At 37.9% G+C, this 144179-nt stretch overlaps 3 protein-coding genes and 1 pseudogene across 3 annotated transcripts; 1 reads left to right on the forward strand and 3 right to left on the reverse strand.

Moving 5' to 3' along the window:
• Positions 1–1411: 1411 nt before the first annotated feature.
• LOC130866762 (zinc finger protein 120-like) lies at positions 1412–38771 on the reverse strand. The gene is made up of 6 exons (XM_057758342.1): positions 38424–38771; positions 17323–17449; positions 17059–17119; positions 15351–15657; positions 14360–14678; positions 1412–1551 (listed from the first exon to the last, which is right to left on the reverse strand). The coding sequence occupies exons 1-6, from the start codon at positions 38769–38771 to the stop codon at positions 1412–1414; spliced, it is 1302 nt and encodes a 433-aa protein (XP_057614325.1).
• A 20475-nt stretch (positions 38772–59246) lies between these two features.
• On the reverse strand, positions 59247–60328 carry LOC130866763 (polyadenylate-binding protein 2-like; annotated as a pseudogene).
• A 25360-nt stretch (positions 60329–85688) lies between these two features.
• LOC130866810 (zinc finger protein 431-like) lies at positions 85689–118176 on the forward strand. The gene is made up of 5 exons (XM_057758429.1): positions 85689–85759; positions 114124–114247; positions 114445–114505; positions 116245–117672; positions 117926–118176. The coding sequence occupies exons 1-5, from the start codon at positions 85757–85759 to the stop codon at positions 118131–118133; spliced, it is 1824 nt and encodes a 607-aa protein (XP_057614412.1). The 5' UTR covers positions 85689–85756; the 3' UTR covers positions 118134–118176.
• Positions 118177–129278: 11102 nt separating this feature from the next.
• Positions 129279–129863, reverse strand: LOC130867005 (40S ribosomal protein S7-like). Its single transcript, XM_057758723.1, has one exon. The coding sequence runs from the start codon at positions 129861–129863 to the stop codon at positions 129279–129281; it is 585 nt and encodes a 194-aa protein (XP_057614706.1).
• Positions 129864–144179: the final 14316 nt, after the last annotated feature.

Here is a 144179-nt window from a genome sequence, read left to right on the forward strand (position 1 = left end):
GCACCTTGACACATGTGTAGAGGTCAAAGGACAAATTTAGATATGAATCTTTAACTTCCACCTTGTTTGAGATGTGGCCTCTTAGCTGTGTTCCTCTGCTACTTATCCCAAACATCCTGGTTTCCGAGCTCTCAGGATCCTCCTTTGTCCACTTCCTAACTCCCTGGACAGACAGAAATTGGGGGTATAGACATGAGAAGTACAGTCAGGATTTTTAGTGTGGGTTTTGATAACTCATGGTTATGGACACTATATTTATTTGGCAAGTGCTCTGACCCATCGAGCCATGTCCACAGACCTTCTACACTTTTCTTTCTTGGTGTGAGTACTGAAGCTGAGTTCTCATCCTTATTAAGTAAGAACCTTCCTAATGATCTGTATGTCAAGCCCAATTTTCTACTTTCTGTTTGAGAAAGGCCCTAACTGATTCACTCAAGACTGTCTTATATTCACTCTGTAGCCCAGGAAGTTTTTTTTTTGTTGTTGTTTTTTTGTTTTTTTTTTGTTTTTTGTTTTTTTTTTGGTTTGGTTTTTCTTTTTTTTTGTTTTGTTTTTCTAGACAGGGTTTCTCTGTGGTTTTGGAGCCTGTCCTGGAACTAGCTCTTGTACAGCAGGCTGATCTCGAACTCACAGAGATCCACCTGCGTCTGCCTCCCGAGTGCTGGGATTAAAGGTGTGTGCCACCACTGCCCGGCCCCAGGAAGGTTTTTAAGGTAGAATCCTCCTGCCTTCCAAAGCAGCAGATGTTGAAGATTTCTGTTGAGGCTTAAGCTTAAGAATTTGTTGGTTAGCCGGGCGGTTACACATCACCGTCCCAGACAACAGCCCTCTGCGCAATCAGGAAGGGAGCCTAGTCGCTGGAAGTGGTGCCAGAAGCCAGAGAGCGACTGGAGGGCAGTTGCTGCTTTTTTAAAGAGAGAGAGACCATGCCCCAATGGGCTGGTATCTCAGCAGCTATTGGCTGAAGGAGCGGAAGGAGCTCCAGCAACGTACAGATGTCCTGCTAAGACTCAAGCTCTCACCTGATTGCCATCATTGTTCCTTCCAACATAATGTGACTTGAATTCCAGGAAATTCCCTGACCTTACCATAAGCAATATCAAAAAATTTCATGTTGCTCAGTGTAGGTTGTAGAATAAGCTTCAGATTGCTTAAGCAGTAGGCAGAAGTGGTTAGCTTTCCTCTACCTTCAGGTTTCTCAGCAGCTGCACCAGTGGTACTTTGGGAGGATCAGTCTACCATCATGAGGATGGTCACTCCTTTATAAGATACTTAGTGACCTCTGATTCTTAAACAATAAGTGTGTACTCTATCATGCTGGAAAGTTGAAATATACTTATGTTTCAAAGCATTGTCCAAGAAAATCACTATGCCTTACCAAAGATGTCAAACCTTATTCTCAGCAAGGCAGTCACTGCGATTCACAGCAGCAGAAATCAACTGTATTTGTCTTGTCCACCTTGGCTTGGTCCTGGATTTTCAGCTTTATGACTTCAATGACTTTGTTGGATTCATCTTTGATTTCTCCAGAACAAAATACAGCTTGGGACACTAGGTGTGAGGTGTGGCTCTGCCCAATAATGTGTCATTTCATTTTTCACTTGTGTGATATAATTTACTGATATCTGGAAAAAGTGAATCTCAACAGAGAAAAGCCTCCATGAGATCTGGCCTGTAACGGTATTTTATGAATTAATAATTTAAGTGGAAGCACCCAGACCATTGTGCATATTGAAAGCCCTGAGCAGGCTAAGCAAGACACAAGGAGCATGCCATTAAGCAGCATTCCTCTGCTTTAGTTCCTGCTGTGATTTCCTCAATGATGGGATGTGACAGGAAAATGTAAGACCTTTCCTCCTGGACATTGTGGTTGAAATAACAACAATAGAAAACAGGCACAAGTAGAAGTGAAATCAAAGTCACATTTCAAGCTGATTAGCAACCATAACAGAAATGCAGAAAGAAGAAATAGATATAACTTCAGTATGTAAATAAGGTCACATTTTGTTTGCTATGTGTACTAACATTGCTGAGTTTTGGAGAACAGACAGTATACAGTACTCACAGGATTTCAACTGAAACATGCTGTGTCTCTTTCCTGGTCATATAATTAAGGGCTGCATTATAGGGCAATATGAGAAATTCTCCTTACTTATCCACTTTTCAACAGTTACCTATTTTGCTTCCAATGTTGCCAATTCTCTCTAAGTGTCTTTCTTTCTTTCTTTTTTCTTTCTTTATGTCTTTCTTTGTTCCTTCCTTTCTTTCATTTCTTTCTTTGGTGTGTAAGTGTGAAAAATTTCCAATACATAAAATAATTGAGATGAACATACAATAAATTGTTTACATTCAATGGATAATTAATGGATAAAGATACAATAAACAGCTGTGGTGATTGGTTTCCAGTACATGTAACAAAGACACCCATGAGAACAAATCAAGTACAAAAAGAGATCAGATATTCAGTAGGTCGAGTCAATGATCAAGTCAATATATAAACCCTACTGCAACCATGGAGAGGAGAACCAATGAGTTATTCTAAAGCAAAATGTAAATGATCAATGGCCCCATTACAGGTTCCACCACATTTCATCTTCCAGGAAGAAAGCGGTTTTTGAAGCTTTTTTTAAAAATATTTATTTATTTATTATGTATACAATATTCTGTCTGTGTGTATGTCTGCAGGCCAGAAGAGGGCACCAGACCTCATTCCAGATGGTTGTGAGCCACCATGTTTTTGCCAGGAATTGAACTCAGGGCCTCTGGAAGAGCAGGCAATGCTCTTAACCACTGAGCCATCTCTCCAGCCCCCGGTTTTTGAAGTTTTTATAGAAACAGAATAAAGGCACACATTATGACACCATTTAAATACTTTGGTGAAATTTTAGTTATGAGACATGTGGGTTAGAGAATAGTTTGGTCCTCTGTTATAGAACACTGAGTTAGGAAAAATGAGGATTTGTTAGCTAGACGTTGGAAAAAGGTTCTATCTGATATTAAAGATTGTTAAGTCAGGCAAAATGGTGAATAAAGAATGACATGGTGGTTTGAGTAAGAATTTTTCATTTGGCTCAAATATTTATATGCTTAGTTATACCACAGAGCAAGACTGATTGAGAGTCAATAGGATGTATGGTCTTGTTGGAGTATGTGTGGCCTTTTTTAGAGGAAGAATCACTAAGGGTGGACTTTAATGTTGAAGAACCAAGCCAAGGCTAGTGCCTCTACTTTACTGCTGTCTGCAGATTGGGATATAGAAATCTCAACTTTTTCTCCAGGACCATGTTTCCCTGTGTGCTACCATCCTTTCCACTATGACCATAATAGAATAAATGTCTGAAACTGTACAAAAATCACAATTAAATGTCTTCTTTTATAAGAGTTCCCATGGTTCTGTTGTCTCTACACAAAAATTGAACACTAAGATAAATGGCTATCAATGGGGCTAAATATAAATCCAATTTAAACTATAATTATGCTCTGGACATCTAATATCTAAACTTCACAGCAATTACTGAGGTTCTAATCATTTAGTTAGTCTCATAGAAGGCACAGTATAGGTGTGGCTACCTCCTGGGATATCTGCTCACAGTTCCTTAGTCCTGTGCCCTTGGGCAGAAAATCACAGTGGCTGAAACAAGTTGCTCAGGAATTTCTTATGATATGGTCATTAGAAAACAGAGGAAAAAATACAGGAAAGGCCAGAGTCTGAAGATGCCACAGCAAACAGATGGTGCCACCATCTGGGAAATGAGGAATTGAGCACATGAACTGTGGGAATATCTCATTTTCAAATTGTAACAATGGTGACACATATCTACACTCCACACATAGACTTTACAATTGATAGCCATTTAATAAGTATATTGTATCATACAACAATCTTATTATCTAGCAAGTATTCATCTTTTCACATTGTTTTTATAACCTGCTTTTTAGGAGAGGTCTGTGTTGCCTGAGTGGTTGGTTCCTAGGCCTATGATCTGAGCTAAGGGGGAAATGTAGACAAGAGAATCTCTGGAATGTGTTGATTAGCTACAGCAGGAGAATCACAGAGCTCCAGTGTGAGTTCCTGTCACAAACAAATAAATAGGGGAGAGAGATTGAGGAAGAACCTTCATATCAACATCTGGCTTTCAGACAGACATGTTACACTGCACTTGAGAGACCAGTATCTAGGTGGCTACATAGAACTGTCTTAAAAACTAAATCAAAACCACACAGTGACAAGAAAATTGCTGGAGTTGTGAATGACTGAGAAGACAGGTGAGCTTGTCTTGTGTGCTTAAGGATCTCAATTTGAGCCTCCCCCCCCCCCCGAATCCATGCTGAAGAGAAAAAGAAAAATGGTATGGTCACAAGGAATTTTAACACCAGCGATGGAACTGGGGCATGAAGACAAATAGTTACTGGAGGCTTGTTAGCCAGCAAGTCTTTTTTACTTGGGAAGTACAGAGCAAAAACCCTATCTCAAAAAAATAAAAATTCAGTGAAATAAGAGTACATATACCAATGGTTGGCCTCTATCTTCCACACATAAATACACAAATACACACCCACACATACACAGCCATATACATACACACTCATGCATACACATACTCACATATATGCACACAGAGATGTGCACTGGCACATACAAACATATGTACATAAAAATCATTGTTAACATTGCTTGTGTGGCTTTTATTCTTTTTTCTCTTCTTTTTTTTTGATACAGGTTTCTTTGTAAGTTTGGGTCCTGTCCTGGAACTAGCTTTTGCACACCAAGCTGACTTCAAATTTACAGAGATCTGCCTCTGACTCCTGAGTGCTGGTATTAAAGGCATGCACCCCAATTTCCCAGCTACATGTGTAGTTTTCTAAATGTGTATCCATGCCTGTGATGATATGAAAGCAGTAATAAGAGGGAAGTGCACAGCACTAATTGCCCACATAAAGAAAATGAAGAAAGCTCACATGAGAGACTTAACAGCACAAAAAAAGAAGCAAACTCACCCAGGTGGAGAAGAAGATTGGAAATAATCAAACGGAGGGCTGAAATCAACAAAATAGAAACACAGAAAACAATCCAAAGAATCAATGAAACAAAGAGCTGGTTCTTTGAGAAAATCAACAAGATTGACAAACCCCTATCCAAACTAATCAAAAGGCAGAGAGAGAACACTCAAATTAACAAGATCAGAAATAAAAAGCAGGACATAACAACAAAAATTTCTCTTAGGAAATTCAGAGAATCATTAGGTCTTACTACAACAGCCTGTATGCCACAATGTTAGAAAATGTAAAAGAAATGGACATTTTTAAAGATAAAAACCATATGCCAAAATTAAATCAAGACCAGGTGAACAATTGAAATAGACCTATAAGTCATGAGGAAATAGAAGCTGTCATCCATAGCCTCCCAACCAAAAAAACCCAGGACCAGATGGGTTTAGTGCAGTATTCTACCAGAACTTTCAAGAAGAGCTAATACCTATACTCCTTAATGTGTTCCACATAATAGAAATAGAAGAGTCATTACCAAATTCTTTTTATGAAGGTACAGTCACTCTGACACCAAAACCACACAAAGACTCAAACAAGAAAGAGAATTACAGGCCAATTTCACTCATGAACATTGATGAAAAATTCTCAATAAAATACTGGCAAACCAAATCCAAGAATACATTAAAAAATCATCCATTATGATTAACTAGGCTTCATGTCAGAGATGCAGGGCTGGTTCAACATACAAAAATCTGTCAATGTAATCCATCATATAAATAAACTGAAAGAAAAAACCATATGACCATTTCATTAGATGCTGAAAAAGCATTTGACAAAATTCAACACCCCTTTATGATAAAGGTCTTGGAGAGATTAGGGATACAAGGGAAATACCTAAATATAATAAAAGCTATTTACAGCAAGCCGAGAGCTAACATTAAATTAAATGGAGAAAAACTCAAACCCATCCCACTAAAATCAGGAACACGACAAGGATGTCCACTTTCTCCATACCTCTTCAATATAGTGCTTGAAGTTCTAGCAATAGCAATAAGACAACATAAGGGGATCAAGGGGATTTGTATTAGAAAGGAAGAAGTTAAGCTTTCGTTATTTGCAGATGATATGATAGTATACATAAGCGACCCCAAAAACTCTACCAAAGAACTCCTACAGCTGATAACCACCTTTGGTAATGTGGCAGGATACAAGATTAACTCCAAAAAATCAGTTGCCTTCCTATACACTAAGGATAAGGAAGCAGAGAGGGAAATTAGGGAAGCATCACCTTTCACGATAGCCACAAATAGCATAAATTATCTTGGGGTAACTCTGACCAAGGAAGTGAATGATCTATTTGACAAGAACTTTAAGTCTTTGAAGAAAGAAATTGAAGAGGACACCAGAAAATGGAAGGATCTCCCTTGCTCTTGGATTGGGAGGATCAACATAGTAAAAATGGCAATTCTACCAAAAGCAATCTATAGATTCAATGCAATCCCCATCAAAATCCCATCAAAATTCTTCACAGATCTGGAGAAGACAATAATCAACTTTATATGAAAAAACAAAAAACCCACGATAGACAAAACAATCTTACACAATTAAGGATTGGCTGGAGGCATTACCATCCCTGACTTCAAACTCTATTACACAGCTACAGTATTGAAAACAGCTTGGTATTGGCATAAAAACAGAGAAGTCGACCAAAGGAATCTAACAGAAGACCCGGACTTTAACCCACAAACTTATGAACACCTGATTTTCGATAAAGGAGCTAAAAGTATACGATGGAAAAAAGAGAGCATCTTCAACAAATTGTGCTGGCAAAACTGGATGTCAATCTGTAGAAGAATGAAAATAGATCCATATCTATCACCATGCACAAAACTCAAGTCCAAATGGATTAAAGACCTCTATATCATTCCAAACACACTGAACCTAATAGAAGAGAAAGTGGGAAGTACTCTACAACACATGGGCACAGGAGACCACTTCTTACGTATAACCCCAGCAGCACAGACATTAAGGGCCTCTTTGAATAAATGGGACCTCCTCAGACTGAGAAGCTTCTATAAAGCAAAGGACACTGTCACTAAGACAAAAAGGCAACCCACTGACTGGGAAAAGATCTTCACCAATTCCACAACTGACTAAGGTCTAATCTCCAAAATATATAACGAACTCAAGAAACTAGACCGTAAAATGCTAATCAACCCAATTATAAAATGGGGCACTGAGCTGAACAGAGAATTCTCAACAGAAGAAGTTCAAATGGCCAAAAGACACTTAAGGTCATGCTCAACCTCCTTAGTGATAAGGGAAATGCAAATCAACACATCTTTAAGTTACCATCTTACACCTGTCAGAATGGCTAAATTAAAAAACATCAATGATAGCCTTTGCTGGAGAGGTTGTGGAGAAAGGGGTACACTCATCCATTGCTGGTGGGAATGCAAACTTGTGCAACAACTTTGGAAAGCAGTGTGGCGGTTTCTCAGGAAATTCGGGATCAACCTTCCCCTGGATCCAGCAATACCACTCTTGGGAATATACCCAAGAGATGCCCTATCATACAACAAAAGTATATGCTCAACTTTGTTCATAGCAGCATTGTTTGTAATAGCCAGAACCTGGAAACTAAAGAAGTTATGGGAAGATAATGAACCATGGCAAAGAGTTTGTGCTAATTTTTTGGGAGAAATTAATAACAACTATCCAAAAAGCAAGAGGCTTAACTTTATAAGGAGAACTTCTTTGATTCTTCCTCGAATCATCCGTGATGCTCCAGTAAGTGGAGCCCATACATTTTATACTGATGTTAATAAATCAGGGAAGGCAGGTTACAAATCAGAAGATTTGAGTAAGGTGGAACAAAGTTCTTATAATTCTGTACAGAAGGCAAAAAACCAGCTTTTTCTGAGCTTAAAGCAGTTACATTCTTATGGTGCTAAGGGATTTTAAAGAACCTCTTAATATAGTTACTGACTCACACTACGCAGAAAGAGTTATCTTACATATTGAAACCGCTGAATTTATACCTGATTATACAGAACTAACCTCATTATTTTTCCAGGTACAAGATATGATCAGGGACAGGCTTTGCCCTATATATATTACACACATCCAATCCCATATGGCTCTGCCAGGTCCTCTAGCACATGGTAATGCAGAAAGTGATCAATTATTGATTGGTAGTGTACTGCAGGCCTCTGAATTTCATAAAAAACATCATGTCAATAGCAAATGCTTGAAGAAAGTTAAGAAATGCCCTAATTGCTCTTTCTATAACCAAACACCACTGTCTACAGGGGCTAATACAAAGGGCACTCAAAGGAATGAAATCTGGCAGATGGATGTGTTCCACTTTGCAGAATTTGGAAAATTAAAATATGTACACCACACCATTGACACTTATTCAGGTGTTCAATGAGCAACTGCTTTAAGCTCAGAAAAAGCTGATTCAGTGATCACTCATTTATTAGAAGTTATGGCCATCATGGGTCTACCTACACAAATAAAGATGGATAATGGTCCAGCTTATGTCTCTAGGAAAATGAAATGGTTTTTTGCTTATTACAATATTAAGCATGTTACAGGTATACCATACAATCCTACCAGTCAAGCAGTCATAGAAAGATCAAATCGAACTATAAAGGATATGTTAAACAAACAGAAAGGGGTGGAAAATACCCCCAGAAATAGGTTACATAATGCTTTATTAACCTTGAATTTTCTCAATGCTAATGAGAAGGGGACAATGGCTGCAGAAAGACATTGGATAATGGAAAAGTCTGCTGAATTAAAACCAGTTTATTTCAAGGATGTGCTGACCTCACAATGGAAGCCAGGAGATGTGCTGTGTTGGGGAAGAGGTATTGCTCTTGTCTCCACAGGAGAGGAAAAATTGTGGATACCATCAAAATTAATAAAGGTTTGGTTTGAAGAGGAGAAGCCCCTTGGAAAAGAAAAATAACAATTCATTCACAAAGATGACAATCATATTGATGGTAAGAAAAAATACAGGTTGGGGGCAGGGTTCTTTTCTTATCTCCACAGGAAAACACTCATCTTCAAAGAATTTAAGGGACCCTGTATATTTAAATACTGATGGATGGACACTAGTTACAACCCAATATGGATCAACACAAAACCCGAATAGGTTTAGTACATATAAACATTATATATACATATATGTACATATATGTATATATATACATATATATTTATGTATTACTGTGCTTTAATTTATAAATATGTAGAGCTGGTTTTGGAGTTGGACTATGACTCAGTTACTCTTCAATTCCAAGCCTGTTGATAAGAGATATCTCAGAGTTTCTGTCTCAGGTCAGGAGCCATGACATGGGACAGAATAAGAGTAATAATATACTTGATAAACTTTCTTTGCCTTTCCTCGAATATTTGTCTGTCTTTATTACACCTTTCATTGAATATATATATATATATATCTGTATATGTCTTTGTAGTTAATGTTTAACTCTCCCGTAACAAACAACAAATTTTCCTACAGTAATCTTTGAAGTTTCCAGGATGAAGATGGGGCCCCACAACATCAACTCCACCTGGTTACTATGATGTCATGATTTTGATAGCGCTAAAATTAGACCTGTTTTTCCGTACCAACTGCACAAGACAGTTTCGAATGGTGCACATTTTTGATAACACTCTGGACAGACCTCCTCAAAACACTCAGAGGCTAGTTACAATTTTCTCAGACCAAATGTTAATCTGGGAATTTTACCATCATTTGCTTTCTTAGGACCCCCTAAGAAGAACATCGCCCCCATGTCAGCTGGAAGCAATCTTAGAGGACAACGTCCTCTTTCCCAACAGAGTTTTTCCTCAGGTTTAGGGACATTATTTAGTGGTTGTTATAGGGTTGAGGGGATTGGGGAGGTATTTTATGGGATTAGGGGTGTTTATTGAAAAAAAAGAAAAGAAAAAAGGGGGGGTTAACTGGTTTGATGGGATGGTTGGTATTTGTGAATTATTGTTTTTGGAAAATTGCATTGGTGTTGATTCTTTTATATTGAATATTGTATATGAGTATGCTTCTACACCTATTTATTGTATGAGAGTATGATTCTACCTCTGTTTAAAACAAGTGCTATATATATATATATATATATATATATATATATATATAATTGATATATTTACCATACTGCTATGTACATTTCTACCTCTGATATTATTTATGTAATGACATTGTTTACAATTGGAGATCATTGTCCTCATATGTTGCACAGTTGTTTATTCTCTTAGTCCTCAAGTTCGATAGGTATCAAGAATTATAAATCAACAGTCATATGTTTGTCATCTTTATATTTAGGATAATCAGGTTTTTTAGATACATAGAGATTATATTTAGCATAGATAGCATAATCTTCCTCTTCGAAAAGCTGTAGAAAATGGCCTTTAATTTAACCTAAATTCCATGCTAATGAGATAATCACTGCTGGCAACACTGCTCTACACCCAAGTGAAGGTTGAGCACCAAAGACACTCCACTAGGAGCTTGTCTTCCTGGCAGAATTGGCCTTTGGGTAAAGAAAAGCCCATACTTCGACTACTGACAAAGATACAGAATATCCATAAGTGGATAAAACAGGATTGTCTTATCTTGCCAAGACAGGGTAGGATAGTTCTAAAAAAAGTTCCTTGCCTTTGATAATGGTATGTCAGTTATGTTAGGCCTTAGCCAAAGTTGGTTTCTATGATCTACTTCCACTTTGTGAGTTCTAGTGGTGATACCTAGAAACGCATTTGGCTGCAAGTGACCTCAATGGCACTTCTTTGTATTTAAAAATTATTCACCAATGAGCTCATATAGAACTGTGCACATGGAACCACCCAAATGAAAATGTGAGAAACACCTGTAGAAGTCTTATCAGTAACCCAGAGATAGAACTCAGCTTCTCAGAATTAGAGCAATGAACTTTACTAAATGAGACAATTCACTGCCATATAATTTATGTCTTAAGAAAGTGTTATGAATAAATATTTAGCCTTTAGAATGAACAAAATAGAAATGTATGGTAGTATAAATATTTTCATATGCAAAGAAGATTATTCAAGATGTCCTGGGTCATTATATCCTTGAATGAATTTACATGTACAATCTGAAAGACAATAATTTACTGATGTGCTATTTCTTCAAATCAAATTTGATCATCACTGATAGAGTTCGTGGGAAGAAACTGTTGTATACTAGGCAAGAAACCTAACCTTGATCCCAGTATAACATCAAGCAATGGTATATGATACACAACTGATTGCTGATTATCTTACTTTATTATATCAATATCATATAAATGAAAATATTTTTGAATACACACTTGAGGTATTTAATGTTTCTTATAATCACATTTTTCAGTCATTTTAGCATTAACATTGTTAAATTGTGTTGAGAAAACAGAACACATTGGGAGTTCATCATGTACCCTTGAACTTGTGCTCAGGTGGCAGACATATGAGCATCATGAGTTCTGATATCCAAGCCAGGATGAATAACAAACAAGACCTCAAGGGAATTTGTGAAAAGATAAAAGTCAAAACCAGGAACAACAACTGACCACCCTTTCAATGATACCCTTAATTGAAAAGTATGATCTGATATGTTCTAATATTTTAATAACCAATGGGACACTTCAATGATGGGGATGTCATCCTATACATTACATCAGAAAAATACCTATTACTAGGTAAAGTCACAATAGAAGCTGAACAAAAGCCATAGAAGGAATTTAATGTCTACAAACTAAATTTTAGTAAATAAAGTTGTCGCAATATACAACACTTTAGTACCTACTTCAAATGTTTCAAAATAGAAACCAAAATGCAATGATTTCCACTTCCTTCAAGGCTATGATGAAAAATAATTTTTCTTCAAGCTGAAGACAACTTTGATGGCTAAGTCACTAAAAACTGTTTTCATGAATAGGGCTTTCTGCTTATGAGTTTGTTCCTATTTCCAAAATTCAATGTGATATAAATAGACTTTAAAATATTTGTAGGACTAGAGTCATGTTTTAGGTGACTAAGAAACCTTCATTCCATGGACTCAGGTCAGATTTGTAAAAGCTATCTGCAATTTCTGCTACAAAAGATCCAAGGTGTTAACATTTTCAGGATACAGAATGCACATTTACATTCTCTCTCTCTCTCTCTCTCTCTCTCTCTCTCTCTGTCTGTCTGTCTCTCTCTCTCTTATACACACACACACACACATACACATCATTACAATAAAAGCAAACATTTAAACAATTTTTCTCTCATGAAAATTTTTCTCCTGTAAGCATTTATTGATGTAAAAGAGGAGACCAGGCATCTTACAGCTAGCTCACTTCCAGAGTCTATCTTCATGAAGTATTGGTTCATGTAACAATAAAGCAAATTTAAACTTGAAGTAAGAGAAATTAATCCTTCTAAGTTGGTGGTATCATTTGGGGAGATTTAGGACATGCTGCACTGCTGAAGGAAATATGTCACTGAGAGTAGGCTATGAGAATTTACATTCATAAACCAGTTCCAGTTCCAACACTCTGCTTCATGTGGCTGATTACAGATGTGAGTTCCTAAGTTCAAGCTTTAGTGCCATGTCTGACACTTTTTGTCATGGCACTTTCATGGTGATCCTGTTATCCTCTAGAACCATGGCCTGAATAAGATGCTTTTATATGTTGAAAGAAACATTATATCACAAACCAAAAAGGAGGCAGTACACATCCATAAATATTTACACCTGAATTACATATTCCATGTAATTGAAGAGAAGTATAAAATCTAAAAGAGTTACATTATTGTTCAAATTCATCTTGCAAGTCTTAAAATTCTGGAAGGAAGGATATCCTGACTACCAAAAGTTAGGCAATACCAACAGCTGTGAAAAGAAGTTTGCCCCACTAGATGTAGGAATTCTGTTCCTCTCTGAGAGAGAGTCATTACAGCTGGGCTCTTCTCCATTCTTCTATGAAAGCTTCCCAGCAGAAATGTCTGTGGTTGATCTACTCCACTTCCTAAGGGAGTCTCCCATAAGAGGTGTCCATTCCTTCTGTGCTCTTCTGGGCTAAGTGAGTTTCCAAACAGTTATGTCAACTGTATCTCGGTTCAACTCCACTAGGGATTTCCTGATCCATTCCAGTGAAGGAAAGTGTTCATATAAATCTCACTCAAGAGATTTATTTGGGAGAGAAGAATCCAGAGTGCGACTTTTTCTGCAAGTCTGCAAAGGGGCAGCTGCCAACTGAATGAGCATATGACTCATATAGGGATTCTTGGAGCCAGAGCATTTCTAAGGAGATTTAGAAGGCAGGAATTGCTCAGATTTAAATGCCTGGGTTTGAACAAGCTCAGAGATGGGCTGGATTTTGTGCACTGGGATTGGTTGATTTTGAGATCAGAGAGACAAGGGTAGATTGCATTTCTTTGGCTCTGGTTTGAGAGCCAAAGCAGATTTCTTTCACTATATATTTTTGATGTTTGACTGTGTTTTCAGGGTGATGTTGTATCTTTCACTAGTTCTGGATTTAGGGGCAAAGGGTTTTCCTTTGTATCTCATTTCAGTACCAGGTTGTGATTCTTATCCTGGCTCTATCTCCTTCCCATAAGACTTCATAAAATCACAAATTAGGTTTTGTCCATCAGTTTCCTGGTGCAAATAAAAACTGGTATCATAATGCTTGAACAGATTGTTGACATTATCATTTTTTTACAGAATAAATACTGTTGGTTAATTGACTGTAAATGTGATAGCTTAACATTAATTTGCAATAAGAAACCCTCAGTGTCTTCTTCAGGTACCCAAAAACTTTATCAGATTGATTACACACAAAAAGTTTTACTCCTGTAAAAAATGCAAAACATTTACTACACTAAGTTTATTTTTTTCACTACAATAAGATTATTCTCATGTTTTTGAAAACTATACTCCTTAAGTTTACAGTTTCTCTCCAGGATGGTTTGTTTCATGTATTTGCAGATTATTTTGAAAACAGATTTGCCAAACAAATTCCATTCACACGTTTCTCTCCAATCTGTGTCCTTTTCTGCATTTGAAGATGAGTAAGATATGAAAAGACTTTTCCAAACTCATTTCATGCATACTGTTTTGCACCGACGTGTGTTCTTTGATGCTTTTAAAGAGCATTGTGTTGAGCAAAGGCCTTACCACACTGACTACATTCATAGGGTTTCTCACCAGCATGTGTTCTTTCATGCAATTGAAGAGTATGAAGCTGTCCAAAGGCCTTACCACACTGATTACATTCATATAGTTTCTCTCCAGTATGTCTTCTTTTATGGTTTTGAAGATGACTGTGTTGAGCAAAGGCCTTAGCACAGTCATTACATTCAAAGGGTTTCTCTCCAGTATGTGTTCTTTCATGTATTTGAAGATGAGTATTTCGAGCAAAGGCCTTACCACACTGATTACATTCATAGGGTTTCTCTCCAGTATGTGTTCTTTTATGCCTTTGAAGATCACTGTGATATGCAAAGGCCTTACCACACTGATTACATTCATAGGGTTTCTCTCCAGTATGTGTTCTTTTGTGCTTTTGAAGATGACTGTGTCGAGCAAAGGCCTTACCACACTGACTACATGCATAGGGTTTCTCTCCAGTATGTGTTCTTTTATGCAATTGAAGAGTACGGGGATGTCCAAATGCCTTACCACACTGATTACATTCATAGGGTTTCTCTCCAGTATGTGTTCTTTTATGCCTTTGAAGATCACTGTGACGTGCAAAGACCTTACCACACAGATTACATTCATAGGGTTTCTCTCCAGTATGTGATCTTTTATGCAATTGCAGATGACTGTGACATGCAAAGGCCTTACTACACTGATTACATTCATAGGGTTTCTCTCCAGTATGGGATCTTTTATGGCTTTGAAGATTAATGTGTTGAGCAAATGACTTACCACACAGATTACATTCATAGGGTTTCTCTCCAGTGTGTGTTCTTTTATGCGATTTAAGATTGCTATGTTCTGCAAAGGACTTACCACACTGATTACACTCATACGGTTTTTCTCCAGTATGTATTCTTTTATGCTTTTGAAGAGTACTGTTTTCAGCAAAGGCCTTACCACAATGACTACATGCATAGGGTTTCTCTCCAGTATGTGATCTTTTATGCCTTTGAAGAGCACTGTGACTTGCAAAGGCCTTACCACACTGATTACATTCATAGGGTTTCTCTCCAGTATGTGTTCTTTTATGCTTTTGAAGACTACTATGTTGAGAAAAGGGCTTACCACACTGACTACATTCATAGGGTTTCTCTCCAGTATGTGTTCTTTTATGCAATTGAAGATTACTGTGTTGAGCAAAGGCCTTACCACATTGATTACATTCAAAGGGTTTCTCTCCAGTATGTGTTCTTTCATGTATATGAAGATTACTGTGTTGAACAAAGGCCTTACCACACTGATTACATTCATAGGGTTTCTCTCCAGTATGTGTTCTCTTATGCTTTTGAAGATGACTGTGTTGATCAAAGGCCTTACCACAGTCATTACATTCAAAGGGTTTCTCTCCAGTATGTGTTCTTTCATGTATTTGAAGATGACTGTGTCGAGCAAAGGCCTTACCACACTGATTACATTCATAGGGTTCCTCTCCAGTATGTGTTCTTTTATGCCTTTGAAGATCACTGTGATATGCAAAGGCCTTACCACACTGATTACATCCACAGGGTTTCTCTTCAGTTTGTGTTCTTTTGTGCATTTGAAAAGAATTGTGATTAGCAAAGGCTTTACAACACTGATTAGATTCATAGGATTTCTCACTATCATGTGTTCTTTTATTCCTCTGAAGCTGACTATCATATGCCACGGCTTTAACACATTGAGGATGTACTGAAAGTTTCTTTCCAGAATTATTTCTTTTAATCCTGCAAGCATAAATGGAACACATAAAAGGTTTACCACATTCAATAAACTCATTAACCTACATATCTGTATGTATTATTTTTATAATTTAGTCCAATTGTAAATTGAAATCAGATATTAAGGTTTTATAACTGTGTTTAAACTCATGCTTTCTTCTTTAATTAAGGGTTGTTTTGCATTTTTAAGACACTTGTCATGGTAAATTTCTTTATTATGTGGTTTAAATTTTCACCTTTAAAGAAACATTTTTCAATTTGACATATTTCACATATTTGAAGATAACTGAATAACCTCAGAACAACTTTATTGCATTCTTAAACTGTCCTATACTGTAAATCATACTATATATGCTAAGTAAACTAGGACAATAAAAAGTATTTGTACAATTCTACAACTCATGTGGCTTCTCTGCAGTGTGAGTTTGTTTATGTATTAACAGTTATGTGAGAAAACCAATTTTTTATATAGTTGAATCAGTTTGAGAAAGGGTACTCAACATGGGACTAATGCTTATCTTCTAATTGTTTTTAGAGAGGGGTATGTTGTGTTTTCCCATATTCCTATGCTCATAGCCTTGTATTGAGATTAATATGTGCTACACACAGTAAAGGAAGAATCACAAACAAAAAATTTCCACACTGAATTATCACAGTGTGACTTTCTTTTCCTCATAGATGTGCAGTAGAGGTGTTAAAGTTTCTTCACAACAACTGCCACTTAACACTAACTGATTCTGTCAACAATCTTAATATAGTAATAAGAAGTATATGAGTAATAGAAGATTTACTATGTGCTCTCTGTTTAGTAGAATGTCTTGCAGACATACTTATCATCACTTCAATGTATCCACATTATGTATTATGAATAGCAAAAAAATAAATGGATTGGTGGATCTACAGCATAGCACTCATGGTTCTATGATTCAAATGCTGATATCTGTTTAGCCATTTCTCAGCTGTCTTTTTAATTAAAAGAATGCCTTGAAAATATAATTCACCCACATGAAATTTTATATGGATTTTTCAGAAGTTAATACTCATAAATGCACTTAAAGCTGTGCTTATTCACACTGTTGTTTATATTTACATCTTCTAGGACGCATTATCATTTCATTAGAGGCTCATTATTTTCAGCATGCACAAGAAAATTACCTTTCATGTCTTCTAGAAAGTTGACAATGTTTTTTACTATTATGTTCTTCCCAAATGTATCCTAAAATTTAGTAGCAGAAAATGTATGTTATAATATTGAATACTATGCATCATTTAAGTAACTATTTTAAGTAAACCTTAGAACCATGTTTGCTTTATTTACCTCATTCCTCTTTTCCTTTCTAAATAAAATTATTGAAGAACATCATTAACCAAGGAAAAGCTATCCCTTTATTTTGAAACAAGAAGGAAATTAATTTTTACCTATAATAGTGAGGTTCCTGTAGGTCTCCAGCATCACATCTTTGTACAGATTCTTCTGGGAAGGATCCAGCAAATTCCACTCTTCCCAAGTGAAGTTGATATGCACATCATCATAGGTCACTGCCTTCTAAAATATGCCATACATGATAGTGACATGATAGTGACAACATTGCAAATGTATACTTGTTTGATAATATAGTCATATAATTCTGGTGTTCCCTAATTATATTCTAAAACATAGACACTCACTTTAGAAAGAAATTGAATAGGAGCATCATCTCTGTCATTTCTGTACCCTTTTAATGGGACATTACCTTACATGTGAAATATCTATTAGCAGAGAGAAACAAGGAGACAGATCAACAGTACATAGTACACATGAGAAAATTTTATGAAGATTAACTAACTACAAATAGATAAATAAGTTGGACAACATGGGTGTATTGACTCATGCCTTTAAGCTCAGAACTTCAAAAGCAGAGACAGGTATATTTTTCTCTGAGTTAAATGCCAGATGAGTCTATGCAATCAGGTCCAGGACAGGTGGAAATACATAGTAAAACCCTGTCTTCCAGGAAGTAATGGTGCATGCCTTTAATCCCAGCAATTAGGAGGCAGAGCCAGGTGGGTCTCTGTGAGTTTGAGGCCATCCTGTTCTATGAGAGCTAGTTCCAGGACAGGCTTTAAAGATACAGAGAAACCCTATCCAAAAATCAAATAAACAATAAACAAAAACAAACAAACAAAAAGACACTGTCTACATTGCAAAAACCAGTAAATCAAGCAAGAAGAATAGAGGAACTCAGAGGTTTCTACTGAAGTTCCTACAAAGAAGTGTACGTTCACTCCAGTCCTATATTTATCTTCCAGACATTCGAAATGCCCTAATTTAAACTGTAATACCAATAACATTTTACAAACAGAGCTTTATATTTAAAACAGTTACCAATGGACAGATGAAAACATTAGCAATAAATCTTGGGCATAAGTAATAAACACAAGCTGTGAGAGAGATGACTGAATAGTACCTAGCTTTTGATGGTCTTGAATAGATGTGGCAGAATTGCCAGTACTTATTTGGGAATCATAACTATCCATTATTCCAAGTTCACAAATTCTGAGATCCTTTGATCATGTTGAGGACCAGGTACCCATGTGCAGCATAGTCATGCCGATACATAAAATAATTATATCAATTTAAAAAATGTAAAGTAAGCATGACAAGCAGGTAGAAGTTTATACACCTACAATTCAATGACTCTGAATGCTTAGGCAGTACTAATGTCACACCTACTGAAAAACTTCCAGACCCCAAAATGGGGGAAAAAAAGCTAGTTCTATCAGAGGCAACACAGACCAGAATACCAAAGAGCAAATAGAAACCAAGGAACCAAACATGCATAAAACAAAGACAAACAGGGATACTAGGACCTATACCCACAGTCACCTCAAACCCAGATACCTGGACAACAGCATAACAACATGATAAAGAACAGACAGAACAATATGTCACTACCATATTCAAACTCTCCTACTACAGTATACCCTGAATATTCAAACATAGTCAAAGACCAATTAAGTTAGATCAACTATGAAGATGTTATATTCCTTAAGGAGGAAATGAATGAATTCTGTAAAATAAGCAAGGGCAAGATAAATAAAATCTTGGAGAATAATAATAAACCCCTTAAATAAAGCCAAACAAGCAAACAGTTGACAGAAATGAATAAATCAGTTCAAGAACTGAAAATTGAAATGGAAGCCAGTAAAAAAAAAATGCAAGTTGATGGAATTTTGGAGATAAAAAAACTAGATAAATAAAAAGGAAAAACTGGCAAATTAAGGTGAAGTCTATCATCTATCCTATCTTTGTGAGTCTAAACTTTTACATATAATTTGCACAAACCATAACTAAAGAAAATTTTAACAATATAGTTTTCAATTCAATCAAAAAACTCAGGACATAACATTAGACTGGAAGGTTTGTGGCAGCAAAAGCAGAGCCTCTTTTCCAAAATAACATGCCCTTAGACTCAAATTTTGAAGCCAAGATACCTTTAAAGTATGTGTGAGGTTACCATAGCAGCCCCCAAATCAGATGTCTCTCCACAGTCCAAAAATTCAAAGAAAACACAATGTGTAAGCCAGACTCTGTGTGTATTTTCTATCTTTTCAAGGCCCATTAATAGTTTTTTTTCTTTAAGAACCTCAGTGTAAATTCCTTAAAAAACTATTTTAATCTATGACTCTGTCTATATTTATCCTCTCTGTCTTAAGCCAATGGACATTTATCAAATAATCTATCACTAACTCAGAGACCTTTTTATCTGAATGTTTTTACTGTGTATCTGTAATCCTTTTCTGATGAGGAGTGTTTTTGCAATTGAAGGCTACAATTGACTTTCATTTTTGTGATTTTACAACCCCTTGTTTTAAACTTTCTTAGGGTTTATGTGGACTTAGTTAACAAACATTTGGTGTCATGCAAATGGGGACTGGACTACACTTTCATCTATTGGCTGCCTAGACCCAAATAGTCACACACAAACTATATAATTACATCAGCATTTTTTAAATGCTTCAGGCATATTCGTAGATAGATTTTACATGTTCAATTCATCCATTTCTATTCATATGTGTATCACCATGAGGTTGTGGCTTACATATAATGTTTTGGGATTTTTACTTTCAGTGACTATGTGGCATCTCTTTGATCTTCCCAAATAGTGCACCTACCAGTCATGTCTGTCTTCATTAAAGAAACCAAGTAACAAATGCTGAAAAGTAATGAAGTTGCTCTCCAACTATAATCAGGTCCTTTTTCATAATTGTTTCTCCAGCAGCTTATTTTCCTGTGCACTGCACATTCAAAATTGTTGCTTCTATTCTAGACTGAGGTAGAAACCACTCTCCACATGCAAATCCTTTTCCTTGTCCTTTACCTGCAATGGATATTCAGTTTCATAACTCAAATTTATAACTTTGAAACCGGTGGTAGAATCATTTAATTTAAGATTTTAAAGGTATAATGTAGGACAAGGTTATTGCTCAGGAGAGGAGAAGACAGGGACCAAATCCTTTTATATCAAGATGAAATAGATAGTGTCAAAAATTTCTAAAATACTAGAAGTACAGCTGTTCTAAAATTAATGACTTCCTGGGGAGAAATCACTCCATATTTAATAATATTCACATACATCTCTGACTATTGCTCAAAGAGGACCCAGGCTACAATAACTTTTTGCATTTCACATTTTTTATCCTTATATCTTTTAGGTTCAGGCTCCACACTCTGAACAATTTTTTTTTTTTGGTTTTTTGAGACAGGGTTTCTCTGTGGCTTTGGTTCCTGTCCTGGAACTAGCTCTGTAGACCAGGCTGGTCTCAAACTCACAGAGATCCTCCTGCCTCTGCCTCCTGAGTGCTGGGATTATCTTTTTTTTTAATAAATCTTTTTTTTTCTGAACAATTTAAATAGGGGTGGAAGGCTACAAATCTACCCACCTGGACAGATAGGAGACTTACACAGCAAAGTCTTCCCAGCATCATTTCTTACATAAACCAGTGACCTTAAACAGTAAGACCATCTTCAGGGACAGGATCATGAGATGTCAGACTTTTCTTCCATTTTTATAAGCTTTTTAGTAGCCTGTTAAATGAGTAGATGGCCCTGATTTTGGTACATTTTTATTCAGAGTTACAAGATGGAGATTCCAGGGGATGTGAAGGATAGAAAAAGTATAAGGCAGAAAAAATAAAAACAGGTTAGGGAAGTCTTGCACAAGCTATGTCTCATGTCAAGTAAATTTCCTAAGAAGAATAGATTTGGGCTGAAGAGATGGCTCAGCAGTTAACAGTATTGACTGCTCTTTGAGTGGACCTGGGTTCAATTCCCAGTACCCACATGACAGCTCCTAAATATCTGTAAATCCGGTTTCATGAGATCTGATACCTACACACCAACACATATAAAATAAAATAGAATAACTCATAAAATATCCACTATTTATACTGGCTGAGAAATAAACTTGGGGCTCTTTCATATTGACTTTCAGTCCTCTCAGTCTGTTTTATGTTTCTGTCTTCATTTCTCTTAATCTAACATTTCCTCAGCCTCAGCATCCCTTCCCAGGGAACCCCCAGCTGAATTCTGTTGGACAGACCATATGGGGTATCCAACTATGCTTGAACAAAATTTACTGCAGTTTCTGTATGATGTTGCTTTTGATACAAGGAATTACTTTGCATATTCTTTCCATAAATTAAGAGCTTAGCTGGATAGAGCCTTACACTTTAGGGCACCTTGTTAAGATTTAAATGTAAAGCAAGGGCCTTCACTTTAGCTGTGTAAAATCCTTGAAAATTCCTCCTGTATTCACTACTGGACAGCCATTTGAAACAACCTAGTGCATTTTTCCTCAACAAAACATAGATTTTTTTTCACTCTTTTTATGTGTATTTTGCACTGTAGATTTGAAGGAGTCAACAGTAATAACCATCCAGCAGAAATAATATTTTGTCTAAGATATCAGTCCATTAATTTTTAATTCTGCCTTAGTCACTTTCTTGGGACATGGAAAGATTAAGGAAGATTGGGGGCCAAAGTGTCACACAACTGATCTCCAGCAAACTTTTTATGAAGTCTTCTAAGCTCCTGTACTTACTTACCAGGCCCAAATCAATTAATAGGAACAAAAGAAATAAAGCCAGTCTTGGGCTAGAGGTACCAGAACAAGATGAGGTTATGAGAGCAATCAGAATTATTATATCTTTATCAGAAACAGAAAATAATGGCAATTTCCAGGATCAATACAGTTGTAGTTGTCAGGATGCCATGAAGATTTAAGCTATACAATGTTTACAAGTTCATTGTGTCAGACCAATTGCCCTGTTAAGCTTCCAAACTTCCTTGACTATTAAGGTATTAAAAATAGAAACACAAGGGGCTGGAGAGATGGCTCAGTGGTTAAGAGCATTGCCTGCTCTTCCAAAGGTCCTGAGTTCAATTCCCGGCAACCACATGGTGGCTCACACCCATCTGTAAAGAGGTCTGGTGCCCTCTTCCGGCCTGCAGGCATACACACAGACAGAATATTGTATACATATTAAATAAATAAAATAAAATTAAAAAAATAGAAACACAAAATAGCCTGAATGCCTCTGCCTGAGAGAGTACAAGAATCTGCCAGCATTCCTAGCCACCATAAGGGACCTGGCTTACAAGCCATACACCCCACCCCCACAACACCATTCCCTGCAAGATCCTGGAGACCAATAATTTGTGAACATTAGAGGAAGAGATGGGAAGGTGCCAATGCAAGAATTCTCCAACATCCTAAAAAGCAACATGGCAACACCAGAACCCAGCAGACAAACAATAGGAAGACTTGATAATCCTAATACAAAAGATGTAGATGAAAATGACTTTCAATGTAACTTTATGAAAATGATGGTGACCCTTAAAAAGGAAGTCAAAAACTCCATTAAAAAATGAAAGGGAAGACAATCAAAAAGCTGGAAGAAATTAATAAATCCCTCCAAGAAAAACAAGAAAAAGCAAGCAAACAGGTGAAGGAAACAGTTCAAGACTTGAAGATTGAAATAGAGCTAATAAAAAAAAAACACAAACTGAGGGAACTCTAGAAATTGAAAATCAGGGTAAACAAACAGGAACTACAGAGACAAGTATAACCAAGAGAATACAAGAGATAGAAGAAAGAATCTCAGGCACTGAAGATACTATAGAGAAAATAGACTCATTGATCAAAGAAAACATTAAATCCAACAAATTCTTAACATGAAACATCCAGGAAATCTGGGACACCATGAAAAGACCAAACCTGGGAATTATAGGAGTAGAAGAATGAGAGGAACTTGAGGTCAAAGGCACAGAAAATATACTCAACAAAATTATAGTAGAAAACTTTCCCAACCTAAAGAAGGATATCAGTATGAAAGTGCAAGAAGCTTACAGAACACCAAATAGACTGGATCAAAAAAAAATCCTATCACCAAATAATAATCAAACACAAAACATACAGAACAAAGAAAGCATATTAAGAGCTGCAAAGGAAAAAGGTCAAGTAACATATAAAGGTAAACCTATCAGAATTATACCTGACTTCTAATTGGAAATCATGAAAGCCAGAAGGTGCTGGATTTATGTGCTACAGAAACTAAGAGACCATAGATGCAAGTCCAGACTACCATACCCAGCAAAGCTTTCATTCATCATTGATGGAGAAAACAAGATATTCAATGACAAAAACAGATTTAAATAATATGTATCCACAAACCCAGCCTTACAGAAAGTACTAGAAGAAATACCTCAACCCAAGGATGCTAACTACACCCACAATAACACAGACTTCTGATAACCCCCCACTAACATAACCCAAAGAAGAGAAACACACAAAAACTACTACCAAAAGATAACAGGAGCTAACAACCACTAGTCACTAATATCGCTTAATATCAATGTTCTCAATCCACCTATAAAAGGACAAAAGAATGGCTACAAAATCAGGATCCAGCATTCTGCTCTTTGGGAAGCACACCTCAACCTCAAAGACAGATAATACCTTAGAATAAAAGGTTGGGAAAATGTTTTCCAATCAAATGGTCCTAAGAAATAAGCAGGTGTGGCTATCATAATATCTAAAAAAATTGATTTCAAACTAAAATCAATCAGAAGAGAAAGTGAAGGATATTTTATACTCATAACAGGAGCAATTCATTAAGAGGAAGTATCAATCCTGAATATCTATGCTCTTAGTACAAGAGCACCCACATATGCAAAAGAAACATTACTAAAATTGAAATCCCACATCAAATCCCATACACTATTAGTAGAAGATTTCAACACTCCTCTCTCCACAATTTACAGGTCAACCAGACAAAAACTTAACAGAGAAATAAGAGAACTAACATATGTAATGTATCAAAAGGACTTAACAGACATCTTTAGAACATTCAACCCAAACAAAAAAAAAGAATATACCTTCTTTTCAGTACCTCATGGAACCTTCTCTAAAATTGATCACATTCTCGGTAACAATTCGAATACCCATGAAGGAAATGGAGTAATCCACTGCATCTTATCAGATCACCATGGAGTAAAGTTAGAATTCAACAACAATACTGCTCCTGGAAACCCTACAAATGCATGGAAACTGAACAGTCTACTGGTCCACCCCTGAATAAAGGAAGAAATAAAAATAGAAATTAAAACCTTTCTTGAATTCAATGAAAATGAAGGCACAACATATCCAAACCTATGGGAAACTATGAAAGCAGTACTAAGAGGAAATTTCATAGAACTAAAAGCCCACATAAAGAAAACGGAGAAAGCTCACATCAGTGACCTAACAGCATGCCTGAAAGCTGTAGAAAAAAAAGAATCAGACTCACCCAGGAAAAAGGAAGACTGGAAATAAAAAAAAATAATCAACAATATTGACAAATCCTTATCCAAACAATCAAAAGGCAGAGAGAAAATATTCAAATTAACAAAATCATAAATAAAAAGAAGGCCATAACATAACAATAGACACTTAGAAAATTCAGAGAATCATTACATCATACTACAAAAATATGTACTCCACAAAATTGGAAAATGTAAAAAAATAGACATTTTTTTAGATAGATACCATCTATTAAAATTAAGTCAGGACCAGGTGAGCAATTTAAATTGACCTATAAACTACAAGGAAATAGAAACTGTCATCACAAACCTTCCAACTAAAAAATGTCCAGGTCCGAAAGGTTTTAGTGCAGAATTCTACCAGAACTTCCAAGAAGCACTAATACCTACACTCTTCAAAGTGTTCCACATAATAGAAACAGAAGGCTCACTGCCAAACTCCTTTATGAAGCTACAGTTAACCTGATACCAAAACCAAATAAAGACTCAATGAAGAAAGAGAATTACAAACCAATCTCACTCATGAACATCGATGCAAAAATTCTCAATAAAATTCTGGCAAACTGAATCTAAGAACACATAAAAAATCATCTATCATGACCAAGTAGGCTTCATCCCAGAGATGAATGCCTGGTTCAACATATAAAAATCTATCAATATAAATAAATTACCATATAAATAAACTGAAAGAAAAAAACATATGATCATTTCATTAGATGTGGAAAAAAGCATTGGACAAAATTCAGCACCCCTTCATGATAAAGGTCTTGGAGAGATTAGGGATACAAGGATCATATCTAAATATAATAAAAACAATATGCAGCAAGCCAACAGCTAACATAAAATTAAATGGAGAGAAACTCAAAGTGATTCCACTAAAATCAGGCATGAGAAGGCTGTCCGCTCTCTCCATATATCTTCAACATAGTTCTTGAAGTCTTAGTAATAGCAATAAGACAACAAAAGGAGATCAAGGAGATTCAAATAGGAAAGGAAGAATTCAAACTTTTGTTATTTGCTGATTATATGATAGTGTATATAACTGACCCCATAAATTCTACCAAAAAGTCTTAAGACAATTAAAATAGTAAGAGACAACTTGTCAGGCTATACATTTAAGCAGATGGCAAAGTTTCACAGCAAGGAGATTCTCAGAATAATTTCTCTTTTTTTTGGTTTATTGAGACAGGGTTTCTCTGTGGTTTTGGAGCCTGTCCTGGAACTAGCTCTTGTAGACCAGGCTGGTCTCAAACTCACAGAGATCTGCCTGCCTCTGCCTCCCGAGTGCTGGGATTAAAGGCATGTGCCACCACCGCCTGGCTTCAGAATAATTTCTTAAGTACAAGGGTGACCTGAAACAACAGATCATTCTTCACTGACAGAGTTCTGAGGTGATGGTAACAGGGGATGAGAAAGATAGGAAATGTAAAATGTAAAGAAGATAAAACCTAGGGTGGGGAGGTCTTGGAGAAGATATACCCTATGCTTTGTATGCTTCCTAAGAAAAACAACAACTTGCCAGGTAATGGAGGCACATGCCTTTAATCCCAAGACTTAAGAGGCAAAGCCAAGTAATCTCTGAGAGGTTGAGGCAAGCGTGGTCTACAGAGTGAGTTCTAGAACAGTCAGGACAGTCTAGGATAGTCAGATCAGTCCTACACAGAAACCAAAAAAGCAAAACAAAACAAAAATAAATAATAAATAAATAAACAAATAAATAAAAGAGCAGAAGAGAAGCATCTTGTATCTTGTATACTTCTATGGAGGAAATGAATGGAAATGGGGAAATTAAAAAAAGTCATCAGAAACTATCAAACAATGTGACAAATTTATGATGAGGTTGGTCAAACAATTCTACACAAGGGGAACAAGGGTACACAGGGTATCTCATAGAACTTCAGGAAGTGTAAAGAGTGGCCTTGGTACTGTTAGCCATAGCTTCCTATGGTTCTCAAGAGTTGGGTTCCAAAGATCTGAAGAACCCCTCCACAAAGAGCTTGCCTGGCACCAGACCATTACCAGCGTCAAAGCATGTCCCTGGTTTTAGAGAAGGAATTATGTTTTATTATCAAAACATCAGGTTTTTAGGGAAACTCTCAAGACTTAAGTCCCAGACTGTTACTAGGTCTCCTAAGAATGTCTATCCTTCCTGCCTGAGGGCCTAAATGAAAGCTTTGATTGATCAGGCCAGCATTCATACAACAGTGTTTTAAATTTCAAATATATGTCACCTGGTGTCATGTTGCCTATCTGGCCTAACTATGCCTTTTTCAAAAAGAAAACAGGAACTTTATGCCTCACCAGCCTTATAGTTGGTGGGGAGCCTGTAATGCCTCTTGAGCATCTTGTTAAAGGCCTGTTCTTTGGTATTGGGATGGGCCAGTTTAAATGAGTGATGGCTTCTTTGTAATGGTTTGGAGACAAATATCTGGACAATTCTGTTCAGCAATGGGTACCAAAGTTTCAGAGTCTCCACCAACCCTGATTAGCATCTACTTAGCTTCTGGGTAATTTAGCAGCAGTCCTCCCTCAGCTATTTTCTACTGTGTGAGACTTCACTGTTTCCTGAGCATTGGTAAATCCTCTATATCACCAATTCTGATCTTTTACATTAGGGCATAATAGTGGAGTGCCTCCCAAGACAAGATGTCTTTGATAACCACCACAAATATAAATTTAAATGGAGGTTATGTGAAAGGTTGAATACAAAGTGCTCAATATCAAGATGATGCTGTGGAAACTAGGCCTCTCCAAGTTAGGGAACTTATTTCCATGAATGCATCAAGCATGTTGAAGTTGACAATAAAGATGTCTGTACACACAGCTTCCTGCTCCCAATTCTCTAAGCAGATTTAGCTACAGAGCAAAGTTATTCAGAGGATTGCCCCTAGTTCCATGAGTTAGGAGGGACCATGTGGAAAATCATAATACAGAGAATATGACAGCAGGTTTCCACAGATCCAGGGAGGATACACCATAGTGTCTCCCACACCTCACACTCTGCTCCTCCCCATCTGGAGACAGCATTCCCTTGCTCACCATGCTGTGGTTCATCAGCTGGACAAAGCTCTCACCTCATCATCTCCATGCAGCAGCTACTGCACCACAACACAGGAAAGCGCTGGTACCAGCTCCTCTTCAAAGCCAAGTCTGAAGACACATGCCTAGAAGAGCCCTGTACCACTTCTGACTAGCAGGGAACCAGGAAGACATGATTGGTAGTTAGGTCTGAGTGGCAAGAACACCTCCCATGGGGCTATACTGTGCTTAAAAACACAGTATGGTGGTTCTTGGCCATTCCTTTTCCCCCCAATCAAAGATCTTTTCTAGATCTCCCAAAATATGCATTTCAATAGCACTTGCCCCTGGCTCTAAATCAGACACTATCATAATCATGCACTCCATCAGAACTTTTCCTTTTTCCTCCCGAACACAACTTGGCTAGCTAGCTTGTACAGTGGACTGTGCTAGATAGGTGGAGTAATTCCCTGTAGAACAGTTAGAAAAAAGCCCAGAATATTAACAAACAAAGAGAGTTTTCAGGTCAAAATGGAGATGTTTTTGCTGGGACTTCACACTGAGATTGGATGAACTGAAGGTATTTTACCTAGTTTTCAGCAATTTGAAACAAGCATGAGAGAAAAGTAAAAACCTGATCGCAAACAAGATATTTCTCCCATCTGATGGCTGGATGAAAGCTCCTCTGTTTTATTAGTTTTACTCCTGAAATTCAGAGCAATATGGAAATTTGAATATGCAGAGAATAATGAAGCCAGGAAGCATGATTTTATGAGCACTGTTGTTAGCCAGCACATCTTCATCCATGGACTGATGCATAAAAAATATGCAGCTGCATTATTCAAGATTCTCTACAGGAACCAGACTGGTAGACTGGTAGAATGAATCTCACCATTTAAGATGGAAGTGGGCTTATTAGAATGTCTCACAGGTTCCAGTCCAGGTTGTCTAACAATAGCTGCTTACCAATGAAAATTAGAAAAATCCAGTACATTGCCTCTCAACCTTTTGTCTATGATCAAATGAAGAATTCAGTAGTTGTTCAGTCCATGAGACTTGGTGTCTAAGTTGGTTTACAGTATACACTAACTTTTAAAGTTAATAATCTATTCTGGAACTTATCTCTTTGGGCCTAAATTACCCCTTTTCGTTAACTGAGCATATATTTTAAGATGCCTGATGAAGTGTTAATCTAATTAATCTTTATCAATAAAAATCAGGAGTCAGATATGGGGGTATGAACCTGAGAGATCAGAGAAGCAGCAGAGCACTACCAGTGACTCTGACCTCCTCCATGTAAAGAAAGAAAGATCTCCCAGCTCCATCTGTCTACTTCCTGTCTCTTACCAATTCACAGTTCTCAAAACCTCTCTGATATTTTGTTCAGCTAATGGCTAGGTTTGATCTCTGACTATAAAGCTGATTATCAAAAAAAGATCAAATTATTACACAACTCCTGCAACTTCTCATATATCTTACTCCATTGCAACTTCCATCCCTCATATGCAGGCCTCCATGCCAGCTGTCTCATAGCTTGGAAATTACAACATCCTGTCATCTAAAATGTAATCCTGCTTCTTCTTCAACACTTAATGCAATTAACTGCCACAGTCTCTTCACTAAGGCTTTGAATCTCCAATCATACACGGCTACAATTGTGATCAACAGACCACAGAAGAAGAATCCATGACCTTTACATTTTGCATCTTTCTTGTTTCCAGAATCAGTAAATCATAGGTAATCCTGAGATTTGATGAACCCTACCAAGCTTGGACTAAATTTGCTGCAGGTTCTGTATGATGCTGCTTCTGAGACTGATGTGGGAGTGCCCTCTGAAATCTATGATTACCATTAATGAATAAAGAAACTGCCTTGGCCTGCTGATAGGTCAGAACTTAGGCAGGCTGGAAGAACTGAACTAAATGTGGGGAGAAAGAAGAGTGGAGTCAGGAGATGCCATGGATCCCCAGTGGAGATAGATGTGCTGAAATTTGCCTTTAGGCCATGAACTTGTGATGATACACAGATTAATGGAGATGGGTAAAATTAATATGTAAGAGTTAGTCAGTAAGAAGTTAGGACTAATGGGCCAAGTAGTGACTTAATTAATACAGTTTTTGTGTGGTTATTTTTGGGATCTGGGCAGCTTGGAAACAAGTGGCCTCCCTCCAACATGAGACAAGGAATTACTTTCTATATTCCATCCATAAATTAAGGGCATAGCTGGATAGAGTCTCAGGTTACCTTCCTAAACTTTAAATGCACAGCAAGGGCCTTTCTTTAATGGTGCTAAAGTCCTTGAAAATCCCTGTCTCTTTTTCACCACTGGACTGCCATCTGAAACTTCCTAGTACTTTTATTCTTAGGACATGGAACAATTCAGATAGGTTTGGGGCCAAAATATCACACAAATAATCTCTATTTTAATGTTGTTATGAAATATTTTAAGAATCTGCATTTATGGCTGGAGAGATGGCTCAGAGGTTAAGAGCACTGACTGCTCTTCCGGAGGTCCTGAGTTCAATTCCCAGCAACCGCATGGTGGCTGACAACCACCTGTATAAGATCTGGTGCCCTCTTCTGGCCTGCAGGCATGTGTGCAGACAGAACACTGTATACATAATAAATGAATAAATCTTCAAAAAAAAAGAAAAAGAAAAAAAAAGAATCTGCATTTACTTACCAGGCCAACATCACATAATAGAGCCAAAAGTAATGAAGCCGGACTTAGGCTGGAGAGGCCACAACAAGATAAAGCTATGACTGTTTATTGAGAGCAATCAGAAACTTTATACATTTAGCAGAAATAGAAGTTAATAAAAATTTCCAGGATCAATACAGTGTAGTTGCCAAGACATCATGAAGACTACAAGCTATACAGGGAATACAGGATTATTGTCCTAGACCAAGTGTCCTGTTGAACTTCCATACTTCCTTGACCACTAAGGGAAGGAACACTTAGAAAAACACAGATTAGCCTGAATGACTCACTGCTAGAGGGAGTGCATCACCATGTCAGCAACTGAAAGGCAGTGTGCCCCAGGAGCCAAGGATTTTTTTTTTTTTTTTGGTTTTTCGAGACAGGGTTTCTCTGTGGTTTTGGAGCCTGTCCTGGAACTAGCTCTTGTAGACCAGGCTGGTCTCGAACTCACAGAGATCTGTCTGCCTCTGCCTCCCGAGAGCTGGGATTAAAGGGGTGCGCCACCACCACCCGGCTTGGAGCCATGGATTTTAATGTGAAATAACTAAGACACATGTCTCTCAGGGTAGATGGGCCAATCCAACTCCTTTGTTCCCTGCAGAGCCTTTTGCCCACTGTAATCCTATAACCTTGACCTCCACTGCCTGCCACTACTCTCAACACTCCTGTCTTTAAGGCCCTACAATGACAGTCAGTTAAGCTGTGTAGAGTTTTCTATGACTTTTGCATCTAAAGTCCTGTTAGCTTGAAAATTCTTCCCCAGTCAATATTCCCAAGTTCATTGCAGCAACAAAACCACTTTTATGATACCATTTTTATTCCAACTTTCTTCTTTGTTCCTGTGATTAAATTATCTAACCTAAAGCAACTCTAGTAATTGATAAGTTTATTTGTGTGTTACCCCTAAATCAGAGTCCACCACTGTGGGGATATTAGGATAGAAACTCAAGTTAATCACTAGAGGCAAAACATGTGGAACCATTGTTTCCTGGTTTTCTCTTGTGCTTTGTAACTGTTTTGTCCTCAGCTAGCTCCCTTAATCAGCCCAGGCCCACTTGCTTAGAGACATTGCCAACTCAGTGGAAGAGTCTTCTTCCAACATCAATCAACATAATCATTTTCAGACAGAAATCAGACATTCTGATCTCTGATGACTGATACTCAATTGATAATTCCTCAGATGACCCTAGGCTTTGTCTTGTTGACAGCTGAGGCTAATTATCACACAGAGACAATATTATATGAGAATGTTTTAAAGAACCAAAAACATAATGTATTATTCCTGTCAATCACTTAACCAGCAAAGACCTAAACATGAGGATAACAACAAATGGAAAACACAGATTGCCAGAAAATGGAAAGAGATAAGGATCTAAGATCAACAAGAGAAAACTAAAACTGTCACTCCACAGAAACTATTCAAAACAAAAACTTAAGGAACTGATATCAGAGGAAATATTCTGAATACAAATTGATGAAGGTCCTTCATTTTTGAAATTTTAATGATATAATTAGATTATGGTTCATAAAATCAACATAGATGGCACCAATGCCAAAACAACAAAGACAGATCTATGAATACATGTTATGGTCCTTTAAACAAGAACTACAAGATTCTAGTCAAAATCAAACTCGAGAAAATCACTGGCCTTCATTCATCCTGTACACTCCAGTTCTCTCCTCTTCTGTTCTCTCCTCTTCTGGTAATGGTAAAATAACAACAAAAAAAAGGATTGGGTAAGAAGGGCTCTTCCACCAAAATTCACAAGATTCACTTGACGCCTTCTGATATTTTTGCTTTGTGGAAATAGTTTTGATTACTAAAAGGATCTCATTCTCTTATGATAAAGAAAATGATGTCTGTTAGGATCACTTAGACACAATTTCATTTCCTACAATTGGTGATTGCCTCTAAGTCTGTATCAGAGTGAGGAAGTATAAACTTTTTAAATGAAATTACAAGAGAATAGATTTTTAAAGAATCACTGTATATGTAAAGTAACTTGCTTTACTGTAACTGCTTTATAAATCACAAACAATTTTGAAAACAAGGTTATTCCTATTTTTTGAGTATGTTTGTGCATGAGACAAAATGGCTGTGATATACAAAAAATGTTTGTCAGATCTCTTGGATTGGGAATAGTAGAGATTTGTTAACCTGCAAACTTGAATGTAGGTTTAAACTCAGGTCATCCAGAGGGGGGAAAAATATGTGCTGAGCCACCTGCCAAGACACATAATAAATTTTATCAAATAATCCAAGTCTTTCTCACATCAATAAAAACAAGAAAAACAAGACATAAATAAAGAAATATAGAAATGATTTTTGGGAATATGAGGCATAAGAATTAAGATGATATGTAAGATAATTTTGCAGCATTAAATGAATACAACTCAATAACTTCATCCAACAATTTATAAGAGGAAAGGTAATCACAAAGTAACATTCACAGTGGAAACCCTCAGAATGCTCATTGGGATTGTGTGTTAATCACATCAACGTCTAAGTAGCAAAGACTCAAATGTGAAGATAACAACAACTGGAACACACAGATATGCCAGGGAATGGAAAGAGGTAGGCATCTAAGATGAAAAAAACAATCTGCACGGAAATATCCCCCAAACCTCAAACTTAAGGAACTGATGATGTAAGAAATTTTCTGAATAAAATTGGGGAAGGTCCATCATTTTCAAGAAAGTGAATAATAAATTAGATTTCAGTTGTAGATTACAAAAAATTGTATACAGATTCACATAATATGCTTTCTGCATTTTACACAAAGATCCATCAATCAAGAATGTGTACAATGTTTATGAAAGAATAAAGGTGTTAAAGAGAAAGAGCCGTGAACAAAAGCAGGAATATGTAGTCAATTTTTAATCAAAAACCAAAGTAAACTTAGGCAAAGAAAAGTGTGATCTTGGTCAATACTACCCAGCTATCTTTGATTATATGTGTACAGAAATTAAATAAGCATAAACTGTACAACTTTCACAAAGATATCTCAAAGTAACCGTTAAACTCTTGTTTCTGACCCACATTACTGATCTGTCTTCTGAGATGCAGCCACATGATATAGATGCTCTATTTGAAAATAGAGAAGATCTCTTGCCACAGCTCTCCAGATCCTTGTGCTATCTTCTGGTTGAAGGTAAACACAGTCCCACTGATGTCCAATCCCAAAACAACCTAAAAATGATTTAAAATCTGGTTCCTGCTACATGCATTATGGCGGAATTGATGGATTGTGCCCTATCTACCTGACTAACACAATGCACACCTGAGAAATCGCTGCACATCAGAAACTTCTTTTTGTCCCCTGGTAAGCTTCACTTGATCACACCATTGTGGCAAGTGGCAGAATCACATTAACAGAATTCTACTCAAGTATTGCTCTACCAGTTCCTAAACAATTGGTAATCTTTAGAACAGAAACCTGAAATTGGAAAGCAATATTCAGATATTCAGTAGTCAAGAAATTAGAACTTCAGTTTTCTAATCTCTCTTCCCACTGCACAACAAAAGCAGTTCTCATGTGTGTACTCTGGACAGAGATACAACCAGCATCATATCCTTCAATTCCAGGGCTGCAGAGTCTCCTTTTCCCCACTAAATCTACACACAAGGAGGCTCAGAGAACAAAAGCCACTGCCAGCATGAACCACATGGACCAACGTAGCTACAGTCTGGCTCATGGTCCTTCCAAGTTGCAGCAGAAATAACAGTTCAACAGACCTGCTTTATACACCACCCCCTCTCAGCATGGGATAGCTTGTTGTCCTCCTTAAAGCTACCTACTAGAGAGGCAGAGATGAGTCATGGAAAAAACCCACAAACTATCTGCCACTAGTACTCTTGATTGCCAATGCTTCCCAAAATTCCCTCATTGGCTAGGACCTCGCAGCTGGGCTTCACAATATTAGCAGCTCCTCTACTGGAGGATCAGAGATCAAATGACTCAGACAGCACAGCCCTTCCAGTTCTGCCCTCCCAGCCCAGCAGACAGGTCCCAGTTTAAAAACTTTGTATTTAGCACACATTATTCCACTCTCCTAGAGCACACACATCCTGTTCCTCATCCAAAGTGCAGGGTCCTTTGGGTGCACATTCCATTCCACACTCACTTTCCAGTACAGCCATCACCTTGACTGAGAGATGCGAAATTTTGGAGAAAATCAGGTCACATTCATCAAGGAATTACTGTTACTGTGTAACTGTGGTTACTTTGTAACTGTTGTCAAAATAACAGACCATGAATTAGAAAACAATCCAGGCATATTAGGACTTTAAGGCAGCAAAGAGAATGTAAATATGACATAGTTTTTATCTCAAAAATTATTTTGAAAACTTGAAACACACTTTATGGCCATTTGCTCCGGAGACTAGGGATTTGTATTCATGCACATTAAAGATTTCTCGTATATTTTATCTAAAGTTGAATGTGTTAATGCAGAAATGTAGCAGTGCTTTTAAGCAGGGCCACAACATTTTACCTAGATCTTCTATTTTAGATGAACTTTTGTAAATAGAGCAATTAAGTTTAAAGATGTGGTCAGTCCCTTTCCAAGATTCTTGACTGCTCAGGTCTGTGGACTGCAAACAATGGTCAATCAGGGCAATCATAGAGCATCTACAATTGACTCCCTGATTCCACATAGCTAATCTCAACTTTTATTGAAGGAGGAAAGCTCTCACCCTCAGTCCAACCTTTTTGTTTCTGCCCTGTGTCTCCACCAGCTTCAAGTTTGTCAATGAGCTCAACTTTTGCATAAGTCCCTCTGCTTCTAAGTCCCCAATAAAAGCCAGAAAGATCGGAAGACACTCATTAACTACTCTATTTTTCTTTCTCATTGACACATCAAGGTCAAACCTATAAGGAGTTACAGGACTGTTTTCCCAGAACTAGGCAGCAGAAGAAAGATTGATTAGGAGTTCAAAATGATTCTCAATTACACAGCATGAGGCAAGCCTAAACTATAGGGCACATGGTTCTACACAGAAATCAATAATCAACATCACTTGAAAGAAATAAAGTGCAAATATTAATGACTTTGAAATGTTAGAGAACATAAACAGAAACAAGAGAAGCAATACACTTAATGAAAATATCTGAAAAATGACACAAATAAGTGATTTTTTAAATGACAAAAATACTGCACTTTTAAGATTAAATAAAGCTTTTTATATTGACTTTGGTTTTTTTGTTTTGTTTTGTTTTGGTTTGGTTTGGTTTTTCGAGACAGGGTTTCTCTGTGGTTTTGGAGCCTGTACTGGAACTAGCTCTTGTAGACCAGGCTGGTCTCGAACTCACAGAGATCCGCCTGCCTCTGCCTCCCAAGTGCTGGGATTAAAGGCGTGCGCCACCACCGCCCAGCTTCTTTATTGACTTTGAAAGAGTAGGCCCTTCTATAAGAGAGGGGAAGTCATTAATAAGAGATAGATTCATGGTGCCCATATACATATGTTGGCTGCTGAGATCTGTAACCTAATGCATAAGAGTTTGTCAGTGGCCTGTTTCTCATATCTCTGAGTTGACATAACTGTGTCAAGCAAGATCAACCACATCTGCAGAGGATAGTGGCCTAATTGCAAATTCAATGTTCATTGGCTCAAGATGACCTTCCCAATCTGTACACCCACACAAATCATCTGCATTCATTTACATAGGATTAATTTAATAACACATGCTGGGAAATTACAAATTCACTGAACCTACCACAATCAGACCCTTTTTCATAATGGTGGCTTCAATAGTTGATTGCCTCCACTGTTTCCCCTGCAGTGTACACAATAAACAAACTATTCCTCCTATTCTGATCTGAATACAGAAGGAATCCTTTTCCCATGACTGCATTGCATAGTCAACCACATGTCTCCAATGCATAAGTCTAAAACTGTGAGGTTTTACAGGCATTTTTTAGGGGAATTTTGAAAGTGTAGTATACCAAGGACACCTGAATCAACATAAGAATTTGTCTCAGAAACTATTTTTCTAACAGGATGGAAATGCAGCTGTTCTAGAATTAATATGCCTTTCCATTGAAAAATCACTTCATACACTTAGGAGATTATTACATCTTTAATGATGATAGACATCAATCTCTGGCTAATGCTCAAAGAGGAGACAGCTAGACAGATTGCACATTTGCTGTTGTCCTTAAGCTTCCTTTAGGATTAGGTTCTAGGTTACACTTTGAACAATTAAAATAAAAACAGGCAACTTGCCAGACTAGATATTTAGGCAGATAGGAGAGTTACAGAGCAAAGATATTTCCAGGATAATTTGTTCTGTACACTGGTGACCTCCATCAGCAGATCATACTTCAGTGACAGGGTCTTAAGTTGAAAGTCACAGGGGATGACAAAGTTAGGAAAAGTAAAATGTGAAAAGTTAAAAATTTAGGGTGGGGAGGTCTTGCAGATGCCTAGTAAGCTTCCTGAGAAAAACAGCAGCTTGCTGGGCATTGATGGCTCATACCCTTGCTGAGCCAAGGGACCTCTATGAGTTCAAGGACAGCCTGGACTCTGCAGTGAGTTCCAGGATAGTCAGGACAGTCCTACAGAGAAACACTGTTTCAAAGAATTTTTTAAAAAGGAGTAAAAGAAAAATAGCATCTTGGATACTTCCAGAGGGGAAATGGGAGGAAATGGGAGAATTATAAGAAGTCAGTAAACAATATCATATGAATTTGGGAGGAGGTTAGTCAGACAATTCTACCCAATTTGAACACTGGGTATCCTCAAGAACTTTACTGCTGGGCGATGGTGGTGCACGCCTTTAATCCCAGCACTCAGGTGGCAGAGGCAGGCAGATCTCTGTGAGTTCAAGACCATCCTGGTCTCCAAGAGCTAGTGCTAGTTCGAGGACAGGTTCCAAAGCCACAGAGAAACCTTGTCTCGAAAAAAAAAAAAAAAAAAAACTTTACTAAGAGCACAGTGGCCTGGGGACTGATAAAAATAGCTCCATATGGTAAAAGGGTTGGGTTCTTAGGACCTAGAGGAACCCCTCCACAAAGGCCTTGGAACCAGACCATTACCAGCTCTCCAAAGCATATTCCTAGTTTTAGAGGAGCTTTGCTTTATTATCAATACATCAGGTCCTTAGGGAAACTCACAAGGCTTAGCCCCCAGGCTGTCATGAGATCTCCTAGGAATGTCCCTGAGGGAATAAATAAAACCCTTCATTGATCAGGTAACTCCTCACAACAATGTTTGGCCTTTCAAATATATGTCGCCTGGTGTCCTATTGCCCATCTGGAAGAACTGTGCTTTTCTAAAGAAGAAAACTGGAACTTTGAGCCACATTAGGCCTTAAGGTTGTTTAGGAACCTGTAATGCCTCCTTGAAAAGCTTGCTAGAGGTTTTTTTCTTATATGAGGATGTGCCTGGTGTCTAGTTTTAAATCAGTGGTGGCTTCTCTGTAGTAGTTTGGAGCTAAATATCTGGACAATCCAGTTGAACAAAGTGTGCCTTAGCATCCTAAATTCTAACAGCCCTGATTAAAACATTTATCTCCTGGGTGATTTAGAGGCAGTCCTCCCTCAGCTAATTCTACTTTGTGACACTGAACTAATTCCAAGGCATTGGAAAATCCTTTATATCAGCAATTCAACTCTTCTACGTGGCAGCTTAGAAGTGCAGCGTTACCGAACAGGTGAGCTGCCTTGACGTCCACATAGTTAAAGACAAATGGAGATTGTATGTAAAGTTAACAGCAAAGTGCTCAATTTTGAGAAGATACTGGAGAAACTAGGCCTCTTGAGTATGGCACATTGAAGTTGAGAAGAAAGACTTTTGTACACACATCACCCTGCTCCCAATTCTCTAAGCAGATTAAGCCCACAGCACTAGGTCTAGGAATTAACAGGACCACATGCGACTTCACCCCTCAGGGAATATGGCGGCAGGTTCCCACACAGATCCCACAAGGATTCCCCATGCTGTCTGCCGCACCTCACCCTCTGCTCCTCCCCATCTGGAGAAAGCATTCCCTCGCTCACCATTTTGTGGTTCCCCAGATCGCCAAAGCTCTCAGATCGTCCTCTCCCTGCAGCAGCAACTTCACCACAGCACAGGAAACAACTGGCACAAGCTCCTCCACAAAGCTGAGTCTGCAGGCGGTGGCCGGAAGAGCCTTGCACTGTTTCTGACTGGCAGGTCACCTGAAGGGCCTGATTGGCTGGTGCGGTCTGAGTAGCAAGAACACTGTCCACAGGGCTAGTGTGCTTAAAGACACAGCACACTGGTTCCTGGCCATTCCATCTACCTGAGTCAAAGATCTTTTCTAGTTTGGCCAAGCTTTGCATTTCAATAGCACTTGCCCCTTGCTCCAAAAGGAGACAAGGTCCTAATCTTGCACCCCATAGGAACTTTCCCCTTTTCCTCCAGGACACAATGTGGCTAGCTAGCTTGTACTGTACACTGGACTGTGCTAGGTGGATGCTGTGATTTCTTGTCCTACAGGGGATATGGTGCACAGATATTAACAGCTAAAGATAACTTTATGGTCACAAAAGATGATTATTCTGTGGCTTCCTGCTGAGGTCACATGAACTGAAGTTACTTTTAACATGGTTTTCACGGGGATTTCACACAACACAAAAGAGAAAAGGAGGAGCCAGATCTTAAACAAGATGATTGGTCTTTCCCCAACTGATGGCTGGATGATGGCTCCATTACTTTATGGGTTCTATTCCTGAAATTCAAAGCAAATTCCAGGCAAATGAATAATAATAATAATAAAGTGTAGTGTTCATGAAAATTTGAATACATAGATAATAATGCAGCTAGGAAGAATGTCTACATGAGCACTATTGTTAGCCAGCACATCTCTTTCCTTGGTCAGGTAAAATAAAATATACAACTGCAGTATTCAAGATTCTCTATATGAGCAGAACAGGTAGAAGGAATCCCGCCACGATTGTAAGAAGTGGGTTTATTAGAATGTCTCACAAGCTGTGGTCCAGGTAACTTAAAAGTAGTTGCCTACCAATGGTAATTGGAAAAATCCAGGACATCGCTTCTCAATGTTTTGTCTAAGATGAAGTGAAGAATTCAGTAATTGGTCAGTCCACGAGACTGGCTATTGTGTGTGTTTTGTTTTCTGCTATGAATTTGAGTAGTGTGCTTTCAAGGTCTGGGAAGAAGAGTTTGGGATGTTGATGGAGATTGCATTAAATATATTAATTGCTTTTGGTAGGGTTGCCATTTTTATTATGTTCATTTTACCTGCCCAAGAGCATCTTTCCATTTTCTTGTATTTTCTTCAATTTCTTTCTTTAAAGACTTAAAGTTTTGAAATAACAGGTCTTTCACTTCTTTGGTTAGTGTTACCTGAAGATTTTTTAAATTATTTGTGGCTATTATAAATGGTGATGCTCCTCTGATTTCTTTCTTAGCTTCTTTTTTTTTTTTTTTTTTTTGTATATAGGAGGTCTACTTTTTTTTTTTTTTTTGAGCTGAACTTGTTTCCTGACAAATTACTGAAGGTACTTATGGGCTGTAGGAGTTCCCTGATAGAGTTTGTGGGATCACTTATTTCTGCTATCATATCATCTGTGAGTAGCAAAAGCTTAACTTCTTCCTTTTCAGTTTGGATCCCAATGATCTTCTTTTGTTTTCTGTTTTCTCTAGCTAGAATTTCAAGAAATATGTTTACTAGGTATGGTGAGAGTGGACAGCCTTGAATTGTCCCTAATTTTAGTGGGATCATTTTGAGTTTCTCTCCATTTAATTTGCTCTATGCTTTCTGTATATTTCTTTTATTATGTTAAGATATCTTCTTGTATCCCTGATGTCTCCAAGACCTTTATCATGAACGGGTGTTGGATTTTGTCAAATGCTTTTTCAGCATCTAATGAGATGATTATATTTTTCTCTCAATTTATTTATATGATGTATTACATTGACAGACCATATGCTTCATATGTTAAACCATTCTGTATCCCTGGATGAAGCTAATTTCATCATGGTGAATAATTTTTTTGGTGTGTTCTTTGATTCAGTTTGTCAGTATTTTATTGAGTATTTTTTCATTAATGATCATGGGGTGATTTGTATATAATTCTCCTTTTTATTTCTTTGTGTGGAATTAGTATCAGGGTAACTGTAACATCATAAAATGGAAATGATTGTATGGAACTGTTCCTATTGTTTTTATTTTGTGTAACCATTTGAGGAGTATAGTTGTTACCTCTTCTTTGAAGTTCTGGTAGAATTCTTCACTGAAACCATCCAGTCCTTGGCTTTTTACTTTTTAGGTGAAGGGAGGCTTTTAATGTCTGCTTCTATTTACTTGAAGGTTATAGGTGTATTTGAATTGTTCACCAGGTCTTGATTTAATTTTGGTGTGTGGTACCTATTCAGAAAATTGTCCATTTACCTTACAATTTCCAATTTTGTGGAATACAGGATTTGAGGTATGATGAAATGATTCTCTGGATTTTCTCAGTGTTAGTTGCTATACCCACCTTTTCATTTATGATTTTGATAGTTTGAATGTTCTCTCTCTGCCTTTTGGTTAAGTTGGATAAGGGTTTGTCTATCTTCTTGATTTTTTTGAAAGAACAGCTCTTTGTTACATTGATTCTTTGTAGTGTTTTCCTTTCTATAATACTGACTTTACCCCTAAATTTGATTATTTCCTGACATCTACTCATCCAGGGTGAGTCTGCTTCTTTTGTTCTGGAGCTTTCAGGTGTGCTGTTAACTCACCAGTATGAGATTTCCCCACTTTCATTATGCAGGCACTTAGTACTATGAACTTTCTTCACAGCACTGTTTTGACAGTGTCCCGTAGGTTTGGGTATGTTGTGCCTTCATTTTCATTGTATTCTACAAAGTCTTTAACTTCTTTTTTTCTTTCTTCTTTGACACATTGTTGATTCAGCTGAGCACTATTCACTTTCCAAGGGTTTGTAGACTTTCTGTGATTAGTGTTGTTGTTAAATTCTAACTTTAAAACAGGGTGATCTGATAAGACACAGGTGGTTATTACAATTTTTTGTGTCTGTTGAGGTTTGCTTTATCACCATGTATGGGGCCAATTTTAGAGAAGGTCCATGAGGTGCTGAGAATAATTTATATTATTTTGTGTTTGTGAGGAATGTTCTGTAGATGTCTGTTAAGTCCATTTGTGTCATGACATCTGTTAGTTGTTTTATTTCTCTGTTAAATTTTTGTGTTGTTGACCTTTTCACTGGGGAGAGTGGGGTGTTGAAGTCTCCTACTATTAGTGTGTAGAGTTGGACTGCGATTTAAGCTTTAGTACTGTTTCTTTTACATATGTGTGTTCTGTTCTATGTGTGTTCACTTGTATTTTGGGCACAGATGTTCAGCATTGAGATTTAGTCTTTATGGATTTTTTCCTGTGATGACTATGAAGTGTATTTCCCCATCTCTTCTGATTGACTTTTAGTTTGAAGTCTATTTTGTTAGATATTAGGGTAGCTATACCTGCTTGTTTCTTAGGTTCATTTTATTGAAAATCTTTTCCCAACCCTTTACTCTGAGGCAATGTCTGTCCTTGAGGTTGAGGTGTGTTTCTTATATACAGCAGAAGGATATATTCTGCTTTCATATCCATTCTCTTAGCCTGTGTGTGTCTTTTTGTAGGTGACTTGGGTCCAAAAAATATTTGGAGGTATTAATAACCAGTGATTGATAATTCCTGTTATTTTGGTGATAGTGCTTGTGTTTCCTTTCTTTGGGGTTTGCTGATAAGGGGTTATCTGTTGCTTGTGTTTTTGTGGGTACAATAATCTTTTTTGAGTTGGAGTTTTTCTTCTATTTTTTTTAAGCTAGAATTTGTGGATAATTATTGTTTAAATCTGGGTTTGTCATGGAATATTATGTTTTCTCCATAGATGGCCATTTAAATGTTTGCTGGGGCTAATTGTCTGTGTTTTATCCATGGTCTCTTACTGTCTACAGCACATTTGTCCAGGACCTTATGGATTTCCTGGTTTCAATTAAGAATTAAGGTTTAACTCTGATAGGTCTGTCTTTATATATTAGTGGGCCTTTTACCTTTGCAGGTCTCAATATTCTCTTTTTTTCTGTATGCTCTGCATTTTGATTATTATATGGTGAGGGGACTTGTTTTCGTTTCAGTCTATTTGGTGTTCTGTAAGCTTCTTCTACCTTCATAGTGATATACTTCTCTATGTTGGGAAAGTTTTCTTCAATGATTTTGCTGAATATGTATTCTGTGCCTTTGAGCTGGAGATCTTTTCCTTCTTCTATACCTGCTATTCTTAGGTTTGAATTTTTTTTTTTTTTTGGTTTTTGATACAGGGTCTATCTGTAGCTTTGGAGCCAGTCCTGGAACTAGTTCTGTAGACCAGGCTGGCCTCAAACTCACAAAGATCCACCTCTCTTTGCCTCCTGAGTGCTGGGATCAAAGTCGTGCGCCACCAACGCCCGGAACTAGGTTTGAATTTTTCATGATGTCCCAAATTTCCTCGATGTTTTGTGTTAAAAATTTGTTGAATTTAAAATTTTCTTTTACCAATGAATATATTTATTTTTCTGCACTTTCAACTGCTGATATTCTTCCTTCCATCCCTTCTATTTGATTAATTATGTGTGCATCTGTTGTTCCCATTTGTTTAAATGGATTTTCCATTTCTAGAAGTCCCTTTTTTGGTGTTTTCTTTATTGCCTTTATTTAAGTTTTCATGTCTTGAAGTGTTTCAACTCTTTGCTTCCCATGTTTGATTATTTTTTCTTGGTTTTCTTTAAGATTTTTGTTGATTTCTTCCAATTGTTTTTTGTTTGTCTTTTCCTCCATTTCTTTAAGTGAATTTTTTTATTTCCTCTTTAAATCTGTCCATCATCGTCTTAAGGTTATGGGGTTTTTTTTTGTTTTTTTTTTTTTAAATTTATTTTTAAGACAGGGTTTCTCCATAGCTTTTTGGTTCCTGTCCTGGAACTAGCTCTTGTAGACCAGGCTGTCCTGGAACTCACAGAGATCTGCCTGCCTGATGGAGGAAGGTCATTTGTCAATAAACAAACTGCCTTGGCCCATTTGATAGGCCATCCCTTAGGTGGGTGGAGTAGACAGAATAGAATGCTGGGAGGAAGAGGAAGTGAGCTCAGATGCAGAGCAGCTCCTCTCAGAGGCAGATGCATTGCAGCCAGCTGCCAGGTCAGACATGCTGAATCTTTCCTGGTAAGACTGGTGCTACACAGATTATTCAAGATGGGTTGATCAGGATATGAGAATTAGCCAGTAAGGGCTAGAGCTAAAGGGCCAAGCAGTGTTTAAAAGAATACAGTTTCCATGTGATTATTTCGGGTATAAAGCTAGCCGTGCAGGAGCTGGGCAGGACGAAAAGCAGGCCCGCAGCTCCACACTACACCTGCCTCTGCCTCCTGTGGGCTGGAATTAAAGGCGTGCACCACCACCGCCCACCAAGGTTATGTTTAAAATTATTTTTTTCTCCCTCTTCTGTGTTAGGCTGGTCAAGTCTTCCTGTAGTATTTGTATTAAGAAAAGTCTACTTGTCTACTTAAGTATTGAACTCTTTCTCAGCTGAATTCAACTTTTGATCAGCATTTACATGGAATACAAGGATCTTTATCCCCCTTTCCCTTTCACAGAGATTATTCACATTCTCTTTCCTCAGATGTCTTGTCTCACCAATTTTCTAATCATGCGCTTTACTAATCCCTCAGCATCCAGTCAAACCACTGGATAAAGTTTATCAATCAGTGCCTTGCTAGTTGTAGATTAGACCATTTCTCCTTCCAAATAAACCACATTGAAATGTGTATTGTTTGAATTTCTGCCCACTGTGAACATTTCCTTTCACAAGCATCTTTCAGGGTTGTCCCAGACAGGATTGTAATCCTGCAGCTGCCTAGTTCTGGGTGGTTCGTGCATGATATATTGAACCATTAGCCAGAGCCTAGTCTTCTCTTCCTCATTCAACCAGTCATAAAGAATAGACTACAGGTGTATGCTTGACAGCAGAAGGCATCATAACAGGAGTAGAAACTGTTGGAAGTTGGCCAATTCTTCATGTAGCTTCCTTGTGTCTTCAGTACCTACTTTGTCCTGATCTCTAATGTACCACTTCCATTTCATAACAAGTTGCAGCTGTAAATGTCCTACTTCATAACTTGATAGATTCAGAAATCTATCAAGCTCACGATGAGCATTTCACATCTCTTGGTAAGGTGGTGACTGTAATGATTTAAGCCACATATGGTTGATAGTTCTAGGTTCTAGGGGTCATGCAGGGGCAAACAAGCCCTCAGGCACCCGGGGATGTTAAAGATGCCCTCCTGCATGATACACATATTACTCAGCTAAGCCCTTGCTCACTTGCATGAAGCCCATCATCTGCATATGATGTAACCATGTCAACCCCTGTGTGCATACACCAGGCAGCTTTTAAAAGCCGGATGAGCCATACTCCTCCTTCTTTCTGCACACTGACTTCGCAGGATTGTGCACATTGCCTCTAATAAACTACTAAAACTCCTTCTTAGTCAACTTCAACGGGGTGCCTGCATTCATGGATACAAGTTGCCAAACTCAGAGAAGCCTCGTTTGTCCAGTATCTTCTCGATATCGAGCACTTTGCATTTAAGCTTTAAATGTAATCTGAGTCTATATTTAAATTTGTGGAGGTTATCAAAGGCATCTCACGTGTTGTGTAGCTTTCCACTACTGTACCATAATGTTGTAGAGTAGAGTTGGTGATACAATAGATTGACCAATGCTTAAAAAATAATTAAGTCCCACAAAGTAGAATTTAGCAGAGGGAGAACTGCGTCTAAAACACCCAAAATGTAAGTATATGCTAATGAGGGCTGGAAGAGATTAGAATGGGGTTTGCATTGTTCACCAGGATTGTCCAGATATTTGACTCCAAACCATTTCAAAGAAGCCATCACTGATTTAAAGGCAGTGGTGGTGCACGCCTTTAATTCCAGCACTCTTGAGACAGAGGCAGATGGATTTCATTGAGTTCAAGGCCATCCTGATCTACAAGAGTTCCAGGACAGGCTCCTAAGGTACTGAGAAACCCTGTCTCTAAAAATCCCGGAGTGAAGGGATTAGAGGTGTGCCCCACCACCACCTTGCTAAGATGCTATTTTTCCTCAGAAGCTTACTAGGCATGGGACCCATCTTCTGCAACACCTTCCCACGCTATCTTTTTTTATCTTTTACTTGTCCAGTCTTTCTCCTCCCTTGAGATCTTCACCTTAGAACCCTGTCAGTGTAGAATGACCTGCTGTAATAGGTTATGGTATACTTGAGAAAATAGTCTGAGAATATTTTTGCCTAAATATTTAGACTGTCAAGTTGCCTGTTTCTATTTCAATTGTTCAAAGTTTAATCTGGACCATTATCCTAAGGGATACTTGTGGATAACAGCATATATTGAATGCAAAATCTATCTAACCTAGCCCCCCTTGAGCATTGGACAGAGATCAATGCATAACATCATTAAAGAGACTTTTCTTTATTAATCTTCTAAGTGTGTGATGTGATTTCTCAGTGGAAAGGCATATTAATTCTAGAAGAGCTGCATTTCCATCCAGATAGAAATACTGTTTCTATCCCAGCACTCAGGAGGCAGAGGCAGGCGGATCTCTGTGAGTTTGAGAAAAAAAAAAAGAAAAGAAAAAAAAAGAAATACTGTTTCTGAAAAAACTTCTGTTATGTTGACTCAGATGGCCTTGGTCCCTGTCTGTTGCTTTCCTGGACAGTGACCTTGAGTGTCCTCTATATTACACCATGAAACTTCCTTTTATTTTAAAAATGGAAACTTTTCTTTCTTTCTTTTTTTTAATATTTATTTATTATGTATACAGAGCATTCCTTCCATGTATGCCTGCAGGCCAGAAGAGGGCACCAGACCCCATTAGAGATGGTTATGAGCCACCATATGGTTATTGGGAATTGAACTCAGGACCTTTGGAAGAGCAGGCAATGCTCTTAACCTCTGAGCCATCTCTCCTTTTTTTTTTTTTTGGTTTTTCGAGACAGGGTTTCTCTGTGGCTTTGGAGCCTGTCCTGTAACTCGCTCAGGTAGACCAGCCTGGCCTCAAACTCACAGAGATCCACCTGCCTCTGCCTCCTGCATGCTGGGATTAAAGGCGTGCATCAAAACCACGTAGCTCACCATCAAATTTCTTAAATGACTGTACCAATTCACAGTTTTAAAATTATGTATTTGCCGGGCAGTGGTAATGCATGCCTTTAATCCAATCACTCGGGAGGAAGAAGCAGGCAGATCTCTGTGAAATTGAAGCCAGTGTAGTCTACAAGAGCTAGTTCCCAGACAGGCACCAAAGCTACAGAGATACCCTGTCTCAAACAAAACCAATATATTAAAATAAAATAAAATAGTGCATTTGAGCCACGTAGCTGACTGTGCAATGTAGTCACAGGAAAAGGATTTGCATATGGAGCATTTCTTCTGTCCTTAGACCACAATAGGAATAATAGATTATTGTGTGCACTGCAGGGGGCACAGCATAGGCAATCAGCTGTTGGAGCCACCACTATGAAAAAGGGCCTGACTGAGGTAGCAGTAGCAGTTTGTAATTGCCCAGCATGTGTAAATTAATGTCATGTGAATAAAGACAGAGCAAATTGTGTGGTTGTCCAGATTAGGAAGGTTATCTTGAGTCAAGGAACACTGAATTTGCAATTAGGCAACTATCCTCTACAGATATGATTGATCTTTTTTTATTGATATTTACTGAGCTCTACAATTTTCTTTGCTTCACTCCCTTCCTCTCCAGTCCCCCATTCAACCCTCTCCCAAGGTCCCCATGCACCCAATTTACTCAGGAGATCTTGTCTTTTTATACTTTATACTTCCCATATAGATTAGATATATGTAAGTCTCTCTTAGCATCCTCATTTTGTCTCAGATCTGGGTTGTGGTTTGTAGGCTGGCTTTCTTTGCTTTATGCTTAAACACCACCTATGAGTGAGTACATGTGATAATTATCCTTCTGTGTCTGGGTTACCTCACTCAAAATAATGTTTTCTAGATCCATCCATTTTCCTGTAAAATTCAAGATTTTTTTCTGCTGTATAGTACTCCATTGTGTCAATGTACACATTTTCCTTATCCATTCTTCTATGGAGGGGCATTTAGGTTGTTTACAGGCTCTGACTATGACAAACAAAGCTGCTATGAACATAGTTGAGCACATGTCCTTGTGGGGCAATTGAGCATCCTTTGGTTACATACCCAAAGTGTTATTACTGGGTCTTGAAAAAGGTTGTTTCCTAATTTTCTGAGAAATTGCCACACTGACATCCAAAGGGACTGTACCCACTTGTATTCCCACTAGCAATGCAGAAGTGTTTCCATTTCGTCACAACCTCTCCAGCATAAGTTGTCATTGGTGTTTTTAATCCTGGCCATTCTTTCAGGTGTTAGATGGAATCTCAGAGTTGATTTGATTTGCATTTTCTGATTAACGATATGGAACATTTCCTTAAGTGTCTTTCAGCTATTTTAGATTCCTCTGTTGAGAGTTCTCTGTTTAGGTCTTTACTCCATTTTTTTTTAATTGGATTATGTGATCTTCTGGTGTCCAATATCTTTTTTTTAATGATTTATTTAACTTTTATTTAATGTTCATTGGTGTGAAGGTGTCAGATCTCGTGGAACTGCATTTTCAGAGAGTTTTGAGCTGCCATGTGGGTGCTGGGAATTGAACCTGGGTCCTCTGGAAGAGCAGTCAGTGCCCTTAACTGCTGAGCCATCTCTCCAGCCCTGGTGTCCAATATCTTGAGTTCTTTGTATATTTTGGCGATCAGACCTCTGTCTGATGTGGGGTTAGTGATGATCTTTTCCCATTCTGTAGGCTGTCGTTTTGCCTTGTTGATCATGTCCTTTGCTTTACAGAAGCTTTTTAGTTTCAGGAGGTCCCATTTAATCATTTCTCTCAGTGTCTGTGCTGCTGCAGTTATATTTAGGAAGTGGTTCCCTGTGCCAATGCCTTCAAGTGTACTTTCCACTTTTTCTTCTATAATTTTCTATGTGGCTAGCTTTATGTTGAGGTCTTTGATCCATTTCGACTTGAGATTTGTGCATGGTGATAGATATGGGTCTATTTTCATTTTTCTATATGTTGATATCTAGGTATGCCAGCACCACTTGTTTAATATGATTTCTTTTTCCATTTAATATTTTTTGCTTCCTTGTCAAATATCAGGAGTTTGAAAATATGTGGATTGATATCCACATCTTCTATTCAGGTCCTTTGGTCCTCCTGTCTGTTCTTATGTCAATACCAGGCTGTTTTCAGTGCTCTACCTCTGTGGTAAAGATTGAAGTCAGGGATTGTGATGCTTCCAGAAGTTCTTTTATTGTATAAGATTCTTTTGGCTTTCCTGGTTTTTTTTTTGTTTTTGTTTTTTCATATGAATTTGAGTACTGTTCTTTTGAAATCTTTGAAATTTTTCTGGGATTTTGATGGGCATTATATTCAATCTGTAGATTGCTTTTGGTAAGAAATATGATCAATCTTGCTTGACAGAGTTATGTTGGCTTGGAGATTTGAAAAACAGGCCATTGCCTAACTCTATGTGTCAGGTTACAGATCTCAGAAGTCAACATATGTAAGGGCACCATCAATCTATCTCTTGTTAATGACATCCCCTCTTCTAGGGAAGGGCCTACTCTTTTTTGTAAAGTCAATACAGAAAATATCATTTAATCATAGAAGTGCATTTTTTGGTGTATTGAGACAGGATTTCTCTGTAGCTTTGGAGCCTGTTCTGGAACTAGCTCTTGTAGACCAGGCTGGCCTCAAACTCACAAAGATCTGCCTTCTTCTGCCTCTGGAGTGCTGGGATTAAAGGCCTGAGCCACCACGGCCCAGCTAAAAGTGCATTATTATCATCACTTTAAAAATCACTTTTTGGTATCAGTTTCAAATACTTTCTTTAAGTGTATTGTGGCTGTTATCTCTATTTGTTTCTGTTCTCCAATGTTTCTAAGTCATTGAGACTTTCATTTTATTTCTTTCAAGTTATGTTGATTTCTATGTAGAGCAATGTCTCCTATACTTTAGGCTTGCTTCATGCTATGTAATTGAGAATTATTTTGAACCTCTAGTCCTGCCTCTGCTGCCCAGTTCTGGTAAGACAGTCCTGCAACTCCTTCCAGGTTTTTCCTTCACTAGTCAGTCAAAGAGAAAAATAGAGCACTTAATGAGTGTCTGCTAATCATTCTGACTTTTATTGGGGACTTAGAAATGAAGAGGGATTGGTATAAGAATTGAACTCAATGACTAAGTTTGAAGCTGGTGGAGACACAGTGCAGGAAGTGAGAGGTTGGCCTGAGGGTGAGAGCTTTCCTCCTTCAACTGAGATTACTTATGTGGAATCAGGTAGTCACTTGTGATGCTGTATGATTGTCCTGGTTGACCATTGTTTGCAGTCCACAGACAATGGCAATCTAGGCATGGGACTGACCTTATCTTGATACCTAATTGCAATGTATACAATATTTCATCAAAAATAAATGATCTGGGTAAAACGTTGTGGCCCTGCTTAACAGGACTGTTACTTTTCTGCAGTAAGATCTTCATCTTTAGGGAAAATACATGACAAATATTTATTGTGCTCTAATACAAATCCCTAGTCTCTGGAGCACATGGCCTTTAACGTATTTCAACTTTTCAAAATAATTTTTGAGATTAAAACTAAATCATATTCACATTGTCTTTGCTCCCTCCAAGCCCTAACAACATCCTGATTGTTATCTAATTCATGGTTTGTTTTTGTTTAACAACAGTTACAAAGTAACCACAGTTACACAGGAACAGTGATTCCTTTATGAATGTGACCTGTGTTTGTTTTCAGGATTTCCTATTTGGAGGCAATGGTATGGCTACACTGGAAAGTGAGTGTGCAATGCAATGTGCACACAACGGACCCTGTGCTTTGGATGAGAAACAGGATGTGGGTGGTGTAGGAGAGTCGAATTATGTGTACTAAATACAAACTATCTAAACTAGGGCCCTGTTTGCTGGGCTGGGAGGGCAGAACTGGAAGGACTGTGCTGTCTGAGTCATTTGATCTCTGATCCTCCTATAGAGGAGCTGCTAATATTGTGAAGCCCAGCTGGGTGGCCCTAGCCAGTGAGAAATTCTGGGAAGGGTTAGCAATTGGGAGGATTAGTGCCAGACCGTTTGTGGGTTCCCATGATTCTATTCTGCCTCTGCAGTAGGAGTAGTAAGGAATATCACAAGCAATACCATGATTAGTGTTGGGTGTTGAGGTCTATTTAACTGTCATTTCTGCTGTGACTTGGACTGATCATGAGCCAGACTTTATGTTGGTCCATGTGGTTCATGTTGGCAGTGTCCCTTGTCCTCTGAGTGTCCCTATGTATAAATTTATTGGGGCAGGGGAGACTCTGGAAATTCAGGATATGATGGTGATTGTCCAGAGTACACACATGGGCACTGCTTTTGGTGTGCAGTGGGAAGAGAGATTAGAAAACTGAAGGTCTAGATTCCAGAAGTTCTCAATGTTGCTTTCCAATTTCAGATTTGTGTTATAAAGCTTACAAATAGTTTAGAAACTGGTAAGAAATGATGATATTGATCTTCTAGCAATGCATGATTAGAATACTTTTAATGTGATCCTGCCACTAGCTGCAAAGGTGTGAACCAGTGAAACTTAATTCTAGGAGACAAAGGAATTTCTGGTCTGTAGACATTTCTCAGGTGTGCATTGTGTTGGGCAGATAAATAGAGCATAATTCACATCTTGGACCATAATACATGTAGGAGAAAATAAATTTTAAATCATTTTTCTTTTTTTCCATAAACAACTTTCCTCATGACACATTATTTTAAAAAACCCCATCCATTGTAATTGAGTTTAAAAAATAAACACAATCCAGCTCCTACCTCCTTATTCCCACTTCTTCCCATTCCCTCCAAATAAAGGGGAAAAAGGTAAACGAAAAATAAAACAAAACAAGGACACCTGGTAAACAACAAGAAAACAACACTGCAAAACTTCCCAAAACAAAGTTGTGTATTTCCCCGGGGGTAAGTTGAATTAACACTGAATCCACTGAGAGTGAGTTCTTTCTGCTACAAAAATCTGCAAAGAAAGACAATCAAGACAGAAAAATAAACAAAAAGGAACCAAAAAAATTCACCAGACAAACTGGAGAGGCAGGATCCTGAGGAAAGAAGGGTAGGGTATGCCTAGACCTGGTAAATCAGGAGCAGGCAGGGACTGCAAAAGACAGAGAGAAGATGAGGGAAGGAAACAAGCTGGACAGATTGGTGTGCTCCAGAGCTCTAGGTAATAAAATGGACTCCTACCATCCGAGCCCACCTTCCCTTGAGCAGGGCCAAAGAGAGTAAAGTGGAGAAGAGAAACAGGAAGCAGGATGCACATTTGAGAAGTGTCCATATTGAATCTCCAGAGGGAACATGTCACCACTGTAGGGATATAGCCCCACCCACTGGGGGCGTGTTCGCCTTGGGCTAATGTTTACTGATAAATCTGCCGGGTGTGATCCCAGCAGCCCTTTTTGCTCTGCTTTTCCTGTTCTGCATGGGAACCTGTGGTCCTGTAAGTCTATTTCCTTATTAAAGCTGTATATATTTTTATAATCTTTCTGCATTCATTTATGCCACCACATTTTTGTGCCCAACGTGGGGCTATTTTGCCCCCAACCCGACACGGGGGGGGGGGGGCGCAAGCTCCATCTTTCCCAGCCTATGCGAGCAAGTTAGTTACCAGAGCTCAGGAAGTGCGAATGGGCGAGTAAAACCTGCTAGCTTTTACAGCGCGCTCCCTGCTCGCTTTCCCTTCCCCCATTCCAGGCCACGATACAGTCGCAGAGCAGCGACCCCCACAGAGCAAACCCTCACTGCCTGATTTAACGGAAGCACCTGCGGTTTTGAAGCAAAAGCCGCCAACCCCTTCCCTTATCAGGCAGTACAATAATTTTTTTTTTGAGCTAATTGTTTCAGACCGGCTCTGGTTTAGACCACGTGGACTCAGGTGCATTTCTTTTGCCACCACTGGCAGGAAAACGTCATTACAGGTACATAATTTTCTTTTATAAATAAGAAAAATGTCTAAAAAATTACCAGTCAAGACTTTAACAGCCTTTTCATTTGTACCATGTGGGAGATTTTACAAGAAATGTCTGTCAGCCCACAGATATGGATCTTTCTGGGATTCGTAGTTTTCCTTGGTACTATATGGTTTGATAATAGAAATATGATAAAGTCTTTATGAGACAAGGTTGAACGCTTAAAAACAATTGAGAATGACAACAATCTTCTCAAAAATCAGTTTGAAGTTCTCCAGGCAGAGAACAGATCTTTGTTTAACGCAACTCGACAAACTGAACAAAATTTAGAAGAGGTACAGGCTGATGTTAAGGAGAAATTCATTACTATGGAAGAGGAAACAGCTGATTTGGATCATAAGCTTCAGTCCCTTTCAATAGGAACTGAAACATTAACTGAGAGAATCAAAACTGCTGAATGTGACAATCGGATTTTGTCTAAAGCTTATGACAGATTGGCGGAAAGATTGTCAATACAAGAAGGCACGGTATATGCTATAAAAATTATGTCCAAAGATGAGATGTTATCTCTAATGGACAAACTTCATACTTTAGAATCCTCAATGAAGGCTTTAGAACATAATTCTGGACAGGAGATTCAGACATTACAGAAGGCAATGGTGAATAAATTTGAAAAGATTGAGGAATTTTTAAATTCTGAGGAAGAAGAGCAAGAGATAGAAAGGCAAATTTTGCCGGGCGATGGTGGCGCACGCCTTTAATCCCAGCACTCGGGAGGCAGAGGCAGGCGGATCTCTGTGAGTTCGAGACCAGCCTGGTCTACAGAGCTAGTTCCAGGACAGGCTCCAAAGCCACAGAGAAACCCTGTCTCGAAAAACCAAAAAAAAAAAAGGCAAATTTTAACTAAATCTATGGGTAAATCACTCCGGGACAATTCCCAGGAAGCTCTACCTACAGTTCTATCTGCCTTTCCAGTTGTAACAACAGAGAAAGTAGTTGGTTCCAGAAACCCTAGGGTCATCAAGGAAGATACATGGGAACCTGTCCGTATAAATGATCTCAAAGAAATTAAGCAGACTGTAATGACTTTTGGGATGAATGCCTCTTTTATTAAAGAGATGCTAAGATCATGGGCCACACCAAATAAAGTCACGCCCTCTGACTGGTTTCAACTGAGCTCTACTGTCCTTGAGATTGGACTGCAATTGAAATGGAAATGCTTATTCAGGCAAGAGGCTAGACTTTTAGAACAGCAGGAAAGAGCAAAGGGAGTTGAGATTTCCATAGATCAAATTCTAGGAGAGGGGCTATTTTCTGACCCTCAGGAACAAGCTAATTTGGATAAAACACATTCTCCATGTGTACTACAGCAGCCTTAAGGGCTTGGGACAGGGTGCAAGACCCAGGACAGAGGATGGAATCATTTGTCAGAGTTAAACAGGGTCAGAGAGAACCCTTTACTAACTTTTTACAAAGACTAACTAAAGCTGTACAAATAGGGATATCTGACCCAGAAGCAAGACGTATAATGATCGAGACTTTGGCTTATGAAAATGCAAATATGGAATGCAAAAGGATTTGGGGACCTTTAAAGCTCAGATCAGCGCCATTGAAAGAATGGGTCTTGCATACACTGAATGTTGATACATTTGACTATGGCACTGAAGCATGGGTAGAAGAAGCAATTTCCAATAGTAAAAGGAGACATCAGAATACCAAATGTTTTAATTATGGCAAAATGGGTCATATGAAAAGAAATTGTAGACAACGGATTTTCAGAAATAATAATAATACATCTTCTAGAAATAAGAGAAATAGGAGGACTCAGCCTTCAGGTTTGTATAGAAGATATGAAAAGGGCAGACATTAGACAAATGAATGAAGGTCTACAAGAGATAGACAAGACAACCTGATACAGATGGGAAACATGAGAGGGGGGCCTCACAGGCCCCCATGGCAAACATGGTTCAGTCATTTCCAGTTACTACAGAGAACATGACTTGTCAGGACAATTAGGAAGCCCCATGCCTACTGTTACAAGCAATAATGATCAGAAAGATGAGTTCCGTGTGTTTTGACAAACTTCTATAAATGATCAAAGACCAAAGCTGAGAATGTGTATAAATGGCATTTTTATTACTGGCCTGCTGGACACAGGTGCGGATATAAGTATCATTACCCCAGAATCTTGGCATCCATATTGGCCTCTTCAGAATGTAAATGTTCAGCTCGTGGGAATTGGAACCCTATCTCGAATAAGGCAGAGCACAAGATGGGTTAAATGTATAGGACTAGAGGGACAAATAGGAAAATTAAGGCCATATGTAGCCAATATTACAATGAATTTATGGGGTCATGACCTATTACAACAATGGAATACCCAAATTAACAGTTAGAACAGTTGGTACAAGAACAATTAGATGCTAGACATATAGAAGAATCTACCAGGCCTTGGAATTCTCCTGTATTTATGGTTAAAAAAATCAGGTAAATGGAGAATGGTGACAAATCTCAGGGCTATCAACAAAGTTATTCAACCTATAGGCCCTCTGCAATCTGGAATTCCTTTGCCCTCTTTATTGCCAAAAGGATGGCCTCTCATAGTTATCGATTTAAAGGATTGTTTTTTCACTATACCTTTACAAAAAGAAGATAGAGAAAAATTTGCCTTCACAGTGCCTACTTATAATAATTCTCAACCTTCAAGGAGGTACCACTGGGCCATCCAGCCCCAGGATATGTTAAATAGCCCCTCCCTGTGCCAATATTTTGTGAATGAACCATTGCAAATAATACGCAAGAAATTTCCCAAATCGATAGTATATCATTACATAGACGACATTTTGTTATCCAATTCAAACATGGATACCTTAAACAGACTGTTTAAAGAAATAAAAATACTTTTACCTAAATGGGGATTGCAAATTGCTCCTGAAAAGATTCAGAAGGGAGATTCTGTTAATTATTTAAGTTATAAAATAAATTTGCAAAAAATTAAGACACAAAAGGCACAAATTCGGAGAGATCACCTACGGACTCTTAATGACTTTCAAAGACTGTTAGGGGACATTTCCAGTCTACGGCCAGCTATTGGGATAACACCTAATCTAATAATTCATTTAAACAAAAACTTGGATGGTGACAAAGATTTAAACAGTCCCAGAGAATTAACAGCTAAAGCAAAAAAGGAACTAACGATGATTGAAAAAAATTACAACAGGCACATATGGACAAGGTAAATCCAGAACTCGATTGTATTCTCATCATACTACCATCAAAAATTTCCCCTACAGAAATTTTAATGCAGAGAAATGATATTATCTTGAAATAGATCTTTTTACCACATAAACCAAGTAAGAAACTAAAAACTTATATGGAAAAAATCTCTGAGTTAATTATAAAAGACAAATTTAGACTTCGTCAACTAGCAGACATAGACCCAGCAGAAATTATAATGCCTTTCACTGCTGATGAACTAAAAAAATTATGGGAAGATAATGAACCATGACAAAGAACTTATGCTAATTTTTTGGGAGACATTAATAACGACTATCCAAAAAGCAAGAGGCTTAACTTCATAAAGAGAACTTCTTGGATCCTTCCTCAAATCGTCCATGATACTCCAATAACTGGAGCCCGTACATTCTATACTGATGCCAATAAATCAGGAAAGGCAGGTTACAAATCAGAAAACTTGGATAAGATGAAACAAAGTCCTCATGATTCTGTCCAGAAGGCAGAATTATATGCCATTCTTATGATGCTAAGGGATTTTAAAGAACCTATTAATATAGTTACTGATTCACAATATGCAGAAAGAGTTATTTTACATAGTAAAACTGTTGAATTTATACCTGATGATACAGAACTAACCTCTTTGTTTATCCAGGTACAAGATTTGATTAGGAACAGGCTTTGCCCTATGTACATAACACACATCCGATCCCATACAGGTCTGCCAAGTCCTCTAGCACAAGGTAATGCAAAAATTGATCAATTATTGATTAATAATATGCTACAAGCCTCTAAATTTCATAAAAAACATCATGTTAATAGCAAAGGTTTGAAGAAAGAGTTTTCTATTACATGGCAACAAGCTAGGGAGATTGTAAAGAAATGCCCTACTTGCTCTTTCTATAACCAAACACCACTGCCTGCAGGGGCTAATCCAAAGGGCACCCAAAGGAATGAATTCTGGCAGATGGATGTGTTCCACTTTGCAGAATTTGGCAAATTAAAATATGTTCATCACACCATTGACACGTATTCAGGCTTTCAATGGGCAACGGCTTCAAGTTCAGAAAAAGCTGATTCAGTTATCACTCATTTATTAAAAGTCATGGCTATCATGGGTATACCTACACAAATAAAGACAGATAATGGTCCTGCTTATGTCTCTAGGAAAATTAAACGTTTTTTTTTTATTATTACAATATCAAACATGTTACAGGTATACCATACAATCCTACAGGTCAAGCAGTCATAAAAAGATCAAATCAAACTATAAAGGATATGTTGAACAAATAGAAAGTGGTGGAAAACACACCCAGAAATAGGTTACATAATGCTTTGTTAACCTTAAATTTTCTCAACTCTAATGAGAAGGGAACATCGGCTGCAGAAAGACATTGGATAATGGAAAAGTCTACTGAACTAAATCAACCAGTTTATTTCAAGGATGTGCTAACCTCACAATGGAAGCCAGGAGATGTGCTGCATTGGGGAAGGGGATTTGCTCTTGTCTCCACAGGTGAGGAAAAATTGTGGATAACGTCAAAATTGATAAAGGTTCGTTTTGATAAAGAGAAGCCAGTTGGAAAAGATAAATAACAATTCAGTCACATGGATGGCAATCATACTGATGGTAAGTAATACAGATAGGTTGGGGGCAGGGTTCTCTTCTTATCTCCACAGGAAAATACCCATCTTCAAAGGATTTAAGGGACCCCGAATATTTAATTACTGATAGAGGGACATGTTCTGTAAGTATTAATTTTTTTATATACATATGTCTTAAACTTTCTTTGCTTTTCCTCATATCTATGTCTTTCTTTATATGTCAATATATGTCCTTGTTGTTAATGTTTAAATTTCCCATAACAAGCAACAAATTTTCCTACAGTAATCTTTGAAGTTTCCAGGATGAAGATGGGGCCCCACGACATCAACTCAATCTGTTTTTTATGACGTCATAAATTTTTTTTAAAGCGCTAATATTAGACCTGTTTTTTGGTACCAACTACATGAGACAATTTCGAATGGTGCACATTTTTGACAACACTCTGGCCGGACCTTCTCAAAACGCTCTGAGACTAGTTACAATTTTCTTAGGTCAAAGGTTAATTTGGGAATTTTACCATCATTTGCTTTCACAGGACCCCCTAAGAAGAACGTCGCCCCCATGTCAGCTAGAAACAATCTTAGAGAACGACATCCCCTCTCCCAACAGAGTTTGCCCTCAGGGTTAGGGACATCTTTTAATGGTTGGTTTAGGGTTGAGGGGATGGGATGATATTTTTATGGACAAAAAAAAAAGAGGAAAAAGAAGGAATTAACTGGTTTTATGGGATGATTGGTATTTATAAATTACTGTTTATAAAAATTGTATTGGTACTGTTTCTTGTATATTGATATATTGAATATTGAATGTGAATGTTCCTACCTCTATTTTTGTATGAGTATGCTTATAACTTTGTCTATATTGTATTGATACATCTACCATATTACATTGTACATTTCTACCTCTGGTACTATGACATTGTTTACAATTGAAGATCATTGTCTTCATATATTACACAATTGTTTATTCTTTTAGTCTTCAAGTTAGATAGGTATTGAAAATTATATGTTTGTCATATTTATTTTTAAATTAATCAGGTCTTTTAATTACATAGAGATTATATTTAATATAGATAATATGATCTTCAGCCTCTTCGAATAGCTGTAAAAAATGGCCTCTAATCTAACCTAAAATTTCTGTGCCAATGAGACACAATTACTCCTGGCAACACCACTCTACTCCCGAGAGAACGTTGAGCACCAAAGACACTCCACTGGGAGCTTGTCTTCTTGGCAGAACTGGCCTTTGGATTAATAAAAGCCCATACCTCAACTTCTGACGATTAATAAAAGCACATACCTCAACTTCTGACAAAGATACAAAATATACCTAAATGGATGAAACAGGATTGTCTTATCCTGCCAAGTCAGGATAGGATAGTTCTAAAAATGTTATGTCAGTTATATCAGGCCTTAGCCAAAGTTGGTTGGCTCAACATTACAAACAAGTCTTTGGTTGATTGCTCTGTCAATTGTTGCACATTTTGGATATCTCTCGTTTGTTAAGTAATATTTATTCCCTTCTCAGATCTTTGACGGAGTTGAAGATTATATAATTGTAGTTACTCTCTATGTTATTTAGACTCCTTGAGATATAATGTTTATCAAAACTTTTGTTCTCAATATTGTTTGTTATATTTATTATTTGTTATTATTGCATATAGTTGTATTTGATTTAGTTCTATCTTATTTAGACAAAACGGGGAGATGTAGGGATATAGCCCTACTCATTGGGGGAGTGTTCGCCTTGGGCTAATGTTTACTGATAAATCTGCCGGGAGTGATCCCAGCAGCCCTTTTTGCTCTGCTTTTCCTGTTCTCTGCGGGAGGTCCTGTAAGTCTATTTCCTTATTAAAGCTGTATATATTTTTATAATCTTTCTGCATTCATTTATGCTGCCACACACCACTGCCCCACTCCCTGGGCCTGCCCTACTGCCCAGAGCAGGTCCCTCCTCAGTACGTTATGGGATTCTCCCCCTTCCACAGTATATCTTTTGGAAAAAGTAATTTTCCACCTTCTGTTTTTTTTTTCTTTTTTAAAATTCCTTTTTTGATCCAAGGGCCAGCTGTTTAAACCACTGTAGAATTCAGACTGGGAGCTGTTGTAATTGGTAGTTCAGGCACGGTATTGGGCACATGGGTAACCTGTCTGTTGTGCTGATGGGAATCACCTTAGTCTGTCTCCTTCTAAACAGAGAATCATCTAAAGCCAGGGAAGTCCTCACTGACTCTTTGTCGAAGAATTCTATATATGTAAACCCTTTGGCAAGGCCATTGAATTTGTCACAGACTGTAGTAACATAGTTGAATGAACCACAGCCCTGAAAGTGAGCTTCCAATCTTCTTCTGTTGCACCATTGGTCTACATTGTCAACACAGATGGAACTGGCATCAGCCTCCATCTTCCCCTCAAGAGACTTGATCACTGAGCCAGTATTGCCTGGGGTTGTACTCTTATTCATCTGCTTCTCTATCTCATTTTGTATTTCCTTTAACTTCTCATCCTCTTCCTCTATCTCCCTGACTCCCTGAAGCTTTGATAAGTTCTAGCTCTGGGACCTCAATGATGCTGTCCCCGAAGTGCTCCTTTTGGCTTCTGGGGACTCCAGAGCTGGTCCCAGAACCTGTAGCTGGGGGGTCCTCACTCCCAGCCTCCTCAAATGCCTCAGGCCCACTTCTCAGGCAGGGATCCCCAACCACCTGCTTCCTTCACTCTTCCTTAAATCATTTTTCTAGGTTGTTTGGGATTGGGTATTAGTGGAGCAGCATTTGTCTGAAACCAGAAGGAAGCACAAGGGGCTGGAGAGCCATCACAAGCAATCTCTTCTGTTTGCTAAGAGAACATCTATATCATGAGACTTCTCTCTTTGGAAGACAGATCAGTAATTAGAGGTCAGAAACAACAGTTTAAGGGTCACTTTGAGATAACTACTTTTTCTGTTGGCTAACACAGATGTTACTCACCGCCATCAAGGTTACTGGAAGAAAAACAGCAGGCATAATAAAATTCTGTATAATGTTAAAACATACCTAACATGATTATACTTTCAACTGTAATAAGTAACAAACTACTAATATGCAGTACTTTGTATCTTAATTACTTGATAATAATAACTTTCAAGGACTAGACATTTTCATTACATATTTAAGTTGTTTTAGGTAAAATATCTTGAGTAAGAATATAACATCATAGACAGTATGTTTTAACAAAAATAATGTCAAATTAGTATCAAAAGGAAGCATACATATCTATATCAATGTAAAATATTTAAATAAGTAGTTACTTTTTAAAATTAAATTTAATGATCTACCCTTTTATCTCATCATACATATATATGCCTCTTTATTTTTTAAGAGTAGATTCAATAATCTACACTTTTATCCTATCATTTCATTGGGTGCTTTTTGTAAGTGGATAAATGTTTATGAATATATAGAGTTGGCTTTGGAGTTGAGCAATGGCTCTGTCCCTCTATAAAACCAAACATGTTGTTAAAAGAAAAATTCAGAGTTTCTGTCTCATGTCAGGAGCATGGGACAGAAAGAAAAAAGAATAAAAAAAATTTTACTTTTCTTTATATCTATTTTTGTCTCTATTTTACATGTCATTGAATATATTCATCTGTATATGTCTATATAATTAATGTTGAAGGTTTGCACAATGAACAATAAATTTTCCTGCAGTAAATTTTGAAGTTTCCAGGAAGAAGATGGGGCTCCAGAACATCAACTCAACCTGGTTGATATTACATCATGGTGATGATAGCGCTACTACAAGATCTGTTTTTGAGTACCAGCTGCTCAAGATGGTTCTAACTTGGTTAGCTGAAATGGTACACTTTTTACAATGTTCTAGACAGACCTTCTAATAGGAAGCTTAGAAAAACCTTACCAAATGCACAGAGACTATTTGCAATTATACCAGACAGTAATCTTGGAATTTAACCATCATTTTACTTTCACAGGATCCCATAAAAAGAAAATCACCACCATGATAGCTGGAAGTAATTCTAAAAGACAACGTCCCCTCTCCCAACAAAGTTTGTTCTCAGAATTCGAGACATCATTTAGGGGTTGATTATAATTGGTATAAGGTTGCAGGTTGGAGAGAAAATTTTAGAGGCTGAGGGATCTCTTTGAAAAAAAATGGGAAAATTGGATGGAATAATAGATTAGTGTAAGTAGGCTCACACTAATAATAATAGTGAGTAATAGAGTGAATTTTTGTGCGTTATTACTTATAGGCAATTGCATTGCTATAGATTCTTGTATATTGATATAATGTGAAATTATATTGAATATTGTATGCATTCATGCTTCTACCTCTGCTTAAAACATTTTTATGGATTGATATATATTTATCATATTGCAACATACGTTTCTACCTCTGATCAAGATACTTATACATTGTCCTCATTTGTTTCGCAGTTGTTTATTGTATAATATTCTAATATGAGTCTTAGTTTTTAAGTTTATAGGTATTAAGAATTATAGTTCAATAGTCATTTATGTTTGTTATAGTTAGAATAATTAGGTTCTTTAGATATGTAAAGATTATATTCTACATAGATAGGTAATCTTCAACCACTTCAAAGAGTTGTAGACTATGGCATTTAAATAACTTTGAGTTATGTTGAAGTGAGACACAATTGCTGCTGGTAGCATCATTCTATTCCCGAGAGAATGTTGAACACTGGGAACTTTACTTGGAGCTTGTTTTCTTCTTCGCAAAACTGGCCTTTGGGCAAAGACATGTTCATGTCTCAATCACTGACAAGATACATGATATCCAAAAATTGATAAGCAGGACTGTTAGTCTTGCAAAGACAGGATAAAATGGTTTTTTAAAATTTTCCTACCTCCTTAAATGGTCAGTCAGTATTCTATGTCTTTGCCAAAGTTGGTTGCTTCAACATTGCAAATGAGACTTTGGAAGATTGCCCAGGGAGCCAGTTGTCTCTGTAATTTGTTGCACATTTTGAAAGTTGCTTGATTGCACTCCCTGCTTACTCAAGTAATATGATTTCCCTTCTCGGATCTTCAATGGTGTTGAAGACTAGAGAGTTGAAGTTACTTTCCTCTCATGACTTGTCCAAGTTATTATGCAAGACATAAACTAGTTTGGATATTATCATTAATGAATATATTGTTCTTATTGTATATAATTGTGTATTGGGCTTAGAACTCTCTTATTTAAACAAAAGGGGTAGGTGTTGTAGGAAGTCTTACAGCCAGTGGTTTCCCGACCACTGGGGCATGGCCTCTTATATTATATATGCCAGTATAGAGCATGAGTCCAGCTTCTTTTCTGGCTGCATGATTCAGTTTCTGAACTCAGTTCAAGCATAGGATTCTGATTTGTGAGTCTATCCCTGATCAATAAACATCTATTTCTCAATTTTGAGCTAGTGTTGCATTTCTGTTAAGAATCCTTCTTTAAGGATCATTAAATATGAATCTTTGAAGTGATGAAATGATTTTTTTCAGTTGTTGATCATGGACCAATAGTGACTGGGTTCAGAATGTACTTGATTGAATAAACAACCCACCAGAAAATATGTATTTGAAGAACTTTCTCTCCTTATTGGTTTTATTTCAATTTTCTATGGATCTTTAGTAGGAGAAGCCTTTCTAGATGAAATTCCTCATTGTATGCTATGAGTTTCAATACCCTTAAGTAATTTCCTGACATTTATATCTACTGTGTTGTGCTTGACATTAATCAGCCAACTTCCTACTTATACTGAAATGCTTGATCTCTAAATTACAAAAGATAGAGCAGAAACAGTTGTTATTCAGTGTTCAGGAGTTTGGCAACCTGCTGTTTTAATTGTTTTGTTTGCTTATCTGAGTAATTGTGCAGCTTTAAATTCCTGAAACTAAAGGGAGGCATCATTGCTGGCTCTACTTGTTCTATGTTATTGGATGATGGCCCTGGAATGCAGGTATTTTTTATGTCAAGTATATGCAGCTGTACCGAGCTTTATGCTTATCTTGAATTTTGAAATTTGACAGAGTTTATCACTCTGATTCCCAGGATGCCATCCCATGGATTGATAGCAGTAATACTGCCTGAGTATTTTGAGTCATTAAATTGCAGTTGCATAAACATCTTCTTGCTTGTTATGCTTGCTTTGATTTTTTAAAAATCACTTTGACTGTTTTATGTGCCTCCATGGATATGTACCTTATGGATACCTGATCATGAGAGTGATCAAAGGATATCAGAAATTCTGACCCTGGAAAAATGGATAATTGTAATCCCCATGTAAATACAGGCAAATTTGTCCATCTCCATTCAAGATCAGCAAGAGTGCTGAATTAATCTGTTCTCTCTTCAGGTCTGTGTTGATTATTTATGACCAACATTTATACTTCTACTGTTTTCATATGTCCACTTGTAACTGTTTTATACAGGAAGTTCATTTTCTACAAAATGTCATTGGTATTGCAGTTTATATTAGGATACTTCAGGGTCTGGAAGATGACTACAGAACTGGAGTGAAAACAACTCTTTGTAGAAACTTCAATAAAAGCCTGTTCGTTTTTCTATCCCATTGTTTGTTTCATTGAGGTTTGCAGTGGAGACAGAGTCTTAATGTGTACTGCCACCTCTCCTGGACCTGATTGCATTGACTTGACTGGCATTCAACTCAGAGACAAATATACCCACCTCTGTTTTCTGAGTGCTGTGGTTAAAGGCACAAAACACCAATTCACCCATTTGTCTATCTTTTTTCCTTTCTGTAATGAGTAATATTCCATACAGTTTTCTCATGCATACAATTTACTGTTGATCTTTTTTCTTGTCTCACCTTGTTAATAGATATTGTTCTTATAAGGTGAAATCCCATTCAAAGTTTATAGAAATGACAGAATCGACTGTCCTTTTCAATTTACTTCTAAAGTAACTGATTATATGATGGAATAAGAGTGGGGAACACCAGAATCATACAACTATACTTTCAAAGAAGTATACATTTCCAATGATGTCACTGTCTTGCTTGCATGGTACACATGTATGATATTTTTTTTTTTTTGGTTTTTCGAGACAGGGTTTCTCTGTGGTTTTTGGAGCCTGTCCTGGAACTAGCTCTTGTAGACCAGGCTGGTCTCAAACTCACAGAGATCCGCCTGCCTCTGCCTCCCGAGTGCTGGGATTAAAGGCATGTGCCACCACCGCCCGCCTGTATGGTATATTTTTGAAGGCAGTGACCTATGATAATCTACATATCAACTTCACTCATTAAGAGTGGGATGTTCTGAATCCTTCCCAGAAGAATCTCTACAAAGATGTGATGCTGGAGACCATCAGAAACCTCACTACTATAGGTAAAAATGAATTTCCTTCATGTTTCAAAATATGGAGACAACTTTTCCTTGACTTATAATGTTGTTCTGTAATTTGATTTAGAAAGAAGAAAATGAGATGAATAACACAATCATAGTTCTTAGGTGCACTTAAGATAATGAGCTAATTGTTGTACAATATTAAATAATATAACATACATATTCTGGTACTGTATTTCAGGGTACATTTTGGATGACTTTAACACTGAGGAACATAGTCAATGTTCTAGAAGACCTGCAAGGTAATTTTCTTGTGCAAGTTCATAAAAATGTGCCTCTGACTAGTTTGTAATATGTCCTGCAACAATTAATCAAAAGCAACAGTGTAAATAAGCACAGCTTTAAATGCATTGATGGTTATTAAATTCTCACATATTCATATACCTCAATTTCTCAATTGTAAATTGTATTTGCATTTGCAAGGCATTAATTTAAGAAAAAGTCAAGGAAACAATGACTAAACAGATATCACCATTTAAGTCATAGCAACATGAGAGCTATGTAGTAGATCTGCCAGTCCATTTGTTTCTTGCTACTTATGACAAAAAATGTATACACATTTCAGTGATGAGTATAGCTGCAAACTTTCTCCTAAATCAATAGCCTATGGTAAGACTTGGATTACTCATATACTTTTTGTGACTTGCTAAGTTTAGTGAAAGTGGCAGTTAGAGTCAAAGGTCAAGGGGCAGTTGTGGAGAAACCTTAATATCTATACCACGAGTCTATGAGGAACAGCAAGTCAAACCATGAGGATTCAATGTGGAAATCTTTTATTCACTATTCTTCCTTTACTATGTATATCATATGTTACTCTTGACACAATGGTATGAGAATATGGATATGGAAAGATGTAGCATACATCTCATTAAGAACAATTAGAAGATAAGCTGTAGTTCCCATGTAGAGTATAGTTGTTCAATTAAATCCAAGTATACAAGTAATTGATTTTCTACCATCATTGTTAATACATAAACAAACTCACATTACAAAAAATCCCCATGAGTTCTATTTCTGTGAAAATACTTCTTGGTGTCTTAGTTCATTTAGCTAATGTATTGTGATTCATAGTATAGTAAAATTTATGAATGCAGTAAAGTTGGTAAAGCACTCAGTGTATGCAGTTCTTTTCAAAAATGTGAAAAATATCATAGAAAAATAATAGGGATAGGTATAGATGAAATGGTAAACCATGACACAAAGGAATTTATCATTACAAATATTTTAACCAAAAGCAGTTATTGTATAGAAAAGAATTTTATAGTGTTACATTTAATTTGTTCAAGCAGCATGATACATCTTTTTATTTTAGTTTGAAGTAGCAAACTAATGGACAAACATTTTATGAAGCATTATAGGTTGGAGAAAGGGTATTCAAAGAAATATACATTGGTCCTGAAACTAGAGCTAAAAGAAAGTACCTTGTCTCTGAATCGAGAAGTAGTTAAAGAAACAACATCTCTCTGAAAACAGCTAACACATTAAAAGGGGCCAACAAAGAAACAATTTGGCTCTCAAACCAGAACCATAAAAACAAACTCTATCCTTGTCCAACTGAGCACAAAAGCAACCAATCCCTTGGCATAAAACCAAGCTCATCTCTGAGCTTTTTCAGGATCAGGGATTGAAATTCAGCAAATTCCCACCATCAAAATCTCCTTTGCTCTCTGTTACTAAGAAGTCCTATTTGAGCCATATGCTCATTCAGTATGCAGCTGCCCCTTTCCACATTTGGCATAGGTATTCATACTCATGTTTTCTTCCTTCTCAAATAAATCTGATTCAAGATTTATGAGAATACCTCTTTCACTGGAATGTTTCAGAAAATCCTGGAGTTGAGCCAAGATACAATTGATGCTTCTGTTTGGGAATTTACTTAGTTCAGAAGATGACAGAAGAATTGGACATATATTATGAAATGTTCCCTTGGGAGTGGAGGAGATCAGCACCAGACATTTCTACTGGGAAACTTTCTTTTTTTTTTTTTTTGTTTTTGTTTTTCTTCTACTTTTTTAAAACAGGGTTTCCCTGTAGCTTTGGAGCCTGTCATGGAACAAGCTCTTGTAGACCAGGCTGACCTCTAACTCACAGAGAGATCCACCTGCCTCTCCCTCTGCCTCTGCCTCCCAAGTGCTGGGATTAAAGGTGTGCACCACCACTGCTCGGCCTGGAAAACTTTCTTAGGAGAATTAATTTCTTTTACTTCAAGTCTAAGTTTGCTTTTCTTTATAAGAACCAATTCATTGTGTAAGTAAGCTGTACGATGACTCTCAGCTCTTCTTTTACAGGAATGAATGTTTACAGGAGAAAAGTGTTCATGAGTGAAAAACTGTCTTAAAAGTTGTTTTAATTGTAATTATGTCATGTATGTGTGTGTCTCTGTGTGTATTTGAATGTACATTCTGTATCCACATAAAGATAATACCTTAGATATTATTGAAGAAGAAATTACAGGAAGCTGTCAAACATGAGACATTAGATCTCACCTAGGCAGGACTCTAGTGCCTTAAATATTTTAAGTCTATTTATATCTTTTTGAAATCTGGAAATAGGAACACACTCTTAGAAAAAAGAAAGTTCAATTCATGACAACAATTGGTTAATTCCTTTAGACATCTCAGTTTTCTTTAGCTTTAAGTAAAATTGTTATCATAGCCTTGAAGGAAGTAAATTACATACCATGTTTAATCACGCCTGGTGATCATTGCATTGTGGTTTCTACATTGAAATATTTGAGGCACATACTAAAGTGAGCTATATGTGCGGCAAATCCATTTAATGAATTCTATTGTAGTCTTTATATTACTTCTATGGATTTTGTTCATCATTTATTGTGCCATTACCTAGTGATGGGTATTTTTCTGCTATAATGTGTAGAATGGTAAACCCATCATACTTGTGTCCCATTGGTTATTGAAGTGTCAGGCCTTGTGGGAACATACTTTTCAAGTAAATATTTTGGGTTGTTTCTGGTTTTGATTTTTATCTTTTCACAAATTCCCTTCAGCTTTTGTTTATTATTAGTCCTAGCTTGGATGTCAGTAAAAATTCAGGGATAATTTTGAACTCATGATGCTCATATTTCTGCCCCCTGTATACAAGTCGATGATGAACTCCAAATGTGTGTGGTTTTTCAACAGAATTTGACAATATTCACATTATAATGACTGATAAAATAAATAATAAGAAACATTAAATACTTTATGTGTATTCAAAGAAGTATTTTCATTTATCTTTTATAGATGTAATGAAGTAGTATAATCAGCAATCAACCATTGGAGAGAAAAAACTGTGCCCATTTCCCAAATACTGTTTATAAATGTTCTTTTCCATTTAAAGGGGGATATGATATAGATATGAATAATTTGCATTGATATGGATTTTGCTTTAGTGATTTAAAATTAAGGTCAATTTTATTACATGTATATGTATATGTGTGTATATATATATATATTTCTGATATTGATTAAGGTATAGTTCATTTAAAAATGTAATGTGTAATTAGGAAATATAGGTTAATGGATAGTCATCTATAATAGTCAAGCTTGTAATCATGTTAGTTAGATTTTCTAGATGTGCATAGATATATTTTAGATAGACATTCTTCACATCTTTCAAAGACTACAAAATAGGACATGTAATGTTTTAATAACTTAGGGTTTTTCATGACAATGAGACATATCTGCTCCTGGCAGCACCAATCTACTTAAAGAGGAAGATGGGCATCGAAGAGTATCCTAATGGAGTCTGATAGCCATTTGGGCAAGAAACTGCTCTTGCTTGGCTGTTGCATAAACTGGACACAGAGAACACACAGTGAGAGGACTGCTGAACTTGCCTAAAAGTGAGATAATCTTTTGGGGTTCCTGATTCATGAAAGAGTCTGTGAGACATTCTGCAGGACACAGCAGATAGTGACTGTCTTTGAAATTTCCTGCTTCATGGAAACATCTCTGGATACTATGGGCCTGAAGGCTGAAGATGGTACAGAGGAACTTTGGGTGACTGTCCAGGCAGCAAGATGTCTTTGATTTCTAGAGTTTTGTAAGTTTCTTATTTCTTGTTTGCTTAGGTAATATTATATCCTTCTGGAGTCTTTGATGGAGTTGAAGAATACATAGATAGTTATAGTTATAGTTTTCCTTAGTTATGATAAAGGATAAAGTAGATATAGATATTGTAACTGTAAATATTGCTTGATAACTGTTTTGTTATGTGTGATTTTACTGTGTTAAAGTGAACGCCTTTTTTTGTTTAAACAGAAAAAGGGGAAATGATGGAGGAAGGTCATTGGTCAATAAACAAACTGCCTTGGCCCATTTATTGGCCATCCCTTAGGTGGGTGGAGTAGAGAGAACAGAATGCTGGGAGGAAGAGGAAGTGAGCTCAGACACCATACAGCTCATCGCCAGGGCAGACGCGATGAAGCAAGCCACCAGGTCAGACATGCTGAATCTTTCCCAGTAAGCACACCTAGCAGTGCTACACAGATTATTAGAAATGGACTAAGTTAATACATGAGAATTAGCCAAGAAGAGGCTAGATATAATGGGCCAAGCAGTGTTTAAAAGAAAAAAAACTGTTTATCTGACATCATAACTTAATGTTCTTTTCTTTTAAATTTTTCTGATCTTTATTGAGCTCTACATTTTTTGCTGCTTCCCTCCTGCCTCTTTCCTTCCCTTCAGCCCTCCCACAGGGTCCCATGCTCCCAATTTACTCAGGAGATCTTGTCTTTTAATAATTCCCATGTATATTAGAACTTTGTATGTCTCCTTAATGTCCTCATGTTGTCTAAGTTCTCTGGTACTGTGATTTGTCGGCTGGTTTTCTTTGCTTTATGATTAAAACCCACTTAATGACTGAGTACATGTGATAATTGTCTTCTGTGTCTGGGTTACCTCACTCAAAATGATGTTTTCTAGCTCCATCAATTTTCCTGAAAAATTCAAGATGTAATCGAGATTGGGATTCTAGTCTTGCCCATAAGAGTCCTTTGCCACTGAGTCATCTCATTGGTGCTCAAATTCAGTTAGAAGAAATATAACATTAAAGTCTTGTTTTCTTTTCAAATTGTAAGTGTAATTTCATACAAGAATAGAAGACATGGGACAATTTGAATAGTCAATCTGCTATGTATGTGAAAATATTCTTACCAGCACAGATTTTTTAATTTTTTCATTCTGAGAACAAGACATATATTTATACTTTCTCAGAACCAAAATCACATTCCAGAAAATTGCATCATTTATTAAAGTTCATTGCCTCTAAGTCTGATAACCTGGCTTCTATATCTTTTTTACCCTATACTCTTTCAAATTTTTTTCATATTTGTTGACTTCATCAGTTACATATACACACTCCTACATCATCTCATTCACAAATAATTTTTAAACCAAAGGAAGTGTCTTTGAGTGTATTTGCAGTCAAATGACTCGCTAGGTTTAAGGACTAAAACTCACAAAGTGGAAGTAGATCATAGACCCCTGTTAGTTTTCCTACCTGTGCTACATACACAGCATGGCACTGGTGTATTCACAAAAACACACTTCAAACATTTTTAAATGGATGGAATTGACAATGCAATAGAAATAACTCATTATTGTGAACTTATAAAATGATTTGTCCATTTAAATTATACAATTTCAAGAAATATTGTTATTTATCAAAACAATGAAGTTCCCTTTTAAGTCTTTCATTATGGTTTTTTTGACTCAGTAAGTCCTTTAAAAACATTTAGCTCAGGGCTGGAGAGATGGCTCAGTGGTTAAGAGCATTGCCTGTTCTTCCAAAGGTCCCGAGTTCAAATCCCAGCAACCACATGGTGGCTCACAACCATCTATAATGAGGTCTGGTGACCTCTTCTGACCTGCAGACAGAATATTGTATACATAATAAATAAATATTAAAAAAAAAACATTTAGCTCAACTTAGAGGTGAATGACTCTAATCACAGAACATGGGAGCGTGGGTGGGACTAATCTCAGTGAGTTTGAGGCCAACTTGTACCACATAATGCACAACTGGCATCAATGGCTATATGGATATATCCTATCTCAAAAAGATCACAAAAGACAGCCTATCCCAAGTTAAGGAAATTTTCCTAATTAAATCTAGCTGGAGTCAAATGGATTTCAACCTACCTTTAAATGATCCCTCACATAGAGAGAGCTCTCTTAACAATTAAAATAAGAAGCAATATACAAATTCCATTCACATTCCATCTATTGAATCTTTGACAACCATCTAGAGTGAACTTTATCCTCAAATGATAAGAGACAGAAGGAACAGTGTGACTCCTGTACCTTAAGAATAATGACACATGTGGGACCTGGAGAGTTGTCTCAGGAGTACTGCTCCTCTTGGATACCCTAGTTTGATTCATAGCATGATATCTGATAAGGCAAACTCCCTGTAATTGGAGGTCCTAAAGATTTGGTGCATCCTTCTGGCCTTTTAGCATGCAAAATGTGCAAATACTGGAAAGACAGATCTATATTTGATTCTGTATTTCAACTAGGCTTTCTTCATGTGTCTGTTACCTTAAAAAGGAATGAAATCCAATTTAGATGTAGGAATTTGACCAGTGAGTGTAGAAAGTGTATCTCAGGTACTAGTAATGACCAGAAGACAGTGTCTACTCTCCTGTGATTGGAGGTACAGAGAGCTGTGAACTGTCTTGTGGGTGCTGGGTATCAAAGATTCTCTGGATGAGTCACCAATGTTCTAAGTGCTGAGCCTTCTTTTCAGCCTCATGAACCTGTCATTAATAGCAGTAAGGTATAAAAGGCTGATCTAAGTTTATCTTAACTCAGCCTTGACCCAGAAGAAAAAAAGGATTGATAGTATTGGAAACTAACATAGTCTTGGTTCTTCAAGAATTCCTGAGCCCAAATCTTCCTCAAATGAGGGAAAAGTAAAAAACAAATAATCAGGAAACAAGCTGAAAATGTAAGTCTTTAAAAGATAGTTGGCTATTTAACCAAAGCAATTGACCATAATTGGAACATAAAAACTCACTTATCAGGTGTACCCTTGCTTGAGTTCATTCTACAAAGTTGTGGATCATTCTTGGTTGGCCAGAAAGAGCAATCGTGTTGTTATCATTTATTGGTGGCACCTCCTACTAATGACAGAAAACACATCACTTTTGTATTCACAGTTTAAAATTTTCTCTTATCCTGACTTTTGTTTGTAGACCATAATCAATCATCATGCATTTATATAGCTCAAAATTCTGAACTATTAAGAAATTGGGCACAGAATTAAAAATGGGGAAAATACTATTCCGCAGTAGAAGTCAGCAATCATATCTTTGAACACAGAACTTTATGTTAAATTTCTATATGATATAGTGCACAGGAGCAAAGGAGATCAGTGTACTGACTAAGAAAGGACATTTCTGTGAAGGTGTTGAAGGTAATTCCCAATAATGCTGTCTAGAAACTATTTAAGATACAGTCATGTCGAATCAAAGACCAAAGGTGGGCTTCAGCCACAAATATATGACCTTAACACCTGAGCATGTCTGTCCTGGAGAATCAAGTCAGGGCTCCACACATTCTTTGATATGTTTTTATTTTCAAAAATACAGGGGTGTGGCCAGCAGGTTCATAACCTAGGCTCTCAGGTCAGCAAGAGAAAGAAGACACTGTACGAGTAAACTTGATGTCTCTTAAAAGAATTGCATATTTTCTGCAAATTCCGATTCAGAAAGCCATCTGTAAAAGGAGGCAAGCCTCTGATCACTGAACTCTAGCATAGCCCACCAAAGAAAAGGCAGTTACCAAGAAGCTGCATTTGCCTATGTAGTTTTGTGTTTAGATTCCTTTTCCAAGGTATTTCAGATTTTATCTGAAAATTTTGGCCACACATAGGAATGCCAAATCTAAACAGTCACTTCTTTCCTACATAACAGTTCAAAGTAACTACATCAAGGCTTTTAATAATTGAAAACACTTGAACAATATATCAGGCTTATTACTAACTACCTGTGACATTTTTAAGTTAACACATATTCTCCACATAGTAGAACATTTATTAGCATGACACAATCTAGACATGCTCCCTCTGTCTCATGCCTATCTGCTGGCCAGTCATTGTTTTATTAAAACAAATTGAGTGACAATTCTTCAGAGTATACAACAGAATAATCACTCCACCTCAGATGTTCCTTGTACCTGGGATTTGCTTTGCAAAATATTCAAAACCTGTCACGAAGCTGATATCTTTTTTACATCAAACCTACTCAATAGCTGAGGATTTGTGTGTTACAAATATAAACCAGCATAAATAACCATAGAAAGACACAATCAAAGCTAGCAATGAATTGCATGTACATATATTTGTATGTGCTATTGTACATCTGTGTGTATGTTTGGGCAATCTGTGTGTGTATACTTGTGGAAATATAAGTATGTAATTGTATATATTTGTGTGTGTATATATTTGGAAGACAGAAGTGAATCTCTGGTTTCAGGCCTTTGATTTCACCAAATTTATTTTCTATTTCTTTTCAGATAGGGTCTCTGATTGCTTTGTAACTTTCCAAGTAGACTAGGCTAGCTGAACAACAAGCCCCAGGTACTCATTTGTCTCCATGTCCCTTTCCCATTACTGGTGTTAAAAGGCCTCGTGACCATACCTTTTTTCTTTTTCTCTTCAGCATGAATTCTTGGGCTCAAACTGAGTTCCTTCTTCTCACAAGAAAAGCTCACCTATCTTCTCAGGCCCTCTCAACTATAGATATTCTGTCAGCATTGTTTAGTTTTGGTTTAGTTTTTAAGATAGTTCCATGTAGTCTTTAGAGTGGACCCCAAGTGCTTTATCTCCCTACCTATATATCTACCTCTCAATCTGTCTTTCTAATTTTTTGAGAGAGTATCTCAAAGTGGAGTGCTCAAATTCTACTACACTAGCTAATCAATAAATCCCAGGAATCTCCATGTTTGCTTCTTCCCCTTACCTGGAATTACAGGCATAGGCATCCAAAACCTGACATTTTATGTGGGATCTGGGAACCCAAAATCAGGTATCTAATTCTTGCACACAGGACTTTAACATCCCCCCCATGCCCCACTGCCATCTCCTAAAAAGCAGGTTATGAAAACAGTGTGAACAGATGGATAGATGTTAGATAATGAGATGACACAGAATGGCTAGCAATTGTGAAGTCTAGCTTTAGTGTTTAGGAGTTCATTGCCATGGTTAGAGTTTGAAAATGAAATGAGCCCATAGTTCATATGCTTATTGACTTGTTTCCCAGATGGTGGCACCATTTGGGGTTAGTGTGATCTTTAGAGTATAGTTGGAGGAAGTAGGTCACTGGAGATGTGCCGTGCAAGTTATATATTTCCCTGGCCTTTCCTGTATTTTTTCTCTCTGCTTTCTAGTCCCCATGTCATAAAGAAACTTCTCAGTAACTTTCCAGTAATTGTGAATTTCTGCCTAATGGTACAGGACTAAACAACTGTTAACAGTTGTTCTCAGAAGAACACCACACCTACAATGGGCCTTCTGCAAGAACAATCAGGTGATTAGAACTTTTGTGATTCTGGAGAGGTTTGGATGATGTAGGTTTAGAGCACAATTATAGTTTATCTTAGATTATCTTTAGCCCCTTTAATAGTTATTTGTCTTAGTGTTCTATTTTCTGTACTAAGGGATTTTATTTATTTTTTTTCTTATTTTTTTTATTCTTTTTTAATTAAAATTTCCAACTGCTCCCCGTTTCCCATTTCCCTCCCCCTCCTCCCACATATTGCCCCCTCCCCCCGCTCCCCTCCCCCTATCCCCACACCACTTCTCCTCCCCCCAGTCCACTCCCCCTCCCTCTCGATACTGAAGAGCAGTCCAAATTCCCTGCTCTACAGGAAGACCAAGGTCCTCCCACTTCTATCTAGGTCCAGGAAGGTGAGCATCCAAACAGGCTACGCTCCCACAAAGCCAGTTCATGTATTAGGATCGAAACCTAGTGCCATTGTCCTTGGCTTCTCATCAGCCTTCATTGTCCGCCTTGTTCAGAGAGTCCAGTTTCAACCCATGCTTATTCAGTCCCAGTCCAGCTGGCCTTGGAGAGCTCCCAATAGATCAGTTCCACTGTCACAGTGGGTGGGTGCACGCCTCGTGGTCCTGATTTCCTTGCTCATGTTCTCCCTCCTTCTGCTCCTCATTTGGACCTTAAGAGCTCAGACTGTTGCTCCAAATTGGGTCTCTGTCTCTCTCTCGATCCATCGCCAGATGAAAGTTCCTGTGCCATTCTCCTTGGCCTCTCGTCAGCTCTCATTGTCCGCCACATTCAGAGAGTCTGGTTTTATCCCATGTTTTTTTTCAGTAGCAGTCCAGCTGGCCTTGGTGAGCTCCCAATAGATCGGCCCCCCTGTCTCAGTGGTTGGGTGCACCCCTCATGGTCCTGACTTCCTTGTTCATGTTCTCTCTCCTTCTGCTCCTCATTATAACCTTGGGAGCCCAGTCCGGTGCTCCAGTGTGGGTCTCTGTCTCTATCTCCATCCATTGCTATATGAAGGTTCTATGGCGATATGCAAGATATTCATCAGTATGATTATAGGATAGGTTCATTTCAGGTTCCCTATCCTCAGGTGCCCCAATGAACTAACTGGGGACATTGCCCTGGGCATCTGGTAGCCATTCCAGGTTCAAGTCTCTTGCCAACCCTTAGGTGGCTCCCTTAACTAAGGTATGAGTTTCCCTGCTCCCCAATCCAACCTTCCTTTAACCCCAATCACCCCAGTTCCCCCAGTTCCCCTCATCCTCTCCTTCACACTTTTCTCTCCCCATCACCCCTCATCCCCATCCCACCCCACCCCCCCAAAATTCCAATTTTTTGCCCATCAATCTTGTCTATTTCCCATAGCTGGGAGGATATCTATATGTTTTTCCTTGGGTTTACCCTCTTGTTTAGCTTCTTTAGGATCACAAATTATAGACTCAGTGGCCCCTATCCATGGCTAGAAACCAAATATGAGTGAGTACATCCCATGACCTTCTTTTTAGGTCTGGGTTACCTCACTCAGGATCGTATTTTCTATTTCCATCCATTTGCATGCAAAATTCGAGAAGTCATTGTTTTTTACCGCAGAGTAGTACTCTAATGAATATATATTCCACACTTTCTTCATCCATTCTTCTATTGAAGGGCATCTAGGTTGCTTCCAGGTTCTGGCTATTACAAATAATGCTGCTATGAACACAGTTGGACATATGCTTTTGTCATATGATAGGGCATCTCTTGGGTATATTCCCAAGAGTGCTATTGCTGGGTCCAGGGGTAGGTTGATCCCAATTTTTCTGAGAAACCGCCACACTGATTTCCAAAGTGGTTGCACAAGTTTGCAGTCCCACCAGCAATGGATGAGGGTACCCCTTTCTTCACAACCTCTCCAGCAAAGGCTATCCTTGGTGTTTTTGATTTTAGCCATTCTGACAGGTGTAAGATGATATCTCAAAGTTGTTTTGATTTGCATTTCTCTGATCGCTAAGGAGGTTGAGCATGACCTTAAGTATCTTTTGGCCATTTTAACTTCTTCTGATGAGAATTCTCTGTTCAGTTGAGTGCCCCATTTTTTAATTGGGTTAATTATCCTTTTAAAGTCTAGTTTCTTGAGTTCTTTATATATTTTGGAGATCAGACCTTTGTCTGTAGCGGGGTTGGTGAAGATCTTCTCCCAGTCAGTAGGCTGCCTTTTTGTCTTAATGACAGTGTCCTTTGCTTTACAGAAGCTTCTCAGTTTCAGGAGGTCCCATTTATTCAATGTTGCCCTTAATGTCTGTGCTGCTGGGGTTATACATAGGAAGCGATCTCCTGTGCCCATATCTTGTAGGGTACTTCCCATTTTCTCTTCTATCAGGTTCAGTGTGTTCAGATTGATATTGAGGTCTTTGATCCATTTGGACTTGAGTTTTGTGCATGGTGATAGATATGGGTCTATTTTCATTCTTCTACAGGTTGACATCCAATTGTGCCAGCACCATTTGTTGAAGATGCTTTCTTTCTTCCATTGTATACTTTTAGCTCCTTTATCGAAAATCAGTTGTTCATAGGTTTGTGGGTTAAAATCCGGGTCTTCTATACGATTCCATTGGTCGACTGCTCTGTTTTTATGCCAGTACCACACTGTTTTCATTACTGTAGCTCTGTAATAGAGTTTGAAGTCAGGGATGGTAATGCCTCCAGAAGTTCCTTTATTGTATAAGATTGTTTTGGCTATCCTGGGTTTTTTGTTTCTCCATATAAAGTTGATTATTGTCCTTTCAAGATCTGTGAAGAATTTTGATGGGATTTTAATGGGGATTGCATTGAATCTATAAATTGCCCTTGGTAGAATTGCCATTTTTACTATGTTGATCCTCCCAATCCAGGAGCAAGGGAGATCCTTCCATTTTCTGGTATCCTCTTCAATTTCTTTCTTCAATGCCTTAAAGTTCTTGTCAAATAGATCTTTCACTTCCTTGGTTAGAGTTACCCCAAGATATTTTATGCTTTTTGTGGCTATCGTGAAAGGTGATGATTCTCTTATTTCCCTCTCTGCTTCCATATCCTTTGTGTATAAGAGGGCGACTGATTTTTTGGAGTTGATCTTGTATCCTGCCACATTACTAAAGGCGTTTATCAGCTGTAGGAGTTCTTTGGTGGAGTTTTTGGGGTCGCTCATGTACACTATCATATCATCTGCAAATAATGCAAGTTTAACTTCTTCCTTTCCAATTTGAATCCCCTTTATCCCCTTATGTTGTCTTATTGCTATTGCTAAAACTTCGAGAACTATATTGAAGAGGTATGGAGAGAGTGGACAGCCTTGGCGTGTTCCTGATTTTAGTGGGATGGCTTTAAGTTTCTCTCCATTTAATTTGATATTAGCTGTCGGCTTGCTGTATATAGCTTTAATTAAATTTAGGTATGACCCTTGTATCCCTAATCTCTCCAAGACTTTTATCATAAAGGGATGTTGAATTTTGTCAAATGCTTTTTCAGCATCTAATGAAACGATCATATGGTTTTTTTCTTTCAGTTTATTTATATGATGGATTACATTGATAGATTTGCGTATGTTAAACCAGCCCTGCATCTCTGGTATGAAGCCTACTTGATCATAATGGATAATTTTTCTAATGTGTTCTTGGATTCGGTTTGCCAGAATTTTGTTGAGGATTTTTGCGTCGATGTTCATGAGTGAGATTGACCTGTAATTTTCTTTCTTGGTTGGGTCTTTGTGTGGTTTTGGTATCAGAGTTACTGTAGCTTCATAAAAGGAATTTGGCAATGACTCTTCTGTTTCTATATTGTGAAATACCTTAAGGAGTATAGGTATTAGGTCTTCTTGGAAGTTCTGGTAGAATTCCGCATTGAAACCATCTGGTCCTGGACTTTTTTTGGAAGGGAGGTTTTTGATAACCGCTTCTAATTCTTCACGACTAACAGGTCTATTTAGGTTGTTCACCTGGTCCTGGTTTAACTTTGGTATATGGTATTTATCTAAAAAAGTGTCCATTTCTTTTACATTTTCCAGTTTTGTGGCATACAGGCTTTTGTAGTAAGATCTAATGATTCTCTGAATTTCCTCTGTGTCTGTGGTTATGTCTCCCTTTTCATTTCTGATCTTATTAATTTGCAAATTCTCTCTCTGCCGTTTGATTAGTTTGGATAGGGGTTTATCAATCTTGTTGATTTTCTCCAGGAACCAGCTTTTTGATTTATTGATTCTTTCAATTGTTTTCTGTGTTTCTATTTTGTTGATTTCAGCCCTCAGTTTGATTATTTACAGTCTTCTACCCCTTCTAGGTGAGTCTGCTTCTTTTTTTTCTAGAGCTTTCAGGTGGGCTGTTAAGTCTCCAATGTGTGCTTTCTCTGTTTTCTTTAAGTGGGCAGTTAGTGCTATGAACTTTCCTCTCAGGACTGCTTTCATAGTGTCCCATAGGTTTGAGTATGTTGTTTCTTTATTTTCATTGTCTTCAAGGAAGACTTTAATTTCTTTCTTTATTTCTTCCTTAATCCAGGTATGGTTCAGTAGTTGACTATTCAGTTTCCATGAGTTTGTAGGCTTTCTGGGGGTAGCATTGTTGCTGAATTCTAGCTTTAATCCATGGTGATCTGATAAGATACAGGTGGTTATTAATATTTTTTGTAACTGTGAATGTTTGCTTTGTTACCGAGTATGTGGTCGATTTTTGAGAAGGTTCCATGAGCTGCAGAGAAGAAGGTATATTCTTTCCTATTTGGGTGGAATATTCTATAGATGTCTGTTAAGTCCATTTGATTCATTACCTCCATTAATTCTCTTATTTCTCTGTTAGGTTTCTGTCTAATTGACCTGTCCATTGGTGAGAGAGGAGTATTAAAGTCTCCTACTATTAATGAGTGCGGTTTGATGGCTGCCTTGAGTTTTAACAATGTTTCTTTTACGTACGTGGGTACTTTTATATTAGGGGCATAGATATTCAGGATTGAGATTTCATCCTGATGAATTGTTCCTGTTATGAGGAGAAAATGTCCCTCTCCATCTCTTCTGATTGATTTAAGTTTGAAGTCAACTTTGTTAGAAATTAGTATGGCCACACCTGCTTGTTTCCTAGGTCCATTTACTTGATAAGCCTTATCCCAGCCCTTTACTCTGAGTAGGTGCCTGTCTTTGTGGTTGAGGTGTGTTTCTTGTAAACAGCAGAATGTTGGATCCTGTTTTCGTATCCAATCTCTTAGTCTGTGCCTTTTTATAGGTGAGTTGAGTCCATTGACATTAAGTGATATTAATGACCAGTGGTTGTTAACTCCGGTCATTTTTTTTAGTAGTAGATTTTGTGTGTTTCCCTTCTTTGAGATGTGCTGGTAAAGGGTCTCTAGATGTCTGAGTTACTGTGGTCATTGTTGGACTCCTTGATTAGTGATTTTCCTTCTTCTATTACTTTCTGTAAGGCTGGATTTGTGGCTACGTATTGTTTAAATTTGTTTTTATCCTGGAAAATTTTGTTTTTCCATTTATAGTGAATGAAAGCTTGGCTGGGTATAGTAGTCTGGGCTTGCATCCATGGTCTCTTAGTTTCTGCAGTACATCTATCCAGGACCTTCTGGCTTTCATGGTTTCCATAGAGAAGTCAGGTGTAAGTCTGATAGGTTTACCTTTATAAGTAACTTGGCCTTTTTCCTTTGCTGCTCTTAGTATTCTTTCTTTATTCTGTATGCTTTGTGTTTTGATTATTATATGGCGAGAGGATGTTTTTCTTTGATCCAGCCTATTCGGTGTTCTGTATGCTTCTTGAACCTTCATAGGTATATCTTTCTTTAGGTTGGGAAAGTTTTCTTCTATAATTTTATTAAATATATTTTCTGGACCATTGAGCTGCGCTTCTTCTCCTTCTTCTATTCCTATTATTCTTAGGTTTGGTCTTTTTATTGTGTCCCATATTTCCTGAATGTTTTGTGATGAGAATTTGTTGGCCTTGCTGTTTTCTTTGATCAGCGTGTTTATTTTCTCTATGGTATCTTCAGAATCTGAGATTCTTTCTTCTATCTCTTGTATTCTGTTGGTTATGCTTGCTTCTGTAGTCTCTATTCGTTTACCTAGATTTTCCCTGTCCAGCTGGCCTTCTGTTTGTGTTTTCTTCTTTGCCTCCATTTCAGTTTTTAAGTCTTGAACTGTTTCCATTATCTGTTTGATTGTTTTTCCTTGGTTTCCTAGGGTATCATTCACTGATTTACTCAATTCTTCAAACTTTCTGTTATACTTCTCATCCATTTCTATAAGGGCATTTTTTACATGCTGTTTAAGGGCGTCAATCACTTTCATAAAGTCAATCTTATCTACTTCTTCATGATTAAGGTGTTCATGTCCTCCTGTTGTGAGGTCGCTGGGTTCTGGTGGTTTCATATAGTTTTTCAGATTGTTGGGTGAATTCTTGCATTGGCGCCTGCCCATCTCTTTCTCCGAATGCTCCCCTATGGATCTTCTTTTACCAGATCAGGTCTCCTTGCCTACTGATGTACGTTCCCAGTGATGGCACTCTGCAGTGATAGCTCTCCTGGTGCTCCAGTGATGTCTCTCCTGGTACCAATATCAGATCTCCGTGCCCAAAGACGGCTCTCCTGGTACCCAGATTAGCTCTCCCACTGATGGCTCTCCTGGTGCCAAGATCAGATCTCTGTTCAGGTTGGGTAGTTCGTAAACAAAGCTTCTACCTTGCTTGGTGCAGGCAGGCCAGTGAACCAAAGGAAGTCTCGCCTGCCTACTTGCCCTGAGGATTTGCCCCCAGCACCAGACAGACTGAGCTGGATGGTGTTATGTGCCCAAAGAGGAAAGGGGGCAGAAGGAAGAAGCCTAAGGGATTTTGAAGGACTTCTCAAAATAGTTATTGATTTGCAATATGCAGAAAGAGTAATTTTGCATATTGAAGCCACAGAATTTATACCAGATGATGCAGAATTGACTCCATTGCTTCTTCAGGTTCAAGATATAATCAGGAATAGGCTTTGTCTTATATACATAGCACACATTATATCCCATATGGGTCTGTCAGGTCCTCTAGCATAAGGAAATGTAGAAACTGAATAATTATTGTTTGGAAATGTGATGATGACATCAAAATTCATAAAAATATCATGTCAATAGCACAGGATTGCAAAAGTTCTTTTCTATTACATGGCAACAAGCTGTATAAACAAACACCACTGTGTTTGAGAACTAACAGATGTCATGACTTTGTCTTTTTCTACTTCCATTGTAGATTAAATTCATGTATGCCTCTTTTAGGGTCCTCATGTTGTCTAGGTTCTCTGGAATTGTGAATATTAGGCTGGTTTTTCTTTGCTTTATGTCTAAATGTTACTTATGAGTGAGTACATACAATATTTCTTTCTGGGTCTGGGTTACCTCAATCAATACAGTGTTTTCTAGATCCATCCATTTGCCAGCAAATTTCAAGATTTCATTATTTTGCTGTGTAGTACTCAATTGTGTAAATGTAGCCCACTTTCCTTGTTCATTCTTTGGTCAAGGGACATATAAGTATTTTTCACTACCTGCTGCCTAGTGATTTGGAAGTAGCGTTCTCAGCTCTTTCTTTAGTACCAAGTCTGCATGCACACCTCCATGCTTCCTATTAAAGTGAAAACCCACAAAAGTGTATTTAACAATTTATTCAGGGTTCAAAGGAAAAATAAACTCAGAAATAGAGAACTAGGAAGAGGTCACTGTTATAGATGCTCCTGTCATGTAATTCTCCCAAGAGCTATGATGACCAACAGCCAGAATTGCACCAGCTCTGACTAACAAAGAGAGAACATAAACTTCTACTCCCTTTTTTGGTCACATTTACAGAGAAAAACATACCCACAGTAAGTCATGCCCAATTGTCATAGGCTATCTAAAATATCTCTCAGCTTGACCTTGAAAATATACCTAATATAACTACAAGATGGATTATAATTGATGACTACTAATTTATATTTCATGATATTCTAATTAGTTGATAATAATAACTTTCAAGACCTACAAATTTGCATTGAATTGTTAAATAAGGTATATAGGTACAATCCTTGGATTGATATTAGAAACAAATACGTGTGTGTGTGTGTATATATATATATATATATATATATAATTTTCATACAAAACAACTGTAAATTTGTATCAATTTACAAAAATCCATATCAATACAAACTGAGATTAATTACCCAAGCACCACCCAAAAATAGACCATCCAAAGGAAATGCCTAACCTTCCAACAGCTGTAGATAGGATCACCTGCCAGCACACACTCACCAGGACACCCCTAGGCAAATGTCAGCCAATCAGGGGTCCTGAACCTTAGAAACCACTCACCCCCACCTTTACTACTATAAAACCCCAACTCTAACTCAGCTCAGGGCTCTCCAGTTATTCCAATACACTGGTCATGCAGAGAAACTGAGTTTGCAAACTTGCATAAAATAAAGGTTCTTTGCTTTTATATATAGGACTTGATCTCCTTGTTGGCTTTTTGGAGACTTTGCAGATTTGTGCATAACATATTTATGTATTTCAGCATACATATTTACCCACACTTAACACAGATTAAATTGGAAGAGAATGGTGGCAGGGATGGAATAAACAGATAAAAAAGTGATGTATTGTCTTTTGATTAACAATTTTTAAAGATTAATTATAAATTAAAAAGAGGGGCTAGATAGATGGCTCATCACTGGGTGTTTTCACAGAGGACCCTGATTCCATTCCTGGACCCTGCATGCTAGCTCACCGTTTGTTCGGATTCAAGTCCCAGGTATCTCATCCCTTCTTCTCTCCTCTGTAGGTAGTGTGCATAGGCACATACAAGCAAAACACTATATAACTAAAGATTTTTTTAAGGTTAGAAAGAAGAAAGAATGAAATTCTCTACAGTGATGTCTTGACCCTGAGACAGACAGCAAGCCAGGTCTAGTTAAAATGGACTCCTTCTTACCTTGCATGGAAGCAGTTGTGGCCTGTCTTGCCACCCTGCTCAGAGCAAAACCAACTTTGCTCTGAGAGTAACAGAGATCATCATAACCATTCATCCAGGAACACTGTATGGAGGGCTGTTAGGTGACTTTGCCTTGAAGTTTTCTGGTTTTGTGTTCTCTATCTTTTGTGTCTGTGAGATATATGGTGTTGGTACAGTTATCTTTTAGATCAAACATCAAGATTGACAATCAGCTTTTCACAGTGTCATCTACTTGATTTTCAAGTAAGACCTTATGGTAAAATATGAACATGCCAGAGACTTTTCTTTCCATCATTTGTCTAATTTAAGTATGTTCCTAAAACACTTCGTGGTAAGAATGTCCCTAAATATCTGTTTTTACATTGTAATCATGTTCACTAGTGGATTTGTTAATTTAGCATGCTTAAGAAAAGGGAAACATAACATGAGTGTGTTCAGACATCCTAAGGAAAATCCCCATTCTTCCTTTGTTGAGGAAAAACACTGTTTTGAAAATAACTCTCGTATACTTTGTGCCTGCTGCAAGCTATAATTTTTTTTCATTTCTTTTGTCTTGGCTAAAGAAATGGCTATTTTTGGTAGTCAAACTGACTACCTCTGGAATTAATTAATACACAAAGAATTAATTTTACCTGAGAGAGATTTTACTTAAAGGTTTTGGAATGGGAAAATCCTCCATTATTCTGGATAGTTTGAGATAATAGAACCCACCTTTAGCTGCTTGGTCACCATGAACACCTTTAACACCATGACTCAGGAGCAAGAAGTGTGGGACCCTCACCCTTTATTATCAAAGGGGCAAGAAGAAATTTCCTAGCAGAATGTTTTCTCAGGAAGATAGTGGCCTTCCCCTCTCCTACCTGCAAGATTCCAAGCAGAAGGTCACCTAGGTCAGCCCAGCCAGCCACCTGGTACAGGCTGTTAAAGATGGCCTAACTCAAGAATAGTGGCCTTGCTCTAAGAACAAGGAGAAAGCTGACTTAACAGAATGGAAGGGAGCAAAAGTCCTTGTACCCATGCCAAGGCAACATCAAAGATTCTCTTTGTAGTTAAGCCTTTAAAAGCTTACCCCACAGAGGAGATACAACTCCTCTCTCCCTTGATGTAAGGGGAGTGATGAGTTCCAAACATGTTTGCATTATGCTGATTAAACCTTGCTTATTACAGCCTGGACCTATCTGGTGGTCTCTCTCTGGTGGTCATAATCTGGGCACAACAAGAGGCACTGGGATTTTCTGAGTTTGAGACCAATCTGGCCTACCGAATGATTTCCAAACCTGCACAGAAAAAAATTCTGTCTTGAAATCACCAAAACAAGAAAATCTGAATCAACAAGACTATGATCTAACTTTAACCTTCACACTTTCTGGTAGCAGCAGTTACATAGAAAGTATATTGAAGTAGAAAAGTCTCTTTTTTGTCAACTTGCTCTGGCTACCAAGCTCACTCCTTTACTAGTACTAGAGACTACTTCTTTGAAATTTTGGTGAATACAAAAAACCAGTTGAGACATCATGACTCATGGGCTGAACAACTACTGGGTTCTTCACTTGATCGTTAGGAAAAGGCTGAGAAGAAATCTACTGGATTCTTTAATTGTCATTTATAAGTACCTATTTTTAGACAACCTGAAACATAGTTTGTGAGACATTCTAATAAGCCCACTTTTTACATACATGTTGAGATTCATTCTACCAGTCTTGTTCATGTAGAGAATCTTGAATACTGCAGTTGTGTATTTTATCCACCTGACCATGGAGGAAGATGTGCTGGCTGACAATAGTGCTCATGAAGACATTCCTTCTAGCTCCATTATTCTCTACATATTCACATTTCTATGAACACTACTCTTTTTATTATTATTCATTTTCCTGGAGTTTACTTTGAATTTCAGTAATAAAACCCATAAAGCAATGGAGCCATCATCCAGCCTTCTGATGGGGGAAACACCTATCATCTTGTTTGAGATCTGGCTCCTGCTTTTCTCTTTTCTGTTGTGTGATTCCCTGTGAAAACCATGTAAAAAGTACTTTCAGTTCATCTGACCTCAGCATGAAGCCACAGAACAAACATCTCTTTTTGTGACCTTAAAACTCTCTTTAGCTGTTAATATTCTGGCATTCTTTCCCCAGAGGGACAGGAAATCCCTGCATCCACCTAGCACAGCACAAGCTAACTGGCCACGTTGTATTCTGGAGGTAAAATGGAAAGTTCCTAAGGAGTGCAAGATTATGATGGTGTTGGCTTTTATAGCCAGGGGCAAGTGCTATTGAAATGCATATCTCAGCCAATCAAGAAAAGATCTTTGACTCAGGTGGATGGAATGCCCCAAAATCTCTGTGCTGTCTCTTTAATTACACTTCAGTCCTGTGGGAGGTGTTCTTGTCACTCAGGCCTCATTAGCCAATCAGGCCCTCCAGGTGACCTGCCAGTCAGATGTTATGCGGAGCTCTTCCGGGCTTCTGCACTCAGTCTCCATTTTGCAGAGGAGCTTTCACGGTTGGTTTCCTGTGTTGCCTTGAAGTTGCTGCTGCAGGGAGTTGATGAACTGAGAGCTTTGGCAAACTGAGAAACCACGACATGGTGAGCAGGGGAATGCTTTCTCCAGATGGGGAGGAGCAGAGGGTGAGGTGCCGAAGACAGTATGTTATGTTGTCCCGGGATATGTGTGGGAACCTGCCGCCAGATTCCCTGCATTGTGAAGTCCCACATGGTCCTGTTAATACCAAGACCTAGGGACAGACCTCTCAATAACTGCTTTGCGCTTAATTTGCTTAGAGAATTGGGAACAGGGTGCTGTGTGTACAAACATCTTTCTTGTCAACTTCAATATGCCAAAGTCAGGGAAGCCTAGTTTCTTCAGTATCTTCTCGATATTGAGCACTTTGCATATAACCTTTACATACGATCTCCATTTATATTTAACTATGTGGACGGTATCAAGTCATCTCACCTGTTGGGGAGTGCAGCACTTCTTAGCTGCAATGTAGAAGAGGAGATTTGCTGATACAAAGGATTTGCCAATGGCTTGGAAATTGTTCAGTCTCCCAAAGTAGAATTTAGCTGAGGGGGGACTGCCTCTAAATCACCCAAAAGATAAATGTATTTTAATCAGGGCTGTTAGAGTTTAGGATGCTAGGGTACACATTGTTCAACTGGATTGTTCAGATATTTGGCTCCAAACCATTACAAAGAATGCACTGTTGATTTAAAACCAGACACCAGGCACATCCCCATATCAAAAACAACCTCTATCAAGCCTTTCAAGGAGGCATTACAGTTGGCACCGTAAGTGTGTGAAGTGATTTCTCAATGAAAGTTATATTAATTCTAGAACAGCTGCATTTCCATCCCGTTAGAAAAACAGTTTCTGAGACAAGTTCTCTTATGTTGACGCAGGTGGCCTTGGTCTGCTGCTGTCCAGGGCAATGACCTTGCTGTCCTGTACATTAGACTTTCAAATTTTCTTTTAAAATGATTGTCCCACCTCACAGTCTTAAAATTCTGCATGTGAGTCATGCAGTTGACTATACATTGCAGTTGCAGGGAAAGGATTTGCATATGGAGCATTCCTTCTGTCCTCAGACTACAATAGGAGGAAGAGTTTATTGAAGCTGGTGGAGACACAGTGCAGAAAAGGAGAGGCTGGACTGAGGGGGAAAACTTTCCCCCTTCATAAGTAGTTGAGATTAGCTGTGTGGATTCAGGTCGTCAATTGTGGATGCTCTATGAATGTCCTGATTGACCATTGTTTGCAGTCCACAGACCAGCACAAAAAGGATCTGGGAAAGGGACTGACCTTATCTTTAAACCTAATTGCTATATTTACAGTAGTTCATCTACAATAGAAGATCTGGGCAAAATGTTGTAGCCTTACTTAACAAGACTTTTCTCTATTAAGACATTGATCTTTAGGGAAAATACATGAAAAATTTTTATTGTGCTCTAATACAAATCCCTTCTCTCTGGAGAACATGACCATAAAGTCTGTCTCAAGTTCTCAAAATAGTTTTTGAGATGACAACTACATCATATTTACATTCTCCTTGCTGCCTCGAAACCCTAAGATCCCTGGATTGTTTTCTAATTCCTGGTCTGTTCTTTAACAACAGTTACAAAGTAACCACAGTTACACTGTAACAGTAGTTACTTTATGAATGTGACCTGTTTGTCTGCAGGATTTCCCATTTCTGAGCCAATGTGATGGATGAACTGGAAAGTGGGTATGTAATGGAATATGCACACAAAGGACCCTGTGCTTTAGATGAGGAAGAAGATGTGCTCTAGTAGAGTGGGAAAATGTATACTAAATACAAACTGTCTAAACTGGGGCCCTGTCTGCTGGACTGGGAGGGCAGGACTGGAAGGATTGTGCTGTCTGAGTCATTTGATCTCTGATCCTGCTGTAGAGGAGCTGCTAATATTGAGAGGACCAGCTGGGTGGCCCTAGCTAGTGAGGGATTCTGGGAAGGGTTAAAAATCAAGACTACTAGTGGGAGACTGTTTGTGAGTTCATTTCATGATTCTCTCTGTCTCTGCTGTACAGGGTGGTAAGAAAGACCATAAGCAATCCTGTAATAAGTGGGGTAGGGGGTGTTCAGAGCAGGTCTGTTGAAATGTCATTTCTGCTGATACTTGGAAGTACCATGAGCTAGACTGTAGTTATGTTGGTCCATGTGGTTCATGTTGGGAGTGGCCCTTGTTCTCTGAGCCCCTTTGTGTATAGAAATACTGCAGGCCTGGAATGGAAGGAAATGATGCTGGTTGTATCTCTGTCTGGAGTACACACATGGGCACTGCTTTTGTTGTACAGTGGGAAGAGAGATTAGAAAACTGAGGGTTTAGTTTCTAGAAGTTCTGAATATTGCATTCCAATTTCAGGTTTGTGTTATAAAGATTACAAATTGTTTAGGACCTGGTAGAGCAATAGTTGAGTAGAGTGCTTTTAACATGGTGTTACCACTAGCTGCAATGGTGTGATCCAGTGAAGCTTAGTTCCAGGGGACAAAAAGAGTTTCTGATGTGCAGAGATTTCTCGGTGTGCAGTGTGTTAGACTGGTAGATAGGGCACAATCCACACATTCTGCTCTATTCCAAGTAGCAGGAAGCAGATTTTAAATCATTTTTTAGGTTGTTTTGATATTGAAAAAAAATTAATTAGTTTAACACTTCATCAGGCATCTTAAAATATATGCTCAGTTAACAGAAAGGAGTAATTAAGGCCATACAGATAGGTTACACAATAGATTATTAACTTTTACAGTTTTAAATGCTAGTATAAAGGAAACAACAGCTGTGAGGAGACATTAGATAATAAAAAAGTCCTACTATATTAAACCAACCTGTATGCTTTAAAGATTCATTGCATTCGGAATAAAAACCACGATATGTGTTAAACTGGGGAATAAAGTTTTAGAGACCACTTCAATCCTTAAAGATTAGCTTCAAACAAAAAGATCTCTTGAGTAAAAGAGACAATAGTTTATCAGAGAGCATTATCATTCAATCTTAACTAATTCATAAGATTAACAGATGTTTTCCTTTTGATTAAATATAATTTCCAACAATAAATCTTCATAAAGTTAGGGTTACAGCAGAGTTTTGTTTTGTCTTTACAAAAGTATGAAAACATTGAACTAAGGAATCTAAAAACCACTAGACAACTGAGATATCTAAAAAATAACACACCATCCAAATAAAATATCCCCCTTCAAAAGAATAAATTGGCCTAACACTCACTTATTATAATCATGTTAGGTGTCTTTTCAAGGTGAAACAAAAAGACATTTTGTTTCCTTTTTTAAAGACAGATTCCTCCATGTTGCTCTGGCTTTCATGGAACTCACTTTGCAGGTCAGGCTGGCCTCTAATTTAGTGAGATCTACCTGCCTCTGCTATAAAGTGATAGGATTAATGGCATGCACCACTACAGCCTGACAAAAATTTATTTTACATAGACAGGTGGTGTTGTTTCTTCATTTTAAATGTTGTTTGCTTTATACTTCCTGTTTACTAAGGTAATATTATATCCCTCTGAGTTCTCTGATGGAGCTAAAGACTCGATAATTATAATTATGCATGTTAACAAATTGAAAAATATGAACTAAAAATGTATAAAAAGTAATTTATGTACAACACCTTGGGTTTACTAAGATAGGATAGATGATCAAACGTTTTCTCTAAATTTACCAAATGCAAATGGATTGGACATTATTAGTATAATTCTTCATTGTATATATTATATATAGTTATTGTATTCAGTGCATATAGCTTTACTGTGTTAGTTAAAACCTTCACTTTTTAATTAGACAAATAGGGAAATGTGTGATATTTTGATTATATTCTGATAATAAACATTCCTTAGGGTCACAGCAGAGTTAATCATTACTTGACCAAAAATTACCATAGAGGTTTTCTGGAGGACTCTGGACAGATAGGAGTCAGGATTCCTAAGGCAGGCCTAAGAGAATATTAGCACTTTACTAACATGGAGAAGCTGAAGAGGTGGTAGTCACTATTTGCTGGTTAACTGCTTCTCTGATCTTTCAATTAGTTACCCTGCTCTCTGACTCCTCATTTCTTCTTGTTTAATATCAATTAGATTAGTGCTTCAGCATGGATAGAACGTTCTAAGCCCTTTGAAAATGAAGCCCATGTACCTGAGATAGAGCCACAGGATTTGTCATTTGCCCCACTAAATTTTTATCTTTCCTTGACCCACTTTTTTTAATATTTATTTATTTGTTTGTTTATTTATTTATTTGTTATGTATACAATATTCTGTCTGTGTGTATGCCTGCAGGCCAAAAGAGGGCACCAGACCCCATTACAGATGGTTGTGAGCCACCATGTGGTACCTGGGAATTGAACTCAGGACTTTTGGAAGAGCAGGCAATGCTCTTAACCTTTGAGCCATCTCTCTAACCCCCCTTGACCCACTCTTCCCTCAGTTTTTCTCATTCCTCTCTTTCATTTATCTTTTATTTATTTATTTTTCATCCTGACTGCCGTGTTTCCTCCCACTGTTGCTCTCTGTCCCAACCTTCCTGCAAATCTCTCTTCTTTGTTTAACTTTAGAGAAGAGCAGGTCTCTCATACATATCAACCAAACATGGTGTCTTAATTAGGGTTTCTGTTGTTGTGATGAAACACGATGAGCAAAATGCAAGATTGGGAGAAAAGGGATAATTTGGCTTATACTGCCATATTGTTGTTCACTGTTAAAGGATGTCATGGTAGGAACTTAAAGAGGGCAGGATCCTGAATAGATTTTTGTATATTGAACCACCCTTGCATCTCTGAGATGAAGCTGACTTCATCATGGTAGATGATTTTTTGGATGTGTTCTTGGATTTGATTTGCTAGTATTTTATTGAGTATTTTTGCATTTATGTTCATCAGTGAGATGGGTCTGGAATTCTCCTTGTTTGAATCTTTGTGTGGTTTGGTATAAGGGTAACTGTAGCTTCATAAAAGGGGTTTGGCAATCTTACTTCTGTTTCTATTATGTGGAACCCTTTGAGGAGTATAGTTATTACTTCTTGGTTCTGACAGAATTTTGAACTGAAACTGTCTTTCTATGGGCTTTTTTTTTTTTGGTTGGAAGGCTTTTGATGACTTCCTCTCTTTCCTTGCAGGTTATAAACTGATTTGAATTGTTCATCTGGTCTTGATTTAATTTTGGTATTTTATTGACTTCAGCCCTCAATTTGACTATTTTATATCCTCTACTCCTCCTGGGTGAGTCTGCTTCTTTTTGATCTAGAGCTTTCAGGTGTGCTGGTAAGTCACTGGTGTGAGTTTTCTTCACTTTCTTTATGTAGGTACTTAGTGCTATGAACTTTCATCTTAGCACTACTTTCATAGTGTCCCATAGATTTGGGTATTCTGTCCCATCATTTTTGTTGAATTCTACAAATTATTTAATTTCTTTCTTTATTTCTTCCTTGACCTAGAGGTGGTTTAATAGAGCACTGTTCAATTTCCATGAGTTTTTAGGCTTTCTGTGATTAGTGTCGTTAAATCCTAAATTTAAAACATGGTGATCTGATAAGACACAGTGGTTATTCCATTTTTTTGTGTGTTGAGGTTTGCTTTGTTACCATGTTTGTAGTACATGTTAGAAAGGTTCCGTGAGGTACTGAGAAAAAGGTATATTCTTTGGTGTTTTGGTGGAATGCTCTGTAGATGTCTGTTGAGTCCATTTAAGTCAAAACATCCATTAGTTGTCTCATTTCTCTGTTTAGTTTCTGTCTGGTTGACCTGCCCACTGGGGAATGTGGGGTGTTGAAGTCTCCGACTATTCTTGTAAAGCGATTTAAGCTTTAGTAATGTTTCCTTTACATGTGTGGCTGTTCTTATATTTGGGGCATAGATGTTCAGGATTGTGCCTTCATCTTGATGGATTGTTCCTGTTATGGGAATGAAGTGTCCTTCTTCATCTATTCCCATCGGCTTTACTTTGAAGTCTATTTTGTTCACTATTAGGATACCTATTCATGTGTGCTGCTTAGGTCCATTTGATTGGAAAATCTTTTTCTAACACTTTACTCTTCGGCAATGTTTGTCTTTGAGGTTTAGGTGTGTTTCTTGTATAAAGCAAAAGGATGGATCCTGCTTTTGTATGCATTTTCTTAGTCTGTGCATTTTATAGGTTAATTGAGTCTATTGATATTAAGAGATGTAAATAACGAGTGATTGGCTAGTTCCTGATATTTTTCAATAGTGGTGTTTGTGTGTTTCCCTTCTTTGGGGTTTGCGGATGTTAGGTTATCTGTTGCCTGTGTTTATAGTTAGCTTCCTTGGGTTGGAGTTTTTCCTGTAGTACTTTCTGTGTGACTGGATTTGTGGATAGGTATTATTTAAATCTGGTTTTGCCATGGAATATCTTGTTTTCTCCATTTATGGTGATTGAAAGATTTGGTGGGTCTGGTGTCTGTGGTCTCTTAGTGCCTTCAGCACATCTGTCCAGGGCCTTCTTGGTTTCATGGTTTTCATGGAGAATTCCCTGGAGAATTCTGATAGGTCTGCCTTTATATTATACCTGACCATTATCTTTTGCAGCTCTTAATATTCTTTCTTCATTCTCTATGTTTCACATTTTGATAATTATATGGTGGTGGGCTTTTTTTTGGTCCAGTCTATTTGGTGTTCTCTAAGCTTCTTGTACCTTCATAGCGATATTCTTCTTCGGTTTGTGAAAGTTTTTCTCTATGATTTTTTTTTTGTTGTTATTGAATACAGTTTCTGTGTCTTTGAGTTAGTGTTCTTCTCTTTCTTTTATCCCTCTTGTTCTTAGGTTTTAATTTTTTTCATGGAGTCCCAGATTTCCAGGATGTTTTGTGTAAGGAATTTGTTGGATTTATTGTTTTTTTTTTTCCCAATGTTTTGATTTCCTCTATAGTATCTTCAGCACCTGGGATTCTCTCTTTTGTCTCTTCTATTCTGTTGGTTACACTTCCTGCTGTAGTTCCCGTTTGTTTACCCAGATTTTCCATATACAGAATTCCCTTCATTTGTGTTTCCTTTATTGCCTCTATTTCATCTTCAAGTCCTGAGCTGTTTGTTTCATCTCTTTGATTGTTTTTTCTTGGTTTCTTTGAGAGATTTATTGATGTCTTTCAATTTTTTGTTTGTCTTTTCCTTGATTTCTTTAAGGGAATTTTTATTTCCTACATCTTCCTCCTACAGCTATATTGGGGACCCCATCATCCTCACAAAGATACATTGAAAACCATTTTCTTTGCTTCTGCTGGGTTAAGATGATTAAGTCTTCCTGTTGTATGACCACTGGGTTCTGGTGTTACTATGTTGCTTTCTATGTTGTTGGATGAATTCTTGCATTGGCACCTACCCATCTCATCCTTCAATTGGTGCCAGCAGTGTCTTTGCTTCTTGGTCCAATCCTTAAAGTAGTTGTTTGTGTCTTTGAGACCTGTTCTTGGCCAACTCTTTTGTTTCAGAGAGCCATGCCACTGAGGTCTGTCTTTGCACTCTCTCTTGGCCTGCTCTTTTGGTCTGCATTCCTGGGTCACTTTCTTGGTCCAGTGTGTGCAGTCACAGCATGTGCTTCAGGGTCCCTGTCTTGGTCCACCCTGTGAAGCTGCATCTTGTGTTTTAATATTCCTCTGAAGTTGCAAGGGGCTGGGAGGTTTTGGGGGTGGAGTGAGACTTGTAGCTTTCAGGGTCTGATGGATGATGTAGGGGTGTTAGAGCAGCACACCTGGAGGAAACTTGCCTCTTGACTGGCTAGAGACCTGAAGCAGGTGGGGTTTGGGCCCAGAATTTTGCCCCAGTATGGAGGTCCTAGAGAGGTTGTCCTTCTGGGCGGGTCATCACTCACCTCTTTGTCCTTTCTGTGTAATAGCATACTGTTGCAGAGTTCCACTTAGGTTGCGGGTGCATGGATAGGAGGGCTTGGGGCAGAGTGGGACTTGTAGCTTTCAAGGTTCAATGGATGGGATGGGGGTGTTGGAGCAGCCTACTTTCAGGAAACTCTCAGGCTAGCTGGCTAGAAAAGCTGAGGCCACTGGAGGGGTATCCTGGGATTTTGCTCTGGTATGGAGGACATAGAGAGTGGGGTGTCCTGCTGCATGGGTAATCACTCACCTCCTGGTCCCCTCTGCGTAGTAGCAGGCTGTGTTTCAGAGTTCCACTGAGGTTGTGGCAGGGGGTTTGTAGGGCTGTAATTAGAGATTTGGGGCAGAGTGGAACTTGTAGAATATAGGGTTCAATGGATCATGAGTATATTTCTTAAACTTCAGTTTTTACGTTTCTTCACTTATTGCTCATTTGTTTGCTTTACACTTTCACAAGACTGGGGTTTCTGTATCTTTGAAGTCTTTTTTTTTGTTTTTGGTGGTTTGGTTTTCTTTGTTTCTTTTTTTTTATTTTTCCATTCATAAAATTTACACTTCCTCCCCTCCTCTCCTTCCCCTCCCGCTCCCCCCACCCTTTATTCCTTCCCCATCACTCATTAAGAGAGGGCAGGGAATCCTTCCCTGTGGGAAGTCCACCCCCCATCCAGTCCTAGGAAGCTTTGCATCCAAATAGACAAATGGGCTAGGGTCCCAAAAAGCCAGTACATGCAGTAGAAACAAGTCCCAGTGCCTTTATCAATGGCTTCACAGTCAGCCCCCATTTTTTAGCCATTTTCAGATAGTCTGGTTTGATCACATGCTCATTCAGTTCAGGTTCCTCTTAATTTGGTGAGCTCCCATTAGAACAGGCACACTGTCTCAGTGGGTCGACCAACCCCTCGCAATCCAACTTCCTTGCTCATCTTCTCCCTCCTTCTGCTCTTCATCTGGACTTTGGGGGCTCAGTCCATTGCTCTGATGAGGGACTTTGTCTCTATCTCCATCTGTTGCCAGACGAAGACTCTCTCCGATGGGTCTTCTGGTACAGGATCTGTTTTTTTTTTTTTTGTTTTTTTTTTTTTTTTTTTTTTTTTTTTTTTTTTTTTTTGGTTTTTCGAGACAGGATTTTAGGTAGTTTTAGAGCCCGGCCTGGAACTAGCTCTTGTAGACCAGGTTGGCCTCAAAATCACAGAGATACACCTGTCTCTGCTTCCCTAGTGCTGGGATTAAAGGTGTACATCACCCTTCTCTGGCCAACAAGGCTTTAGTGAGTTTTTCAAGACAGGGTTTCTTTGTATATCTGGCTCTGCTGGCACACAAAACATACAGCAGGTTGTTCTCAAACTCACAGAGATCTGCCTGTCTCTTCCTCCCAGGTGCAGGAGTTTAAAGCATGCACCACTATTTCCTGGCCAAACTTGTATTTATTTATATCGTTTTTTTGTGTGTGAAAATATGGTAATATTTTATTGTGTGATTTCATACAATAGAAACTATCTTTACACTTGCATAACCACACAGGAGAAATGGGTTCAATGTTGTACTAGCTATTCTAAGTAATTCATTCTGAATTAAAGGAGGATGGTTTCAACTGACTGAGTTTTCAGATGTAATTTTGCATGAATTAGAATTAGTGTGTTCTCTTAAACTTCTGTATGAAACACAAAATCTAGGGAGAGTTGATGCACTGGTACTAGATTTGAAGAAGGTTTACAAACTTCCCATTCATTTCATGTCTTTGCTGTCACTGTCTCATTCTATCACCATGGTGAATTCCTCTCAGCTTCTATTACATTTCCAAAGGAAATTTCAGGGAAAACTATCTGTCTTCTATGGAAAGGGACATATGGACATTCCCAATTGATTCCATTCTGTTTTTTTTTTGAAATGTGTTTCTTTTTTTAGTGTAATAGACAAAAATACTAATAAGAGTTTAAAAACCAAAATTCTGATCTCTTTGTATCAAGAACTAAGAGCAATTGACCAGGTCCCTTCAGGGACTATTATTTATACTTCTCTTGCTACTTTTTCTGCTAGACTGAAATCAGGTACAAGTATTTGATCATGTAACTTGGGTACTTTTGAACTGTTCCTTACCCATTCCTTTTATTCTAAATTAGATGAAGTTTGCTGTGGGGCAATGGTCATAGACTTTTTAGTACAGGCATTTTTTTTCCCCTTTGGTTTTTTGAGACAGGGTTTCTCTCTGATTTTGGAGCCTGTCCTGGAACTAGCTCTTGTAGACCAGGCTGGTCTCGAACTCACAGAGATCCGTCTGCCTCTGCCTCCCAAGTGCTTGGATTAAAGGCATGCACTACCACCACCCGACTTGTCATGGACTTTTTAAAGATTGGTCAATTGTATTGTTTTAACAAAATGCTCATTGGCCATTAGCCATGCAGGAAGTATATGCTGGGTGACCAAGCAGGAAGTATAGGCAAGGCAGATCAGAGCAGGAGAATTCTGGGAAGAGGAAAGGTTCAGCCTGTAGTTATCACCCAGAGGCAGAGGACAAAAGATGAGATTGCCTTGCTGATTAAAGGTACCAAGCCATGTGGCTGACACAGACAAGAATTATGGGTGATTGTAGGATGTAAGGGTTAATAGGAAGCATGATCTAATAGGCACACCAGTTTAAAATCAATGTAGACCTCTGTTTGTTTTGGGGGACTGAATGGCTATAGAACCAGGTGAAACAGAAACCTCTGTTAACTAATGTTGTCAACATGGAAAACTAAATCCAATGGAAACCTGAGAAAGCTTGGAATTTAATACTAGACACAAAAGAACAGAGTTAAGCATGATTTCTTGGTATCAGCACTTTCTTAGCTGGGCTCTGTTTGATAGAGGCAAGCATTTCTCATTTGAGAAGCTTCCTCATTGAGTTTTAGCTGTAAAAACCTTGCAGCCCTTTTAAGAAGCACCACATCAAACACTTAAATGGTGTCTTATGTACAGTCACCCTCATGCTTCTTGGTGGTGATAGGGACCTTGAAACTCTATAGAATTATGGCAATAAGCATGGCTCCTGCCAGTATCTCAGCCATGAGGCTAGACTCTCAGAAATCTAAGGAATCAGGTGGATCCAGCTGTCAAAGCCAAGGTTTTATCTGTAGCCATATTGCTTAGCAAATTATAGACTCATTTGGTCAGAAAAAAAGAGATATACATTAAAGATAAATTCAAATGAAAAAACCTTTAAATGGTTTCTTGTGTATTTAAAGTTATATGTAGACTTGGGGTAGAAATAAAATGATAAAGTCCTAAAAAAAGGGAGTAGTTGGTCGTGGGGACACATGGCTTCATATCCAATACTGGGTGGCAGAGGCAAGCAGACCTGATTCAAGAACAACCTGGTCTACAGAATGAGATCTATGACAGCCAGATATATACAGAGAAACCCTTTGTCAAAAAAATTAACAAGAAAAAGTAAAAATAGAGTTTATGATAAAGTCCTAAAAAAAGGGAGTAGTTGGTCGTGGGGACACATGGCTTCATATCCAATACTGGGTGGCAAAGGCAAGCAGACCTGATTCAAGAACAACAGGGTCTACAGAATGAGATCTATGACAGCCAGATATATACAGAGAAACCCTTTGTCAAAAAAATTAAAAAGAAAAAGTAAAAATAGAGTTTAAAATAAAACCACAAATAAAGATGAAAAATACACAGAGATTCTGAATACTGTATGTTATTTTGTTGTCTTTGAATTGTTGGAATGCTGAGGAAGGAGCAACAGCCACTAAATGACTTTTGATTATAAATGCTACAGGATTAATCCAAAATATATGTCGGCAATACCTTCCAGGAGTTTTTAAAAGTCATTAGAAGCCCATAGTTGTTCTCTCCTAATTTGTAACTTTTGGCATCAAATTTTTATAGGTGTATTTTATGTCCTAAATAGTTAATAGAATCTCTTTGTATATTTTCAGTACTAATTGTAATAACCAAAGATATAAAATTTTCTTCACTTCATCAAACATTTTCTCTAAAGTATCTACATTTGAATCAGCTAATAAAATTCTGTGTAAGTTCATAAATAGTTAACTTGAGTATAATTTCAATTGTAATAAATGACAAACTACTAACATGCAGTACTTTATATCCTAATTAGCTGATAATAATATCTTTCAAGGACTAGATATTTTCATTACATTGTTAAGTAAGTTGTATTAGGTACAATATCTTGAACAAGAAAATAAATGTATAGACAGTATGTTTGAACAAAAATAATGTCAAATTTGTATCAAATGCAAAGATCCATATCAATGTAAAATATTTGAAATAAGTAGTTGCATTTTAAAAGGAGATTTAACAATCTACCCTTTTATCTCATAATATATATGTCCCCCTTTATTCTTTGTAGAGAAGATTCAATAATCTCCACTTTTATCCTATCATGTCATTGGGTGCCTTTTTAGGTGGATGTTTCTGCCCCACCAATAACTCCCAAATACACAACAGCCACTTCATAAACAATTGATCCAGAAGATTAATAAAACTTATGAATGTTTGTGCCATACCTTAGGCTCATTAACTCACTCTTAGACTAAATATTGACATCAAAACAATCATTCTACCCTTTAAAGCTTATTTTATTCATTTTTCTCTCATTCAATGATATGTCCTTTAAAACACAGATTTCAGCTGGAATTAGAAGTGTAAGGCTGTAATCACTGTACACAGGAGTGTGGGTGGGGCCAGTCTCAGTGAGTTTGAGGGATAGAGACCAGCTTGTTCATGCTGTGACTTGGACTGATCATGAGGCAGACTGTAGGTATGTTGGTCTATGTGGTTCATGTTGGCAGTGTCCCTTGTCTTCTGAGCCTCCCTGTATATGAATTTATTGGGGCAGGGGAGTCTCTGGAAATTCAGGATCTGATGGGGATTGTCCAGAGTACACACATGGACACTGCTCTTGGTGTGCAGTGGGAAGAGAAATTAGAAAACTGAACGTCTGGATTCCAGAAGTTCTCAATATTGCATTTCAATTTCAGATTTGTGTTATAAAGATTACAAATAGTTTAGGAACTGGTAGGAAATGATGATATTGATCTTCTAGCAATGCATGATTAGAAGGCTTTTAATGTGATCCTGCCACTAGCTGCAATGGTGTAATTCAGTGAAGCTGAGTTCCAGGGAACAAAGGAATTTCTGATCTGCAGAGATTTCTCAGATGTGCATTGTGTTGGGCAGGTAGATGGAGCATAATTCACATCTTGGGCCAAAATCCATGTAGGAGAAAATAAATTTTGAATCATTTTTCTTTTTTTCAAAAACAACTTTCCTCATGACATATTATTTTAAAAAAACACATCTCTTGTAATTGAGTTTAAAAAATAAACAAAATGCAGCTCCCACCTCCTTATTCCCAATTCTTCCCATTCCCTCCAAATAAAAGGGAAAATTGTAAACAAAAAATAAAACTAAACAAGAACACCTGTTAAACAACAACAACAAAAACAACAGTGCAAAACTTGCCAAAACAAAGTAGTGTATTTCCCCAGGGGTAAGTGGAATTTACACTGAATCCACTGTGAGTGAGTTCTTTCCACTACAAAAATCTGCAAAGAAAGATTCAAGACAGAAAAATAAACAAAAAGGAACCCAAAAAAATGCACCAGACAAACTTTAGAGGCAGGAGCCCCGAGGAAAGAAGGGTAGGGTGTGCCTAGACCTGGTAAATCAGGAGCAGGCAGGGACTGCAAAAGGCAGAGAGAAGATGAGGGAAGGAAACAAGCTGAACCGATTGGTGCCCTCCAGAGCTCTAGGTAAAAAAAAGGCCTCCTACCATCCATGCCCACCTACCCTTGAGCAAGCCCAAAGAGAGTGAAGTGGAGCAGGAAAATAGGGAGCAGGTTGCACATTTGAGAGGTGTCCATATTGAATCTCCAGAGGGAATATGTCACCCCTGCCTTACTCCCTGGGCCTGCCCTACTGCCCAGAACAGGTTCCTCCTCAGTTATTTATGTGATTCTCCCTCTTCCACAGTATATTTTATTTATTTATTTATTTATTTATTTATTTCTTATGTATACAATATTCTGTCTGTGTGTATGTCTGCAGGCCAGAAGAGGGCATCAGACCTCTTTACAGATGGTTGTGAGCCACCATGTGGTTGCTGGGAATTGAATTCAGGATCTTTGGAAGAGCAGGCAATGCTCTTAATGGCTGAGCCATCCCTCCAGCCCAGTATATCTTTTTTGGAAAATAAATTTCCACCTTCTGTTTTTCTTTTCTTTTTTTTTAATTTTTTTTTTTTTGATCCAAGGGCCAGCTGTTTAAACCACTGTAGAATCCAGACTGGGAGCTGTTGTAATTGGTATTTGGGCACGGTATGGGGCACACAGGTAACCTGTCTGTTGTGCTGAAGGGAATCACCTTGATCTGTCTCCCTCTAAACAGAGAATCATCTAAAGCCAGGGAAATCCTCACTGAATCTTTGTCTAAGAATTCTACATATGCAAACCCTTTGGCAATGCCACTGAATTTGTCACAGACTGCAGTAACACAGTTGAATGAAACAACATCCATGAAAGTGAGATTCCAGCTCTTCTGCTGTTGCACCATAGTCCACATTGCCAACATAGATGGAACTGGCATCAACCTCCATCTTCTCCTCAAGAGACTTGATCACTGAGCCAGCATTGCCTGGGGTTGTACTCTTATTCATCTGCTTCTCTACCTCATTTTGTAGCTCCTTTATCTTCTCATTCTCTTCCTCTATCTCCCTGACTCCCTGAAGCTCTGATCACTTCTAGCAATCATATAGAGAATATCATACACAAAAAATATACAAACATACACAAAAAATAGCAGTAACCTTATTTTCAGAAGTGCTTGGAACTCCAAGTAGTTAGAGTAAATCAAGTTGATTTACATGTACACTGATTCTTTAAAAATCTGTTCTCTTGAAATTCCATTTAAAAAGATTTCATTTCCTTACTTTGATGCAGACTTGTATTCCATCACCAATTGTAGGAAACACCATGGTAAGTGATCCTAACAGACATCATTTTCTTTAGCAAAAGAGAATGAAATGCTTTCAGTAATCAAATCTATTTTCTGTAAAGTAAAAACATTGGAAGACTTCAAGTGAATATTATAAATTTTGGTGAAACAGCCCTTCTCACTGAACCCATTTTCTATTATTGGTAAAGGAAAGAACAGGAGTGTACAGGATGTGTGATGGCCAGTGATTCAGTGATTTTGATTAGAACCTTGTTGTTCTTCTTTAAGAATCAATTATATATATATATATATATATATATATATAGTGTGTGTGTAGATTTGTGTTTGTGCATGGTGTCATCCATATTGTTAATTTTGTGAACCATAATTTAATTATATCATTCATTGTTTTTGAAAATGATGATCCTTCTCCAGTTTGTACTCAGAATATTTTTTATACTCTTTGGTGACTAACAGTTTTATTTTTCTCTTCTTGATCTCAGATGCTTGCTTCTAATTATTTTATTTTATTTTTTCATTTATATTTTAACAATAAAGCTTGCCTGAAGATCATAAACTAAACAGATGCCATGGCCAGCCTTGCACCCCAGTTAATACTGACACACACCTTTATTCACAGTAGTCACACCAGTTTGTTGTAGAGTCAATGCTGGTGTCTCACATCTTTAATCCTATCACTAAGGAGTTGCAGATAGGAAGTGGCATGCCTGGGCAGAGAGAGGAATATAAGGTGGTAAGAGAGAGGCACTGAGGATTGTGTGTTTTGTAGAAACGGCATTCACTCTGAATACTTATAGAGACAGGATATCCCATTTGGTGAGTCTTACAACATTTATCTAGGGTTTCCCTTGGAGGGAATGCTGAGGCTAAGCAAAAGTTAGATTAAGAGAAAAGACAGAATCATAGGTTTGACTGAGAAGATGAAAGTTCAATAGAAAGCAGCCTGAGTTTATTTCTCAGCCAGCATATATACTAAACAGAGTCAAAAGGCAGATCAAAAAGCAGTACAGTCAGCTACCCACCTCCCTGCACCGTGCTTGGAGGCAGCTCAAACCTGTGCATTATCTGATTCAGCTAAGCAGCTTCTAATCACTAACAAGGAGTGCCCCTGGCTGGCCTACACTAGCCCAAATCTTAGTAGAAAAAATGGACTATTTGAGCTGGGCAAAATGCTTTTTCTGTTGGCTAACACAGATGTTATTCAAAGCCCTCAAGTTTACTAGAAGAAGAACAGCAGGCATGCTCAGAATCAAATAGAATCTTTAAGTCTGAAATGACAGCCGGGCGGTGGTGGCGCACGCCTTTAATCCCAGCACTCAGGAGGCAGAGGCAAGTGGCAAGTGGATCTCTGTGAATTCGAGGCCAGCCTGGTCTACAAGAGCTAGTTCCAGGACAGGAACCACAGAAGCTATGGAGAAACCCTGTCTCAAAAATAAAAAAAAAAAAAAACCAAGTCTGAAATGACTCCAGATGGAAACTGAGTCACATGTGGGCTCCCACATTGGACTGGGAACTTTATAGATCTAAGAACTAGTGGCTGGATGCTGTGCTTCTCTGATCATTCAGCTTTCAGCACTACTATCTGCCTACAGGCTTTATGAATAAGATCAGTTTGCACTACATCTAAAATCTAATTTAAATAAAAGGCTTCTTCTTAATTCCTGTTCATGATCTTGGGTCTAAATATCTATCAAGTAACTTAAAATTAAGTTTTTGAATTCTGAGCCGGGCGGTGGTGGTGCAGGCCTTTAATCCCAGTACTCAGGAGACAGAGTCAGGCGGATCTCTGTGAGATCAAGACCAGCCTTGTCTACAAGAGCTAGTTCCAGGACAGGCTCTAAAACCACAGAGAACCCTGTCTCAAAAAAAAGTTTTTGAATTCTGTATATAAATAAAAAACTATGCTCCTTTAACAGCTTTGAACTTTGTTACATACAGCACTACCCCTGGACCCAGCAATACCACTCTTGGGAATATACCCAAGAGATTCCTTATCATATGACAAAAGCCTTTGTTCAGCTATGTTCATAGCAGCATTATTTGTAATAGCCAGAACCTGGAAGCATCCTAGGTGTCCTTCAATGGAAGAATGGATGAAGAAAGTGTGGAATATATACACATTAGAGTACTACTCTGCAGTAAAAAACAATGACTTCTCGAATTTTCAATGCAAATGGATAGAAATAGAAAATACTATCCTGAGTGAGGTAACCCAGACCCAAAAAGAAGATCATGGGATGTACTCACTGATAATTGGTTTCTAGCCATGGATAGGGGGCCACTGAGTCTATAATTTGTGGTCCTAAAGAAGCTAAACAAGAGGGCAAACCCAAGGAAAAACATATAGTTATCCTCCTGGCTATGGGAAATAGACAAGATTGATGGGCAAAAAATTGGAATCTTGGGGGTAGGGTGGGATGGGGGTAAGGGGAGATGGAGAGAGAAAAGTGTGAAGGAGAGGATGAGGGGAACTTGGGGAAACGGGATGATGTGGGATATGGGAAGGTTGGATAGGGGAGCAGGGAAACTCATATCTTAGTTAAGGGAACCACCTAAGGGTTGGCAAGAGACTTGAACTTGGGGTGGCTACCAGATGCCCAGGGCAATGTCCCCAGTTAGTTCCTTGGGCACCTGAGGATAGGGAACCTGAAATGAACCTATCCTATAGCCATACTGATGAATATCTTGCATATCACCATAGAACCTTCATCTAGCGGTGGATGGAGATAGAGACAGAGACCCACACTGGAGCACCGGACTGAGCTCCCAAGGTCCTAATGAGGAGCAGAAGGAGGGAGAACATGTACAACGAAGTCAGGACCACGAGGGGTGCACCCACCCACTGAGACAGTGGGGCCGATCTATTGGGAGCTCACCAAGGCCAGCTGGACTGTGACTGAAAAAGCATGGGATAAAACCGAACTCTCTGAACATGGCGGACAATGAGAGCTGATGAGAGGCCAAGGACAATGGCACGGGGTGTTGATCCTACTTCAGGTTCTGGCTTTGTGGGAGCCTAGAAAGTTTGGATGTTCAACTTCCTAGATCTGGATGGAGGGCGGAGAACCTTGGACTTTCCACAGGGCAGGGAACCCTGACTGCTCCTGGGACTGGAGAGGGAGGAGAAGAGGAGTGGAGGGAGGGGGAGAGGGGTGGGAGGAGGGGGAGGGAAATGGGAGGCGGGGAGGAGGCGGAAAATTTTTTTTTCAAAAAAAAAAATTAAAAAAGGTTTTCTACAGTAAACCACAAAATTATTCTTAGCAGTGACCACTAAAATCTTAAAGAGGTGCTTAGGGCCTCATAACATTGATTCCTCCTAGAGTGTGGTAATGCCACTAAACTGACTACCCTCCTCCAAAGGTCAGCTTTTGGCTATAAATTATTCAGGACAATTCCAAGATTACTATCTAAGATGTTCCTCATGCACTGCACTAGCCAGAACTTGAGATATTTCCTCCACTTTTCCAGTACACAAAGACTGGACAAGAGATAATACAGGCAATTCTCCCATGGATTGAAATTATCCTAGGTTTATTTCAGGGACTGTTATAGATGCCATTGCCCACAGGCATCAAAAAATAATTTCAAAAGCATGGTTCCCATATTCCCAAGAGTTGGTGTAAGAAGTCTGGTCATTCATTAGGTCACGATTTATGTCATCATTGAGGTGGAGGTGGTAACAAGTTACTATGGGTAATGGTAAAAAATATAAACAAAGAAGATAATATTTAGTTATCTTGTTCTGAAAAGAAAAAGGGAAGATATAGAAATTATAGGATAAATGATAGATTACTAATTTGACTTTAAATAAAAAACTATTTTTATTAAATATTTTACATTAGTATAGATTTTTGTATATTAATACATATTTGAGATTATTTTTGTTATATTGTAGATGTTTCTATTCTCATTTAACATATTTTTGTATATTCATGGAAATTCAAGTTTATTTTGATAAAACATACTGTACATACATTTTTACACTTATGTAAGCTTTTCTGCCCAACAAGTCACTTTACAAGGTAAAATAAATCCCTAGTCCTGAAAATTGGTATTACAAGCTATTTAAATTAAAAAAATTACAAGTTAATACTTACATATTATAATCATACTTATAGTCATGTTAGGTAGGCTTTCAAAGTGAAACAAAAAGACATTTCATTTTCTTTTTTTTTTTTCATGATAGGGTTTCTTTGTATTACTCTGGTTGTCCTGAAAATCATTTTGTAGACCATACTGGCCTTGAGCACACTGAGATCAACCTGCTTTTGCCACACAAGTACTGGGATTAAAGGCATACACCATCACATTTTAAATAAGTCCTCAAACAGTTCCTATTCAAAATACGGCATTTAAGATGTTACGATTATATAAGGCTTTTATGGCAAGTCATGTCTGTTCCTGACAACACCAATCTACTTCAGAGAAATGATGGATATAATAGAAATGACTAAATGTAGTTAACTTTCTTGCTGGCAAGAGTTAGGCACTGGCAAGAAACTGCCCTTTGACTTAACTACTGACAGTATACTGTCCAAGTTAGATAGGCAGGGCACAAAAGAAAGTGACAGCTGAGAGTTGCCATGACAAAGCAGGACAATCCTTCAAAATTTCTGCTTCACAGAAACTTGGTCAGATCTACTAGGTGTATAGGCTAAAGTTAAAAGTCCAACACTACAGTGGAATCTTGGTTGAAAACTTGGGTGACTGTCCAGGCAGTCAGTTATTTCTGTCATTTCTTGGTTTTTTTAAATTGTTGTCATTGAGGTATATATTTTTCTCTGCTCTCCTCCCTTCCTCCCCTCTTCTACCTTCTCCCATGATCCCCATGCTCCCAATTAGTTCAGAAGATTCTGTTTTTTCTACTTTCCATGTAGATTAAATCCATGTGTGTTTCGCTTAGATTCCTCTTTGTTATCTAGGTTCTCTGGAGTTGAGAATGTAGGCTGGTTTTCTTTGCTTTAGGTCCAAAAGCCACATATGAGTGAGGACATTGTATATTTGTCTTTCTGGGTCTGGGTTACCTCACTCAGTATGATGTGTTCTTGATCCATAAATTTGCCTGCAATTTCAAGATGTCATTTTTTTTTCTGCTGTGTGGTACTCCATTGTGTAAATGCAGCACATTTTCCTCATCCATTCTTTGGTCAGGGAGTGTTTAGGTTGTTACCAGGCTAATACAAATAGTGCTGCTATGAATAAAGCTGCATACATGCCCTTGGGGTAAGATTGAGAATCATTCGTGTATATGCCCAAAAGTGGTATTGCTTGGTCTTGAGGTAGGTTGTGTCCTAATTTTCTGAGAAATCATCATTCTGATTTCTAAAGTGATTGTACCAGTTTGCATGCCCATCAAGAGTGGAGAAGTTTTCCCTTCACCCCACATCCTCTCCAGCATAAACTGTCCTCAGTGTTTTTGATCTTGGCTATTCTTACAGGTGTAAGGTGGAATCTCAGAGTTGTTTTTACATTTCTTAATGGCTAAGGATGTAGAGTATTTCCTTAGGTGTCTTTCAGTCATTTTATAGTCATCTGTTGAGAGTTCTCTTTTTAATTCTGTACAATTATTTTTCTATTGGCTTATTTGTTCTTCTGATGACCAGTTCCTTGAGCTCTTTATATATTTTGGATATCAGAACTCTGTTTGATGTGGGGTTGAAGAAGACCTTTTTCCATCCTGCAGGCTGCCATTTTATTGAACATTTCCTCTGCTTTTCAGAAAGTTCTCAGTTTTAGGTGGTCCCTTCTATTAAATATTGCTATTAGTGTTTGTGCTGCTGGGGTTATATTTAGAAAGTGGTCTCCTGTACCAATGTGTTCAAGTGTACTTCCCACTTTCACTTCTCTGAAGTTCAGTGTCGTTGGTTTTATGTTTTGATCTATTTGGACTTGAGATTTCTGCGTGGAGATAGATAAACAATATATTTTCTGTTTACTCAGGTAGTATTATATCCTTCTCAGGTCTCTAATGGAGTTAAATACTAGATAATTGTAGTTTTCTCTGTTACCAAATTGAAAGAACTCAGAAACTAGCATGAAATATGTAAGGTTAAGAGATATAAAAAGTGTATTTTAGGTTGGGATAAAAAATGATTTAGGTACAACACTTTGGACTTACCTAGATAGGATAGATAATAAAGTACTCTCTCTAAATTTACCAAATACAAAAGAATTGTTCATTGTTTCCTATATATACATTTGTATATAGTTTTGTATATTTTGTATATAGCTTTACTGTGTTAGTTAAATCCTTCACTTTTTATTTAGTAAGAAAGGGAAAATTAAGACATTTTGATTACGTTCTCATAATAAAGCTGCTTGGAGTCAGGACAGAGCTAACAGCAACCTGACTAAAAATTACCCTAGAAGTTTGTAGGTCTTTGAACAGGTAGGAATCGGGATTATTAAGGCAGGCTTGAGAGAAGATATGGGCTCTTTCCTTGCATGGAGAAATTGAAGAGGTAGTAGTCACCAGTGGCTGATCAACTGATTTTCTGATCTTTCAAGTTCTTACCCTGCTATCTGACTCCTGAGTTTTTATTTTATTTCAGTTTAGTTTAGTTTGGTTTGGTTTGGTTTAGTTTTTCTGAGACAGGGTTTATGTCTGGCTTTGGAGCCTGTCCTGGAACTCATTCTGTAGCCCAGGCTGGCCTTGTACTCACAGAAATCTGCCTGCCTTTGCCTCCTAAGAGCTGGAATTAAAGGTGTGCCACAACTGCCTGGTCTGAGTTTTTATTTTTAATATCAATTAGATTAATGCTTCAGTAGGGATAGAGCTAATTAAGTAAGTCCTTTGAAAGTGAAGCCTCACCAGTCATTGGTGGTGCATTTCTGTGAGTTCAAGGCCAGTCTGGTCTACAAGAGCTAGTTCCAAGAAAGGCTCCAAAGTGACAGAGAAACCCTGTCTCAAGAAACACAAAACAAAAACAACAAACCAAACAAATTTGTAGCCCCATGTACCTGAGAACCACAGGATCTGGCATTTGCTCTGTTGAATTTTCATCTTTCCTTGACCCAGTCTTCCCTCATTTGTCCTCATTCCTCTCTTTCACTAGTCTTTTGTTTCTTTTTCTTCTTTTTACCTTGACTGCAGCGCTTCCTTCCACCATTCATCTCAGTCTCACATTTCCCCAAAATCTCCTTTTTTACCTTTAGAATCACATACATATCAACAAAACATGGTGTCTTGTTTTAATTAGGGCTTCTTCTGTTGTGATGAAACACCATGACCAAAAAGCAAAATTGGGTGAAAAGGGTTTAGTTGGCTTAACTTCCATATTGTTGTTCACTATTAAAGAATATCATAGAAGGAACTTAAGGAGGGCAAGAACCTTGAGTCAACAACAGTGCAAGTGTGATGGGGGAGTGCTTCTTACTCTCTTACTTCATAGGACTTACTCATCCTCTCTTCTTATAGAACCCAGGACCAGCCCAGGGATGGCAACTCTCAATGTGCTGTGCCCTCTACCATTAATCAGTCATTGAGAGAATGCCTCATTTCTGAATACCATGGAAACATTTTTTTCCCCTGAGGCTCCCTAATCTCTGATGTCTCTAGGTCATTGTCAAGTAGACATGGAAAACCAGCCCACATACATGGTACAACAAGTTAAAGTAAGACTATGCAGAATCCATATAAAGCCTGGATATAGAAACCCAGTATGAGGAAAAGTGATCTCAAAAGCTATCAAATGAGTTAAAGTATACCCCACATATACAAGCACCAAGTCTTGCAGTCCCAAAAAACACCAAAGTATGAACTGATAACATATATGCAAAGCATTTAGCACAGGCCCCTAGAGGATCACGAGTCTCTGTGAGCACCAATAACTCCTGCTTAGTTGATTCTGTGGGCTGTGTTAACCTAGTGTCCTCAACCAAGATGGGAGGCTGTTGCTATGGTACTTCCTCCCCATTGCCAGCAGTGTCTCCTTAGCTCCTCTTATTGTTTGACTGCCTGTGTCTGCTCCTGCTGCTTTGAGTTCCTGGATTAGGCCAGTTTGATAACAATTGGCTGAGGCACCATTCTATGAGAATAGCAGAATATCATGAGAAATCATTTCATGGACTTTTTTTCTATCTTGTTTGGTTCTATCATAGACCTGTAGTCTAGTGAGCTTCAGGTTCTTGGACATCCAATTAGGATGGGCATTGTCTTCCTCTAATGGAATAGGCCTGAAGTTTCACGAGTTATTTGTTGTTTACTCCTACAAGTTCAGGGGAACAAATAAATCAACATATCTCGCAAACAGGACTAGATGTAGATGTAACCGTCGCTGGGTGGTGTCCCAGTCCCAACATTGAATACTTTGCCTGGTAAAAGAAGACTCCACAGGCTTCTCATCCCTCTTTCCTAAAAGTCCTTGCTAGTGGCATTTTCATACAATCTAATGAGTATTTACTGTACTAGGTACGGTACCAACTTCCAAATGTTCCCCAATTCCTGTAATCTTTCCTCATTCTCCCTACATCCAAGCACCCTGATCCTGATTTCTCCTGTTCCCATACCCAACTATCGCCATTCAATTCAGAAGACCTATTCTAGTGCCCCTTTCAGTGAGATCGATGTATCCCTCCCTTGATCCTTTGTTGTTAACTAACTCTGTGTCTGTGGATTGTAGCATGAATCTTTTACTTTACAACCAATATTAATGTATAAGGGAATTTACACCATTTGTATTGCTGGGTCTTGAGGTAGGTTGAATGCTAATTTTCAGAGAAACTGCCATACTGTTTTCCAGAGTGGTTGTACAATTTGCATTTCCACCAGCAATGGAGGAGTCTTCCCCTTACTCCCACATCCTCTCCAGCATAAGAATTCATTGGTGTTTTTGATCTTAGCCATTCTGACTGGTGTAAGGTGGTATTGCAGAGTCATTTTGATTTGCATTTCCCTGATGGCTAAGGATGTTGAACATTTCCTTAAGTGTCTTTTGGCCATTTGAGATTATTCTATAGAAAATTCTCTGTTTAGTTCTGTACCCCATTTTTAATTGAATTATTTGAAATTTTGGTGTTTATTTCCGTTTTTCTTTTTTTGGTTTCTCTATGGCTGAAATTTTGGTGTTTAATTTCCTGAATTTTTTATATATTTTGGAGATCAGTCCTCTATCTTACATGGGATTGGAAACTTTTTTCCCATTCAATAAGCTGCTTTATTGTGTTATTGACTGTGTCCTTTGCTTTGCAGAAGCTTCTCAGTTTCAAAAGGTCCCATTTATTAATTGTTCCTCTCAGACTCTGTGTTATAGGTGTTATACTTAGGAAGTGGTCTTCTGTTCCATGCTTGGAAGGCTACTTTTCACTCTCTCTCCTATCAGTTTCAGTGTGGTCAGATTTATATTAAGGTCTTTATCCCCTTTGGACTTGAGTATTGTGCATGGTGATAGATATGGATCTATTTGCATTCCTTTACATGTTGATATCCAGTTATGCCATAACCATTTGTTGTGGATGCTTTCTTTTTTCATTGTATAATTTTAGCTTATTTGTCAAAAATCAGGTGTTCATAGGTGTGAGGATTAATATCTGGGTCTTTGATTCAATTCCGTCATTCAACCTGTCTGTGTTTTTGCCCATCATCTCTTCCTCAAACCTCCAAAATGAACTGTTTGCTTAATTAAAACATATGTTCCCAGCAGTCTCAGTCATCTCAATGTACCATTTTGATATTGTCCCGAGCAGTTTGTAGTCCAAACCTGAGGTTTAGATGGTGAAACAATTATATAGTGCAGTTGAAATCTTCCTTGCGTGACTCACACTTCTTTTGGAGACTTCACAGGTCACTGTAATGCATGCTCATATTTCATTGCAAAAAGCTTAAGCATTTTAATTGTCATATGCAGCAGATCTCTAAGAGGTTAAAGGATGAGTATTTGTTATGTATGCCTAGATATCAGATAGAGACTCAAACCCAAAATTAAATACAGGAAGCTAGATGAAACCTTTCCCTAGAATTAGTTACTTCTCTATATGATCATTAATAGTATGGCTAAAGGGATATTTCTTGCTAATTTCTCCCAAGAAATTACTGTAAGCTCTTTGCCAATGTTCACTTCCCGTCCATAAAGATCCAATTTCAACAGTAATAAAACATGCTACAATTTAACCTTGGTAAATTCTTGCTAATAGATGAAGTTTCAGTTTTCTTTCTTTTTTTTCTTTTTTTTTTTGGTTTTTTTGTTTGTTTGTTTGTTTGTTTGTTTTTTGTTTTTTCGAGACAGGGTTTCTCTGTGGTTTTGGAGCCTGGCCTGGAACTAGCTCTTGTAGACCAGGCTGGTCTCGAACTCACAGAGATCCGCCTGCCTCTGCCTCCTGAGTGCTGGGATTAGAGGCGTGCGCCACCACCGCCCGGCTTCAGTTTTCTTTTTAAAAACAACTCAGATTTTTTTCCACATAACTTTTTAGTTTTTTAGTATGTTTATATGTTTAAAATATCTATTATAAGATAATATCTTTCCTCTGCAGTAAAATTCCTATAGGGAATGCATAGAACATAAAATGTCTAGAATGAAGGCCAGGAGGTGGTGGCTCAAGCCTTTAATTCCAGCACTTGGGAGGCAGAGGCAGGTGGAGTTCAAGGCCAGCCTGGTCTAGAAGAGCTAGTTCCAGGACATATTGCAAAGCTATAGAGAATCCTATATCAAAAAAAAAAAGTCTTGAATGTAATCAAACTTTACATCCAAACAATCCATAAGTGCCTCCTATAATTTTATTTCCACTAAACCATTTTTCCTCTGCTTTAGATGATAATTCTGTTTGACTATTTAAATCCTTGTCACCTTTTATTGTTTGGTTCTAATCACTGTTTTCAATTTATTACTCCAATAGTGGGATATAGATTGTCAACGTCTTGCAACAATTTCTGAAAATTATTAAGATTCGACAAATAGTCTCTCCTAACATTTAACTTTTGGGCTCAAATTTTTATAAAAATATTTTATATGCTGAATAATTAATAGAATCACCTTTTTGTATATTTTCAGAAGTAATCCCCAAGGAGACAAAGTTAGCTTTACTTCTCCAACCATTTTCTCTAAAGTATTTACATTTGAATCAGCTAATGAAATTGAGTATAATGTTGAAAACATATCTAATTTGAGTATAATTTCAATTGTAATAAGTAACAAAGTACTAACATGCAGTACTTTATATCCTAATTGGTTTATAATAATAACTTTCAAGGACTAGAAATTTTCATTACATGTTTAAGTGAGTTGAATTAGATAAAATAGTTTGAGTAAGAATATAAAAATCATAGACAGTATGTTTTAATAAAAATGTCAAGTTTATATCAAAAGGGAACATACATATCTATATCGATGTAAAATATATAAATAAGTAGTTACTTTTTATAATTAATTTTAATGATCTACACTTTTACATCATACACATATATGCCCCTTTATTCTTTTTAGATTCAGTAATCTACACTTTTATCCTATCATTTCATTGGGTGTCTTTTGTAAGTGGATGTATATTTATGAATATATAGAGCTGGTTTTGGAGATGGACACTGGCTCTGTCCCTCTATAAATCCAAGCATGTTGTTAAAATAAAAATTCAGAGTTTCTCTCTCATGTCAGGAGGATGGGACAGAAAGAAAAAAGAATTTAGAAAAATTTTCACTCTTCTGCATTTCTATTTTTGTCTCTATTTTACATGTCATTGAATATATATGTCTGTATGTGACTATATAAATATTGTTTAAGTTTTCTACAATGAACAATGAATTTTCCTGAAGTAAGTTTTGAAGTTTCCAGGAAGAAGGTGGGCCCCCACAACAACAACTCAACCTGGTTGATATGATGGCATGATGATGATAGTGCTACTACAAGATGTGTTTTGCATACCAGCTGCTCAAAATGGTTCCAACTTGGTTAGCTGAAATGGTCCACTTTTTACAACGTTCTGAACAGACCTTTTAAGAGGAAGCTCAGAAAACCTTTACAAAATACTCAGAGATTATTTGTAATTACACCAGACAGTAATCTTGGAACTTAACCATCATTTTATTTTATTTTATTTTTAAATATTTATTTATTTATTATGTATACAATATTCTGTCTGTGTGTATACCTGAAGGCAAGAAGAGGGCACCAGACCTCATTACAGATGGTTGTGAGCCACCATGTGGCTGCTGGGAATTGAACTCAGGACCTTTGGAAGAGCAGGCAATGTTCTTAACCTCTGAGCCATCTCTCCAGCCCCTTAACCATCATTTTACTTCCACAGGATCCCATAGAAAGAACATCGCCCCCATGACAGCTGGAAGTAATTCTAAAAGACTACATCCCCTCTTCCAGCAAAGTTTGTCCTAGGGTTAGAGACGTCATTTAGGGGTTGATTATAATTGGTATAGGGTTGCAGGTTACAAGGGAAATTTTATGGGCTCAGGGATTTCTCTTAAAAAAAAGGGAAATTGGATGGAATAATAGATTAGTGTGAGTTTACATACATTAATAATAATAGTGAGTAATAGAGTGAATACTTGTGAGTTATAATTTATAGGCAATTGCTTTGATATAGATGTTTGTATATTGATATAATGTTAAATATTGAATATTGTATGCATTCATGCTTCTACCTCTGGTTAAAACATTTTATATATTGATAAACATATTTATCAAATTGCAATGTACATTTCTTCCACTGATCAAGATACTTACTTATAGGTTACATTCTGAGTCCATTGTCCTCATTTGTTGTACAGTTGTTTATTGTACAATATTCTAATAAGAAGTCTTTTATTTATTTATTTATTTTTATTCTTTTTTAATTAAAATTTCCACCTGCTCCCCGTTTCCCATTTCCCTCCCCTCCCAAATATTGCCCCCCTCCCCCCACTTCCCTCCCCCTATCCCCACTCCTCTTCTCCTCCCCCCACACCATTCCCCCTCTCAAGTCTTTAAGTTATATAGGTATTAGAATTATAGATCAATAGTCATCTATGTTTGTCATACTTATAGTTAGAATAATCAGGATTTTTAGACACAATAAGAATATATTTTACATAGATAGGTAATCTTCAACCACTTCAAAGAGCTGTAAAATATGGAATTTAAATAACCTAGGGTACTGTTGAAGTGAGAAACAATTACTACTGGTAGGATTAATCTATTTTCCAGATAATGTTGGGCACTGAAGACACTCAAAGCTTGTTTTCTTGTTGTTAAAACTGGCCTTTGGGCAAAGACATGCTCATGCCTCTGACAAAATACATGGTATCCAAAAGTGGATAATCTTGACTGGCATTCATCTCAGAAACAAATATACCTACCTCTGTTTTCTGAGTGTTGTGGTAAAGGCAAAATACACCAATATGCCCAGTTTGTCCATCTTTTTTTTCCTTCTGTAGTCATTAATTTTCTCATGTATACAACGTACTGTTGATCTTTTCTCTTTTTCTCTCCCTGTGAATAGATACTGCTCTTATAAGGTGGTATCCTATACAAAGGACACAGAAATAACAGAATTGATTCTCCTTTTCAATTTCCTTCTAAAGTGGCTGTCTATGTCATGGAACAAGAATGGGGAACACCAGAATCATAAAACTATACTTTCAAAGAAGTATGCATTTCACTGTCATTGTACTCATGTATGGTATATTTTTTGTAGGCAGTGACGTATGATGATGTGCACATCAACTTCACTAAGGAAGAGTGGGATTTACTGAATCCTTCCCAGAAGAATCTCTACAAAGATGTGATGCTGGAGACCTACAGGAACCTAACTACTATAGGTGAAAATGAATTTCTTTCATATTTCAAAATATGGAGACAAATTTTCCTTGGTTTATGATTTTGTTCTATAATTTGTTTTAGAGAAAGAAGAATGAGGTGAATAACACAGTCTCGTTTCTTAGGTGCGCTTAAGATAATAAGCTAATTGTTGCACATTCTTAAATAATATAACATATATTCTGGTACTGTATTTTAGGATACACTTGGGAAGACTTTAACACTGAAGAGCATTGTCAATGTTCCAGAAGACATGCAAGGTAATTTTCTTGGGCAAGTTCATAACAATTTCCCTTGAATAGTTTGTAATGTGTTCTGAAACTTTAAACCAAAAGCAACAGTGTAAATAAGCACAGCTTCAAATGTATTGATGGTTATTAAGTTCTCACAAATCCATATACCTCAATTTCATGTATGTGAATTGCATCTGCAAAGCCTTCATTTAAGAAAAAGTCTAGGTAGCAATGCTTGAACAGATATCACCATTTGATTCATAGCACCATGAGAGCTATGTTGTAGAACTGCTGCTTCATTTGCTTCTTGCTATTCATGACAGAAAATGTATACATATTTCAGTAATGCTGAGTATAGCTGCAAAACTTTCTACTAATTCAATAGCCCATGTAAGCCCTTGTATCACTCATATACTTTTCGTGACTGTGCTAAGTTGAGTAAAATCAGATTAGTCAAGGTTCAATGGGAAGTTGTTATGGAGAAACCTTAATATCTATACCACATGTCTGTGAAAGTCAAACCTTGTGGATTCATTTTGGAAATCTTTTATACACTATTCATTTTTTCATATATATATGAATGTTATGTCACTCTTGACACAATGTATGAACATAGGAATATAGAAATATTTAGCATACCCCTCCTTAAGAACAATTAAGAAGATAAACTGTAGTTCCTATGTAGAGTGTACATGTCTAATTTGATCCAAAAATACAAAGTAAATTTATTTTGGATCATCATGGTTAAAACATAAAGACAAACTCACATTACAACAAAACAAAAAACAAACATGAGTTCTAGGTCTATGCAAATACTTCTGGGTTTCTTAGTTCACATACCAAATGTATAATGATTCACAATATAGTAAAATTATGAATGGAGTAATGTTGGTAAAGTACTCAGTATTTGCAGTTCTCTTCAAAAATGTAAAAAAAAATCCTAGTAAAATATAAGTAGTGTTATAGATGAAAAGATAAACCAAGAAAAAATGGAATTTATCCTCACAAATATTTGGATGTAAAATCAACCCCAATGAGAAAACAAAACATGATTTTAAACAAAGCTATAAAATCTTGATATTTGATTTCTTTTTATAATTTGAAAAAATATGAAATTAATTCATATAGGTATGAGGTTCTACAGCATTGAATGTGGTAACGCTTTTAAATTATCCTTGCAGGATTGAAAGAAATCAAACTGGAGAGAAGTTTTCAGTATATTCTCACTGTGGTAAAATCTTGTCTTATAACACTCATCTACTAAGGAATGAAAAAACAAATAGCGGAGAAAAATGCTGTGAAATTAAGCAATGTGATGAAGTCTTTTCTTATCACAATCATCTTGAAATGAATAAAAGAACAAACACTGGAGAGAAACCCTATGAATATGGTCAAAATGATAAAGACTTTCATTATGAAACTTATCAAAGTCATAAGCGAACACATACTGGAGAGAAATCATATGAATGTAATCTGCATGGCAAGGTCTTTGCTGATAAGAGCCAACTTCAAAAGATTAAAAGAATATATACTAGAGAGACACCCTATGAATATAATCAATGTGGTAAAGCCATTGCTCAATGTACTGTTTTTCAAACACATAAAAAAATACAAACTGGAGAAAAACCCTATGAATGTAATCAATGTGGTAAGGCCTTTGCACATCATAATCATCTTCAATTTCATAAAAGAACACATAATGTAGAGAAACCCAATGAATGTAATCAGTGTGGTAAGGACTTTGCACATATCAGTCATCTTCAAAGGCATAAGAGAACACATATTGGAGAGAAACCCTATGAATGTAATCAGTGCGGAAAGGCCTTTGTAGCTCAGAGTAATCTTCAAAGCCATAAAAGAACACATACTGGAGAGAAACCCTATGAATTTAATCATTGTGGTAAGGCCTTTGCAGCTCAGAGCAATCTTCAAAGCCATAAAAGAACACATACTGGAGAGAAACCTTATGAATGTAATCAGTGCAGTAAGGCCTTTGCACATATCAGTCATCTTCAAAGGCATAAAAGAACACATACTGGAGAGAAACCCTATGAATGTAATCAGTGTGGTAAGGCCTATGCATGTCACAGTGATCTTCAATGGCATAAAAGAACACATACTGGGGAGAAACCCTATCAATGTAATCAGTGTGGTAAGGCCTTTGCATGTCACCGTAAACTTCAAAGGCATAAAAGAACACATACTGGAGAGAAACCCTATGAATGTAATCAGTGTGGTAAGGCTTTTGCAGCTCAGAGTAATCTTCAACGCCATAAAAGAACACATACTGGAGAGAAACCATATGAATGTAATCAGTGTGGTAAGGCCTTTACATGTCTCAGAGATCTTCAAAAGCATAAAAGAACACATACTGGAGAGAAACCCTATGAATGTAATCAGTGTGGTAAGGCCTTTGCAACTCAGAGCAACCTTCAAAGACATAAAAGAACACATACTGGAGAGAAACCCTATGAATGTAATCAGTGTGGTAAGGCCTTTGCACAACACCGTAATCTTCAAAGGCATAAAAGAACACATACTGGAGAGAAACCATATGAATGTAATCAGTGTGGTAAGGCCTTTGCACAAAACAGTCAACTTCAAAGGCATAAAAGAACACATACTGGAGAGAAACCATATGAATGTAATCAGTGTGATAAGGCCTTTGCATGTCACAGTGATCTTCAAAGGCATAAAAGAACACATACTGGACAGAAACCATATGAATGTAATCAGTGTGGTAAGGCCTTTGCAGCTCAGAGTAATCTTCAAAGCCATAATAGAACACATACTGGAGAGAAACCCTATGAATGTAATCATTGTGGTAAGGCCTTTGCAGCTCAGAGCAATCTTCAAAGCCATAAAAGAACACATACTGGAGAGAAACCTTATGAATGTAATCAGTGCAGTAAGGCCTTTGCACATATCGGTCATCTTCAAAGGCATAAAAGAACACATACTGGAGAGAAACCCTATGAATGTAATCAGTGTGGTAAGGCCTTTGCATCTCAGAGTAATCTTCAACTCCATAAAAGAACACATACTGGAGAGAAACCATATGAATGTAATCAGTGTGGTAAGGCCTTTACATGTCTCAGAGATCGTCAAAAGCATAAAAGAACACATACTGGAGAGAAACCCTATGAATGTAATCAGTGTGGTAAGGCCTTTGCACAACACCGTAATCTTCAAAGGCATAAAAGAACACATACTGGAGAGAAACCATATGAATGTAATCAGTGTGGTAAGGCCTTTGCACAAAACAGTCAACTTCAAAGGCATAAAAGAACACATAACTGGACAGAAACCCTATGAATGTAATCAGTGTGGTAAGGCCTTTGCAGCTCAGAGTAATCTTCAAAGCCATAATAGAACACATACTGGAGAGAAACCATATGAATATAATTAGTGTGGTAAGGCCTTTATATATCACAGAGGTCTTCAAAGGCATAAAAGAACACATACTGGAGAGAAACCCTATGAATGTAATCAGTGTGGTAAGGCCTTTGCATGTCACAGTGATCTTCAAAGGCATGAAAGAACACATACTGGAGAGAAACCCTGTGAATGTAATCTGTGTGGTAAGGCCTTTGCTCAACGTGGTGCTCTTCAAATGCATAGAAGAACACATACTGGAGAGAAACCCTATGAATGATATCAGTGTGATAAGGCCTTTGCAGACCCCTGTACTCTTAAAGGGCTTAAAATGTAACATACTCTAGAGATACCTGTGATCGGAATTTGGTAAATTCTTTTTCACAATAATCTCTAAATACATAATATGAGCCCTTCTGTAGAGAAACCCTGAGGTTAATTTGTGTAATTTTCAAAAACATGAAAAAGAAATCATACTGTACTGAAACTCTATAAATGAATTCAGTGTCATGATGTTTTGTGCTTCATATAAGAGTAAGACTTTGTGTGTAGTCATCTGAGAAATCTTGTGCATTTATCATAGTCTTTTGGACCTGAGGAAAAAGTAGGGGCTTATTTTAAATTGTTCTTTCAGATGTAAAACCACTTACAGTCAGTCAACCAAAATCAGTTATTGTGTAGAAAAGAAATTGATAATGTCAACAATTTGTTTCTGCATCTTTATACCTCTCTTTATTTCAGTTTGAACCAGCAAAGTAATGGATAAAACCTTATTGGTTACAGGAAGGGTATTCCAACTTTAGTCTTCACACCAGAGCCAAAGGAAAGAACTTTGTCTCTGAATCTAGAACTAGATAACAAAACAACATCTCCCTGAAAACAGCCAAAACATTAAAAAGGCCCAGTGAAAGAAACGCAATTTGGTTCTCAAACCAGAACCATAAAATCCTAAAAAGTTTCAACAATGTTTTTAAGCTCAAACGATACCATTAACTAAAATATGACAGGCATGAAGAATCAAATCTCTCATACGTTTACTTGTATGTTTTGCATAAAAGTATCCTTAGAATTTGGGCATATAATTATGGTTATCAGAAGATTGGGAGTGGTCATCAGGAAGGTAGATAGAAAGTGGTTACAAGGAATATTTTCTGAAAAAGCAAGATGGCTTGAAGTCATAAATGATGGAAACATCATCACCCTTAACTGAAGGCGAAGGCATAAGTCACAAACAATCCCACACTAGTTTGGAATTATGATCAATATAATGGTTATTTATTTAAAGGGGAAAACATACAGATCACCATCCCAGACAACAGCCCTCTGCACAATCAGGAACGGAGTCTAGTCGCCGGAAGTGGAGCAGGATGTAAGAGAGCGCAAGCAGGGAAGTGGCCACTCTTTTAAAGGGAGAGAGACCATGCCCCAATGGGCTGGTATCTTAGCAGCTATTGGCTGGAGGAGCAGGAGGACCCCCCCACAACACCTCCCCCTTTTGTTTAAGTAAGAGAGTTCTAAACCTACTATGAAATTATGTACAATAAGTACAAATATTCTATTCTAACTAGCTTAGGTCTTGTATAATAAATAGCTTGGCCAAGTAATGAGTGGAAAGTAACTACATTTATATAGTCTTCAACCCCATCGAAGATCTGAGAAGGGAAATAATGTTACCTGAGTAATTGGGAAGTGCAATCAAACAACTTCCAAAACATGCAACAAATCACAGAGACAACTAGCTACCTGGGCAATCACCCAAGGTCGCGTTTGCAGAGTTGAAGCAACCAACTTTGGCTGAGGCCTAACATAACTGACATACCATTTTCAAAGGCAAGAAACTTGTCAAAACTATCTTACCCTGTCTTGGCAGGATATGACAGTCCTGTTTTTTCCATTCACAGATACTCTGCATTTCTGTCAGTGGTTGAGATATGGGCATTTTTTTGCCCAAAGGCCAGTTCAGCCAAGAAGAAAGGCTCCAGGTGGAGTGTCTTTGGTGCTCAACATTCTCTCGGGAATAGAGCGGTGTTGCCAGGAGCAATTGTGTCTCACTACCACAAAACTCTGAGTTAGATAAAAGGCCATTTTCTACAGCTCTTTGAAGAGGTTGAAGACTATCTATACTGAGTATAATCTCTATGTATCTAAAGAACCTGATTAGTCTAATTATAAATGACAAACTCAGAATACTATTGATCTATATAATTCTCAATACCTATCTAACTTAAAGACTAAGACAATAAACGACTGTGAAACAAATGAGGACAATGACCTCCAAATATAAACAATGTACAAATATACATTGCAGTATGGTAAATATATATCAATACACAAACAATATAGAAATATCTTATTCAGAGGTAGAATTGTACACTGCAATATGGCAAATATATACAATATATATCAATACAATATTTGTCAATACATAAAAATGTTTTAAGAAGAGGTAGAAACATACATGCATACAATAGTATAATTTCACTTTGTATCAATATATAAGAATCGATACCAATATATTTGTCTCAAAACAATAACTCACAAGTACCAACAAGTACAAATCTATTATCCCATCATCCCATTATCCCTCCTTTTTTTTTTCCAAAAGATCCCTGAGCTTATAAAATTCCTTTCCCAACCTTCAACCATATACCAATTATAATCAACCCCTAAATGATGTCCCTAAACCCAAGGGCAAACTTTACTGGAAGAGGGGACATCGTCCTCTAGAGATACTTCCAGCTGTCATGGGGGTGACGTTCTTTCTGGGGGATCCTGTGAAAGTAAAATGATGGTTACATTTCAAGATTAATGTCTTTTAAAATTGAAAATAGTCTCTGAGTATTTTGTGCAAGTCTGGCCAGAATGTTGTATAAGATATGCACCGTTTCAGCTAACCAAGTTGGAACTGTCTTGTGCAGCTGGTACCCAAAACAGGTCTTGTAGTAGCGCTATCAGTATCATGATGTCATATCAACCAGGTGGAGTTGTTGTTGTGGAGCCCCATCTTCTTCCTGGAAACCTCAAATGTCTCTTCAGGAAAAACGCATTGTTCATTGTGAAAAACTTAAACATTAATCATATAGACATATATATATATATATATATATATATATATATTCAATGAAAGGCATGATAGATATATTTAATGAAAAGTATGATAGATATGAAGAAAAGCAAAGATGTTTTCTAAACTCATTATTTCTTTCTGTCCCATATCATGGCTCTTGACGTGAGACAGAAACTCCAAAAATCCTGGGTTTTTCTCTTATCAACAGGCTTGGAATAGGAGAGGGACTGAGCCAGAGTCCAACTTGAAAACCAGCTCTATAAATTTAAAATTATGGTTTAATATATTTTACTTACACAACCTATTCAGTTTTCTTGATAGTTCCTATAGGGCAGGTATTTTTCCATCTGTCGGTATCCAAACAACCAGGGTCCCTTGAATTTTTCAAAGATGAGTGTTTTCCTGTGGAGATAAGAACTGAACCCTACCCCCATTCTATATGTTTTTCTTACCATCTGTATGAATATCATCATTGTGGATGAGTTGTCATTTCTCCTTTCCAAGGGGTTTCTCCTCTTTACATTGAACCTTTATTAAATTTGATGGTATCCACAATTTTTCTTCTCCTGTGGAAACAAGAGCAAAACCCCTTCTCCAACATAGCACATCTCCTGGCTTCCATTGAGAGGTCAGCACATCTTTGAAATAAATTAGTTGATTTAGTTCAGCAGACTTTTCCATTATCCAATGTCTTTCTACTGCTGTTGTTCCTTTCTCATTAGCGTTAAGAAAATTCAAGGTTAATAAAACATTATGTAATCTATTTCTGGGAGTATTTCCGGTTCCTTTCTGTTTGTTCAGCATGTCCTTATAGTACGATTTGATCTTTCTGTAACTGCATGACCTGTAGGATTATTTGGTATACCTGTAATATATTATAATAAGAAAAAAAGCATTTCATTTTCTTAGATACATATGCTGGACTGTTATCTGTCTTTATTTGTGCAGGTTTACCCATGATGGCCATAACTTCCAATAAATGTGTGATTAATGAATCAGCCTTTTCTGAGCTCAGGGCAGTACCCCATTGAAAACCTGAATACGTATCTATGGTGTGGTGTACATATTTTAATTTACCAAATTCCATAAAGTGGAACACATCCATCTGCCAGATTTCATTTCTCTTAGTACCCGTTGGGTTATTCCCTGCAGGCAACGGTGTTTGATATTAGAAAGAACAAGTAGGACATCTCTTTATAATGTCCTTAGCTTGTTGCCATGTAATGGAAAATTCTTTCTTTAGGCCTTTACTATTGACATGATGCTTCTTATGAAATTCTGAGGCCTGCAACATGCTTCCAATTAATAATTGATCAATCTCAGCATTGCCTTGTGCTAGAGGACCAGGCAGACATGTATGGGACTGGATGTGTGTTATGTACATCGGACAAAGCCTGTTCCTGATTATGTCTTGTACCTGGATAAACAATGAAGTCAACTCTGTGTCATCTGGTATAAATTCAGCAGTTTCAATATTCAAGATAACTCTTTCTGCATATTGTGAATCTGTAACTATATTAAGAGGTTCTTTAAAATCCCTTAGCACCATAAGAATGGCATATAATTCTGTCTTCTGGACAGAATTATAAGGGCTTTGTTCCACCTTACTCAATTCATCTGACTTATAACCTGCTTTCCCTGATTTATTTGCATCAGTATAGAACATATGGGCTTCAGTTATTGGAACATACCGTACAATTCTAGGAAGAATCCAAGAAGTTCTATTTATGAGGTTAAGTCTACCACTTTTGGGATAGTTGCTATTAATTTCTCCCAAAAAATTAGCACAAGTTCTTTGCTATGGTTCATTGTCTTCCTATAACTTTTTTATTTCTTCAGTAGTAAAAGTCACTATAATTTCTGCTGGGTCTATACCTGCTAGTTGACGAAGTCTCAGCTTACCTTTTATAATTAATTCAGAGACTTTCTCCACATAAGTTTTTAATTTTCTACTTGGTTTATTAGGTATAAATATCCACTCTAAAATAATATCTTCCCTCTGCATTAGAATCCCTGTAGGAGAAATTCTGGAAGGCAATATGACTAGGATGCAGCTAAGATTTGGGTTCACCCTATCCACATGTGCCTCCTGTAATTTTTCTTCAATCATTGTCAGTTCCTTTTCTACTTCAGCTGTCAGTTTTCTTGGACTATTCAAATCTTTATCACCATCTAAGGTTTTGTTTAAATGAACTATTAGATCAGGTGTTATCCCAACAGCTGGTCATAGACTGGAAATGTCTCCTAACAATCTTTGGAAGTCATTAAGAGTCTTTAACCGGTCTCTCCTAATTTGTGCCTTTTGCGTTTTAATTTTCTCTAACCCTATTCTGTAACCTAGGTAATTAATAGAATTTCCTCTTTGAATCTTTTCAGGGGCAATTTGTAATCCCCACCTAGGCAAGACTTTCTTTACTTCTTCAAACATCCTTTCTAAAATATCTTTATTTGAATCAGATAACAAGATGTCATCCATGTAATGATAAATTATGGACTTGAAGAATTGTTTACGAATTATTTCCAATGGCTTACTTACAAAATATTGGCACATTGTAGGACTATTGAGTGTACCCTGTGGGAGGACAGTCCATTGATATCTCCTATTAGGCTGAGAATTAGTATAAGTAGGCACTGTGAAGGCAAATTTTTCTCTATCCTTTTCTTGTAACGGTATAGTGAAAAAACAATCTTTCAAATCAATAACTATAAGAGGCCATCCTTTTGGTAATAGAGAAGGCAAAGGAATTCCAGATTGTAGTGGGCTCATAGGTTGAATTACCTTGTTGAAAGCTCTTAAATCTGTCACCATTCTCCATTTACCAGATTTCTTTTTTACAACAAACACAGGAGAATTCCAAGGGCTGGTTGATACTTCAATATGGTGAGCATCTAGTTGCTCTTGCACCAGCTGTTCCAATGCCTGTAATTTATCTTCAGCTAGAGGCCACTGTTTGATCCATATTGGCTTCTCAGTTAGTCATTTTAAAGGTAGGGCTGTTGTTACCTCTAAAGGTTTGGTATTTGCTGTATGTTCTTGAACAGCCTGAATGGCTGGTGACCTCTTTCCATAATACCTTATCATATCTTTCCCAAAATTATGAGTTCCTGGAACTACAGGAATGTTAATCTGGGTATTCCATTGCTGTAGCAGGTCATGGCCCCATGAATTTTTTTGCAATATTGGCTGTATATGGCCTTAGTCTTCCTATTTGCCCTTCGGGCCTATGCATTCAACCCATCTTGTGCTTTGTTTTACACGAGATAGGGTTTCAATTCCCAGGAACTGAACATCTACCTCTTGAAGAGGCCAATTCGAATGCCAAGATTCTGGAGTAATGATACTTACATCTGCACCTGTGTCTAATAAGCCTTCAATAAAAGTGCCATTTATACAGACTCTCAGCTTTGGTCTTTGATCGTTAATAGAAGTCTGCCAAAATATACGTTTACTCTGTCCTACTGGGTTTTTTGACTCATCCTCCATGCGTAATTCATCATTTAGACCAGTATTACTTTTTACAGCAGAAATTGAAGCTTTTAATTTTCTTGGTGAGGCACGTTCTCCACTGTGACTGGGAATGACTGGGCCATTGTTGGCTTGGGGGCCTGTGAGAGGCCCCTCAAGGCGTTTCCCAATGATATCGGGTTGCCCTGTCTGTCTGTTGTTGACCTGCATTCGTTGGACCAATGCCGGCCTTTACCGCATCTCCAACATATACCTGAAGGCTGAGGTCTCCTATTTTTGTCATTCCCAGAAGAGAGATTATTCCCAGAATATTTTTGCCTGCAATCCCCTTTCAGATGTCCTAATTTACCACAATTAAAACACTTGGCAGTTTGATGTCTCCTCAATGCTTTGGAAATTGCTTCTCCTACCCAAGATTCATCATTAGAACTAAACGTCTCAACATTCATTGTATGCTGAATCCATTCATCCATAGGTGCTGATCTAGACTTTAAAGACCCAATTATCTTTTTGCATTCTATGTTTGCATTCTCAAAAGCTAGAGATTCAAGAAGTAGTCGTCTAGCTTCTGGGTCTGTTACCCCCATGTCCAGAGCCTTAATTAATCTTTGCAAAAAGTCAATAAAGGGTTCTCTCTGTCCCTGCCTAATTCTGGTATATGATTCAACCCCTTTTGCTGAATCTTGTATCCCATTCCAAGCATTTAAAGCTGCTTGGTGACATAGACACAGTACTTCATCGTCATAAAGAGCTTGGACATGTAGATCAGCATATTCTCCTGCACCTAGAATTTGATCTTGGGAAACCTCCACACCTTTTGCTCCTCCTTGCTGTTCCATATGTTTGGATTCTTTTCTGAAATAGATTCCAAACATCAAGGAAGGTCCATTATCTAAAACTGCAGACACTAACTGATGGAAATAGTGTGGGGTAGCTCTGGCATTAGAAGCCCAACTCCTTATCATTTCCTTAACATATGCAGAGTGCAAGCCAAAAGTACCAATAGCTTGCTTAATTTCTTTCATATCATTCATTGCTATTGGCATCCATCTAGCTTCTCTGACTCCCTTTGAGCCTTTAGAAGTTGACGCTTTGTCAGAATGAATTACAGGATATGTTGCTAAAACTCTGGGTAAGCCAGTTCTAATAGCTGGTGGTGGTATTGTATCCTGTCCTTGTGCCTTCTCACTCTGTTCACCAGCTCCAATAATTTCTTCAATCATTTCAAGTCTTTTTATTATTATCTCTCTTAAATCCTGAATCTCCTGACCTGCATGTGTTTCTAGTGATTTCACTGAGGTATCAATTTTTTGGTCCCCATTCTGCACCTGTGATTCCAAAGCTTTTGAATCCTGAATCTCCTGACCTGCATGAATTTCTAGTAAAGATTGTATGGTTCTTAGGAGTGCCATATTCTTCCTAAATGATAGAATATGCAAAAGAATACTGAAACCTAGTAACCAGTAAATTAAGTTATCCCCATAGTCATATAAACCTTGCATGATATAACCCATTGTTTTGGTAACCAAAACAGTAAAATTCGTGTTGGAAATGAAAACTGCCATATTGCCTATTATCCAGCAGGTGGCGCTCTTGCCAAGTCACGACGAAAACGGGGTCCTGTTTCAGTGTCTGCCTGGTATTTTTTAAAAACTGGGAAATGCAAGCTGCTCAACAAAGTAAATGTAGCAACAGGCCCTGGTCAGATAGTACTTGGTTCTCTACCTTAGCATAATGGTGAAGGTAGCACCTAAATCTTGCTGCTGTATCCTGTTTGGGAAATACCATCGCATGCTCTAAGTCCTTCCTGACACCCATGGAGACAGTCCTGCTGCTTGCCCCTGGGAGACAAGTGTGTGGGAGATGTCACAGGTCCCTGTGTTCCACATGGAGCTTTGCTTTGGAAGTATAATTTGTATGAACAGTTATCCAGTCCCAAGACGAACTAGGTTTTTAATAAGCATCTTCAGTAGTTTTACACTTTCAGGCACCACAATATAAAAATCTAGCTTTCCCAGGTAACGATGTAGGGAACTTGGTCTGGTTGGCCATGTGGGCAAATTTGGAAGATTTTTTCCTTGACCTGTAAGATAGTATCCAAGTTAAATGTCCCATCACGTGGCCAGCCCACCTCAAAAGAGGGCCATTCTGAGGAACAGAATGTCTGCCAGCATTTCTTCTGGATTTTTACAGATGAATTATGAGCTTGACCTTTAACCTCCTTCCAATGATCTAAAGTCAGGGTTAAAGGGGTAGTTAATTGTTGTCCCATTTTATCAAAGCCAAACTGACACACAGGAACAAAAATACAAAGAGACAGACACAAACTCAAATCCAGAAGCTGGTGCTCTCACCACCACACTGATGGAGAACTGAAAATCACAAGAACAAAAAGACAGACATAGACTCAAATCAGAAGCCGCGCGGCAGCAGATCCAAAAATACAGATGGAGGATCACGACTCCCCAGGAGACTAGGGTAACTGGTCGCCCCTCCCTCCCACAAATGCCCATGAAATATCTTTCAGGGCTAAGGGCCAGAGGTCTGGGACACGTCTGTCCCCTCTCTTGGTCCTGTTTCAATACAGACCCTGCACAGGTACAATTTTCAAATTACTGATTTACAATTACACAGAGACAGAAACACAATCCACAAATAGACATAAAAAATGAGCACATTTATACCTCGAACTGGATCTAGAGTGGGTCTGGGAGCGACTCATTTTCCCAATCAGGGAACCAAATGTTGGACCCTAGTGTCCAATCACTGAGGAGGAGTCACCCCAAGAGACCATGTCTCATCACAGTTGATGTAAAAGCATGAGTATTTTATTAATTCTGTCATGACAGGGTCCTCTAGAAGACCTTGAATGTCTGGTACAGGCTATTTTTAAAGGAAAAAGCCACAGAAGGAAGGGGTGTCTGGGGGTGAATTTCTGGCCTTGTCAACACCAACCAGGGCATTTCTCATCAATAAAACACAAGAAGTCTATTAAATCTTTCTTTTTAACTCTTACTCCTCTCTCCTGGAATGACTGTTTAAATTCTTGTATGAATTTTTCTTCCTTTGAAAGTGATTGTCCCATGTCTATTGGACGACAATCAACCTGTGCCTAACTTGTCCTGCAGATCTGTCTGAGTACTACAGCTGCAGAATCTCCTTTTTTCTCCTGGTCCCGGGGTGTCATCCAATAGGCGGCCGTGCTTCAAATCCCTGTTCGGGTGCCACTTGACCCGCGCAGCAGGTCCTAAGTTACTCCAGGGTCTTGAAGAGGCACTATATGAAAGACATGGGAGGAATGAGAAATGGATGCCAAGCAGTATTTTGTCAAGGCATCTGTTTATTGAAGCAAGTTTCATGTCATAAATACTCCTCAGAAAAGAGCTTGGGCAGGGGGAACTGAGGAAAGGGGGAAGGGATGGAGGGTCTTGGTAGCTAGGCAACTAAGTGGGGCAGTTTGGCAGCTAAGCAGGGCAGTTGCAAGGTCAGTGGCTAGAACACCTGCTGTTAGTGATAAGCAGCAAGCCATGACGACACTCTCTGGTGCTTTCCAGAGCTTGAGTCTCCATGATCAACACGTAATGTTTTGGCTAACTTTAAGTTTTCTGTCTCAAGATTTTTACTTCAAGGCCCTGTGAAATGTGAGAAAGGAGAAGCCTGAAATGGCTCCTGACAATCCTATATGAGTAATAATCAACTCTTAAATGTTGTCCCTGACCGTGAAGACAAACCTGTTGGGAGAGAGAATGGCATCTTCTAGAATTGCTTCCAGATGTCATAGGGACGATGTTCTTTCTATAGGATATTATAAAGGTAAAATGATGTTTAAATTTCAAGATTGTTTTGGATAATTGCAAATGGTTTCTGAGTATTCAATAGGGTTCTTCTGAAGTTCTTATTTGGAATTCTGGCCAGAACGTTGTAAGAAGGTGCCTCATATCTGCAGCTTGTACCCATAAATCGGTCTCAGTGCTATCAGCATCATGCCATCATATCAAGCAGGCAGAGACATTGTGGGGCCCCAATGTCTTCTTCTTGGAAGCTGTTCTTTGTTGAAAATATAAGCATTATTCATGTAGACATATTTTCTGTGAAAGATAAGATATAGACAAAATGGGTATGAAGGAAAGTAAAATGCTCCTTTGAAATTGATCTTCTTTCTGTCCCATACCAGAAGGCTGTTGACATGAGACAGAGTTTTGAATTTTTCTTTTAACATCATGCTTGTATTTAGAGAAGGATAGACATTGTCTAATTCTCAAACCATTTCTGATTCTGAAGTAGAAATGTAAACACAAAAAGACAACTTCTAAAGCTGTAGCCCATACAAAGCACCTAACAGATTATCTCTCTTGGGGTGTGCCTCCTCACAGGTTTATAGGTCAGTAGCTGCCCCCTTCCTGAGATATAAAGCATACAGTGTGACAAACAGAAGCAAAAGAGAGAGATCAGCTACTACAGGTGAAAGAAAAATGAAAAATAATTCAGATAGTGAGAACAGTGTAAGCCATGTCTTAGAGGCTGCAGCAAAGTCAGCAGGACCTTTAGAGATATTCATATCTGTGCCATCAGAGCAGCAACAGCATACATATGCCCTAAGCCAGAAACTCTGAAAGGAAAACACACTGTGTTTTGACAGTCTTCCAAATAATTCCAGTATGTGTATAAGTTTTAAGACCTCTGATCCAGGCTACCAGCTCTCAAATGCTGTTTGCAGGTCACTTCTCTGTGATAGGATAGGAAGTGAAGTGGATGTAAGTTCAGATAACTTTGGAAGTGCATAGTCTACATTGCTTTTTGAGAGCTTCCAATAAACATTATCCATTGAAACGTGCTTGTATTTTTTGTTTGTTTGTTTGTTTTACGAATGACACTTTATTCAGTCATTTTCTTTACAATTGAAACTCTGGGAATTCAGAATTAACATCCTTGCCCGTGAGCTTCTTATACACACCAGAAAAAGTTTCCACCTTGTGCTTCACGTTGTTCTGCTGTGCTTCGTCTAAATGAACCTTTATGAGCCGGCTGCTGTCCAGTTTCACACGGATCCTCTTGCCCACAATCTCACTCAGGAAGACCAAGTCCTCCAGGATGGCGTAGTGAACTGCGGTGAGCGTTTGGCTTCTGGGGCCCTTCTGCTTAATTTTTGTACAGCTTTTCCGAGTTGGCTTGGGCAGAGTCTTCCTCTGAGCAATGAAGACTACATGTTTCCCGCTGAACTTTTTCTCCAATTCATGAACTAGCCAAACTTGGATTTTTTGGAAGGATTTCAGCTGAGGAACTGGTACAAAAATTATGATGGCTTTCTGGCCACCACCAATTTCAATGTTCTTGGCTGCAGTGATGTTGAGCTCCCGCAGCTGCGCCTTGAGATCTGAGTTCATCTCCAGCTCGAGCAGCACATGAGAGATGCCAGACTCGAACTCCTCCGGCTTCTCGCCTTTGGGCTTGACGATCTTGGCGCTCGAGCTGAACATGGCTTGCCCTTACGGAGTGCTGCCTTGGAAAGAGGATTGAAATATTTTAAGAAGTCCTACAATAAAGACCTTTATTTCTCATTCAGCTGTGGCTCTCTGTGATTCTGCTTATTCATACTTCCATAAACACCCTCTTAGGGATATCATCCTCACTATTCACATGGATGCAATGTAACTCACAGAAGATGAGGAGACTGTCCCCAAGTCACAGAATGTGTATCCATATTGGAAAGGACCTTAAAAATTTTTGTATTCTCAATACACTGCATCCTCTGTCCTTCCACTCTACTGTGTATCCAGGCATAACTCTGCGTTATGTAGCCAAGAATCAGGACAAAAGTCTCTGCATTTATCTTGAAGGAATTTTCTGACTACTCATCCCTGGAAGACCTATTCTTTCCTCTGTGCTCAGTTATGTACCTGGTGACCCTCCTCGGTACACTGCCTTCATGGCTGTGTGCATGTTGGATCCCTGCCTACACACACCCTTATACAATTTCTTAGTAATATTTTCACTTAGAAAATCTGCTGCACATCTACTTTTGCGCCTCTGATGCTGTTCTACCTACTGTCATCCTAGAAGATTATCTTCTCTAATGGCTTTGACATCCAGATGCATCTGAGACATTCCACAGGCTCCACAGAATGCCTGCTGCTTGTCATCATGGCTTGTGATTACTACCTTGCTATTTGTCTGCAACTCAGGTACCTGTGCACATGAGCCACAGGTTTTTCTCAATGCCTCCAAGAGCCTTCTGGGTATTTTATGTCATCAGGTAGCTGACAGAAACAGTCATTACCATGGGATTGCCATTGTATGGCCACCAAGTATTCAGAAAGTTCACCTGCAAGGTCCTGGGTGTGCTGAAGCTGGCCTGTGGTGACACATCAGTTAGTAATGACTTTGTCCTTATGGATGCCATCCTTCTGCTACCTCTACTCAAGTACCTCATTTGCCTTTCTGACATGCCAATCCTGGTCACCTTCCTAAAGGTGCTCTCAGCCAGCAGGTCCTGCAAATACTTTTCTACCTGCTTGGAGCACCTTGCTGTGGTCCTATAGTATCATCATGTTCATGAATATGAAACCTATGAACACAAAGGGCTATATCTCTAACATGGTCTTTATAGTCCTCTGCATTGTGGAATTCACACCCATGAAGCAGGCAGTGATCTGCAAAGATAGCGGTCTTGACTTTCTGTCTGTGTCATCAAATGCCAATAACAATGCTGCGCAGATTATAGAACTATGGGGACCTCCACTATAGAGACACAGTCTAAGCTTCACTAAAACTGTCAGTCTGACTCCCCAGTTTTCTCCTGTCCTGAACTTGTCTGAGCTAGTGCCCAGCATTTTAATGTGATCTAATCTCAAGACTTCATCCTTCGTTAGGTTCCTTCATTCACAACTATAATAACAGCATTTGTGGGGCTAAAGCAGATTGATGGTTAAATTAATGTCATCCTGTGCTACATAGTATGACCAGTACCAAGAAAATAAATAGATACTAGACATTAGTATTTTCTTAATGTGTCCTCAGTGGGCACTGGGAGTACCATTTTAAGTACTACTTAAAAGTGCATCATTTCCTGACTGACAGTCACAAATGGCTCCTCACTGCTCTCAAAAAGATGTTCATCAGCAGAACCTCAAAGATGCCTGCCTGCTGGCTGCCTGCCTAGTTCCCAGCCTTCTCCCAGACTTTCACATTCACACACAATTGACAAATGTGTGTTTCAATCTTCCCTAAACTCCCTGACCCACAAACTCTTGTGTTCTTCTTGTGAGACAGTTATTATCAGCACTCATTCAAAAGCACTTGAACTTTCTTTCCCTTTAGGCTCAAAGCCGTTTTCTCCTCTCATCTCCCTCCTGTATCCTTGGTTTCTAATATTGTTTATGGCCAGATGGCATTTTTAGGAATGTATTTTTTATTGATTTTTATTGAATTTTACATTTCTCTATACTCTCCTACCTGCCTCTTCCCTACCCCCTTTAGCCTTCCCACAAGGTCCACAATGGGACCTTGATCTCAATTTAGCCAGAAAATTCTGTCTTTCTCTACTTTGCCTGTAGATTCCATCTGTGTAAGTCACTTTTAGTGTCTTCATTGTTGGAGAAATTTCTTTGGGATTGTGGTTTGTAGGCTAGTTTTCTTGGGTTTATGTTGAAAAACTGCCTGTGAGTGAGTACATGTGATAATTGTCTTTCTGTGTCTGGGTTACCTCACACAAAATAATGTTTTCCAGCTCTATCATTTTCCTGCAAAATTTAAGCTGTCATTATTTTTCTGCAGTATAGTACTCCATTAGGTAAATGTATCCCATTTTCCTTATCCATTCATTGGTCAAGGGGCATTTAGGTTCTTTCAAAGTTCTTGCTATGACCAATAATGCTGCTATGAACATAGGTGAGAACATGTCCTTGTGCATGTTTGAGCATCCTTTGGTTATGTAGCCAAAAGTGGTATTACTAGGTTGTTTCATAATTATTTTAAAGACCACCATACTGACATCCAAAGGGGCTGTACTATCTTGCATTCCCACCAGAAATGCAGGAGTGTTGCCTTTACCCCACAACTTCTCCAGTGTAAGTTGTCATAAGGGTTTTTGATCTTGGCCGTTTTTACTGGTGTAAGATCAAATCTCAGAGTTGTTTTGATTTGCATTTCTCTGACAACTAAGGATGTTGAACATTTCCTTAAGTGTCTTTCAGCCATTTTAGATTCCTCTACTGAGAGTTCTCTATTTTGTTCTGTGCTCAGTTTTTTAATTGGATTATTTTTTCTTTTGATGAGCAATTTCTTGAGTTCTTTGTATATTCTGGAGACCAGACCTCTGTATGATGTGGGATTAGTGAAGATATTTTCCCATTCTACAAGCTTTCATTTTGTCTTATTGACCATGTCCTTTGATTTACAGAAGCTTTAGAGTTTCAAGAAGTCCAATTTATTGTTTCTGTCATTGTCTGTGCTGCTGGGGTTATATTTAAGAAACTGGTCTCCTGTGCCATTGCTTTCAAGTGTACTTCCCACTTTCTCTTCTATAAGGTTCAGTATGGCTGGCTTTATGTTGAGGTCTTTGATCCATTTCGGACTCAAGTTTTGTGCATGGTGATAGATACGAGTCTATTTTCCTTCTTCTACATGTTGATATCCAGTTATGCTAGTACCATTTGTTAAATATACTTTCTTTTTTTCCATTTGATATTTTTTGCTTCTTTATCAAAAATCAGGTGTTTGAAGATTTGTGGATTAATATCTGGGTCTTTGATTCAGTTCTATTTGTCTTCCTCTCTGTTCTTATGCCAATGCCAGACACTTTTCAGTACTGTAGCTCTGTAGTAAAGTTTGAAGTCAGGGATTGTGATTCATCCAGAAGTTCTTTATTGTACAGGATTATTTTGGCTATCCTGGGATATTAGCTTTTCCATATGATGTTGAGTACCATTCTTTTGAGGTCTGTGAAAAACTTTGCTGAGACTTTGATGGGCATCACATTGAATCTGTAGATTGCTTTTGGTAAGGTTGCCAGTTTTACTATGTTAATTCTGTCTACCCAAGAGTATGGGAGATCTTTCCACTTTCTGGTGTCTTCTTCAATTTATTTCTTCAAGGATTCAAAGTTCCTGTCATACAAGTCTTCCACTTGTTTGGTTAGAGTTATTCTGAGACATTTTATGCTACTTGTGGTTATGTTGAAGGGTGTTATTTCTCTGATTTCTTTCCCAGACCTTTTATTGTCTGTGCATTGGAGGGATACTGATTATTTTTTTTAGTTGATCTTGTATCCTGCTACATCACTGAATGAAAGTGTTTATGAGTTGTATAAGTTCCTTGGTATAATTTTTGGGATTGCTTATGTAAACTATCATTGTCATCAACAAACAGTGAGAGTGTGACTTCTTCTTTTCCAAATTGTATACCCTTGATTTTCCATTTGCATCTTATAGCTCTGGCTAGGACCTCAAGAAATATGTTGAATAGATATGGAGAGAGTGGTCAATCTTTTCTTGTTCTTGAATTGTTTCTTGTTTCTGTGGAATTGCTGAGAGATTCTCTCCAGTATAGTGTGTTGTTGGCTGTTGTCTTGTTGTATATTGCCTTTATTATGTTTAGCATATTCCTTGTATCCCTGTTCTCTCCAAGATATTTATCATTAAGAGATGTTGTATTTTGTCTAAAGCTTTTTTGACATCTAATGAGATGATCATGTGGCTTTTATTTTTCAGTTTGTTTATATGGTGGATTATTTTGACAGATTTTCATATGTTGAACCATACTTGCATCTCTGGTATAAAGCCAACTTGATAACGCTGGATGATGGATCTGATGTGTTCTTGGATTTGATTTGCCAGTATTTTATTTGGTGTTTTTGCGTCAATGGTCATGAGTGAGATTGATCTGTAATTCTCTTTCTTTATAATATCTTTCTGTGGTTGGAGTATCAGTGTAATTGTAGCCTCATAAAAAGAGATTGGCAATTCTCCTTCTGTTTCTATTGTGTGGAATAATGTGAGGAATATTGGTATTAGTTCTTCTATGAAAGACTTGTAGAATTCTGAGCTGAAAACCTCTGTTCCTGGGCTTTTTTTGGTTAGGAGACTTTAGTTGACTGTGTCTATTTATTCAGCAGTTATAAGTGAATTTGCTTATCTGGTCTTGATTTAATTTTGGTAAGTGATATTTATCCAGAAAGTTGTCCATTTCCTTTAAGTTTTCCAATTTTGTGGAATACAAGTTTTCAAAATATGACCTGATGATTCTCTGTATTTCCTCTATGTCTGTTGCTATGTCCCCCTTTTCATTTCTGATTTTGTTAATTTGGATATTCTTTCTCTGCCTTTTGGTTAATTTGGATAAAGGTTTGTCTATTTTGTTGTTTTCTAGAAGAACCTACTCTTTGTTTCATTGATTCTTTGTATTTTTTCTTTGTTTCCATTTTGTTGATTTCAGCTCTTAATTTGATTATGTCCTGCCATCTAGATCTCTTAGGTGAGTCTGCTTCTTTTTGTTCCAAAACTTTAAATTTTCTGTTAATTCACTCGTGTGGGATTTTTCCAGCTTCTTTATGTAGGCATTTAGTTCTATGAACTTTCCTCTTAACACTGCTTTCATTGTGTCCCATAAATTTGGGTATATTGTGTGGTCATTGTCATTGAATTTTAGGAAGTTTTAATTTCTCCCTTTATTTCTTCCTTGACCCATTGATGATTCGGGTTAACATTGCTTAATTTCCCTGTGTTTGTAGATTATCTGAAATTAGTATTGCTGTTTACTTCTAGTTTAAACCATGATGATCTGAGAAAGTACATTGTGGTATTCCAAATTTTTTTTGTATTTGTTGAGGTTTGGTTTGTTACTGAGTATGTGGTCAGTTTTTGTGTAGGTTTCATTAGGTGCTGAGAAGAAAGTAATTTTTTTCTTTTGAATTGAATACTATATAGATGTATGTTAAGTCCATTTGAGTCATAATATCTGTTAGTTCTCTTATTTCTCTGTTCATTTTTTGTCTGATTGACCTGGTCAGTGGTGAGAGGGGAATATTGATATTTTCCACTAATAGTGTGTGGGGTTTAATGTATGTTTTAAGCCTTAGAAGTGTTTCTTTTACATATCAGTGTGCCCTTGCATTTGGGGCACAGATGTTCAGTAATGATATTTCTCTTGATAAACTTTTCCAGTGACTAATATGAAATGACCTTCTTTGTCTCTTTTGATTGATTTTAGCTTGAATTCTATTTTGTTAGATATTAGGATAGCTACACCTGATGTTTCTTAGGTACATTTGATTGGAATCCTTTTTCCTAACCTTTACTCTGAGACAATGTCTCTCTTTGAGTTGAGATGTGTTTTTGTGTGTGTGTGTGTGTGTGTGTGTGTGTGTGCAGAAGAAGGATGGATTCTGTATTCATATGCAATCTGTTAGCCTGTGTCTTTTTATAGGTGAGTTGGGTCCATTTACATTAAGAGATAGTAATGACCAGTGATTACTATCTCCTGTTAATTTAGTATTCATTGTTGGTTATGTTAACTTGTGCATTTTTCCCTTCTTTGGAATTTGCTGCTATGCGACCATCAGTTGTCTGTGTTTTTCTTGGTTAAGTCAATTTTCTTCAGTTGGAGTTTTCCTTTTAGTATTTTGTGTAGGGCTGAGTTTGTGGCTAGGTACTGGTTAAATCTAGTTTTTTCATGGAATGTCTTGTTTTTTCCTTCTTTGGTAATTGAAAGTTTTGTTGGGTATAGTGGTTTGGGCTGGCATTTGTGGTCTCTTAATGTCTGTATAATGTTTGATCTTGACCTTCTGGCTTTCATTGTCTCCAATGAGGAGTCAGATATAATTCTGACAGGTCTACCTTTATATGGTACTTGGCCATTTTCCTTTGCAGCTCTTAATATTCTTTCTTTACTCTGTGTGTTTAGTGTTTTTATTATTATGTGTTGAGGGGACTTTTTATGGATCCAGTCTATTTGGTGTTCTGTAAGCTTCTTTTATCTTCATATGTATATATTTCAGAGACACTGAGGGTGTGCACTCCCCATGCAAACAAGCCTCAATGTTAGGCATCATTGATTTGAGGTTCCCTTCTGTATGGTAAGAATATGCTTTATTACCACTGTTTAATAAAGGATCTTCTTTGGCTTATGGCAGGGCAGACTATAGCTAGTTTGGAAAACTAAATTGAATGGAGGCAGAAATAAGGCAGAGTCATGCAGATGCCATGTAGCCACCCAAGAGTCATGATGTGAAGTAAGAAACCATGACCCTCATAGTAAAATATAAAATAACAGAAATGGGTTAATTTAAGATGTAAGAACTATGTAGCAATATGCCTGAGCTGTTGACAAAATAGTGTTGTAATTAATATAGTTTTGTTTGATTATTCAGGTCTGGGAGGTCAGGAAACAAAAGTACAGTCTCTATTTACATCATCCACACCATACGGAGTGAGGTCTGACCCCTAACAGTGATCTGCTGTTGTGGAAAATTATTCTTACTGTGTAAAGGTGCACTACATTTTTGTTGCCTTTTTAATCATGGAAACATGTTTTACATTTTTTGATTAAATAAAATTAAACTGTGGTCAACAGGCTGCATCAGCAACCATCTGACAGGAAGCTGTAGGAAGAAACTAAGTGTACTGAGTTTTTAAGTGGGGGCCAAGTAGAAGGACACTCCTCTTTTCATAAAGGCAAGCAACAAGGACACATTAGAAACTTGTTATTCAACCTCTCTCAGCTAGCAGGAATTTCCCTCAACATTTAAATTCTGAATTCAATAGAAGGATAAGAGATTTTCTTAGTGTCTTGTTGGGATCCCCTATCTCATATCTCTGTGAGTCTGAGGCCAGGGTCTGAGGGAACAGAATTCCTTCATTTCTGTATCCCATAGCACAAACTGCTGCTGGTGAGTGTGGAGTTGCAATTGCTGTTTGGGACAGAAGCTGCTTGAGGTGCAGTCAGTGTATTGAATGCAAAACATCAGTGTGGCCCTCCTGCTAGATGATTCCAGGCCACCACAGCCCCTCAAGAGCACTCTGTCTTCCCTTTTGGGTTGGTCTCTGTCCACTGGGACACAGTGAGGCAGGCTAGAAAGAGCAAGGAAATAAAGGAGCAGGGCAAGGGATAGAAGCTGCTCTCCTTGGGGTCTAGTTGGTGTATTTAACCCCCATGCCAGTACCCACCCCCATGCTCACAATTTTTGCCCTGCAATCTTGCTTGCTTCCAATTTCCAGTAGGATCCATAAATGTTTTTCTTTGGATTCACCTTGTTATTTGGCTTCTCTAGGCTTGTGAACTATAGCCTTAATGACCCTGGTTTATGGCTAGAGTCCACAAATGAGTGAGTACATACAATATTCATCTTTTGGGGTCTGGATTAACTCACTCACGATAGTGTTTTCTATTTCCATCCATTTGCAGGCAAAATGCAAGATGTCCTTGTTTTTTTACCGCTGAGTAGTACTCTAATGCATATATAGTCTACACTTTTTGTTCTAATGTGAGCACACCAAGTCTAGCTGGACCAGGTCCCAATGAGCATGTGATCAAACCGGACTCTTTGATTGTGGCTGACAATGTGGGCTGACTGAGAAACCATTGAAAAAGGCCCTGGGACTTGTTTTTACCACATGTTCTGGCTTTTGGGGTCCCTAGTCTATATGGATGCACAGGTCCCAAGGCCTGGATGTAGGGGGGATGGCCTTGGACTTCCCAAAGGGCAGGGCTCCCTGCCCTCTCTCAAGCAGGGTGGGAGAGGGAGAAAAGGGTGCGGGAGAGTTGGAGGGGATAAGGAAGAGGGAAGGAGGTGTAAATAATTGAATGGAAACATAAAAAAACAAAAAAAAAACTTGGTATCTTCCACACTCTGGCAAAAGTCCTCATTCTTATACTGACAAACAAAATCAACTTTTGTGTTGTAATTGTTTGTGCTAACCTGCTTTTATGCTATTGTGAGTAAATCCTCAAACTGAAAGCATCTCAGGCAGTAAATGGGATTATTTCATTGATTGTGTCAAATCACACTCAATCATTTTGGAAGTGTAGGAGAAACTACAAGCTAACAATTGAAGGCAAAACACACTTGCTAAGACTGTTTACAGCCTTTCTCTTTTGCCTAGTCACTACCTCATGCTCAGAATTCTCCATATGCCAGCACAGGTCCACCTTCTTAGGGGCTTCCTACATCAATCATCAATCAACACAATCTCTCATAGACACAGCAGTTTCTGGCTATTATGAACAGAGTCGAGCAAGTTTCCATGTGGTAGGAAGGAAGAGAATGATTTGGGAATATGCACAGTGTGGTACTCCTAGGTCTTGGGGTAGATTGACTGCCAATATTCAAGGATTGCATATTGTTTTCCACAGTGGCAGGACTAGTTTGCACTACAAGAGCAATGAGTCCCCTTGCTCCACATACTTGGAGCCTTAGTTGTCACTTGTGTTGTTGAACTTATCCTTTCTGTCAGGTTTATGATGAAATCTCCTGATGGCTAATGATACTGAACATATTTTTAAATGTGTCTCATCTATTTTAGATTTCTCTACTGAGAATTCTGTTTAGAGATGTACTGCACCATATTTGAATTATTTGGTTGCTGTCTTGTTGCACGACTATTTTTTTTTCCAGAGTGAGGCAACCCAAAAGTATATAAACCAACATGGTTTACTCAGTTAGAAGTGGATATAAGCAGTGAAGTAAAGTACAACCATAGTAATCACAGTCAATCACAGTACAATCCATACATGCAGAAAGGCTAAGTAACAAGAATGGCTCTGGGGGACATCCATGGATTTCTCTGTGAAGACAAAATAGAATAGATTTTGTGGGTGTACTGGAGGCAGGTGGGGATGGGAACAGGAAATATCAATTAAGCAAGGAAGAGAGATGAAGAATAGGAGGGAGAGATGACAGGAATAATGGAGCTGTTTACAGGAGATGTGGAAAGAGTACACTGCAAACTTCCAGAACTACAAGAAAGACACTATTGAAGATTCCTAGTAGTGAGGAATACAGAGGCTGAACCAGCCTTATTCTGTAAATACTTATGGCTTCCAGTGGTGGGATTGGGACATAAAGTCAGTCACTAAACTTAGAACTACACAGTTGTTCTGCTAGCAAGATACATTGGGGAAAAGAAGCCTCAGAGTTTGTGAAGTGAACAACCAATGATGGTCTAACTTTTAGTCCCAACTGTGAGAGGAAGCCAATGTCTGATACTGCCAGGATGGCCAGGAGCCATAGCTTGATGGCTTCCAGAATTTGGGTAGAACCAAACACAACTAACAAGAACAAAAGAAATGAAATGAGTCATATCTAAAATCATAGATTGATCCCCAGAACAAATGTCACCAGAGAGAATTCTTCCAGCAGTTGATGGTTGCACATGCAGAGATCCCTACCCAAACTTTACCTTGAGTTCTTGAAATCCTGTGGAAGGAAGGGGTAAAAAATGTAGGATCTGGAGGGGTTGAGAAACCCAGGAAAATCAAACCTACAAAATCAACAAAACAAGTCTCATAGTGTCTCAGACAAAATGAAGTGAAAATTATGGAACATGAACAGCTCTGTACATGCCCTGTGCATGCATGCTTTGGTTGTTAGCTTGGGGTGTTCATGTGATTACTAACTATAGAACTCTTGGTATCTCTTACTCTTGTCAATTTTTGTGACCTTTTCCTTCCTATTCATTTGCTTTGTCCAGTTTTGATAAGGGATTTTACCTAGTTTTCTTGAACGTTTTTGTGAAGGGTTTCTTTGATATCTCATGGAGGCTTTCTATTTTATGACAGATGGTAAAAAAGCATTGGACCTGGGGGAATAAGGAGTGGGGGAAACTAGAAGGAGTGGAGGAAGTGGAAGCTGCAGTCAACATGTATTGTATGAGAGAAGAATAAATAAAAGAGAAAAGATAAAAATGCATTTAGTCTGAGTTCTTTGATCGTCATAATCTGTAATAACCCATATAGCACAAATATCCCAAAACGCTTCTGGATTGAATTCCATCCAACCTCTTGTCTGACACATCTTGAGATTTCAAGTAAAAACTGAAGGATTTCCAACATGCAATGGCATAGGATAAACTCCCATTCAGAAAAAGGAATATAGTTGTACTTCATCCCCAAATTCAAGCAGAAAATCCTTGCTCATGTGCACATCATCCCAGCCAGAAGAACAGGTAGGCAGTCCACCAGTCTATGAAACTAACACATTCACTGCATTCACAGACACAATCCCCAACCACCTCTACAGTTACCACAACCTACACATTGGGTGGAAAGCCTCTGCTCAAGTACAGGACACACCACATGAAGAACAAGTAGATAAACTGAGGAAAAGAACACATGCTGGACCAGAGGCCATGGCAACCATCAAAAATTCACATAGACTTCTTCCATTCTTTCAAAAACCCTCAACACTAAACCAAAAACCCATTTTCCTCATCATGTCTGTATTGTAGCTTCCAACCTGGGTGGAGACCCCTGGCTGAAAGGACAAACCACCTGCCAGAATTCCATGTAGGCCACCAGCCCACAGACCTCCCCAAATCTTCCCTATACCCTCAACACTTTCCCCAAGTTCCCCTTCTTTTCTGTTTACAGTCCTAACCTCCTTAGGCTCATACTCCATGCTTTAATAAGGCTACACATACTGCAAGAATTTCAGTCCCAAAATTGGTGTAGTGCATGTACTGGCTTTTTGGGAACCTAGTCTCTTTGAATGATACCTTGCTCAGGCTAGATACAGTAGGGAGGGTTGTGGAATTCCCCCATGCAGTGTGCCTGTACCTTACCCTCTCTGAAATTTGAATAGCAGGGTGGGAGGGTATGTGGAGACAATAAGTGGAGGAGAGGGAACAGCAACTTTGATTGGTATGTATAAAGGAAATAGATTGTTTTCTTATTTTAAAAAAATAAAGTACCAAAAGACCTTAAAAGAACCTCAGTTCAATCCTATGCCACACAGACTAGATTACCAGAGAACAAACAAAAATCAGGGAAGCAAACACCCTTCCAACAAAGACAAATTGAGAGATTGGCACTTAAACCACAATCTCAAGCCCAAATTCTTGGACAAAAGGAAAGAACACAATCAAAAACAGACAGAGCAATGTGTCACTACCTGATTCCAGCAATCCTACTGCACCAAACCCTGCAAATCAAAATGACTCTTAAATACCATCTCACACCAGTCAGTATGGCTTAGATCAAAAACATCAATGATTGCCTAGGCTGGAGAGGATGTTGAGAAAGGGGAGCACTCATCCATTGCTAGTGGAAATGCAAACTTGTACAACCACCCTGGAAATTATTGCAGTTTCTCAGAAAATTGGGAATCAATCTACCTCAGGGCAAAGAAAACAATTCTTGGGCATATATATAAAAGATGCATAACCAAATAATTCTACAAAAATATTTGTTCAACTACGTGCATAGCAACATTATTAGTAAAAACCCAAACCTGGATACCACCTAGATGCTCCTCAACCAAAGAACAGATAAAGAAAATGTTATAGTTAGTAAAGTTCAAAAGTTAAAAAACCAAAATATGTGCAGAATTCATAAACTTAATTTTAACCTACGTGATAGAAACTTAAACATAAATTAATGAATAGGAAGTAAGAAGAAGACTTATTTTAGAATTAGTAGTTATAATGCAAACTCTAATTGGCCTTATTTATAAAACCTGGAATCAGATATTAGGGTGAAAGCCAAAAAGTCCAAAAAGCAGAGCAGCCAGCCACTAGTCATTAGCTCTATGAAATCCTGAGACCAATGTGGGAGTCCACATATAACTCAGTTTCTATTTAGAGTTCTTTTTGTCTTAAAAAAGTCAATTGAGTGCAAGCTTGCCTGCTCTGCATTTTTCAGTAACCTTGAGAGCTATGAGTAATGCCTGTGTTAGCCCATAGAAAGAACATTTTTCCCAGTTCAAAGAGCACACTTTTTAAATTAATATTTGGGCTGGTGTAGGCCAGCAATAGCAAGTCATCCTTAGAGATTAGAATCTGCTTAGCTGAATAAGATAATGTAACTCTTTGACCTGTATTCCAATGATAGTGCAGAAAAATGGTTACCTGACTCAACTGCTCTTTGTTCTGCCTATTGACTGTATCTAGTATATATACTGGCTGAGAAATAAACTCAGGGCTGTTTGGTATTGACCTTCAGTCCTCCCAGTCTATCCTATGTTTCTGTCTTCATTTATCTTAATCTAAATTTTTCTCAGCCTCAGAATCCACTCACATGGAATGGCCAGGAAAATTCCATTGAGTGGGCTTCAAGAGATTGGCACCAAATGCTGGGATGTGCAAGGGGGTGAGAGGAACAACACAAGGACACCTCAGGATGAAAGAGTGTACTCAGTACTCAGTTAAAGGCACATCTGCAGTGAGTATTCTCAGGAAACCATTGCTGTACATACAAAGGAAAGTTAACACAGCAGTGTACATACAGGACAAAAGAGGTTAACTATGCAGCATGAAAACATAATTTAGGAACTGTTGTGTAAGTGTAAAATAAGGAAAGAATTAACTTGAATAAGAAGTAACTTTCATATAAATGTAAAAAGTAATTATGGGACAAAAAACAGAAAACAGCAGTTTGTACATTTATTTAGGTATATTGTAAAACCCATAGGTGCTAAGGTAGGGTGTCAGCAACTGTATAAATTTTTGGAATTTATTGAAAGAATTTGTCCTTGGTTTCCTGAGCAGGGAACCTTGAATGCAGATATAAGGGGGTGTAGTGCAGTTAAAATACAGCAATATTATGATGTACATGGTCCAGAGAACATTTCAGTGGATATTTCCACCCTCTTGGCACTTATTCATGACAGCTTAGGTCTTTGTCCTGAAAGACAGAAATTGCACCCAAACTGAAGTAAAAGTAAAACTAAGTTTTCTGTTTCAGTGAAGGAACTGTTTAATGCAAATGCTTCTGAAAAGTCGACTGATGATGTCACATCAGATACTGATGATGAGGTAAAATTTAAAAGAGAGGTTCCTGACAATAAGGTAAAATCAAAAAAGAGACTTAAAGTGTCCTGATTCCGATTTCCCACATTATCTATGAATGTTGAAGAATAGTCATGTAAATGATCTAAAACAGTTGAAAAACAATCAGAGACGAACGGGCTGAGGAATCTGATGAACTCTTTAAATAAAAAACTGGAAGCAGTCCAAATTTCTTCATGGCAAAAAAAAAAAAAAAACTCATGAAGGATCTCACAAAGAGTTCATGGAGAAGCTCAAGAATGAGCACCTTCTCGCCTTCCCCCAGAGAGAAGACAGATTTTGATTCTCCTGAGGATTATACCATTAAAGAAAAGAAATTTCCTACGATATCTATGGTCCAGAAGCCTGCAAATTCTTAGCAGACTTTGACTTTTAGCCCATTATATGGAAGTATTAGAAGAGGAACCAAGAAAGAAGTCATTCAAGGTTTTAATTTATTTCCAGTAATAGAACATCAGGATGCTCAAGGAAATGTTCTGAGAGTTCACACATTTTTCCTTTTACACAACTTAAAGAATTAAAAAACACTGGTTCTCAAATTGGGCCAAAAACTCTATTCAAGCAATTTTGTAGACAATAGTGGTTAAAGATTTGCCTATGGTGGATTGGAAAAAACTGGCTAGAGCTTGTTTGTCTGGAGGAGATTATTGTATTGTGGAATCATAATTCCATGAGTATGTGAACTTAAAGCTAATATTAACAAAGCTCAAAACATGCCTGCTAATTTTGACATGCTGGCAGAAGAAGGTAATTATAAAGATTTAGATCATCAGTTGAACTCTGATATGGCAGGATATG

This window comes from Chionomys nivalis, chromosome 26, assembly GCF_950005125.1.
Source record: "Chionomys nivalis chromosome 26, mChiNiv1.1, whole genome shotgun sequence".
Lineage (NCBI taxonomy): Eukaryota > Metazoa > Chordata > Mammalia > Rodentia > Cricetidae > Chionomys > Chionomys nivalis.

Bases quoted from the DNA above. Each gene is read 5' to 3' on its own strand.
- LOC130866762 (XM_057758342.1), bottom strand. From the start codon at position 38,771: ATGCAAAGCTTGGCCAAACTAGAAAAGATCTTTGACTCAGGTAGATGG. The intron at 17,450-38,423 runs GTGAGGTGCGGC...GGCATATTTTAG, and splicing joins CAGATGGGGAGGAGCAGAGG to AAGGCAGTGACCTATGATGA. The intron at 14,679-15,350 runs GCCTTTGCTCAA...CAGTGTGGTAAG, and splicing joins AATGTAATCAATGTGGTAAG to GCATTTGGACATCCCCGTAC.
- LOC130866810 (XM_057758429.1), top strand. The intron at 114,248-114,444 runs GTGAAAATGAAT...ACTGTATTTTAG, and splicing joins CAGGAACCTAACTACTATAG to GATACACTTGGGAAGACTTT. The intron at 117,673-117,925 runs GCATAAAAGAAC...AGGTCTTCAAAG, and splicing joins CAACACCGTAATCTTCAAAG to GCATAAAAGAACACATACTG.
- LOC130867005 (XM_057758723.1), bottom strand. From the start codon at position 129,863: ATGTTCAGCTCGAGCGCCAAGATCGTCAAGCCCAAAGGCGAGAAGCCG.